The sequence below is a fragment of the Oryx dammah genome, unplaced genomic scaffold (genome assembly GCF_014754425.2).
Source record: "Oryx dammah isolate SB20612 unplaced genomic scaffold, SCBI_Odam_1.1 HiC_scaffold_21, whole genome shotgun sequence".
Taxonomy (NCBI): domain Eukaryota; kingdom Metazoa; phylum Chordata; class Mammalia; order Artiodactyla; family Bovidae; genus Oryx; species Oryx dammah.
In genome coordinates this window covers 11132630-11276808 of record NW_024070205.1, presented here as the reverse complement: position 1 = coordinate 11276808, position 144179 = coordinate 11132630, and the positions used below count along the sequence as shown (strand labels likewise).

Sequence of the window (144179 nt, the reverse complement as noted above, 5' to 3'; positions counted from 1 at the left end):
CTCATGATGTACTCTGCATAGAAGTTAAATAAGCAGGGTGACAATATACAGCCTTGATATACTCCTTTTCCTATTTGGAACCAGTCTGTTGTTCCATGTCCACTTCTAACTGTTGCTTCCTGACCTGCATACAGGTTTCTCAAGAGGCAGGTCAGGTAGTCTGGTATTCTCGTCTCTTTCAGAATTTTCCACAGTTTATTGTGATCCACACAGTCACAGGCTTTGGCAAAGTCAATAAAGCAGAAATAGATGTTTTTCTGGAACTCTCTTGTTTTTTCCATAATCCAGCGGATGTTGGCAATTTGATTTCTGGCTCCTCTGCCTTTTCTAAATCCAGCTTGAACATCTGGAAGCTCACGGTTCACATATTGCTGAAGCCTGGCTTGGAGAATTTTGAGCATTACTTTACTAGTGTGGGATATGAGTGCAATTGTGCAGTAGTTTGAGCATTCTTTGGCATTGCCTTTCTTTGGGATTGTAATGAAAACTGACCTTTTCCAGTCCTGTGAGAAGGGAATGGCAAACCACTTCAGTATTCTTGCCTTGAGAACCCCATAAACAGTATGAAAAGGCAAAATGATTGGATACTGAAAGAGGAACTCCCCAGGTCGGTAAGTGCCCAATATGCTATTGGAGATCAGTGGAGAAAGAACTCTAGAAGGAGTGAAGGGATGGAGTCAAAGCAAAAACAATACCCAGTTGTGCATGTGACTGGTGATAGAAGCAAGATCCGATGCTGTAAAGAACAATATTGCATAGGAACCTGGAATGTCAGTTCCATGAATCAAGGCAAATTGGAAGTGGTCAAACAGGAGGTGGCAAGAGTAAACGTCGACAATTTTGGAATCAGCAAACTAAGATGGACTGGAATGGGTGAATTTAACTCAGATAACCATTATATCTACTACTGGGCAGGAATCCCTTAGAAGAGATGGAGTAGCCATCATGGTCAACAAAAGAGTCTGAAATGAAGTACTTGGATGCAGTCTCAAAAATGACAGAATGATCTCTGTTCATTTCCAAGGCAAACCATTCAATATCACAGTAACCCAACCAATGCCCCAACCAGTAACACTGAAGAAGCTGAAGTTGAATGGTACTATGAAGACCTACAAGACATTTTAGAATCAACACCCAAAAAAGATGTCCTTTTCATTATAGGGGACTGGAATGCAAAAGTAGGAAGTCAAGAAACACCTGGGGTAACAGGCAAATTTGGCCTTGGAATACAGAATGAAGCAGGGCAAAGACTAATAGAGTTTTGCCAAGATAATGCACTGGTCATAGCAAACACCCTCTTCCAACAACACAAGAGAAGACTCTACACGTGGACATCACCAGATGGTCAACACCGAAATCAGAATGATTATATTCTTTGCAGCCAAAGATGGAGAAGCTCTATACAGTCAGCAAAAACAAGACCAGGAGCTGACTGTGGCTCAGATCATGAACTCCTTATTGCCAAATTCAGACTTAAATTAAAGAAAGTAGGGACAACCACTAGACCATTCAAGTATGACCTAAATCAAATCCCTTATGATTATACAGTGGAAGTGAGAAATAGATTTAAGGGCCTAGGTCTGATAGATAGAGTGCCTGATGAACTATGGACGGAGGTTTGTGACATTGTACAGGAGACAGGGATCAAGACCATCCCCATGGAAAAGAAATGCAAAAAAGCAAAATGGCTGTCCAGGAGGCCTTACAAATAGCTGTGAAAAGAAGAGAAGTGAAAAGCAAAGGAGAAAAGGAAAGATATAAGCATCTGAATGCAAAGTTCTAAAGAACAGCAAGGAGAGATAAGAAAGCCTTCCTCAGCAATCAATGCAAAGAAATAGAGGAAAGCAACAGAATGGGAAAGACTAGAGATCTCTTCAAGAAAATTAGAGATACCAAGGGAACATTTCATGCAAAGATGGGCTCGATAAAGGACAGAAATGGTATGGACCTAACAGAAGCAGAAGATATTAAGAAGAGGTGGCAAGAATACACAGAAGAATTATACAAAAAAGATCTTCATGACCCAGATAACCACAATGGTGTGATCACTCAGCTAGAGCCAGACATCCTGGAATGTGAAGTCAAGTGGGCCTTAAAAAGCATCACTACGAACAAAGCTAGTGGAGGTGATGGAATTCCAGTTTAGCTATTTCAAATCCTGGAAGATGATGCTGTGAAAGTGCTGCACTCAATATGCCAGCACATTTGGAAAACTCAGCAGTGGCCACAGGACTGGAAAAGGTCAGTTGTTACTAACTTTCAAAAAAACCCCAGGTGAAGTTGAGGAATCACCAGGAAGCCAGGCTGCTGCTGACCTCAGCTGCCTGCAGTACTGAAAGGGGTGGTTCTTGCGAGGATGCTCAGGAGCCCATACCTAGCTCCATGCCCAACGCCCACACACCTGCTTGTAGCTACTTACTTATAGAGAAAAATGGGCTTTACTTCTCCCTTCAGGTGATTGCATCTCTCAATGGCAGGTTCTACCAAGTACCCTACTGGGAAGGGAGGCTGAGAAATGTAGTTTCCAAGCAGTCAGCCCTTGTGGTACAGAGGGACACTTAGAAGGACAAAGATGGTACTTACAGAGTCTTGACAAGAAATTTCTAGTACAAGTGCTCCTTGTTTCTCCCATAGGAAATTCAGGTGGTCATTCGTCTCTCTTGAAAGCTCCTTAAGGTTAGATCTTAATCAATTCTCTATCCCCAGTGTTAGACTGAACCAGACAATAAATTGTTCTGAGTTGATCTGAATGGAATGACAACAGGATTAATAGCAAAGTAGAAAGTTGTCCCCTTTTTAAGTTGGATTTCAAGGTCTCCTCTTCCTAGAATCTGATGATTCTCCCTAATGACTGCCCTAGATTCTGCTCCAGCTTAAGTCATTTTCCTTCCTAACTTGCTCAGAGTGATCATGAGAGATGTTTGCTCAAGTGACTTGAAGCTTGAGTTCTAGGTCCTGTCTGCACAGTGAGGAGAAGGATTTGAAAATAGTCTGGTTTATTGGATCCATGGAGATTGTCAGTTACATATTTTTTTGCTTTAAACTGCATTATCAAGTTGGTTGTGTAAAGTTAGTCAAGGGATTTCTATATTTTATTCATATGGTTCTAAACAGAATCTTCATGTCCTACCAGAGTTGGGGTGTCTTTGGAAATGTGGAGTTTATGATTCACCTTGGGGCAGAATTTGGAGTATTCAAAATGAAAAGGGAATGGGGTGGGTTTGGGTGTTCGGAAGGCCTGTTCAGCTGTAAGAAAAGGATATTCAGGAAAGGGGGGACCTGGTATGATTTCTGAAAAGGCACAGAGTTAAAACTCTATGAAAGATTAAAGACATCCTCTTGAAATTTATTTTTCTCAGTAAAAAATGGGTAAGACTATTGTGCCTATGGTAAAAATAATGGCAGGGTGACTCAGACTTATTTACAACCATCAAAGAAATGAAAGATATGGATCATGTCACTAATTAATCTTTTTATCATTATTAAGTGGTGACTGTATCCAGCTAAAGAGTGCTGTGTGCAAAATAGCACAATTATGGGAGATGTGATGATGTAACAGCTGCTAGTGCCCAGCATTTAGCCTCTCTTTTCCATTCCCACCCACCTTGATCTCTGGCTATATTTAGTTGTTTTACACAGTGTACCTGGACCAAAGTCTGTTTTACAAAATTAAAAGAGTAGAGAGAAGAGTCAGAGTCTTCATAGAAAAATCAGGCTTCGCAATGTTTATTTCCCTTGATTACCCATGTTCCTTCTTGGTTAATGTATTTTCTCCTATGTTGCAGCTAGAATCATGACTGAAATACAATCATGAGTTTACTTTGTGTAAAGGGAAGTAGGGCATTGAGCAATCACCTAATGAATACAGTCAAGATGGTTAGTGAACCTGGAAAATTCCACTCTCAAAAAAATTACTTTCTCTACTCCATAGCAGATTTCCTCTTGGCCTTAATTATCCACAGAGTTGTCCAATTTTCTGATAGTCTTTACTGTTGTTGACATCACCTTAATAATTTATTTAATGGATTTCACTGGGTTCATTTGGGAGCCCTTTCTTCTTAGTGGCTTCTTTTATCAATTAATTTATGTATTCAATAAACTCTGAACACTGTTCCAGTTATCTATCGCTTTGTAATAAGCTACCCTAAAACCTAGTGACTTAGTGCAATAATTTTTTTATTACCATGTGTAGTTCTTAATGTTGATGGGCTCAGCTGTTGATGGGCAGTTCTTTCTTGAGTCCGTCATACAGTTGTGGTCAGATGGTAGCAGAGGCCAGAGCCACCTTCACTCTGCGCCTGTCATTGGGCTCGTCAGGCCTCTCTCTCTCTCTTCCCCCACATGATTAGTTTGGGCATTCTCAGAGCTTGTTGATCTTTTGGTAATCAACCTGCTTCCCTTGTGACCAACTTTGTGCAACATGTGTATTCTGAAAAACTTCGTGTGGAGGTTGCAAATCCTCCTTTGACCTAGCCCTAGAAGTCATCTTCTCTCTTCTGTTTGTCAAAGCAGTCACCAGACTTGACAATCTACTTCCTGGACTCCAAGAGTTGGAGATGTTGATTCCACCTCACAGTGGTGGAATGGCTTGTGCCTTCAAAGATGACCACCTAAGATGACAGTGGTCACCTCAATACCAAGTTACCTCTGGCACCTGCTACGTGACAAGCCTTATGGTAGGTGCTGGGGAACAGTGTTGAATAAACCAGGCATTTGTGGAAATTAAAATCTAGCTTAATTAACTTTAGTCTGATGTGCTGGTGTTTACAATCAACTGCCCAACAGTGGATCTCAAAAATCAAGTATATTTGGTTATGAGACTGACAAAACAGCTATTCTGATCATTTGTGGTCTGGTCATTTTGACTTTCTCAATAACCAAACTGAATGAAATTCATGATTATCTAATCTATAACTTGATAACAAACTTGATGAGCTGATTCATCTCTGTATTTTTAAAAACATAATCTGAACAAAACTGGGATATTCATCTGTGACTTCACATTTGAGTTCCTGCTGGGCATAGAGGATGAAACCAACTTTTAAAAACTCCTAATAGTGAATGTGAGAGAAGCTGAGAAATCAGGTTTTGCTCCTGATGAGTTTCTATTCTTTTGAGTAGTTCTGATGTAGTGAAAGTGGGGTAACTGGTGACGATGACAAGCAAGAGGGGAACCCAGACAACACTTGCTAAACTAGACAGGCAGGATCTTTCAGTTTCCCTCCTAAGAATTATCTTTTGGGGAGAAGTAATGGATTATTTGCCTGCATTTTCTTGTCTCTTGTATCATCAAAGGAAGGTGATCGAGGTTTGTTAAGTAAAAGGAGATTTCAGGACAGGAGTGTTTGCAGAAGAATCAGTGCTGTTCAGCAATTCTCAGGTCTTATTGTTTTTGGCACAGTTTGTGTCCATTCAGTGTAATAGCTATGAGGGGCTGGGGGAGGGGGCTTGTGATGACACAAGAGATACCTTGACATTTCAGAGACAAAGGTCAAAGCCCAAAAAAGGTCCAAGAGCACGAAGAAGTCCTGTGCACACTTGTCAAGTTCCCTGCCATGAAACCAGTATCATACTGGGCCTTCTTAGGTCATGTCTATATACTGTGTTATCTTAGCATGAAAAGACATCCTAAGGGGATATTTTTTGTAAAACAGCAACAATAATATATACTTGGCCTTAATTACAAGAAAGGTTCAAGCAAAACTAAATTTTGGCCTCATTGTCATACAGTGAGTCTCATACATCAATCCATTCGCTTTAACTTTGTAGCACATCCTTCATCAATATGCAGACTTGTCTCGCACTAGTGAATCTTGTGTCCCCCAGGTATGACGTACTAAATTAAACTTCTTTCCATTTCTCATGCCAAGTTACTTACCTGTCTGAAATCCCTATTTCTACCTTACCTGGAAATTCATAATAGATGTTAACAATCACTTATTCTTCATGCAGCCAGCATATACTTACTTGATGAGTTTTGTGTTAGGTTGTTATTTTGTTCCTAATTTTGGATATCACTTTATAACTTTTCATGGGCACCTAATTGGCCCAGTTACTTGGTAAACTGGCAGGAGATTCTCTATATACACAGCTATGTGTGTGTGCGGGCGCACGTGTACTAAGTCGCTTCAGTTGAGTGCTGGAAAGCCCATACATAACTGTGTATATGTGCACTCAGTTGCTTCAGTCATGTCCAGCTCTTGTGACTCCATGGACTGTAGCCACCAGGTTCTTCTCTCCAGAAGAATGGAATTCTCCAGACAATACTGGAGTAGGGAGCCATTCCCCTCTCCAGAGGATCTTCCTGACCCAGGGATCAAACCCATGTCTCTTACATCTCCTGCATTGACAGGCGGGTTCTTTACCAGAACCACCTGGGAAGTCCAACTACATATGTATACATGTTCACACATACATAACTATACATGTATGTATACACACACATAATTATACATGTAATATGTGTACACATGCACATATACACAGAAGACTTCTTTCAACAGCTGATTGACATGTTCTACGTTCCACTTTCTTTTGGTTTTTGTAGGTTAAAAGCAAGTAAGTTATTTTATAATTACATGATGAATTGGATCATACATATTATAATGGATTATTCGATTTTTAACGCACCTTAACTTCACAAAGATGAAAACAGTCTAGATTATTGCTCATCTTTTCCTCTGAGAAAGTTCTTTTCATAGGTTCATAACAAACATAAGTACTTAAACTATATAAGTTCTTGTGATTGATTATTTAAGTAAAAAAAATTTTTTTTCTTTCCCCTGGAAATGTAGAAGTCTTAATTCTCAACTTGAGGCTACCAAGCCTTTGAATTTCCATGTTGGCCTTGTGGGAGTTTATCAAGTTTTGTTTTTATAGGTTGTGAGGGAGTTACAAGCATGGCTTGGAGGACTTGATCTCTTCCTTTATGATGTTTAAATATTCCTCCCACTCAGACTTCCTAAATGAACAAACAGTTTAAGTAGAAACTTGAGGTTGGCCTCAGGAAAAATCTCCTGACCATCATGTCACTTCTGCTCGGCCCTCTTCTAAATAACTTGCTGTCCCTAAAATCTTTTATATGCAAAGTCTGGTGCTGCGGCTGCCTATTTGCTAGATAAGGGGCATCTCAACTTGACTGATTTCAGGGCCATTAGGACATTTCCTACTCTCCAAATATGATGAACGATTTCTATATTCCTGGTGTTACATTAACATGGGATAAAGCTTTCTTTTCATAATAAGGCACATATTTAGAATATAAATCCTGTTGGAAGCATTGATGTAATACTGGGTTCTTTCCACATAAAATAATAATGACTAGCAGATAGTTTTTGAAAATAACTTTTAATTAGGGCAAGATATCGATTGAATTTAGGACAACGGTAGGCCACTGCATTCTTAAAACAGTGAGTTCAAAAGTAGAATATCCTTACCCCAGGGAGAATCCAAAATGACCCATTGAAGTGCAGAAAGAAGATATTAAATCTTCTGTTTATTTTAATTTACATTTCATCTTAATGTTTATTTTTTGAGGCACACAATACAGAAACACATATGTAATTTGTAAGTAAAAATACACATATTGTATATGCCTCAAAATTTTTTACTGATAGAGGCACATGATCTAAAAGGTTAGAAACCAAACTGCTTATAAAGAATAAATGTGGATGAGGTCTTGACAATGCTACGTGGAGTAACAGGAAATAGTTACAGAACACGTGTTTAAACCTCAGAATTCTGACTCCAGTTATTACTGATTTCAGTTCATTGATCAATAGGTAGTTTACTAACTTTCAGCCTGACGCAGGACAGTCCCTTTTAAGATGTTGAGAAATTGCTCAATTTTAGGATGTTGACTGAAGAAAGTAGATTTTAATCATGCTTTTTTTTTTCATTTTGTTTTCTCAAGGGTCCCATGGGAACAGAAAGTTTTGAGGGTGTTTACTGTTTGTGCAAGATGACTGGTTGGGTAAAGAAGTTCAAAGTTTATTATCTGCAGAACAAATAAAGCCTGGGCAAAGGTAACTGAAGTGAATGTCTCCCACCTTGTCCCTTGAGCCTGTCTAAGGGGATGTTTGCGCCAAAGATTGCATAACTGAGAACCTAATCTATGCAAGTCAAATGGAGAGGAGGTGCATTTTAGACTCCTACTGGTTAAAAAAGTCACTGTCTTTTATTTTTCTTGGTTTGAGAGGCAGTTATGGTGGTGCCTATACAAAAATCATTTTAGAAATCTGTTTTTGGATAAGCTATTTCTAACTATCTGGGTTACTTGTCAGATAGCATCTGAGTGGCTGAATTAGAATGTTTCCATCTTCCCCAAAGGTAGACAGAACATAGTGCTAGGTAAATACTAAAATAAGTTTACTAATTCAAGGTTCATCTGGACTTTTATTGTTGGTGTTGATTAATGACATCAAGGATAGCTAGACTGTTCTTGTGATTAGTCCATAGTAATTACTGACAAGTATTCAGAATGGTCAAACATATGATGTGAAGCTCAGCTATCTTTTAGAAGATAACAGCCTATGCATAAATGTTGATAGGAAAGAAGTAGAATGTGATTGAATGGTTGAGTTTAAGAACTTATTATTGGAGGAAAAATGCTTTAGGTCTCAAATATTCTTACTGACCAAATATTTACTTTTCATTCCCAGTTTTTGGACTCTGTTGTTGTTTATATTGGAACTTGATGTTTGGAAAGCCAGTTATGGAGGCTTTTTATATTGTACAGTCATGAAGTGTGATAATAAATGAGCCAGAAGCCAATTGTGGATAGAGGTTTTATAAAGAGTTGACCTTTCATTTTAGAGTAGGTATTGCAGAATTTTATGAATTTTTCTCAAATATGTTTATCATCTGAAGACTTTTTATCTCAAATAAATATTTAAGAAAGGGTTTAAACATTAAGAACAGAGCGATCAGAGTGAGACTCTGTCTAGTTTTGGGATGGTTGAAAAAAATTTCCAATAAGATTAGTAATGTGTTGTGAGAAATCCACGAAGAATTGCCTCTTTGTGTGTGAGTATGTATGGACAGACACAGTGATAACTAAAACTAGCTACTTGTTCAGATTATTCAAATAACCATAACACTTGCTGGTGTAATTATTTAAAAAAAAAAACAAACAACCTTCAGTTTCCTAATATGGAACAAATTCCCATTACTAAAGCCTAAGCCTTTCTATGACCTTGGTTTGGAATTTCTCTTATGACCACCTATTCAAGTGGAAAATAGCTGGTATAAATTTAGATATTTGGAAGTACCAAATGCTCGAGAGACACTGAATTGAATTGTAAATGGATGTGTAGATTCTGGATTCTTTCAAAGTCCAGAGTAGACAGTTACATATCTGAGTCCATAAACTTGTAGTCTTTCCTGAAAATAATGACCTTTGGAGGCTTACCACGTTGAGTGTGTGACTCGTCCGTCCCCCCTTTAGAAGGAGCTGCTGTCTGTGGAAGGTTGGTGACTGTGGGAACATGTGAACGCTGCGAGAGAAAGTAAACTGCGTGGTAAAGATGATGAAACAGTTTGTGATTCAAAAATAGCCTTGGAAACTTGCAGAACCTATTAGATCAGCCAACGAATAATCATAAAAACAATAGCTCTCTACCCGGGGACGTTAAGGCATTTGGTGAAGAAGATGACAGGATGGAAGAGACAAACGAGAGAGACAGAAGGAGAGAGCCAGAGCGAGGGCGCGCAGGAGGCACATGGCTGGCGGGCTGCGAGCTCAGAGGCCTGGTTTTCCAATCTGGCACCGGGCTTGATGAGTCTGTTTATTCAGCTACAGTATCAGACGTTCCCTTTTCCTGCCTGAAGAAGTCCCCTTTGAAGAACTGCTCTGCTGGGGAGTAGTTTCCCCTTGGACGGGCTAGTCCTGTTTGCAGACCTAAAGGAAAAGCGCTGGAAAGGCCACAAGAATGTTCTTTAAAGCGATATTCCAGCGCCACGTGAGGGGAGGATGAAATAGCCGTAAAAGATGTATTTCCTGGTTGAGGTATTTTTTTCCCCTCTCTAGTGAATTAGGCGCCGAACAAAGGCGTCACATGAATGCGCCGGGGTCAGAGGTTCTTGGGGGCCCTCCAGGTCTGTGTGGTCAGGTGATGGATGGGGGTGGGAGAGGAGGGGCACATCAAGCTTCTGTAGGCAGACCTGGAGTGAGGAAAGCACACCAGTGAGAGCCAGAGAAAACTCAGTAGGACCGGCATTCCACTCCCACAAGTCTTTATCTGCAAAGGAATCAATGGTGGTGACTTACCAGAGCACCAGCCTGTGCCTTCAAAGCAGAGAGGCAGACGGAACTCGAGTGACTTGCGGGACAAGGTTCATAATCAAATTGGACCATTCAGAAATTGACACGTTCAACTTTGGAATTTTTCATATTATTTTCTTATATTTCAGTGGCCTTTTTTTACTTTTCAAAGAAGGTTTTCATCTAGCCCTCTTGTTAATCCAGTGAGATAACCAGGGTAGATGGCCGATTCCTCACTTTTCCTCTTTGGAAAAGGATGGAGGCAAAGAGAGATGGTTCTCTAGCTCATCACTGGCAGGGGCAGAATGACAACCCAGGTCTCTTGACTCCTGGACCAGGTCTCTTTCCTCTGTATTCTTGGAACCTGTACAAAGTGATGATGGGAGTTTCAGAAAAAAGGAAGGTGACATTCTCCATCTCCTCCCAGGTACATAGAAAAGTGGCTGTGACTTTGAAGCCACTGCTTTGCTGTGTCCAAACGCTCTCTCTGGGATTGGCCTTAGGGAGGAGATTCAAAGTGAAACCTTCAGAGGGGAAGTCTCATATTCTAGTCACCGCGGCTGCCCATGCCTCTGGTGGGTTTGTTCAATCTTTACCTGCACCACATAAAACAGGAGTTCTCCAGAATGAAAAGGGTTCTTTGTTCCATCTCTGAGATGAACCCTTTCAGTAAGAGATGCCACTTCATAGTGAGGCCAGGCTCTCCAAGAGAGGGGATGGGACCCACACACTCTCCTTGACTCCTTCCGGAGCCTCTGTGACTCTTGGAGTCTCTCGGGGCCTAGGAGTGAGGTTCATGCAGTGACTATTTGAGGATTAAGAGAGAACCAGAATTTTCTTCTGGGGAATATGGATTTGTTTGTCAGAGCTCCAGGGAGAAACCTTTCGAAGGGGTCTTATATACAGGTTGCCTTTTCTGCTTTGACATACACAGGCTTGTATTTTATCTATTTCTGGGTGTTTGTCTTCTTTCTACATGGAGAGCAGGAGTTGCTCGACATTGAGCCATATCTCGTAATTATTTGTATCCTCTAAGGCTTCCTAGTGCTTAAAATATCTGATGGATGAATGGGAATCCATTTTCAGCCAACCCCTTATCCCAGCCTATAGTTTGAATCAGAATCACCAGGGAAACAGGCCTATGTACTTTGAAATAAGTCCTGAGATGAATCTCATGTGAATCAAAGTTGGAGAATTACTCTTTATCCTTTTTCTCCTTGGCTTTGAGAGTTCTTGGCGACTTTGAACAATGCTATAAACGCAAACACAGTCTCAGATTTGCATCATGTTTTCTCGTGTGCAAAGTTTATTTCTCAACATTCGTCTCATTTAATCCTAATGTAATGGGGCTATGTTAATAGTGGTCCTATGCTATGGGTTCTTTTTCCACTCCTTTTACGGAGAAGGACACAGGGAGCGATAGTCTTAGGCTCACATAGCCGATCTGTGGCAGAGCCTGCATTCATTCCAAGTCCTGTGATTCCAGGTGCTCTGCCCTTCCCCACCACAACCCCTGCAACTCCATTCCTTGGCAGGCATTGCTGTTATTTGTGTGGAAGGTGTTATTCCTGATACGACTTGCAGTCCACATGGCTGGGGGCAGTTACCGTGATACAGGAAGCCAGAAGAAGCAACAGTCTGTTCTCCTAAAGAAGTCTATAGTAGAATAAGAGGCTAAGGCTGATAATGACGTGTCCTTTCATGCAAATATCAGAGTACAGTGTTTTGTGCTCGTTATTAAATTGGAAAAGCAGAACTGGGAACCAGGTGAGAAAAGAGAGTCCTTTCAGAGAAGGACAGACTGTGTGTTTGGTGATGGGTGAGTCATCTGATGGGTGAACTCTGTTCTCCTGATTTCATTTTACTGGAAATGCTGACGGAATGGGGAGCAGGCTGAACCTCTAGAATTGGCTATGTGACCTGGAGTCCCAGGGATAACCGGGCCAGCTCTGTTGAGATTGGTTTTGTTAGATGTCTGGGAGGCTCGAAGCTAGGGAGGTCCAAACAAGATACCTGAGGAAGGAGTCTGGTCATAGGGAATTCTGTGTTGGATGGCAGTTTTCCTCTCACTTAATTTAAAAGGTCCTGAATGCTCCAAAGTCCACTTGACACTCAAGGGAACATGTAGCCCCACTTGCAGAGGCAATTTAGTGGTTGCTAGACTATTGTAAACAGAACTTTCTGGATGGCTGTTTACTCTTTGACTAGTTGCAATATACAGACAGCCATCAGAAATGGAGACTTGTCAACTGAAAGAAGAGGTGGGCCTGAAACTTCTGCTTGTCCTGATTCTCTTCCACCCAGCTGGGAAAGGCACACTTCTTTCATCATGGAGTAACAGATGATTGATATGACTGTACCCTGATTAGAAAAGGTTTCATTTTACTTGTGCACGGTACATGGAATTAGTTAAGGGTTGCACAGGAAAAGAAGTGATGGACTATTGTTCACATTAAATTATAATGACAGCCTTCCTAACCACTGTGTATTTATTATGTAAGAAAAGAAAATGTCTGGTAAAATTCTGTATAGGTTAATAACACCTTCATAATATACTCCTTCTTTTCTATTGACTTGAATAGCCCTCCTACTGACTTTTAATGGATTATTAGAGTTAATTACATCAATTGCAATATAATTGATTCTTAAATACTATGTAGAAACCTCATACAATTATGGAAAAACAAAAGTTATCTAGACATCTCAGATCAAAAAAGATTTGGAATTCCTGCACATTTAATTTCTGATAATCACTAGTCAGTTTGGACATTAAGATTGCATGGTGTCCTGTTTTCTCTTTGCTAGGTTTTGACAGAATTGATAGTTTTACAACATTTAACTCAATACGCATGGAAATATAAGATTAAAGCTGTGAATGCAATTTTTTTCTATAAAAAGATCACTTCATGGCTTAAAAGCTGAAATGTGTTACCTGCCTAACATTGACAGAAACAAACTCAAGGGAAAATCAAAAGTGAATTTGATGTTGAGTTTTAGAAATCTCTCTCCACAGGTGTAAAGATTCCTGTGGGTCTTAGGGTTTGTTACCTGAGGGCTTTAAAATGTGGCAAGGGGATGAACTGCCTAAAGGGACAAAAAATTTCTCGCATTTTATTACCTAGACACGGGTTATGTGTTCTAATGTCAAAACCACTGGTTGAAAAGTGAAGCATCATTAATACCTGTTATTTGATGTCACATAGATCAAAAGAACGCCCTGTAATAGAGTTGTTTGAATGCAACCTTTTCATTTTTAACTGATTTGGGGAAACTAGTTTATGGGTATTGACACAGTTATAAATGTGCGTTTTCCCAGGGATTCTGCTTCACAGACACAGATTTCTAGACTGTGCTAACATGGTCTACAAATAAGTGTATAAAAGGGTGATACCCTGAGGTGGCTGGCTGGTCACTGGAGTGGGTATCAGCAGACTTGATGCTTTCTCCTAGCCCTTAGCTCTATGACTTAACCTGCCTAGGTCTTACCATTCTCTTCTGAACTCTCCCTACTCTCAATCTCCTACCTTTAAACTCTTATTGTCTACAGTAACTCATTCGATTCTTAATATAAGCTGGCTTTTTATCAACATGCATATTGTATGTCAATATGCCTTAATTGCTGCTAAGTCACTTCAGTCGTGTCCGACTCTGTGCGACCCCATAGACAGCAGCCTACCAGGCTCCCCCGTCCCTGGGATTCTCCAGGCAAGAACACCGGAGTGGGTTGCCATTTCTTTCTCCAATGCATGAAAGTGAAAAGTGAAAGTGAAGTCACTCAGTCGTGTCTGACTCTTGGCGACCCCATGGACTGCAGCCTACCAGGCTCCTCCATCCATGGGATTTTCCAGGCAAGAGTACTGGAGTGGGGTGCCATTGCCTTCTCTAGGCCTTAATATGTGTATGTATATATGTCTTATTGTGTTAACTTGTTTATAAGTTTCCAAGGAGAGGAGCCATACTATATACTGAGTCCTTATAACATAACTGTAGTTTCCTAGCACAGAAGAGCTACTGTTTGACCAGCCAACCTACCCCTGAAGGAAGTGTTTACATTTATTCCCTTGATGTGCTATAATGAGAATCATGACAAAACATCCCATTTATTCATAATGGTTAAACCTTTAAAAAATTGTACTCTCTGTTGTTTTATGAAACTTGGAGTTTTAAATCAGATGCATTTAAGATGGAAAATTTCACTCATTTTTTTTCATACATTGAAATGCAGTCCCATTTCCAATGGGATTGTTAATGGAACTCAACAGCCTGTTCTAAAGATCATCTGGAAGAGCACTACATGATAATAGCCATGAAAAACAAACAAGGAATTAAAAAGAATGAGGACTTAGCTTAGTAGTTACCAAAGCAAACTATGTGCTCATCTGAAGCAATACACAATGGTAGTGATACAGTTAGCACACTTTTTTTGTGATAGAGAAAATAACCGAAAAGATTAGATTCCAGAAACAGACCTAAGAATATAGGGGAACTTAACAGATATTATGGAAGCGTTGCCAATCAGTAGCTAAAGAATAGACTGTTCAGGAAATTGTACTGAGGCAACTGGCTCTCCATCTGGACTCATAACATACACAAAAGTAAATTCCAGATGGAATGAAACTCTAAACAGAAAAATCAAATCTATACAAGTATTGGAAAGAATTATGAATGAACCCATTAAAAAAATATTCTTAGGTGAGAAGGTCTCTGTAAATAAGATGGGAAATCCAGAGGCCATTAAGGAAAAGCTAACAGAGTTGATTTTATTTAAAAAAGAATCATAAAGTTAAAAGAGAAATGGCAGAATGGGACAAAATAATTGAATTATACATTACCGAAAAAAGAGTTACTATCCATCAAATTAATGAGAAAAATATAAATTACTTACTTTGAATGGGCTAAAGATAAAATAAACAACCCGCCACAGAAAATGCAGATGGCTAAGAAATATTTGGAAAATATGCTCAACCTCATTAGTGGTTAAAAAAAAAAAAACCCAACTGTACAATAAGAGAACATGAGTTGCCATTTTCTATGTATCAGATTGGCAAAAAGTAAGGGAGCTGATTGGATGTATCAGTTAAAATGAATGAACATCTAGACAGTCAAGGATGGATGTCAGTAATATGCTGTTAGGTGAAAGAAGCAAGTTACAGAATATACATTGTATTATGTCATTTTGGTAAGGCTTTTAAAAATGTGTATATAAATATATTTTAATAATAATTATTAAAAATTATTTATGCATCACCACTGTATGATATTATCTTGTATAGTAGTTATCTCTTGGAATAGCACTAAGCTGAGTATAAGTATACATCTCTGTTCTTTGTATTACTTTTCAGCTGGAAAACATCCCTTTTATTATGCTTTATTTAACACTCATCAAGCTGAATAACTGATCTTTAGGAGGCAGTTACAAGTCATTAGTTCATGGGGTGTAATTGAATTGAATATTATATGAACATAGTGCAGTATTTTATGGAATGTCAGTCAACTCTGATTAAATTCTTCAAGTCAGTCTTGTTGAATTGGGTCAATTAAATAGGGTTCTGGCTCCCTGTGGTAGTGGTCAAATCCTGTCAAGACCTCTTCTATCTTTAGGTTCCTGAGCTTTGTGCAAGGGTTGTGGTAGACCTGCCTCCTCTGTCAGTTATGATTATTCCATGTGACATCCACAGGGCACTTCTCACCTGCTTCATGAACACTCTGTGCATTGAATAAATCACCACAGCCCGGAACACAAGCCATCAGTGAGGTTCAACAAGTCAATGTAAAGAAAGTCTTGTGATTAGTTTGAACTTGCTTCCAAACTGGTTTGTTAGCAAGGAGTTAACAAGTTCAGACTTTTGGTCATATGGGTCTTTAAGGAAAGGGTTTTTTTTTCCCCCCATTCCAATGACTTCCTGTTCATGGGAAAATGAGAGGAAATGAACCTCCAACAGGAGGATGGACCCACCCTTTTCCAGTCGTGTGGCTAAGTTGTCAGGTGTAATATTGGCCCCTGCTGGCTTGTGTTGGCTTCCTGCCCACCCTCGCTGGGGAGGTATCCAAATACTTGCGCTAGGCGGTCGAAGACTTCAAAGCCATTTGTAAGGGAAAGGATATTGTCATTAAAGAACTTAGTGGTGAATACTCCCAATCATTTAATGATGTCAAGATGAAAGGAAAATTTTAAAAACACATCATCCAGTGGGTTTTTTTTTCTGATGTGTCATATGACCTGCTAAAACAAAGCAATGCAGTTGATTTAGTAATAATACATTTTTCAAGACTGTGTATATATTGACGGAAAGTCTGCTTTTCCCGTTTTTGAGAAATTAGCAAAGGTATTAATTACTTATAAGAAGATAATGAGTTATTTCTTTAAGGGTGCAATTCTTCTTGCTCAAAATCATCCTTCAGTAGATACTCTCTTCGTGCCTGCCAGTGGATTATTCCCCTTGAATCAAAAAGGGAAACTACAGTAATATCAAGTGGATCTGATAAGTGAAAAAGGATAAGGTGGGTCCTCAGAATTCACTGGGAATCTTGGATAGGCACAGCTGGTTCAGTTCCATACCTCCCAATTTTTAGCTAGAAATAATTACTGCCTTTTGAACAATGGTATCATTAATTGTCCAGCAAGTCAAGGTGAATTTGTCCACAAATTGTGATTAACCAAACTGTAATCAATGGTCATTAAACCATAATAAATTCTGCATAACAATGGAACTTCTTTTAGTTCTTATATTTAATGTAAACTATATTGGCTTTTGTATCTAAAACTCTCATGGCAGAATCAGTATTCATGAATATGGAAAATAAGAATAATCTCTCTAAAACATATATTCATCAACTCAATGGACATGAGTTTGAGCAAGCTCCAGGCGATGGTGAAGGACAGGGAAGCCTGGTGTGCTGTAGTCCATGGGGTGACAAAGAACTGGACATGATTGAGCGACTGAACAACAACAAAGCATATATTCATGGTGTCATTACTTGTATTAATAAACTTCAATCAGTTGTCATCAAATGATCAACAAATATTTATTGAATTTTTAATGGTCTAATATGATATTAGAAATTTACATGTTAGTTACATAAGTTATTAATTGTAAGATACTCTTTGAATGTTTACTCAATTAAAAAGTATGTAGTTGGATTTAGGGTTTCCCTGGTGGCTCAGTGGTAAAGAATTTGCCTGCAGTGTAAGAGATGCGGGAGACATGGGTTCTATCCCTGAGTTGGGAAGATCCCTGGAGGAGGGCATGGCAACCCACTCTAGGAGAGTTGGTTCTTGCCAGGAGAATCCCATGGACAGAGGAGCCTGGTGGGCTATAGTCCACATGGTTATAAAGAGTTGAACATGACTGAAGTTACTGAGCACACACAAACACATCGTTGGATTGCTCTGGCAGAGACTGATGGCTTCCATAGAGCTACATAAAGATGCATTATATAGGGGTTCCTCAACTCTGTGAGTGGATGGCAAACGTTTTAGCTATCCAGAGATCTTATACTCTTGCAATTTAGTCTGGCAAATGTGAAACAAACACATGAACAACTAGAAATAATACATTATGTGTTATAAACTATAAGCAGGGTGGGAGTTTAGAAAAGGGAAGATCAATGTTGATTGAAATAACCTTTGAGGAAGAGGTTAATTTTCTATCTTAAGAATAACTAGTATTTAGACAGCCCAAAAGGAAAACAGTGGGCATTTTAAGTGAGTGGGAACCAAGAATGAGGGTAGAGTGGGAAGGTCCTTTGGGGAGGTCCAGATGATGGCAGCATCTGGCAGGTTCTGGTGTGGTGGGAAATAGGGTAGATTGGTTCAGTGGTAATAATATGAATGGTCCCCCATCCAATGAAAATAAATAAATAAATTTTAAAAATAATAAGAATGGTCTTGTGAGCTCAGCAGAGAAATTTAAGCTTCAAAGTATGGGGTGGGGGAGGGCTAATGTCATTTAAATAGTAATTTAGGAAGGCTTTTCTAACACTGATTTTAGAATGACTACAGCAGAGAGAGGCTGTCAGTAGGGAGAGATTTGTTAGGGGGCTCTTTGGGGAGACATGGTTAAAAGACCAGATGGAAATGATTGAAATGGATAGAAAAAAAATGAACTCGAGACATTTTGAAGGAAGGAAGGAGGGATGAGTCTAGAAGGCATTGGTTATAGGGGTTGGGAGAAGAAAAATAAGTCAAAAATGACTTCAGAATTTCTATCCTAAAAGGCTGGGTGATTGATAACACCACTGTTCTCTTGATGAAGGAAAATGATGTGTTCTATTTTTAGACAGGTTATATTTGGGATCAGTTGGATGTCCCATTGGACTATCTTATAAGCAATTATAAACATGGGACAAGTGAGTAACCAAAAGGCCAGGAAAAAGTTGATGGTTAACGGCTACATACCACCTGTAAATCCAGGTTCCACAGCCTGATGTTCAAGGTCGCTGTCACCCAGCCCCATCCTGCCTATTCACATTCATCTTCGGCTACCCCACAGTCTGGGCTCCTCCGCTGGCCCAGTCAGTCAGCAAACTGTGCTTTTCTTTTTTTTTTCTCCTTGATCTTTGTATCAGTTCTTGCTATTCTCTATGCCTGGAACGCATTCCCTAAATCTCTAATTATTAGCACGTCTTTGTGTGATAGGGTCAGTGCTGGTCCTTTCCATTTGAAGATGTTTTTCAAAAACTCCAGTGCATACTCTTCTCTTCTGAAGTACTGGACCATTGACAGCTTGTGCTATTTGTAAAGCACTCAGTCATATACATGTCCATGTTCTTCTTTAATCAGGTCACACATGAATACCTATCTGGTTTTGTCAGTGAAAATATACATGCCTTGAGGGTAAGGATCAATGTTCTTCTTGCATCAGTTAAGAATTATATTTCACTACTGAAAGCAGAAACTCCCAGAGTGGCTGCAAAACACTGAGAGTCAAAGTCGCTCAGTCGTGACCGACTCTTTGTGGCCCCATGGCCTATACAGTGCATGGAATCCTCCAGGCCAGAATACTGGAGTGGGTAGCCTTTCCCTTCTCCAGGGAGTCTTCCCAACCCAGGGATCGAACTCAGGTCTCCTGCATTGCAGGGGGATTCTTTACCAGCTGAGCAGAGTTTGATTTTTCTCATATATGAGAAGTATGGAGTCAAGTAATCCAAAGCCGGTTTGGCAAATCTTGATGGGAGCAAAGACCTAGCCTCCCTCAGTCTTTCCACTTCATCATCCTTAGCATGGATTTGTCACTTCAGAATCACAAGTTGGCTGATCCTCACCAAGTGTAGAGTCAGTGCTGCAAGCAGAGAGAAGTGGGAAGGCGAGGGGCAAGCATGCTTGCCCGTCTAATCAGCCCTACTTTTAGCCTGCTCCCCTGGAAGCTCCAAGCCCACAAATTCTTCTACTTTGTTGGTCAGTAGTTAGATATATAGCCACTCTTCTTTGCAAGCAATGCTGCAAATATTTTTTTTTACTTGGACATATTAGCATCCCCACCAAAATTTGGGTTATTTTTGTGAAGAGAAGAGGTGCTGACAACTCGTAGGCAATCAGTTTTTTTGTGCTTCATGTCTATTTCTCTCTTTCTCTCTCATTGTGTACGTGTTTGTGTGTGTATGTGTGTGTGTGTTCTTGTTCAGATACAGACACCCACACACACATATGTGGAGAGAGACAGAGAGATGATTCTATATATCTATATGCTGCTAAGTCGCTTCAGTCGTGTCCGACTCTGTGCGACCCCATAGACAAGAGCCCACCAGGCTCCGCCATCCCTGGGATTCACCAGGCAAGAACACTGGAGTGGGTTGCCATTTCCTTCTCCAATGCATGAAAGTGAAAAGTGAAAGTGAAGTCCCTCAGTCTTGTCTGACTCTTTGCGGACCCCATGGACTGCAACCTACCAGGCTCCTCTGTCCGTGGGATTTTCCAGGCCAGAGTACTGGAATGGGGTGCTGTTGCCTTCTCCAATATATCTATATAGTTATCTCTTTATATTTCAATAATCATAAAAATATATGAATATATATTATACAGATGTATACAGAGATTTGTTATATTTACTGCTATATATATTTGAACATACACACACGAGTTAGTTAAAACTCAGAAAAATTTAATAAAGATAAGAATAAAATCTGATATAATAAATAGGATGCTGATTATGATGCACAGTGTGATTAGGCACAAGTGGAGCTATTTGTATGTTATTATTTGCACAAAGTTAAACTAAGGCTTTTCAGTTGCTATAGTGGCTCTGATTTAAACATCACTGTTAACAAGAATCTCTGAAAATGGTCACGCGATCACATTTCTAAGTTAAAGGTACTAAGTTAGTGGTATCGGGATTTAATTTCTGCATGCTTAAATATCCCCCTTTGTTCTCTTCCACTCCCATGATTTGAAAATATACCAAAGTGAACTAAAAGGAGACTGGTTAATAATTACACACAAATCGCGGCCATTTTAACAATCTTCAAGAGTTTGTAGAAGCATCCTCTCATATCGAGTGGTCTCCCCGTCACTGTTGGTACCATGACACTCTTCACCACCCTGACCGTGCTTTCTTATGTTCTCCCAAGGTGCTGACTCCATTCGTTTATCAACGGAGCTGTGATTAGGACTCAGGTCACAGCTCCAAGCTCAATGCTCTTCATACTGTTATTCACAACAACAGCAACAACAAAAACAGCAATTATATTTATGTAGAACTGTCCAGAGTACCTCAGCAATCATGCACTATAGACAGGGTGAATACAACTATCCTTTTTAGATAAGGAAACACTATTTAAAAATCATGGCAGGTAGTAGAAAAGCAGCAACTGGGACACTATCTCATACTCACTGGTCACTGGAGGAATTTTCCCCAAGAGAATATACGTACTCAACTGGTAGCTCTTCACCAAGCCGACAGATCAGAAAGACCCATCTGAACCCCTTGGACTAGTCAGTTGGGATGAGGTGACATCTGCTTGAAGGCCATTTGCTAGCTACTCTTCCTATTATTTAATCTTAGCCAATGTTATTATGTCTTGGTAGTGAAACAACCAAATCAATAAGAAAAATTAAAAATTACCATACCCTTTTGCTACACACCATTGCCTTCAATATGATAGTTGAGCTTTTAATTTTCTAAGACAACATTATCACTTAGGGTTTAGGCATCTCTTAATCTGCTGGCTGATGAAGTGTGTGGCAGGCATTTTCACACCAGGACCATATGTGATATAATTACCTAAGCATCACAAAAGAGATAGGTATAGGACCCGTTGCATATCTATTAAGGGGATGACAGGGCTTAGTTAGCATAGATCAATGGCAATGCAATAGTTAAAGACAATCAACATTCATTGGAACTCCCTTGTTTGTTTTCTTTTGAAACCTTAAAGTTATCCAAATGGAGTGTTAATTTAAAAAAAAAAAAAGAAAGAAATGTTTTCTTGGGAGAAGACAATGTTTTGAAATGTTTTTAATTTATGAGAGCCTGTTTCCTTCAGTCTCCCATTGCTGCATGAGGTTGAACAAATGTTAGCTGCAACTAATTAATTAAGTTTGTAGAAAGTAGCAGCAGGGGATTGGAAACTTGAAGTGGAAGTGAGCATTTTGACTGTAAACATGTTGCCTGCCTGAGAGACTATATCTGGATTGAGTGGTTGCTGAGTTATCCAAAGAAATGCATTATCTCTGGGAAAATCAGGCTTGGCAGGGAGATAAAATAACAATGTCTCTTGCTGGCAAATCCATTCATTTATTTCCCTGGTTCATCGCATGTGTTTTGCCTGGTTGCAGCCACACACTATTACTATGCCATCCTCCCCGTGTATGAAGGTGATACTGCAGACTTTCCCTCAGAAGAAAAGGAACTAATATTTGTTGAGTACTTTTTCTGTGTCAGGCTCTTTTTTTTTTTTTAATGTACATAGTGTCATTTCTTTCTGTAAAATAAACATAATTCTCTCACTTTATAGATAAGGAAATTAAGACTCAGAATTTAGGAATTCACCCAGGATCATAGGCACAAGAACTGGGATTTGAACCCAAACTGAAGCTTTTTCGCTACATCAGGAAGCTTTTCTAGGGTATAGGGTGTAGAAGGGCTGCAAGGAGACTGGACAGCCCCTTGCCTGGTTTTCCTTATGGTTGAGGGAAGCATAACTCAGGGGAAAGACCTAGGACTCTGCAGTGGTGTTGTTCAGCCACTCAGGTGTGTCCGACTCTTTGCAACCCCATGGACCGCAGAGCACCAGGCTTCCTTGTCCTTCACCATCTCCCGGAGCTTGCTCAAGCTCATGTCCATTGAGACAGTGATGCCATTCAACCATCTCCTCCTCTGTTGTCCCCTTCTCCTCCTGCCTTCAATCTTTCCCAGCATCAGGGTCTTTTCTAATGGTCAGCTCTTTGTATTAGGTGGCCAAAGATATAGCTTCAGCCTCAGTCCTTCCAATGAATATTCAGGACTGATTTCCTTTAGGATGGACTGGTTGGATCTCCTTGCAGTCCAAGGGACTCTCAAGAGTCTTCTCCAACACCACAGTTCAAAAGCTCAGCTTTCTTTATGGTCCAACTCTCATATCCATACATGATTACTGAGAAAACCATAGGAATACTAAGATCATGGCATCCGGACCCATCACTTCATGGGAAATAGATGGGGAAACAGCGGAAACAGTGGCTGACTTTATTTTCGGAGCCCCAGAATCACTGCAGATGGTGACTGCAGCTATGAAATTAAAAGACGCTTACTCCTTGGAAGGAAAGTTATGACCAACCTAGATAGCATATTAAAAAGCAGAGACTTTGCTTTGCCAACAAAGGTCTGTCTAGTTCAAGGCTATGGGTTTTCCAGTGGTCATGTATGGATGTGAGAGTTGGACTGTGAAGAAAGCTGAGCGCCGAAAAATTGATGCTTTTGAACTGTGGTGTTGGAGAAGACTCTTGCGAGTCTCTTGGACTGCAAGGAGATCCAATCAGTCCATCCTGAAGGAGATCAGTCCTGGGTGTTCATTGGAAGGCCTGATGTTGAAGCTGAAACTCCAGTACTTTGGCCACCTGATGCGAAGAGCTGACTTATTTGAAAAGACCCTGATGCTGGGAAAGATTGAAGGCGGGAGGAGATGGGGACAGCAGAGGAGGAGATGGATCGATGGCATCACTGACTCAATGGACATGAGTTTGGGCAGACTCTCAAAGTTGGTGATGGACAGGGAGGTCTGGCGTGCTGCAGTTCATGGGGTTGCAAAGATTCAGACACGACTGAGCTACTAAACTGAACTGCACTGACTAGATGGACCTTTGTTGGCAAAGTAATGTCTCTGCTTTTTAATATGCTGTCTAGGTTGGTCATAACTTTTCTTCCAAGGAGCAAGCATCTCTTAATTTCATGGCTGCAGTCACCATCTGCAATGATTTGGGGGCCCAAGAAAATAGTCTGTCACTGTCTCCATTGTTTCCTCATCTATTTGCCATGAAGTGATAGGACTGGATGCCATGATCTTAGTTTTCTGAATGTTGAGTTTTAAGCCAACTTTTTCACTCTCCTCTTTCACTGTCATCAAGAGGCTCTTTAGTTCCTGTTTGCTTTCTGCCATAAGGGTGGTGTCATCTGCATATCTGCGGTTATTGATATTTCTCCTGGCAATATTGTTTCCAGCTTGTGCTTCATCCAGCCCAGCATTTCACATGATGTACTCTGCATACCAGTTACACAAGCAGGGTGACAGTGTACAGCCTTGTCATACTCCTTTCCCTATTTGGAACCAGTCTGTTGTTCCATGTCCAGTTCTAACTGTTGCTTCTCAACCTGCATACAGATTCCTTAGGAGGCAGGTCAGGTGCTCTGGTATTCCCATCTCTTTAAGAATTTTCCTCAGTTTGTTGTGACCCACACAGTCAAAAACTTTAACGTAGTCAGTGAAGCAGAAATAGATGTTTTTCTGGAACTCTCTTGCTTTTTCTTTGATCCAGTGCATGTTGGCAATTTGATTTCTGTTTCCTCTGCCTTTTCTAAATCCAACTTGAACTTCTGGAAATTCTCAGTTCCTGTACTGTTGAACCTAGCTTGGAGAATTTTGAGTGTTACTTTGCTAGCATGCGAGATGAGTGAAGTTATGGGGTAGTTTGAACATTCTTTGGTGTTGCCTTTTTTGGGGGGTTGTATTGAGGTCATTCTTGAGGTCATATTGGAGGAGTAAAACCATACCAAAACAAAAGACACCATCTTTTTTTCTGGCAGGAGTGGGTAAGTTTGTTACTGGCAACCAAAGAAATCTCCCTTGAAGTATTTCTACTTTACTAAACCTCTTCTTCCTTTACCTGATCATTTTAGATTTTTGGCTGGAGGTAGGGGTTTTAGTTCTGCTTAATTTCTCTCTCTAGTCCTAGAACTTCTAGGTTTTTCACAGTTGTATTTCTCTGGCTACTAAGTGAGTGAGCATCCCTGGGGAATTCTAATGAGAGAACCATCTTGGTTACTGATCCTGAAAAGCAATGTCCAGGCAATCATTTTTGCCTTTGGGGTCTGTGTATTATCATTGGAACAGGCAGTAAAAAAAGAACAGTATAATGGATTGTACTTGCTTTTCTTGATTTGCTTGAGTGATTTTTAAAAATAGATGCTGCACAAATATAACAAAACAGATCGTACCTAACTGGGGACAGTGGGAGCATACTGAAACCCCTAGAGGTAACGGATTTCAACCAGTGTCTTATCTTGTATGCAGATGAAACGATAGATGTATCTTGTATAATCTGAATATTTATCAGTGTCTATAGTTTTCTGGGTAGGCCTGTGGCAGGCCTTTTCGTTGTTGTACCCACTTGCTTTTCCCTGTTCAGTGCTTGAGGTGATATTAGTCAAACCTGGTTCTCTATCGCTATCCTCATGACATATAGCCCATGCAGTCTGGAATTGTGCTTATCTGCTCAAACCAAGAACCAGATGTACACATTCATACCCCTTGCACATAATCCCCCTCATTATTCATTTCTCTCACAGCAGTCTGGACTGGGGAGAGCCTCCCACTGTTAGTACTGTGGCCCTTTGATTTGGGGCCCAGATCTCCTTCCTAGTTCTCGCCCTTTTCTCTCCCAGGAGATGGATCCATATCACTCCAGATCTTCAGATCTCTCTCTTGCCCACCTCATGTCACCTTTTCTGCTACGTGTGTCAAATCTCCCTCTGCCTCTCTTGTGTAAGGGAGATTGTGAGTATATAGAGAACCAGCCTGAAAGAAGCAGGATAACCTCCCCATCTCAAGATCCTGAATTACATCTGCAACATCCCTTTTTGCCATATAAGATAATATCTACAGGTTTCAAGGATTAGAACCCAATATCTTTGGGAGACATTATTCAGCCTACTACTCTGGATTGCGCTAGAAGCCCTGGAAGAACTTCTAAACATGCATCGCCCACACGCCACCTTGCTGCTAAGTCACTTCAGTCGTGTCCAACTCTGTGTGACCCCATAGACGGCAGCCCACCAGGCTCCGCCATCCCTGGGATTCTCCAGGCAAGAACACTGGAGTGGGTTGCCATTTCCTTCTCCAATGCATGAAAGTGAAAAGTGAAAGCTAAGTTGCTCAGTCATGTCTGACCCTCAGTGACCCCATGGACTGCAGCCTTCCAGGCTCCTCCGTCCATGGGAGTTTCCAGGCAAGAGTACTGGAGTGGGGTGCCATTGCCTTCTCCGACCTTAGATCACTTCAATCAGAAACTCTGCCTAAGGCTTGGGCTTGGCTTGGGCTTATTCTCTCAAAGCTTCTTAGATGAGTCTGAAACAACTTCTAGACTACTAGGCTGACAGCTACTGCACTAGAGGATGATGATGGAGGAGCTGTAGTGACAGGCAGGGTGTCCTCACTGGAGACTTCTGCTGCTAATAACCGTGTTGGCTATCAGCACTGTCTGAATGAAGCCCTCACTTAATACACCTCCTTGAAAGGTTTTCTGATTTTCCTTTACTGGGGTCTTGGCCCTGCCTCCTTCAGTTCTTGCTGCTGCTTCTCCGTGAAACCAACACTGACTGTGATGCCCAAGTCCATCCGAGTTGTTAAGAATGCATAGAGTTAACTAGTTAATAGGGATCAAACTTACCTGACCTGACCTCACACAAATATACAGTTGAGTGTTCCAGAGTTGAAAGTCCAAGTCTGAAGAACATGCCCTAAGGTACCTTTGTAAATTAAAAAAAAAAAAAAAAATTAACTTTGGTCTGAACTACAAACCAACCTTAAAGGCAGATCCAGAATTGGAGAGTATGTCAGAGTCCTCCAGAACTCACCATTTGTTTTGGCCATAAAAAGGGAGTAGTTTTTTTCTTCTTCTTCTTTTTCTTTCTTACTGTATCCACTTATCTATGAAAATATTGATTTTTTTCCGTGAATGTATTTGAAGAAAACAGTAATTTGGTCTATCAAGATCCTTGTGTTATCATGTGCTAAGAATTTGATAGTTTGGGAAAAATAACCTGTTTCAGGAGCTCCTCAGTAGCTATTTGCTAGTGGATCAGTGTTTTCAGTGCCAGAGACATCCCCAACCCTCACTCACCACTGGGCCATTAATTTGAGGGAAGCCATCTTTGCTTCTACAAATCACTAAATTGTCTCTGGAAGGGTAAAAATGCAATGATATCATTTTGGAGGCTTCAGCCTTTTCATAGTTGGAACTACTATACAAATAGGCTCCATCCACGAGGGAATGCTAGTAATACCTGGAAAAGTGTGGATTGCATCTTTAAGCACTGGGAATATTTAGCTGGGAATCCTTTGTGGATGGGTCCATTGTCTACATAGCATCATTCTTCTGACACAGTGTACCCCTACCACAGTGCCATGTCCTGTGTTTTGCTATTTGTTGCTGATCGTCACCTCAACTGGGGCTAGACATCACTGAAAAGAGTCTATGACAATAGGATGTTTCATTTGGGAAGTCCTTCTATAATCTTTCTCCTTGTAGCTACCCTCTTTTTGATTCCATTATTACATGCAGCTTATTATCTCATATTACTTGGTAAAAATAGTAAATGTGTCTGCTTATTAGTGGGCTTTCTTTTGTGTATCCTTTCAATTTAGGGAAGCTGGGTGGTGGCGTTCTTTTCTGAGTCTTTAGTACAGAGCATGTTGAATGCTCGAGGTTTGAATTTATGATGGCCTTCCTTTCTAAACCCCCCTTTTAAGGCTCTCTATCTAACATATCCTTTCTTTTCCAAAGTGGCGGCTTCATGTCCTATGAATATCTTGCCTGTTCTCTTGATTATCCCTTTAAAATGGAAACAGGGTTGTTGTTCATTTGCTAAGTTGTGTCCGACTCTTTGTGACCCCATGAATTACAACATGCCTGACTCCTGACTCCCCTGACCTTCACTATCTCCTGGAGTTTGCTCAAACTCAAGTCCATTGAGTCAGTGATGTTATCTAACCCTCTCATCTTCTGGAGCCCCCTTCTTCTCTTGCCCTCAATCTTTCCCAGCATCAGGATCTTTTCCAGTGAGTCAGCTCTTCACATCAGGTGGCCAAAGTATCGGAGCTTCAGCATTAGTCCTTCCAATGAATATTCAAGGTTGATTTCCTTTAGGATTGACTGGTTGGATCTCCTTGCAGTCCAGGGGACCCTCAAGAGTCTTCTCCAGCACCACAGTCTTCAGCACTCAAAAAGTTCTTTTCTGCTTAGCAGCTCTGGCAGGTGGTCCCAGTAATACCTTTCTTATCTAGGAAGTGGTTCAATTATTGTCATCTCTAACAAAATAATGAACTTCAGAGTATTCGCCCAAGGATAGAGGATGCAAAGAGTGGAGTTGCTAGCCTCACCACCCCCATGTGGAGTATGATACCTGGAAACAGCCTCACTCTCAAGCATAAATTCCTCTCTTTGTCCAAAGAGTAGCAGTGGCCGAGGCGTTGGCATGCAGATACTTGCAAAGTGAAAATGGATACACTTCCACACTCCTCATTCCTGGCCTGGAGGACAGCCTGCCAACCGTGCATGCATGTCGGTTTGGCACTGAGACAAATGTTCCCTGGAGCATAGACTGAAACCACCAAACTGATATCACATGGGACACCAGCCAAATTCTGACCTTGCTCTCTGTAGGTGAGTGGCTGTGGAATTAACGCGCTATGGTTTCCTGCTCCAGCTTGGTTGGTGGTCTGGATTTTTTTTTTTTAATGCCCTATTTGAATATTGTCACTCTCCTCACTCTCCTGGTATCTACCAGCCACAGAACCAATCTCCTGGTCTTCCCTTGTGAGCAGTGGGCAGCTATTTGGCTCTAAGAAATAGACAAACCACACGATTTCTTCTTATCCCTTGAGAGGGAAGGGCCACTAAGGAAATAGTTCCGAAACTGTGCCCTGGGTGGCAGGCCCTGAGGCTGGCATTGTGGGCGTCTGTGATCACTATCTGTTCCTTTTGCATCCTTCTCTTCTACATTTTTCTCCCACGGCTCCAACTCCTCCCCTCCTCCCTCCTTTTCATTTTTTTTTTTTTTTTTGTTTCCAACACTTATTTATTCAGAGCTTCCAATATTCTAAGTTTTTCATGAATTCAGGGCTTTAATTTAGCATGTGGGGTGCTGGCGCTTCCAGCAAGCTGCTTTGGTCATTATTTCCAACTTGAGGGAATAAAGAGACAGCGGGGTGCAGGGGAGAGCGAGGGGGCTGGAAGCCAGAGGCGGCATCCTAGAACCGGGTCTGCCTCTCCCTGGCTGTGGGACCCTGTCTGGACACGCCCTGGTTGCTGGCCTCAGTTTTCTCCCCCAACAGGCGGGGGAGTCAGGATAAGATGATTTCTAAGGCTTGTCTCACGCTGTCACTCTATGGGGCTCACCGGCCACGTGAAATCCATACTTGGTTCAGCCAGTCTCCCTTTCCTTTTTGTTCTGAAAAACTTTCTTGTTCAATGGATGAATGAGGAGATGTGAGCAGAGTCCCTAAACTAGGTTTCTCCAATGCAGAATATGGAAGGGAAAGCTTTTCTTTAAATCAGTTTTCAGGGGCTAGAGACAAGGAAGAAAAAAAAAATTGCACTTCCTGTCTTGAAACGAGAACCAATGTTTTCCACCAGGATCAGAAAGTGATTCAAGTGGTATTTGCTGTTTTTTAGAGATCCGATTTCTGTACTGTAACAGAAGCATGTATACTTGTGAGAGGAAAATTGTACTTTTGGAAGGAAAAGGTTAAAGTTGGCTACTGATATTCATCAGGAGATGGATATTTAATCTTTAATCTCTTGTCCTAGGCCTCTACTTTGGATCAACTCATTATCCCGAATAAACGATGTGTCATTCCCATTATTTATGTTTCACTGCAGCCAAAGTATCTGGACCTCGTTTTAGTAAGCGCCATTCATTTCGACCCATTCAGTATTAATCTCCCTGCTAACATCTTTCCTGTTCTATGTGCTGTCCCCTATTTGCTTTTATGTTTTCTGCAGAGTGTTTATAAAAGGATAATCTTTTACAAAGCAGACAGAATTTTTGTGTATAAACTGCTCTGTTTGAATGCCTCATTGATATACCATCTAAAAACTGAAGTGTTCAGCAAGATTAGCAAAGCCCTGAGCTATGGAGCTGGGGGAAAACATGAGAACCAGCCCCTTCTCTACAGGAGGCAAAGGTGACGAAAGATGCCTGTCTTTCTCAGTGGGAGTGAGGCAGAGCTGTTCCCCACGCAGGCCGCCATAGGCCTGGCTACCTCCAAACTAAAGGGGCACAAAGCAAGCAGCTCAGAAGTCACTGGGAAAAGTGCGGTGGTCCTGTGACTTTCTTTTCTTGGAGATTTCTGGGAAAATGCCATGGCTATGCAGGTGCTGAATTTACACGTGGTCCTCCCTTTGGCTAAAGCCTTTTCAGCTTTCCTGAATTACCTGCACGCTATGGCTCAGCTGTTCTGTGAGCTTCAGTCACTTGTGTTACTCTGGTCCACCCTGTGGAAAGCCAGTAGCAGGAACGAAATAAGACTCCAAGGAGGACAACGGTCTCTTCTGCCTCGTCCATCTTCTTTCTCCAGGCATTGGGATCTCATCCAAGCAGCCCTCTTTCACAGAGAGGAGGGAGGGAATCACTTCATTTCACAATGGACAAAGAAGGTTCCTTTGTGGAATTTTGCATGGCATGGGGTCTCAAATACCCCACTGATGAAAAGACTTAACAGATGGACTCTGAGAATAGGAATACGTTCAAGAAAAAAAAAAATTTTTTTTTTAAATCAGTGGAAGGGAGTTGTGAGTCTGGCCACTGTAGATGCTGAGTGCAGGAAGCGCACTGAGCAAATGCTTTGGACCTTAGACAGGGTGAGTTCAGCTGGTAGAGACGAATGGAAGCATCTGAACACAGACTGTGCTTGGGTTTTTAGTTGGCAGTGTTGTGGGGGGGGGGAAAGTCCCAAGATGCACAGTGCCAAAAATTACACTTGCCTTCAAAAGAGTATTTTTTCCCAACAAATTGATCACTTTGATTACTCAATCACAAGGCTTGTTATTTTCTCAGAAGTGCCCTTTGCATACATGGGCATTTTTGCCTACATTTCCTCATTTGTTAGGGAAAAGTTCAAAACAGACATGTGGTTGTGCCACTCTCATGGCATAAACCCTTAAACACGAAGGGCCTGCCAAATCTTTTCTGAAGATCTAAGCTATAAAAACACTCAGAATGTATCCATCAAGACTGTCAACAGTCAACACTGCGACGGGTTTTGTTTTCTCTCAAAGCTACCATTGCTGGCCGTTTATCACGAGGATAGGGGCCCTTGTCTTAATCTGCAATCCACATCAAGTGAAGGCTCACAGACATTTGAGAAGAACCTTGAATCTAGTTCTTTGGGGGGCACTCTCTGTGGCCTTTAGGGAAAATAACAACAAAATGATAGCTCTTCCTCACCACTTTGCAAGAAAGCTCTGTACATGGGGGCCACCAGAGGGTCTGGGAGGGACTGCGGAGTTCTTATACGGAGCCTGTGTGAACTAAAAGAATATAGTGACTAGGTCTTCATGACAGGGAGTCAACCTCTTCACCACAGGGAAATTATGGTGTTGGCTCCTGGGACTTTGAGGAGCCATATTAAGAATATACAAAAGGGACTTCACTGGTGGTCCAGTGGCTTTGATGCTGTGCTCCCAACGCAGGGGGCCTGAGTTCAGTCCCTGGTCAGGGAAATTGATCTCATGTGCTGCAACTGAAGATCCCACACGTGGCAACTAAGACAAAGCGAAGCCAAAAAAAAAAAGAGTATATGAAATAAACTCCTCAAATAGAGGGGCTGCTTCAGTTATTTCAGAGACACTGAACTCAGTGGTGCCTCCTTTTGGACTTTCTTTCTTCTATTTTCCATTCCTTTTGCATCGACACTTCTGTTTCCTTAATTTTCTTTATGTCCCCCTCCCTCTTTCTTTCCGCCTCTATCATTTTCTATCTTCCTCTTGGAGCTCTCCAAGACTATAACATAGTAAACACCATCTTTGCTTCAGAGGGTTACAATATCAATAGGTAAATACGGCTAACATAAAAGTGTCTAACGTAAGGGTTTTCCATTTCAGCACCTATCACTTATTAGCAACTGCCTGGAGACCTGTGTTGAGAGGACTCTGAGTTTAGAACTGGGCTCAGAGGGAATGAATGCCCTGATCAACTCGATGTGACAGCAAAGGACAGAGGGGAAGTGGGGAGGAGGAGCCCTCATGGCAGAAACTTGCCATCCTGGGTCTCAATCAAGACTTATCAGCTGTGGCACTGCTGACATTTGGGCTGGATGATTCTTTGTTGTGGGGTCTCTCCTGTGGGCTATAGGATGTTTAGCAGCATCCCTGGCTCTATCCACTTGATGCCAGCAGCACCCCCACAGTTGTGACAACTAAAACTGTCTTTAGTCATTGCCAAATGTTCCCTGGAGGGTAAAATTGCCCCTGTTTTAAAAACTACTTGTCTAAATAACTGCCACAAGACTAAGCACAGGGAAGTAAATGAAAAAATGAAAGAGGCTGGAAGGACACAGAGCTGTGGAGAGGGTGCGGCTGTGCAAGAAGCAGCAGGGCGTGTGACGGCAGAGAAATCCCCAGTCACTCCCAGCACCCTGTGCTACGTCTCACTGGCTCAGACGGTAAAGAAGCTGCCTGCAGGGCAGGAGACCCAGGTTCCATCCCTGGGTCGGGAAGATCCCCTGGAGAAGGGAATGGCAGCCCACTCCAGTATTCTTGCCTGGAGAATTCCATGGACCAAGGAGCCTGGTGGACTACAGTCCATGGAGTTGCAAAGAGCCAGACATGACTTAGCGACTGAGCACCTGGATCAATATATGTACAATGTCCGTGCATTGGAACTGGCTCACAAGGCCCCCAATCTGCAGCTGGCAGGCTGGAGACTCAGGAAGAACTAATCTTTTAGTTCAAGTCCAAAGGCAGGGAAAATCTAATGTTCCAGCTCAGAGTTAGTCAAGCAGGAATTCCGTTACTCAAGAGAGGGCCAGCTTTTTTGTTCTCTTCAGGCCTTCAACTGATTGGATGAGGCCCACCCACATTAGGAAGGGCGATCTGCTCTAGTCAGCCTACCTACTTAATCGCATCAAAAACAGCCTCGCAGAAGCACCCAGAATAATGTTTAGGCAAGTATCTGGGTGCCTAGTTTCAGTCTCCTCATTTGTAGAACAAAGGTAATTACAGTACTTTTATGGTGACTGAAATGAACCCTCTCTGATCTTGTGAGTGGATGTAAAGTTCAGGAAAATAGAGTGCCCTCATTTGTATCTCCATAAAATGCTATCATTGTTGATGTTTTTATTGGAAACACTTATAGACAAAGATCAAGTTCCAGACAGAGGGAGATGAGGTGCTGGGGACCTGGGAGGGACAGCTGGCTTCACGGGGTGTGTGACCTGCATAGTCACACTGGACACCACGCTCAGAAAGGCCCCAAGCTTGTTTAATGCATCCTTGTTACTTTGTCAGAATGCTTAATAACTGTAGAACAAGGGCCCTGAATTTTCATTTTGCACTGGACCCCACAAATGGTGTAGCTGGTCGTGGAGCGGGAAATAGAGCATTTTAAAACATGCCCAGAGAGGTGTTAGCACGCTCTCTGGGCTCTGCCATATCCCAGGTTCCCCTCCCTCTGCTGCGGAATTCTGCAGGCATGAAAACTGCCACAAGACATTCATTTTTAATGACTTGTTATGGGCTTCTTAGCAATATATCTTTGGGTATTAAGGTGTGGAGTCAGAGATTTAAAATGATTGATGTCTTTGCTCTACACGCAGGGTCTCCCACACTTACCAAGTGCCAGATATCCACTTGGGAAATTTATGAGAGCTCTCAGCAGCCTAAGCGGCCATCAAATATTAATCAAAGATATGTAATAACTAATATATACTTAAAGAATTGAGGAAAATTAATATTCAAGGGAAGCATTCAGGGGCCCATAAAAATAACAAATGCTTAAGAGACTCAGTCAAGGTTGGTAGGTTCAGAGCTCGGTCTGCTCTTACACTTGCTTGGAGACTCTAGCTTTGCTGTCTGGTCCTCAGATGCTTAGATGGCAAGAAGGGGAGGGGGGTATTAGTGTTTATCCCAATGGATCTGGACTCTTGCTAAAAGGAGTACACTCCTACTTCAGGACATTGCATTTCTACCCTACTTCCCGCCCCCCTTTCCTCTGTACCTCTTTCTCACAGCATCCAGCACACCCAACCTGCAGCTAATTCTCCATGAGGTTGTCTTTTGGCAGCCCCTTGAGGACATATTGTGTCTTATCACTCTTTACATTTTCAACACCTAGGATAGTGCCTTGCTAAAAATATTAGGTTGAACATCACGATATTTCAAGTCTTGTAGGTCAAAAATGGGCAAATTGCAATTTTACATGGCTCAACTTTAAAAAAAATGTTAAAACAAATAAACAACAAGGTCTTACTGTATGGCACAGGAAACTATATTCAATATTGTGTGATAAACCATATGGAAAAGAATAAGAAAAAGAATATGCATATATATATATATAAACTGAATCACTTTGCTGTATAGCAGAAATTAACACAACATTGTAAACTGATTATTCTTCAATAAAAATTTTTAAAATTGTACTACTGGACCTAGCCTTTTTAGTAAAACGTTAATATTGGAACTGAATTGCCTCTGCAGAGCAGGCCAGAAAAAATCTGATAATTCTTGCTCTCAATCACTGAAACTTCTGATGATCCCATAGGCAGCAGACAGGTGTCTGGTCATTTACTGAGGCAGTCTCATTTTGCAATCCATTAGCCAAAATAGAGGGGTGTAGACCTGTTCAGTAACGTCAGCTCGGTTGTCTCCAGTTTCTGCTTTTGGCTGAGAACTTCTATATTCTTTCCTTCCCCCTCTTGTTTTTGGCCTTCAGTTTGGTCTCACCACCACCCTATGCCAGTTCTGCTTCCTTTGGCAGCACTGGATATGCAAAGGAGTTACACGATTAACTTTTATCCGCAAAATAAAAGTGAGCAGCAGAACTCAGATGAGCGGGGCTGCTGTGAGTGTCTCTCCCAGTATTTCCCCTGGAAGGATGGGGATACTCAGCTTCGCAAGAGACCAGGGATGCTCTTTAGTCCCCAGAGAGGGGCAGACATCAGCAGAAAGAGTCCGCTTGGAAGAGAATAGTTTGTTCGCATGTTGGACCACCGCGGCAGTTGCTGGTCTCTTCTGTTATTGTGGAAAATCAGGAGCGGGGCCTGTCACTTGTCATCTGTTCTTTGAGTGTAACCAACTTTTCCTCCATGGGCCATTTGGTGTGGCTATGAATGATGGCTCTGGCTAAATGACACCATCCTGATGGTGGAGTAAACAGAAGTGATGCTGGAACAGGCACCTTGGATCCAGCCTGTGTTTTCAGAGCTGCAGGAAGGGCCCGGGATTGAGTGGAATGCACATAGACCAGGGCTGAGGTCTCGCCTGGGCTTCTGTTAATCTCCCTGAGCTACTGGGGCACCGGCCAGCCTGTTGGCTGGAGGGCAATCCTCTACACACTCACTTGCACTAGATTCGATCTAGGGGTTTAGAGCATGTGTGAAATTTCAGTATCTTTTAGTTACATGCCCTTATTTTCTAACCAGAGGCTCAGAGAGACCAAGTGGCTGGTCCTGGGTCATAGGTTTGGCACTGGCAGAGCTGAAAGGAGAACCAGGTTTCCTGCCCTGCGGCTGTGTCCCTTCTCCTCTGTGGTGTGTCTATCCCCATCCTCTATTTTCTCTATTCGTAGGTACCATTGTTTGAATAACAACTGTTTGTTTTCTGAGGATTTAAAAAGCCCTCTTCTCCCATACTGGGGCTTCCCAGGTGGCTCAGTGGTAAAGAATTCACCTGCCAATGCAAGAGGTGTGGGCTTGATCTCTGGGTCGGGAAGATCCTCTGGAAGAGGAAATGACAATTCTGGCCTGGGGAATTCCATGGACAGAGGAGCCTGGCAGACAACAGTCGATAGGGTGGCAAAGAGTCAGACACCACTGAGTGATTGAGCATGCACTGCTACTATGTTAAATGTTCAAATCCATTTAAAAACTTAATTTAAAAATGTTAAAATGAGAAAAAAATGCATCGAGAGGTAGTGTGGAGTAGTGGATGGAAAAGCAAGCTCTTGATTGCTGAAAGACTGGGCTCCATTTCTGGTCTATCACTTTCCTTCATCTTGGGCAAGTTACTCCCCATCATTCTGTTCCTTTATCTTGGGGCTAAAAATAGTGCCTACTCCAAGGGCTGACATAATGAGTAATTGAGATCATATATGTAAAATACTTGGCACATGGTGCACCCTAGTCTGGACTGTTATTATTCGTGTATGTGTGTGTTTGTGTATACACACTGTACCCATGGATGAGGGAGGCAGAGAGGAGTAATTCACAGGTGGTGGCAATGCGATGCTGGGGGAAGGATAGCTCGTTCATCATTCCAATTCTTTTTTCTTTTTCTTTTAATTGAAGGCTTATTACTTTACAACATTGTAGTGGGTTTTTGCCATACATTAACATGAATCAGCCATGGGTGTACATGTGTTTCCCATTCTGAACCCCCCTCCCACATCCCTCCCCATCCCACCTCCCTCATCATTTCAGTTTGCCTGTGAAAATATTTTCTGAGGCATTGCACACTGCCTCAGCCCTTGGTTTCCAGGAGCATTTATTGATCAGGCCCTGGGTTAATATTGGGGCTTCCCTGGTAGCTGAGATGCTAAAGAATCTGCCTGTAATACAGGAGACCTGGGTCAGAAAGATCCCTTGGAGGAGGGCATGGCGTCCCACTCCAGTATTCTTGCCTGGAGAATTCCATGGACAGAGGAGCCTGGCAGGCTACCGTCCCCGGGGTCGCAAAGAGTCAGACACAACTCAGTGACCAACACTTAGGTAATGTTGAAATCCAGTTAAAAGATATGCTGTTTTCCATATTTTTGTGCCCTCTTGAGCATCCTTCCCCAGGGTTTAGTATGAGTGATAGGAGACAATTCATGCAAAGTGCGGTTTGCCTGTATCCAGTGCACAGCAACTGCTCAATAAACACCAGTGGCTCTCAGTACGATACAGAGCCTATTGTGGAGTTGTATGACAGCGAAAAGAATAAAATATTATTAATTTCAAAAATAACTTGTGCTTCTTCTATCTGGATAGCATATTCATCTCCCAATTAATTTTCTTCACAACCCAGTTGGGAGGAGTAGGATGTACCCTTTCCTTTTTTTTTTTTTTTTTGGTACAGGTGGGGTGACAGAGACGCTGAAGGTGACATCACCAACAGGCAGTGACCTAAGAAGTCAGGGCCAGAACCAGGTCTGGAATACAGACTTCCTGGCTCCTGACCCAGGTTCCCTTCTGCCCGGCAGCCTTCCCCAGCAGGCTGGAGGGACCTGGGAGGTATCTGTTTCAGGACTCTCTCAGTTGCCCTTGAAAGTTTATCATCTATTGACTGAGTGTTGACCCAAAGCAGACTAATTCCTGAGGCGACCTTACAGGATGTCCTGTTGAGACTTTTCCTCCTTTTTTTTTCAGTGCTTTGCTGGCAGATTAAAATTCAGTGGACCCCATTTGTAGGAAGTCTGATAAAATATTCTCTTCTCAATCACAAACAATTTCTCCATCTGCCACTTGGCTGAGAGAATCAAACTCAAACACCCCTCGTGAGAGGGGAGTGTGATACCAAGCAGAGGAAGGTACAGGAAACAGCAAGGGTTTGTGCCTGGATGCAATCTTTACCTGTCTGATGGAGCTGAGTAGTCAGCTCTGTTAGGCTGCTGGTTTTTCTTCACCATATTGATAGAATCCCCTTCAAATTACTTTTGGCAATTATTTGGTATCTAGTAGGTATAGCTGTATATGTGCAGTGCATAGATCTTTAGAGAAACAACAAATCTGGGATTTGGTATAGATAAGCTAGGGAGGGAATAGATTGGTGGCTATATGAAGAAAGATCAGAAAAGCTAATTTGGGAAAAGTGGTGCAGGTAGCCAAAGACATTGAAGGAAATCAATGTAACCCACTTAAGGAGGTATTTATAATACCTATTATTTGCAAAGAAATATTTTGGGGTGGATAGAAAATAAAAAAGACATGATCCTACATTTGAATTGGTGAAGAAAACATTCTTTCATTCAATGATCCTCAGTAAGTGTCTATTATGTGCCAGACACGGAGATATACTAATGAACAAAAGGGAGTCTATTCTCTGGAAACTTATATCTTGTGGGGGAAAGCGACAAGGAAAATGTGACCACAGTTTGGGATAAATCCTAAGAAGGAGATAAAGAGCATATTGTGATAGAGAGTATCGAGTGTGTGGACTGGTGCTATTTCAGATCAAGGAAGCTCTAGAGAAGAGCACTGTAGGCAAAGGGAACTTCAAATGCAAAAGTCCAAGAAGAAAAATCTTGGTATATTCTAGAAGCTACCTGGAAGCCCACAGGGTTGGAGTATAGTGGGAAGAAAGATGATAAAGCTGGAACAGAAATCTAGATGAGAAATGACACAGTGGGGCAGTAGGAGGGAAACCAATGGCTAACTCCAAGATTTGGCGGGGGAGGGGTGGTAAGATCCATGACCCTGGCTGAGGGACTGGATATCGAGTCAAAACACAGCTAGATTTCTGCATTCAGAAGTTGGTATATGGTGCTGGCACTTACCATAACAGGAAGCCTACAGAAGGACTGTCTTTGCAAGGGGGTGTAATAAAGGATTCCATTTGGAGGCTGCAGAGTTTGAAGGGAATGTCCAAGTAGACATTTGTGGTGGTTTAGCTGCTAAGTCATGTCTGATTTCTGCCACCCCTTGGACTATAGCCCGCCAGGCTCCTCTGTTCGTGAGATTTTCCAGGCAAGATTATTAGAGAGGGTTGCCATTTCTTTCTCCAGGGGATCTTCCCGACCCAGGGATCAAACCCTAGTCTCCTGCATTGCAGGCAGATTCTTTGCCAACTGAGCTCAGGGAGGTCCTATGTATGGTTAAATATAGTGGTTTGGATTGAAGATATATAAAATATTAATTCAGAAAGAAATACAGAAATAAGTAAAGTGCTATGTGTGTTTGGAGAATGAAGTAATTAATTCAGACTAGGGGTACATAGATGACTACATAGGGACATGCTAAGTTCAACAAAGACCATCAACAAAGGAACAGAGAGTAGATAGGAAGAGAATTAGAGAAATGTCTTTCTTTGTATGATGAAAGACAAGGTTGATGATTAGTGATATTAAAAAGATTGTATTTCTAAATTTCTCCCCAGAGAACTCAGCTAGTAAAGGGACCAGGTGAGGTCTGATCCATCACTAAGAAAATGAATGTTCAAGGCACAGACTGAGGAAAAAAAATGTAATATATAGATATATAAAAATCTCATATCCATAATATGTAAAGAATTTCTACAAATCAACAATAAGAAGTCAAATCAAAAAAGGGGCAAAAATCTTGAACAGACATTTCCCAGAAGATCTTGTACAAATAGCAAGAAGTAAATGAAAAACCATTGCACGTGTGTTAGTTGCTCAGTTATGTCCTACTCTTTGTGACCCCATGGACTGTAGCCTGCCAGCTCCTCTGTCCACAGAATGTTCTAGGCAAGAATACTCGAGTGGGTTACAATTTCCTTCTTCAGGGGATCTTCCTGACCCAGGGATTGAACCCAGGTCTTCTGCATAGCAGGCAGCTTCTTTACCATCTGAGCCACCGAGGAAGCCGGTAGTCATCAAGAACGTGCAATTAAACCACAGTGAGCTGCTATTTTACCACCATGAAAATGGCTAAAACACAAAAAGATGGTCAATACCAAGTGTGAGCATATGGCACAACCAGAACTTTGATATGTCTATTGGCAGTAGTGTAAAAATGACCCACCACTTTGGAGAACTACTTAATAGTTTCTTAGAAAGTTGATCAAAAAAAAAAAAAAAAAAAAAAGATTGTTAATCATATATCTAATTTACCACCCAAAAAAAATTAATTTTTGGTTCTTAAAAAAAAAAAAAAAAAAAAAGAAAAGAAATGAAAATGGCTTTTACAAAAACGATGATAGCAATTTTAGTCATAATCACCAAAGACTGGAAACAACCCAAATTTCCCCTGACAAGAGAATGGAACAAACAGTAGTTTATCTGTGAGGTGGAATATAATTCAGCAGTACGAAAGGATAAACTACTAATAAATGCAACAACATCTCAAAAACATGATTTAAGTGAAGCTAGACATGAGAGTATACATGCTCCATGATTCCATGTACCAGAAATTATAGAATAAAATTAATCTATAGTCATAGAAGTCAGAAAGAGATTGCCTAGTAAGGGGCTTAAGGAAACTTTCTGGGATAATGGAAATGGTCTGTCCTTTAAGTGGTGGTTACCTAGGTGTATACAACTGGTAAAACTCATCAAACCAAATGCTCAATATTTTAAGATCTTGCATTTTATTATATGTAATTTATATAATATTAATTCTTTAAACTATTTGCATAACCTAGTTTTAGAGCCTACATTCTTAAAATACTCCCCAGCTTTAGGGAGGAAAAAACAGGAAGTGACTGCACGGGGAAATTTATTAAAATAAAATGAATGAATTTAAAGTCGCAGTCTAACCCTTTTGCTTTCTGAGAAACCCACAGCTTCTGCGTGCACGTGTGCTAAATCACTGTCATTTACAACTCTTTGCGGCCTCATGGACCATAGCCCAACAGGCTCCTCTGTCCACGGGATTTTCCAGGCAAGGATACTGGAGTGGGTTGCCATTTCCTACTGCAGGCACAGCTCCTGAGGTTGGTCTATATTTGTGTGGACATGTGGTTGAATTAGAAGCCTTAAATTGTTTTTGTGGGTACAGTTCATTATGGCCTGCATCTATGTAGCACCTACTATACACTAGGTCCTTGACATGCTGTGTTTCCTAAAGCGGCCTGTTGGCTCCCCAAGGGACAGCTGTTTTAGCTCTTCTTTCCTCTGCCTTCCTCTGCAATATGGCTTATTTTTCCCTTGATTGCTCACATGATGATGTCTGTACAGAGTGGGTGGTGAGTAAATACTTGGAGAATGAATGGATGAAGAAATGGGTTCTTGAATATCAGGTGTGTGAAAATCTAAATGAATAGAAGAACTCAGTGTCTCATTTCTGTTTTAAAAAATAAATTTTATCATATACCTGACCTTTAAAAACAAAACTAAAAATACTATAACTTCACTCTCTATGAATTGAAGAGAACAAGAAAAGATATAGGAAAAAAATGGTCTCATTTTCTGTCCCTTTTACTTCTGATATCAAAGGCCAAACTGATGACAACTGGTCTAGTGGTTGGACTTTGGATTATTAAAAAATATTTTGCAAGAAATAAGCTTGGCTTATAGAACCAACAATGAGATAACCGACTTCAGTAAGAATGACAGCAACAGTTGATATTTCTGGGAGAAAACATTAACCAAAACAAGAACCCAAAAAGTCGCTTCCAATCTCAAGAGGCAATGGGATGTAAAAGAGATTAAGTTTAGCTGTAGATGCCAACAGAGAGAGTCTTTGGAAAATGTGTTTAGTGAGAATCTTTTGTCAAAATTTACTAACAGCCAATATTTTTTCTATGGCATATAAAGTGGCAACATAAAATATTTAATGATTTTAATCTAGGATATATTAGTAGAAATAAAACAGAATTAACCTTGGTCAAATACATCATCCTTTGAATATGTCTCTTAATACTGTGAATTAGCCAAGTGATAAAAGAAAATAAGTTTAAATAAGTCACTGTGTTGAAAAATAGAATATAATTGACAATTGATGAGTCAGCAACCAAATATTATAAAAAAAATCCTATTTTGATTGTATAAATTTGATGAACAATATAAAAACTCATTAAATTCTTGGAAATTCACATGAAACTAAATTTTTTGTTCTGATTCTAAAATTTAAAAGGCTAGGTAATTTATATCCATTGGCAATTTTAATAAAAATTTAAAATAAATTTATTGCAAAATAATGAAGAATATTAAGGATATATTTTATTCATTTCTGTCATTCCATGGAATTTATTATTTCCTCCAAGAATACCTAGTCCATTGTGAAATAGAAAACAAACAGTGTTGTCTTTAGACTATAAACAGGACATGGGGAAGGAGGTGGTAAAAGGGAGAGTTTCCAGAGAGGGAGAAGTTGCAGATACACAGGCTTCTGCCTCCTACACTGTTCAACTGGCGCTGAACCACAGATTTGGTTTTGAGCTACCTGATGACCAAATGAAAAAGAGAAAACAATTTATTGACATGACTTAAACAAAATTTCCATTAACTATAGTGACCTTAAGAAAAGAGTATCCTAACTAGGAAAAAACAACAACAACAACACAACTCTTAGAGCTAAAAGAAGTGTTTGTGTGTGTGTGTTGATTTCAGAAGACTGAGAAAAAAAATAGACAATGTTTTCAACAACTCCCTTTAGTTAATAAAATAGAGAACTTTGTTCTGGAATTTCTTGTTAACATCAAGCTGGAGGAGAAAATGCTGTTTATGAAGAGGCCAAGACAAAGAAGGATGGATTGGGTTGTAAACAACCTGCCCAGTCCTCCAGAGCATGCCTCTCCTGTATAATGAGTTGTAAGGAATTTGGGGTTATCGTCTCTGACATAGGTCTTCTGTGAGGGTATTGGGTAGTGATTGCACAGCTCTAAGTAGAAGAAGACTGTTGGCACTTGGATGAAAATTGAGATGCCAAACCAGGCAAGGATGTGGCGCATGGGGAAGGGTCAGAAATGGCCAATGGCTGCGTGAGTATGACGTCCTCCCGTGGTCAAGAGTCAGTAGATGTGGATAACAAGATACCCTTGGACTCGGCAGTCCAAAGACTTGACATCACCTTTTAATTGGGTGTCATAAGCAAGATCTCCTAAGTTCTCTCTGGGTCTGTTCCCTTACGCTGCAGTGGTGCTGGGAGGCGTAGCTTGTTCCCCACTCTTGGCATATTTTTCCAAGTAGGAGGTGTGGCATTCAGGACATTCTCAATCTCCTTACTCGCTTGCTTTAGGGGAGTGATTTTTTTAAAAATATTTTCATTTATTTATTTGGGGCTTCCCTGGTAGCTGAGACAGTAAAGAATCCACATGCAATGCAGAAGACCTGAGTTCGATCCCTGGGTTGGGAAGATCCCCTGGAGAAGGGATTGGCAACCCACTCCAATATTCTTGCCTGGAGAATCCCGTGGACAGAGGAGCCAGGCAGGCTACAGTCCTTGGTCACAAAGAGTCAGACACAACTTAGCACATGTATTTGTTTATCTTCTTTTATAAAATTTATTTATTTTTAGTTGGAGGATAATTGCTTTACAATATTGTGTTGGTTTCTGCCATACACCAACATGAATCAGCCATAAGTATACACATGTCCCCTCCCTCTTGAACTTCTCTCCCACCTCTCACCCCAACATATACACTACCATATGTAAAGCAGATATTGTTGGTATTCAGTTGCTAAGTCGTGTCTGACTCTTTGCGACCCTATGAACTGCAGCACACCAGGATTCCCTGGCCTTCACTATCTCCCAGAGTTTGCTCAAACTCATGTCCATTGAGTCAGTGCTACCATCCAACCAGCTCATCCTCTGTTTCCCCCTTCTCCTTCTGCCCTCAGTTTTTCCCAGCATCAGAGTACTCTCCAATGAGAAGGCTCTTTGCATCAGGTGGCCAAAGTATTGGAGCTTCAGTTTTAGCATCAGTCCTTCCAATGAATATTCAGGGTTGATTTCCTTTAGGATTGACTGGTTTGATCTCCTTGCAGTCCAAGGGACTCTCAAGAATCTTTTCCAACACCACAGTTCAAAAACATCATTTTGCTGTATGACTCAGGGAGCTCAAACTGGTGCTCTGTGACAGGGGAGTGATTTATCATATTGATATGTTTAGGAAAAACAAACTGAAATGTGTGTGACCCACCTCTCCCCTTTTTCTTCTGCAGAGCCAACTGCCTGCCTGCAGGAAGCAGTTCTCTCCCCTCTCTACACTGAATGGGCCATCTTCCCGGGTCCAGCATACCTGTACCGGGGAGAGCAATTCTGCCTAATTCTGGGGCTCTCATGCTTAGCAGTGTCCTGCCAGCTGGCCATTATTGGTGATAAAGGTTTTATTTCAGCTCCCTTCTGCCAGTCCTTTGTCTCAGGTGAAGCAGAATGCTATCTATTGACCCCTTTGGGTAGGCTCCAGGAGTTGGTGATGGACAGGGAGGCCTGGCGTGCTGCAGTTCATGGGGTTGCAAAGAGTCAGACATGACTGAGCTACTGAACTGAACTGAACTGAAGAGACCCCAACAGGACTGCCTACGTTTAAATCATAGCCATCTGGCCCTGGGTGTGAGGTCTAACTAAGATAATGAAATAGCACAGCAATGCTATGGGGGCAGTGGCTGTTTTGGGGAGTTATGCTCTTGGTTATATTCCCCAGATCCTTTTAGTCCGGAGGTATCATTGAGTAATACCGATCACAACACAACGTCCGTAATAAGACAATGATCTTTGACACTGAAAGTGAAACACTGGAGTCTTAGGCATTTTCCCTCCAAATCCTTCCCTCCTGGCTTAAGGGGTCTGCAGACGTCCGATGAGAACAGCTGTCTTCCTGGGGCTACCTCTAGTGTTCTGCTCCGCAGTACGACTGCATTTATCTTGGCTGTTAGATGCGTCTCTTTATCTCAAGATTCTTTCCAACAGCACTATCGCGCCAAAGCCTGGTGAAAAATATAGGGTTTCTAGAAGCAGGTACCAAATTAATAAGCATTATGAATAGCCAAGTGTGAAAGGTCCTCTTGGACCCGTGTGCAGGGTACAGAGGATGGCGGGGCAGGCTCCCCCAGGTGGCTGTTTCTGCCGAAGAACAGGGCTGACACAAACGCCGCGTCTGGAAACGTGGTTTCCCAGCATGGCTTCGTCTGCCTTCCCCATCTGCTCCAGAAGCATTATTCTGGGCACCTTGACAGGAGGACTCCAAATGAAAAGAAAAGCAACAAACAAGTGTGTGTGTGTTTCATCATCTCCAAATACCTTTGGCTCAGGGATACGAATGAAAAACCGTTATCTTGTGACCTTTCAGGTTTACTCCAGGAGGAGGACAGAAGGGAAAAAAAAATTATGAAAACAAGCACAAAAGGTGCCATCTTGTTTCTTTTCTGTCCTTGCTTGCTCTTTATTTAAAAAGAGAAGCAAAAGAGGCTTCTGGTCTTGAAGCCAACCTGTTGACAGACAGTTTGCTTTGATTTGATGTGTACTTCATTTGCATGAATAAAAAGTAGCAGGAGAGTGTTGTGACTTCACAGTAATATAAAAGCTATTAGAGGGGCCTTGATCATTAGCTTCTTTGTCACAGGGCAATTGTATCTTGCTTTCAATCACCAAATGCCATTTAAAACATTCTCCAAAGCTGTGGAGATTGACAGACTATACAGATTCCTTCACTTCAGGGCAGGCTGAGTCAGCTGCAGACGGTAACATTTACCAGATCCCAAAATGAAAAGAAAAGTGACTTCTAGATACATTAGAGTGTCTACTCAGTCAAGGACAAGTGGGGAAGGGCAATGTCATCCTCTAGAGCCAGGGAGCTGAGAAAGCCAGGAGGAAGAGCGTGACTTTCCTTCTCCCCTTCCCAGGGATAGGACAGGAACTTCGTGTACCTTACCTGACTGACAACACAGGTGGTTCCTCCCCAGAGGGAACGGACTCTACCAGGGAGGCCCCAGTCTCCTCAGTATGCTCAGTGCTGCTGAGGCCAGTTTCAGTTGTTAAGGAGGGCATTAAGACTTAGGAGGTCTTCTTAATAGAGCGGGATCACGCTGGCAGTCTTTGGTTTGGCTCTATTCTCACACCAATCTTAGGCAAATTTGTGAGGTTTATGGGTTTTCAGTGGTGCCACATTTTTATTTCAAAGCCTTTTTTCCCTCCTTAGCAGAACATTCTCAGTTCTGCCTTTCACAGGTACAAAAACTGATTAATAGTATAGTGTGTTATTCTTCCTAGGGGTTATAATTTACCAGAGATGGAAGCCTTGGCTTTTTCTGAGAGAGCCTTCAGGAATCTTTGGAACAGTGGGTGGAATAGGGTTTGAGGTAGGGGAGATAGATCTATGTAAAAACCGCTGGAGTCCCACCACATACAGAGAATATTCTAGCTCTCCAGGGGCCAGGAATGTATGTTGCTGGTGAGAAAAGTAGCTGGATTTCTAGTTTGATTGGTAATATTTGCTAGCATATGAGGTCGGCTGCTTGTAATAGAAACTCCAAATAAGAGTGGCTTTGTTGTTCAGTTGCTCAGTGCACCAGGCTTCTCTGTCCTTTACCATCTCCCAAAGTTTGCTCCATTGAGTCAGTGATGCCATCCAACCATTTCATCCTCTGTCGCCCCCTCCTCCTTTTGTCCTCAATCTTTCTCAGCATCAAGGTCTTTTCCAATGAAGCGACTCTTCGCATCAGGTGACCAAAGTATTGGAGCTTCAGCATCAGTCCTTCCAATGACTATTCAGGGTTGATTTCCTTTAGGATTGACTGGTTTGGTGACCCTGTTGTCCAAAGGACTCTCAAGAGTAGCTTATATAAAATGCAAATGTCTTTCCCATGGAACAGTCTGGAAGAAAGTGCTTCAGTGCTTGGATGGTGGCTTTGCTCTTTGAGATCGTCTAGGGGCCCAAGCTCATGCTGACATTTTGCTCTGCCTTTGCAGAGTATGGCCTACACCAGCTTGATCCAAGGTGCCTCTTACCCACATTTACACTGAAAACAGCAAAAGGGAGGAAGGGGGACACACACCTCCTTTTAAGGATGTGACTTGAAGTTACACACACGGCTTCTGCTCATGTTGCTTTGGCTGGGTCTTTCCATATCAGATGGAGGGGAGGTTGGAAAGTGTCATCTTCATTTGTGTGACCATGTGCCCTGTGAAAGAGAAGAGGAGATGGTCATTGAAGACTCACTAACAGGCCTGATGGGCAGGTTTGAGGAGAAAATGTTGGAAGGCTGCAGTCACTTGCATGGGTATGCAGAGAGGGGTGTTTGTGTGGGGCTGGGGGTGGACCAGGCAATAAGAAGTCTGGATGTTCCTTCTCATGTGATTTCACTTCTGTTCAGTTCAGTTCAGTTCAGTGACTCAGTCATGTCCAACTCTTTGCGACCCCATGAATCGCAGCACGCCAGGCCTCCCTGTCCATCACCAACTCCTGGAGTTCACTCAGACTCACATCCATCGAGTCCGTGATGCCATCCAGCCATCTCATCCTCTGTCGTCCCCTTTTCCTCCTGCTCCCAATCCCTCCCAGCATCAGAGTCTTTTCCAATGAGTCAACTCTTCACATGAGGTGGCCAAAGTATGGTTAAATTTACTCCTAAGTATTTTTATCCTTTTTCATTCTATTTAGGTGGGATTGTTTTCTTTCTTTTTCAAGTAGTTTGTTGTTAATATATAGAAATGTAACTAATTTTTGCATGTGGATTTTGTTGGCTAAGAAAGGAAATTAGAGTTGCTAACAGGCAAGCTTGAAACATTCAAGGAGAAGCAGACAAATCAAGACTATTCGTGAAAGATGCTGCTAAGAAGGCTCAGAGGGCTATCTGTGTAGTTCTGGCCATGGAGGTGAGGAGGTCAAGGAAGGTTGTGAGCAAGTTTTATGCATCCCAGGCTCACATGAACTCTGTACTCATGGGGATGAAGAAAAAGTTAGCAGTTTTACAAGTGACTGGTTCTTGCAGAAGAGCACAGAAGTGATGAAGGCTATTCAGATTCTTGTTCAGTTCAGTTCAGTTCAGTCGCTTAGTCGTGTCTGACTCTTTGCGACCCCATGAATCGCAGCATGCCAGGCCTCCCTGTCCATCATGAACTCCCAGAGTTCACCCAGACTCATGTCCATCGAGTCAGTGATGCCATCCAGCCATCTCATCCTCGGTCGTCCCCTTCTCCTCCTGCCCCCAATCCCTCCCAGCATCAGAGTCTTTTCCAAAGAGTCAACTCTTTGCATGAGGTGGCCAAAGTCCTGGAGTTTCAGCTTTAGCATCAGTCCTTCCAAAGAAATCCCAGGGCTGATCTCCTTCAGAATGGATTGGTTGGATCTCTTTGCAGTCCAAGGGACTCTCAAGAGTCTTCTCAACACCACAGTTCAAAAGCATCAATTCTTTGGTGCTCAGCCTTCTTCACAGTCCAACTCTCACATCCATACATGACTGTTGGAAAAACTATAGCCTTGACTAGATGAACCTTAGTCGGCAAAGTAATGTCTCTGCTTTTGAATATGCTATCTAGGTTGGTCATAACTTTCCTTCCAAGGAGTAAGCGTCTTTTAATTTCATGGCTGCAGTCACCATCTGCAGTGATTTTGGAGCCCCCCAAAATAAAGTCTGACACTGTTTCCACTGTTTCCCCATCTATCTGCCATGAAGTGATGGGACCGGATGCCATGATCTTTGTTTTCTGAATGTGGAGCTTTAAGCCAACTTTTTCACTCTCCACTTTCACTTTCATCAAGAGGCTTTTTAGTTCCTCTTCACTTTCTGCCATAAGGGTGGTGTCATCTGCATATCTGAGGTTATTGATATTTCTCCCAGCAATCTTGATTCCAGCTTGTGTTTCTTCCAGCCCAGCATTTCTCATGATGTACTCTGCATATAAGTTAAATAAGCAGAGTGACAATATACAGCCTTGATGTACTCCTTTTCCTATTTGAAGCCAGTCTGTTGGTCCATGTCCAGTTCTAACTGTTGCTTCCTGACCTGCATATAGGTTTCTCAAGTGGCAGGTCAGGTGGTCTGGTATTCCCATCTCTTTCAGAATTTTCCACAGTTTATTGTGATCCACACAGTCAAAGGCTTTGGCATAGTCAATAAAGCAGAAATTGATGTTTTTCTGGAACTCTCTTGCTTTTTCCATGATCCAGCAGATGTTGGCAATTTGATCTCTGGTTCCTCTGCCTTTTCTAAAACCAGCTTGAACATCTGGAAGTTCACGGTTCACGTATTGCTGAAGCCTTGCTTGGAGAATTTTGAGCATTCCTTTACTAGCATGTGAGATGAGTGCAATTGTGCGGTAGTTTGAGCATTCTTTGGCATTGCCTTTCTTTGGGATTGGAATGAAAACTGACCTTTTCCAGTCCTGTGGCCACTGCTGAGTTTTCCAAATTTGCTGGCATATTGAGTGCAGCACTTTCACAGCATCATCTTTCAGGATTTGAAAGAGCTCAACTGGAATTCCATCACCTCCACTAGCTTTGTTCATAGTGATGTTTTCTAAGGCCCACATGACTTCACATTCCAGGATGTCTGGCTCTAGGTGAATGATCACACCATCATGATTATCTGGGTCGTGAAGATCTTTTTTGTACAGTTCTTCTGTGTATTCTTGCCATCTCTTCTTAATATCTTCTACTTCTGTTAGGTCCATACCATTTCTGTCCTTTATTGAGCCCATCTTTGCATGAAATGTTCCCTTGGTATCTCTAATTTTCTTGAAGAGATTTCTAGTCTTTCCCATTCTGTTGTTTTCCTCTATTTCTTTGCATTGATCGCTGAGGAAGGTTTTCTTATCTCTTCTTGCTATTCTTTGGAACTCTGCATTCAGATGCTTATATCTTTCCTTTTCTCCTTTGCTTTTCGCTTCTCTTCTTTTCACAGCTATTTGTAAGGCCTCCCAGGCAGCCATTTTGCTTTTTTGCATTTCTTTTCCATGGGGATGGTCTTGATCCCTGTCTCCTGTACAATGTCATGAACCTCATTCCATAGTTTATCAGGTACTCTATCTATCAGATCTAGGCCCTTAAATCTATTTCTCATTTCCACTGTATAGTCATAAGGGATTTGATTTAGGTCATACCTGAATGGTCTAGTGGTTTTCCCTACTTTCTTCAATTTAAGTCTGAATTTGGTGATAAGGAGTTCATGATCTGAGCCACAGTCAGCTCCTGGTCTTGTTTTTGTTGACTGTATAGAGCTTCTCCATTTGGGCTGCAAAGAATATAATAAATCTGATTTTGGTGTTGACCATTTGGTGATGTTCATGTGTAAAGTCTTCTCTTGTGTTGTTGGAAGAGGGTGTTTGCTCTGACCAGTGTATTTTCTTGGCAAAACTCTATTAGTCTTTGCCCTGCTTCATTCCACATTCCAAGGCCAAATTTGCCTGTTACTCCAGGTGTTTCTTTCTGGAGAAGGAAATGGCAACCCACTTCAGTACTCTGGCCTGGAAAATTCCATGGACTGAGGAGCCTGGTAGGCTACAGTCCATGGGGTCGCAAAGAGTTGGACACACTGAGCGATTTAACTTTCCTAACTTTCGTTTCCAGGTGTTTCTTGACTTCCTACTTTTGCATTCCAGTCCCCTCTAATGAAAAGGACATCTTTTTGGGGTGTTAGTTCTAAAAGGTCTTGTAGGTCTTCATAGAACAGTTCAACTTCAGCTTCTTCAGCATTACTGGTTGGGGCATAGACTTGGATTCCTGTGATATTGAATTGTTTGCCTTGGAAACAAACAGAGATCATTCTGTCGTTTTTGAGACTGCATCCAAGTACTGCATTTTGGACTCTTTTGTTGACCATCATGGCTACTCCAGAGGCTGTGCTTTGCTGGAGCAGCCATGAAGAGATACCCCACACCCAAGGTAAGAGAAACCCAAGTAAGATGGTAGATGTTGCAAGAGGGCATCAGAGGGCAGACACACTGAAACCATACTCACAGAAAACTAGTCAATCTAATCACACTAGGACCACAGCCTTGTCTAACTCAATGAAACCAAGCCATGCCTGCGGGGCAACCCAAGACGGGCAGGTCATGGTGGAGAGGTCTGACAGAATGTGGTCCACTGGAGAAGGGAACGGCAAACCACTTCAGTATTCTTGCCTTGAGAACCCCATGAACAGTAGGAAAAGGCAAAATGATAGGATACTGAAAGAGGAACTACCCAGGTCAGTAGGTACCCAATATGCTACTGGAGATCAATGGAGAAATAACTCCAGAAAGAATGACGGGATGGAGCCAAAGCAAAAAGAATACCCAGCTGTGGATGTGACTGGTGATAGAAGCAAGGTCCGATGCTGTAAAGAGCAGTATTGTATAGGAACCTGGAATGTCAGGTCCATGAATCAAGGCAAATTGGAAGTGGTCAAACAAGAGATGGCAAGAGTGAACGTCGACATTCTAGGAATCAGCAAACTAAAATGGACTGGAATGGGTGAATTTAACTCAGATGACCATTATATCCTGATCCTTAGAAAAACCCTTATTATTACCCTCATTTTATACATGGAAAGCTGAGTTTTGAACCTGGGCATTCTGTCCAGAGCCTGTTTCCCTGACAACCTGGACCAAAACCCTATCCAAATCCCCATTTTTTTTTCAAGGTCTCCATCACCTGTCAACCCCCGCAAAATGACCGCCCCTCTGAGTTGCTGTGTGTGCGACAGTCTCCACTCGTGTCTCACTTCACCCATGTACTGTGCCAGCTCTGTGGCTCACAGGATCAGGTGTTTGTTTTCATGTCATCTTAGAATTCTTTCATGTCTCCCTGATATCTTCATCTTCCAACTTTATCCTAAGCAACTTATGGGTTCTAATCCTGACTGTGTCACCTACTAGGAGGTGATCACAGACCAGAATGATTGAAAATGTAAAGATGACTGGGCAGCATTGCTGTGGGCAGGGGCAGTTTTCAAAATGCTGCATTTAACCACTGATTCACAAGACCACTGGCCAGGCAGGGCTTGGTCTTTTTCTCTAACTTGTGTCCGACTCTTTGTGACCCCAGGAACTGCAGCCTGCTGGGCTCCTCTATCCATGGAATTTTCCAGGCAAGAATACTGGAGTGGGTTACCATTTCCTTCTCCAGGGGATCTTCCCGACCCAGGGATCAAACCTGCTTCTCCTGCATCATCAGGCGAACTCTTTACCACTGAGCCACCAGGGAAGTCTGGCCAGACAGGGTAGTCAATGGCTGTAAATATCTGTAATGCCTGGACTATACAAATGACTGAATATTAGCTCTAGTTGTAAAAAGAAAAACAGTGAATAGAGTTCTTTGTAAGCTGTACAGCTTGACAAACTCTGCATTATCAGTTTGCCTTCCATATCTCTTTTAGCTGCCACAAAGCCTAGCATGTTCTTATATACTTGGTACTAGATAAATCTCTGAATTAATGGATGAATGAGTAGATAATGTGATGCATGCCTTCAACCTGCTGTTAAAATCAGTGATTCCTGTTTTAGTTGCGTGAAGTACCCTGGGCCATCCTTGATTATTTGGTGGTGAGGGCGTCATGAATCTCTCAAACAGGTCTCCTCACCACATGGAGCTTTGAGTCACAGATTTGAACACCAAGTGGTTTGAGTCATATTGCACCTTCAGAGGGACGGAGACGGGAACCTTGAAATCAAACTAAGGAAGCTGGCTCGGCAAGTCCAGTCTCCACTCCCCTGGGCCCCTGGTTCAGGTGAGGGGACTGGTGTCCTGCAAAGCCCAGCCTGGGAAGCTAGGGGCTCCGTGTGGCCGTTCTCCAAGGCAAGCAGCAGCCCCCGGGAGCCCCAGTGGATCGGCCTGGGTTGCCCCAGGGCCTACCTACCTGCCTGGCACTCGGAGCCTGTTGCTGAAAGTTCTTTTCGTCCTTCTGTTCCTTCTTCCATTGCCATCACGCCGACAGCTGCGGGAGCACATGGGGGCCGCTTGGCAGCTGCTTGCCACAGATGCTGGGCTCTGTAATGTTCTTCTCCCCCACTCTGCTGCTGCTTCAGAGCGCTCCTCTGGCTGCTGGGATGTCTTCGTCCCTGCCTGTGGGAGGGGTGGGCGCTGAGGTGCTAGTGGGGTGTGAAGCCTTGGGGGATTGGGGCTGCTGAGTTGGCAATATGGCTAAGTCCTCAAGATCAGCTTTGCCTTTTTTCACACACAAGTGTCATTTTTAACTGTTCTGTATGCCTGAGAATGATTTCAGGCTGGCCTGGAGGAAAATAATGTTGGGATGTCTTTTTTTCTGCATTCTTGGAAGCCTTGCCTTCATCCAGGTCATCATTTTTCTGGGCTGCTTCCTTGCAGCCCAGAGGGACCAGTTGGGAGGGACCTCCCAACTGAACTGGCCTCCTTCCCTCTGATTTGCCCCCTTTCTTCCACCTTCCATGGTGCTACCACACTGACTTTCCTGTAGCCAAATCTGACCATCTCTCTTCTATTTTTTTGAATCCTCATAGCCTGGAAGATTAAATATGAACTTAGTGTGACTAAAAGGCCCTCTGTGACTCATCTCTGTTGCAGCCACATCTATTTTGACCGAAACAAATCAGCTGTTTCTTAGCTCGATCTTGGACTTGCGTTCACACAGCCTAGGAGTTTTTTCCTTCCTCTTTCTGTCTGTCGACCTGGTTCACTCCATCTGAGCCAGAGAGATCTCCAGGCATGCTTTTTTCAGTGTAGCCTCTCTCCTTTAACCTGTTCCTTGATGGATCAAACTGGAGAAGTTATTGACAGAACCATTTCTGTATAGATAACCGTTCAGGCAAAGCTGCTGTTGGCTAAATGGCCTACTCTGTGCCAAGCGTTGGGACACAAACATGGGTGAGATTCAATGCCAGTCCTCAAGGAGTTTGTGCACAGTTGGAGAGATGGACGAGGAAGCACACAATTAAAATAGAAAAAACAACAAGCTCTACAACACAGGCAAGTACAGGATGTTACAGGAATCAGATGCTCTTATAACATCCTGATTTCCTTCTATTTTATTAGTCCTGTAATGAGTTTGTGTGTTTTCTGTTTGTCCATCTCCCCCACAATTTCTGAATTTCTTGAAGGCAGGGGCTATATCTTTGTCGAGTCGTACCCTTCATGCCCACCTGACGTCCGGTACAGAACTTCAAGAAATGTCTTTGGGCAAATGCAGCTCCACCCATAAATGGTGTGTCCACATGAGGATGGCCTTGCAAGAGGCCCTGAATGTAGGGTCACCATGTGTCTCTCCAGGAGACTGGCAACCCCAAGGAGCGTCCTGGAATCCTCTGGGGTTGAAGGACACAGCAAAGAACTCATGGGAAGTGAGGGGCCTGTAGTTTTTGAAATTTACTACCTTGTTTGCAGAAACTTGGTCCCTCTGTTTCAGTAATCCCCAACCTTTTTGGCACCAAGGACCATTTTGGTGGAAGACAATTTTCCCATGAACTAGAGTGGTGGTGGTGGGCAATGATTTGGGGATAATTCAAGCACATTACATTTATTCTATACGTTATTTCTTTTTTTCATAATTTACATTTTTGTTCTTTAATAATACCCTTATAGATAATTTTTATTCATTGTTTACTGTCAAATCTTGGTCTTCATTTTTTTTTCTTTTGGTCTTCATTTTAAATGGATATATTTTCCTTGGTCATCTGGTAATATAAATCTTAGATAAAAAGACTTCGTATACAATGTTTTTTTTTTCCTTTTAAAAAATTTTTTTATTATTTTTTTAACACCAAAACCATTTTGTACTGGGGAATAGCTGATGAACAAAGCTGTGATAGTTTCAGGTGAACAGTGAAGGAACTCAGCCACACATCTGCATGCATCCGTTCTCCTCCAAGCCCTGCTCCCATCCAGGCGGGCTCATGATATTGAGCAGAATGCCATGTGCTATACAACAGGTTCCTGTTGGCTATCCATTTTAAATAGAGTAGTGTTGTATGCTTTGTTTCTAACCTAATGCCACTCTGATCTAACAGGAGGCACCAGTCAGAGGCCCAGAGGTTAGAGATCCCTACTCTGCTTGTCCCTCATCTTTTCCCTGTCTCTTGAGAACCCACTTCCTCTGCTCTAAGCATCCATTAAAGGACATCACATGTTATTTCAAAGAAAATTAAAGGGCTTCCCAGATGGCACCACTGTAGAGTCCACCTGCCAATGCAGGAGATGTAAGAGACACAGGTTCGATCCCTGGGTTGGGAAGATCCCCTGGAGGAGGAAATGGAAGCCCGTTCCAGTATTCTTGCCTGGAGAATTCCATGGACAGAGGAGCCTGGAGAGCTACAGTCCATGGAGGTCCCAAAGGGTCGGACCCAACTGAGTACACACACACACACAGATACAAAAATTAAATTTTACATCACTGTAGAGAAATTAGAAAACTCTGGTAAGTACAAAGGAAAACAAGACCTTGAATAACCCCACCACCCAGCATTGCCTGAATCACTGCTACTGATGTGCTTGTTGGTGTACCACCTCTCAGACTTCTCTCTGCACACATGTCCAGAGAGTGTTTAAGACTTTGGACTGAGGCTGCCTGAGTTTGAATCTTGGCTTCAGTATTTCCTGACTGGGTGACTGAGGCAATTTGGCTGGCTTCACCTCGTGGTGCACCCTCTCGGCTCAGTGGAGTTCACGGTAGGACTTGGAGCCCAGTGCTGTGGACAGACTGAAATATTCTATCAGGTGCTTACAACACTGCCTGGTGCGTAGTAAGTGTGTATAAATCTATTTAGTGAACAAATAGTTACTGTGGGCCTATTTTGTGCCAGGCACTTTTCTAGACAACATTTAACATTTAGCCAAAAGGGCCACTGCTAGTATGCAGTGTATATCCTGGTTTAACCACCAAATACATTAACTAGCTCTGGTATTACAAAGAGTATCAGATTATGTACTGCATCGATTCTGCTTTTCTCATCTTGCTGTGTATTATAACATTTTTCAGCATCATGAAATCTTGTATTGTTCCTATAATAGTGATATAGTATTTCATTGAATGGATACCATATTTTATTTACCAGTCTCCTTTTACTAGGTATTTAAATAGCTTCCAATTTTTCATATTTTCAAAACCCAGTACAATGAAAGCCTTATACACACGACTTTATGCACTAACCTGGGTATTCCATCAAGAGATACAAGTGAAGTTACAGATCTGGGAGCACGCACGTGTGTAGTGTTTCTGGTAGACGTGGCCTCCTGAGACGATCTTATGGACCAAACTGCCAGCCCTAGTGCTGGGCTCGAGAGAACGGTTCTCCACACTCTCATCTGAACCAATGCTGAACTTTTTTATTCTTTCTAGATTTTGTAAATTAGGGCAAACACCATATTATATCATTTTTATTTGCATTTCTTTAGCTTCAGGTGAGGCTGATTTCATATGTTTATATATAATAGTATTTGTATTTCTGGATATGTTTATATCTTACAATATTAGAGAATTATATATATGTGCTTGTGCTAAGTCACTTCAGTCCTGTCTGACTCTTTGTGACCCCATGGACTGTAGCCCACCAGGCTCCTCTGTCCATGGGCTCCTCCAGGCAAGAACACTGGAATGGATTGCCATGCCTTTCTCCAGTAGATCCGTCCCATCTGGGGATCAAACCTGGGTCTCCTGCACTGCAGGCAGATTCTTTACCATCTGAGCCACCATAGTGGTTTTTTTTTTTTTTTTTTGCTATTTGTATTTCTTATTTTCTTTTTTAAAATATTTTTTTAATGTGGGAATATTTTTCAAAGCCTTTATTGACTGTGTTACAACATTGTTTCTGTTTTATGTTTCGGTTTTTTTGGCCTCGAGGCATGTGGGATCTTTGCTCAGGGACCAGGATCAAATCCTCACCCTCGGCATTGGAAGGTGAACACTTAACCACTGGAAGCCAGGGAAGTCCCTGTCTTTCTTATTTTCTTAGTTGATCACTTGTGTCCCTTAAAACCTCTGACTTTGATAAGATGATCTTGGATGTTGCTTAGACTGAATAGTCTTTCTCTGCGAAAGGCCTAGACCCTTGTTAAGCTTCGTGAGGTAATGGTTTCAAGGGACATGTGCCTAGCCTTCTCTGCGATGTATTTACATCTTCCACTAAAAATGTCTAATGTTATAAATCTGGCTCTTCTGCACTTCGGCAGTGATGTGGTTTTAATACTAATGAACCACTTTTTGTGCATCTCAGGGAGAGCAGGGGCCACTTTGGCAGAGACAGAAAGTTGCCAGGTGTTGTCTGGTTGTGTGTGATGGAGGTACGATCCGGTGCACACCTGTATTTCCCTCTACCGTAACTGTTGGCATAACTGAGTGTGCATGTGTGTCTGCCTGTGTACATGTCTGTATCTTGAGCTGAGATCAGAAAACCATATGTGTATTTTGGGGTCTCTGTGAAGTTACATAAGTACCTTTGTATTTCCATGACCTGAATCTATCTCCCAAGGGGTGTTTAGTTCAAAATTTACTTCTTTTGGGAAGACTGTCCTGATTATCCACTCATCCTCAGATTACTTCCCTCTGAACTTCCTGAGCACATGTGTTTCACATCTAAACTTGCAAATGCATTGCTAAAAGCCTGTCCTCAATAACTCATATAAAGTTTTTCTCACATGAGAACCCTCTCCCTTTGCCTCTGACCACGTGGAAATGAGATTCTGGGCTTTATCACATCCCCTCAAAACAGATCCAACCCACGAAGCATTAGTGAGTAATGTACAACTGACTACAATCTTATGGGGAGATGAAGGAGAAAGTTACATGATACAACACCCAGCCATAAATAAAGACAAAGATCTTCACTTTCTCTTGTCAGGGTTCCTCTTTAGTCATGGGGAGGTTGAGATGGTTGGATGGCATCACCAACACAATGGAAGTGAGTCTGAGCAAACTCCAGGAGATAGTGAAGGACGGGGAAGTCTGGTGTGCAACAGTTCATGGGGTCGCAGAGAGTCGGACACAACTTAATGACTGAACAACAACATGGGCCTCTGGGTCTCCTCCCTCCCTCTGAATCTTTCCCTGAAGTAGCCACTGAACATCTCCTCCTTTCCTTGTCAGAGAAATTCAGCTCGCTTCTGAATTTCTTCGTCAAAGCCCTCAGCTGATCGTAATATCCAGGAAAGCCAGCATTTTTCCCATAAAAAATGAACCTCTCTCTGTAGGAGAATGTCCTGCTAAGAAAAATACGTTTTTTCCCCCAAGTTGTTCCAGCAAGCTGCATCACCGGGATTTACTTTGTCTCTTCGTCCAGTTTCATGAGGACCGCCTTCCATTCATTTTATGTGTTTCTCAGCCTCCTTTTCTTCCCATGATTTTCTCCAGGGCTTGGCACAGAGTAGGTCCTCAATAGATGCTTGCCAACCAGTAAGGAATCTCCTCTGTGTTCCCATTCCTTAGCTCAGCATTTGGGACTTAGAAGGCACGTGACTATTCAGACAGATAGGTGATGAAGCCTTGGTCTGTGTACCTCAGGAAGGCAGTGGGTAAGATGGTGTGGCCAGCTGGACCCTGAGCTACTGGTGTGCTCACCGCTCTCCAGGGCATGGATACCTCTGTAAGGCCCAGTCATTCGTGCCCTTCTACTGCTAGTCCATTTTGTTTTTACTCTAGTTGGCTTATTGGGTCGTCTTCTCTAATTCTCTTTGTGTCTTCCTTCATAAAGAATCAGGCTGATCCAGGAGGGAATTTCCAAGATCCACATCCTAGAATATGATACCAGGGAACTCCACCTCCTACCTGTCCCTCCATAATGTGGTTCCCTCTAGCCTCCCCTACGTGGGGCCTGAACTGTCTCCAGCCCTGCTCTTTCCCATTTCTCCCTAGGCCTCCTTCGACCACACAAGGGTCAGGAGAAGGAAGATTTCAGGAGAAAAAGGTAGGGATATATTGATTGTATAAAGGGCAGAAGGGGCAGGAGGGGGATATGGGCCAGAAAAGAGGATTCCACAGAGAAGAGAGGTAGGCCTGTCCTACTTGGAAATAAAGATGACTGGATGATTGGGTCAAATCCATCTCTTGGGAGTTTTCATATTGCTCCTTGCTCTGTGCCGTGGCCTTTCCTCTTGACTTCTTTTTCTTCCTCTTGACATCCTATTTATTTATTTTTGAAACATACAAAATGGAAAAAAAATTAAAAAAGTATGAAATGGTGGGAGTCAGAAAGAAATGTCAGGGTATCTTGCTTTTTTTGCTTTTCCTTTTTTCAGGATATCTTTTGATCCAACACCTCAGGAAATCTGGAGGTCAGCCTAGATGTGGCTCATTACCCAAATAAATAGTCTAAAATCTGTAAGGATAAACAACTCTCCATCTCTCTCCTCTTCCCCTGCTAATACTCACTTTGAAGACCCCTTCTTTTTTCTGCCTTTTCACCAAGAGCTAGATTTCACAGAATTAGAGGGGACATGAATGAATGCTAAATGAAGATTACTGTTTTCTTATATGATAATTTTTAGTGACCATAGGTGTTTCTTTTTTCTTCTCTGATGGTCTGGTTGTAGGAATTTCCCAATCAGCCTGGCATATCTACCCTTGCCTGGATCAGACTCATCCTGCACCTCTGCTTCTGAAACTCATGCATTTCTATTTATTCTTTAAAAATTGCATTTGATTTTGGTAAGAATACTTGATGTAAGATTTATTCTCTTAACACATTTTAAAGCTTATAGTACAGAATTGTTAACTGTCTTAAGTATAGGTACTTTGTTGAGATGGACTTCCCAAGTGGCGTTAATGGTAAAGAGCCTGTCTGCCAACGCAGGAGATGTAAGAGACACGGGTTCAATTCCTGGGTCAGGAAGATCCCCTGGAGAAGGCATGGCAACCCACTTCAGTATTCTTACCTGGAGAATCCCATGGACAGAGGAGCCAGGCAGGCTACAGTCCATAGAGTCACAAAAAGTCAGACACGACTAAAGGGACTGAGCATGCACACACTATGTTAAGATATATATATATATATTATATATATATATATTTAAGTAAGTTACAGTGTTGTCCAGCAGATTTCCAGAGCATATGTATCATCTCAGCCCAAACTTTATACCCACCTTTTGGTAACTCTTCACTTCCTCCTCCCCTAGCAGCTGCTGTTCCACTCTTTGATCCTATGAATTTGACTATTTTAGAAACCTTAGATAAATTTCATGGTATTTGTCCTCCTGTGACTGGTTGATGTCACTTAGCATAATGTCTTCAAGGTTCTTAAGCCCACGCATTTAAGCCCCTCCTATTCTTTTGTGATGGGGTATCTCAAAGAGTTCTTGCCCACCTCTGCTTTGTCAATATTCCAGCCCCTTCTTGATAATTCACTGGCCTCCTGTACCCTGGAGTCCGGCTCTCTAAACCCATGGTGCATCCCCTAAATCTTTTCCCTGAGTGTCCCCAGACCCTTGTCTTGCCCCGTGGGCCACACCTGCTCCTTGAAGCTCACCTGCCCCCTGTCTGCCCAGCTCTCTGGACTCCCCAGGCATCCAATCTACACCATTCCTACCAGCCCTGCCCTGCTGAGGCCCCTGCCTGGCGGGACACGGCGCCTCTGATGACTAAAAATAGGAGTTGTATAAAAGAACGGTGGGACCCAAATAAAGTCTGAAGCAGGAAATATAATGATCCTCCGAAAATATGATTCTGTTGCTTCCACAGGAGCCCTGTATCTGCTTCAAAGCCTGTGAACTATCTTTATTTTGCATTCAAACTATCTTTTGGGGCCAGGTTTCCTTCATAACATGGCTTATTGCAAAATGGATCTGAAACCCTAGGGAGTTTATCTGTAGTTAGGTTTTTTTTTTTTTTTTTTCTTTCCAGTAACTGTGGGTCGGAGGTATTCCAGCCATTATTGACTAAAGGACTACTCTGTTTTATGACATCTAATCAGATGGATGTCCCACTGGTAGGACAGATTGTGTCCCTTTTTTTCCCTCTGGACTGAGGAGATAAAGAGATAAAATTCATAGGTTGTGTTATTTTTTTAAAAAAATCAACAGCCTAGCTCCCCGTGAGATCTTCACGTGAGCCTGTTATGCATGAGAGGCTAGCCTTAATGGGAGAGACTGAAGGGCTTGCGAGTAGGACATTTTGTCCTCTGAATGGCTAGGCTTGGTTTGGTCCCGAAAAATTTCTATTCAAGGTCATCTTGGATCCTGATGGTTCAAAGAAAAATGGCAAAATCTGAATGTGCTGTTCCCAGATGCCTTCACTTGCCCGAGAAGCCAAGTTAAACTTCCGTTTGGAGTTAGACAGGATCCCCATGCTGAAATATTAGACAAATAATGTCTCAGGGTTTTCATTTCCTGTTACATAAAGTGGGCCTGATAATAGCAGCCATGACAATTTCCCAGGTCCTTGATGAGACCCCAGGCAGGCCTGGGTGTATATGAAACATCGAGTTCTATTCAAAAGCAAGGTATCATTGCAGCCTTTGTTACAATGCAACTTAAGCACCCCAAACTTTCCTTTAGCATATGCTATCAACTCGAGCATCCCTACCATTATGAAACTACATATGGTTTCACCCCCATGTCATTTCTTGAGACTGCTTGTGTCTTGAAGTAGGATTACCTTTTATTTGTCCTGAAACTTCCTCCTTCAAATCAAAAGCTGTCCCCTGGGTTCAGGGTTTGGGCATTTGTGAACAAACCTGTGTTCACTCTGCCTGCCCTTTTCATGGTTGTTTAAGTCTCCCCTCATATTCCCTCAAGGTTTGTTTTTGCAGCATGAGGCCTAATTCCTTCTGGAACAAAGTTTCCTCCATAACTATGATCAATGTGGGTTCTCTCTGAACCCCCTGTTCACTGGAAATCTATGTGTATCGGCAGCTGTCTTGTCTTCCTTAACTGTAAGCCTAAACACCTTCTAAGTAATATCTCAGCCCAATGTGTGCCAGAAAGCTATCTTCATAAACACTTAGAAAATTGATTTTGGTGAAGAATCTATGGCTGAGGACTCTAAGCAAAGTCAGTTACTGTCTCTGGCTCGTCAAGACTTAAGGCTTAAGAAACCTCTAGGAAGACACCCCAGGGTTGCTGAAGATTTTGGTAGGCAAGCAGGGAAGAGATTTCATCATGAGATTTAAGAGGCTCAGGAAGGTAACTGCCTAGAAACCCCTTCAAACAAGTCCACACAGTTCTTTGAGACACATCTTTTGTTAAAATTAGAGGGCCAAGAGAGTCCCTTGGACTGCAAGGAGGTCCAACCAGTCCATTCTGAAGGAGATCAGCCCTGGGATTTCTTTGGAAGGAATGATGCTAAAGCTGAAACTCCAGTACTTTGGCCACCTGATGCGAAGAGCTGATTCATTGGAAAAGACTTTGATGCTGGGAGGGATTGGGGGCAGGAGAAGAAGGGGACGACAGAGGATGAGATGGCTGGATGGCATCACTGACTCGATGGACGTGAGTCTGAGTGAACTCCGGGAGTTGGTGATGGACAGGGAGGCCTGGCGTGCTGTGATTCATGGGGTCACAAAGAGTCGGACACGACTAAGCGACTGAACTGAACTGTCTAGTAGGTAACTTCTAGGCTCTGGGGCTGGCCCATCTGGTTGGAATCTTGGCTCTGCCATTTCCTATAGGTATACGTTGACCTCTTTGTGCCATGATTTTCCTATCTGTAAAATGGGGACAATAATAGCAACCTACTTAACAGGTTTAAGTAGGAACTCTTAACCCTGCACCCTCGGAATGGAACTCATTTGTGTGTAGAGAACTTCCTGTATTACATATGGGGCATTTACCTTAGGCTGAACCCTGTGATCAAGGTCTTATATTACCTAGTTCAGTTCTTACAGCAAGCTTGTGAGAAAGGTGCTGTTTCTTTCCTATGGATGAAAAAGCAGAGGCTTGGGGAAACTGGTTAACTTGTACCACATCACATGGTTAGCAAAGGCAGCACCAGAAGTCAAAGCCCGTGTTCTTCACCACTTGATCTTCTGTGTTTTCATCTATGTTTCCATCAAGGGAATTTCTGATCTTAATTTCTTTTCTCAAGTAGGCATCATCTAGAATACTAGAGTTTATATTATCAGCTAGTAATTTGGCTTATGGAAAGGGTACTGGATTAGAAGTCAGGAGACCTAAATTCTGATCTAACTCTGCCGCTGACTACACTCGCTGAGACAATGTGTTTACCTCTGCTGGGCTACCAAGTGGGAACTGATAATGCCTGCTCTGCCTGTCTCAGGGACTATGGTGAGGGTCACTTTCAAATTTATCCAGTAATGAGTGCTCATTGGAGGCTCAAGCTCATGTGAGCTGCATTTGCATGTATTTTTCATTATTGTTAAATAATCTTGTGCTGTGCTTTACTTAGGAGATGCTTGAAATGCAAGATACTGTTGTTCCTATGAGTTTGGACAATATGAACCAGTTTTACTTGGGGTCTGATTGCCCTCAGACAGGCTAACCATCAGCTGGGATGAACCCTATATTTCAGAGAGTGAACCTCACTCTAGGACCTTCCCTGGATTTCAACCTTACTCTTTCAACTATTCCGTGATGAGGCATGTGGAGAGCTGCTTTGGAATCAGGATGCCGGCAAAGTCAAGGAGGTCAAACTGAGGCCTCCCCATGAAGATCTCTGCGAACCTGAGATCCTCACAAAGTGCTTCTATCCCTGCATCCATCCAGTTGCTATGGCAGGATGTTGGGTTGGTTCCATTCTTCACTAAGAGATTAGGTATCAACATGCGGAAGAAGGATTTGACTGCTAAGGCAATAAGAAAAAATGAAGCCAGGATTCATATTCAGCTGGTATGTATCAAGGTGACAGATTTTTCCCAGTCAGAATCTGCTCCAATCGGTCAGCACCCACAGAGGGCTGCTTGTTATACGTACTGACTCTCACTCCTGGATAAAGCTCATTTGCTTTCTGGTTTTGCAGAGGCTCTTCTTGGTTCTGTGCTCTGCCTGGTCAACTCTTTCCCCATCTGCCTCCTGGGAACATAGAGGCAGCACAGGAAATAGCACAGGGGCTCCGGGTGGGGCCTCACAGGGGCTGACACAATGGAGCAGGTCCCCATTGCCCTGATGTCCCCGAGAGCCTGAGTCGATGAGTCCATTCAACTGGCTCAGCTCTGAGAACAGGAGCCAGATCTTCAACCCTTCATCATGACAATCCTGTGCTGATGTTTAAACGGTGCTCAAAATGCATTCAATGAGTGAATAAACCTTCCAGAAAGTATCCGAGTTTCAGACACAGTGTAGGGAGCTGTTGGCTTATCCGTGGTGGAAGTTAAATTAAAAAGACTAGAACACATCCCCCAGACAATTCCAGTGTATAGTGGATAATTCCATCACTACGTGACAAAGATAAAGGACATGCAGATAGGCATTTTATGAGTGCAAACAGATTCAGTTTTTAAAAGTCAAGGTCATCATTAAGTAAAACGAAAGAAACAGGAGAAAGCAAGGACAAGTAGAGATTTTTTTTTTTTTTTAATTGGATGTAAAGGCTCCAGGAGAAGCAAATTCCTCTGGAAACAGCCCAGCCTGTGGCATTTCTTCTTTTTTCAAAGGCTGGTTTTGTTGGGTTTTTAACTGAGAGCCTCAGGATAGAAGGAGAAGCTATCTCCCCAGCACAGAGTTTTCCCCCTCTTTTCCAAAGGGAAGGCAGATTTGGGAAACTGGCACTGCCCCTACCCAGATGGCAGCCAGCAGCTGGCTCTGGCAAGGGCAAGTTCTCACTCCGGCTGCTGGCTGCCCAGCCCCTCCCGTTTCCCCAGCAAGGCCTGGCCATTAGGAAGGAGAGAATGCGAGAGCCCTGCCATGCCAGCGGCTCCTCACCACCCTGACCCGGCTTCCCTGGCTCTGGCACCCGGACCCACAGCCGGGGAGCCGAGGAGCGGACCCAGAGGCACCAGCCAGCAGCCTCAGCCTCCCAATTCCCACTTCAGCTGCTGACTTGGCCCCGTGCTGAACCACGCGATGGCCACTGACATCCATGGGGCCATAGCGCGAGGGACAAAGAGTGACAGTGACTTCAGCGCGTGGCCTGGCCACAGCACCGCTGGCTGGTTGGGTACCAGGGCTCAGATGATCAGCCTGGTGGTCCGTGGCTGCCCCTGTCCCGTACCAGACGCCACCCCATCACTCCCCAGATCGCACCTGTCCCCATGGGCTTCACCCGAGGCTCATTGTTCTTTTTCCCGTCTTTTCTTCCTTCTCTTTCTTCCTCCTCTCTCTTTCTTCCTTGTGTTCCTTTCTCCTCTCCTCTTCGCTCCTCTTTTCTCTTCCATTCCTCCCCTCTCCTCCAGCCCCGCTCTCTTCACAGAGTGTCTTTCTCCTACATCCTTGCTTTCCTCCTCTTTACTTTACTCTTCAAACACGTATTGACTACACCTTCTCTATCAGTCCCTCTCCTAGACTCTGGCAGGTCACAGATACCGTATACTTGGCCCTGCCCCTGACATTTGTACACGAGATGAGTCTATGACAACTGATGAAGACAGAGTGTGTGAAGTACCGAACATGCCCTGACTCGGACAACAGAGGAAAGGGTCATTGATTTCTGCCTGACCCACTTTGGGGAAAGGTTTGCTGAGGAGCTGCCATTTTTCAGTTTGATTGCTTACTCGGCTTTGTATGTTCCTGAGGAAAGATATAGATTTCCAAGTCTGGTTGGAAAAATGGAAGCTTTGATTTTTGTTTCAGTTTCTGTTTATGAATTCAGATTCCAAGGCTTTGAATTTTCATCAAATCCAGTTTATCTATTTTTTTTTCTTTAATGGATAGTACTTTTGCTATCATATCAAAGAGCTTTTTTGCAACTAGCCCAATGTTGTAAAGATTTTCTGCTGTATTTTCTTTTAGAAATTTCATAAATTTGCAATTACATTTACAGTCTATGAACCATTTTGAATTAATTTTTGTATATAGTATGTATAGAGGGTGTTTTTTGTTTTGTTTTGTTTTCCATTGTCATCATTTAGTCACTAAATCGTGCCTGACTCTGCGACTCTGTGGACTGTAACTCACCAGGCTCCTGCATCCTTAGAATTCTCCAGGCAAGAATACTGGAGTGGGTTGCCATTTCCTTCATTGTTTTTTTTTTTTTTTTTTTGCATATTGACATCCAATTGTTCTGGTACCAGTTCCTGAAAAGACTATCCCTTCCCTATTGAATTGCCTTTGCATCTTTTCAAAGGTAAGTTGACTATATTTGTGTGGGTCCACTGGTTGATTCTTCGAGAGCATTTTAATGTCCAATGTGTTATTGAACACATTCTGTCTCTGTGTCCTAGTCTCAAAATAAATGCATTCCTACTGTGTAAATAGCACCCTATGCAGGAACTACAGTTACTACTTGACTGGGCAAAAGAAAAGAAGTTTGGGCAAATACAGATTAGAATTCACTTTGCCCCTGATTGCAGCGTGACTTTTGGGTTTTGGACTTTTTGATCTTAAAGAAACACAAGTAGGACTCGATAAGAAGTGTCATGAAGATTAATGAGGGACATGGCTAGGAGAGGACCTGGGATTTGCCTCATCTGCATCCAGATATTTGTTTAATTCCCTCTGTTTCCTTTTGCAGTGAAAATATTGGGAGGGGGCATGACCGTGATATGAGAATAATTATATTGTTAGACTATAAGCACTTTCAAGGAAGGCCTGTCTTCTTTTGTAAAAAGTGAAACACTTCTGTTGCCCCTTCAGTAGGCAGTAAACAGGTCCTCAGTATCTCTTGTTTATCTTCTGCTGCATCAAGTCAAATACGAAGATTACTCAGAAAATATGTTTAATGTTTTAGTCCCCGTGACATTCCTTTGGCTTTCCTTTACCAATAGAATTAGTCTTTTACAATTTTGGAATGAAAAGTATGCCAAATGGTGTCTTCATATTGCTTAACTGCTCTCCACCCATGCCACTCATTTCTGATTTTTCATGGCTTTAAGCCACCATCTGCGGGAAGGGTGGGAAGGACACATGTAAGGTCATTGTGTCCTGCCCTCCAGCCTCAGGCCTGGCTGCACGTGGGCTATGAATGTTTCTTTCTTTCTCTGAAAGGTTTTCAGAGCTTCCTGCTCATCTTCAGAGGTCTCATCTTCAGGGTAGGCCCCCAGCTCTTACCTCCAAGGACCGTGTTCCTGGTTGATGGGCAAGGAAACTTCATTCCTACCACTCACCCTGGACAGCTTGTACTATGATATTGTTTTGTGACTTTGACCAACTTTGCTTTCTTTTCTTTTATAAATCATTCAAACACTTCAAGTCCAAATACTAACACTGGGGACAGCTTGTGATTAACCTCTCTCTACTCCAAGAAGTAACCAGCATCAGTGATTCTTCCTTCTAAAATTGCTTAACCAGTTTTTAATACACCAAAAAGACTTTTGCCCAGAGCCCTCTGGCCATCTATTTTCCTTAATGGTCTTTTATGGGGGACCTTATCAAAAGCTTGCAAGGAAATCCGAGTAAATTATGTTCCTTGGTTCACCTTTACCTAGTATTTCATTAACTTTTTCAAAAACAATATGACATAGTTTTCAACATAATTAAAGGGGTTGGGAAAAAGGGAACTTTAACTACCGCCTGACAGTTTCCGTAGTTGCCTACGAGAGCTGGGTCACTGCTCATATTCTGCCTCTGCTTAAGGACACTAATTCATTTCCCAGGCTGTCTGGCGAGGTCAGCCACTAGTTCAAGGTGGAAATGACAAGTTTTTAGGCTTTCAAGTGTGCAGTACTCAGCTCTCCAGAGAGCACGAAGGAAGGAAACCACAAGTTTATCCAGGTCTGGCCCAGAGAAAGAGGAAATGATGGGACGAACCAAGACGAAGGCAGGGGCGGTGTCTCGGTGGAAGGGGGAGCCAGCCCCGGAGGGCTCAGACAGTCCCAAATCGCTCTTTTTTCTCTGTATGGGAAAAAGGAAGGGCTGATCGTGGCATTTGGGAAAACTTTCAGTGTTCCAGGGGAGGTGTGTAAGGCTAGAATGCAAGGGTGGGCAGAGGCTGGTCAAATGAGGAGGAAAGGGTTAGAAATCAGCTCACACAACGGGTGGTAGCAGCATTTAAAAGGATGTTAATCATCGTCATCATAACTGCAGTGTATTTATTGAGTGTCTCCTATGTGCATATGTGCCAGGCATGCACAAATGCCTCTTGCATTTACGCTTAATAACCTGGAAGGGTAGATATCATTATCCTCACTTACAAATGAGAAAAATAAGGCACAGGGAACTGAAAGGATCTGAAGGTCACACAGTTAATAAATTATCAGATTTGGGAGGCTACCTTCTCGCCCTAATTCTGAAGTACATAGATTTTCATGATGCTAGCTACTCAATTTTTAGCCAATTTAGTACCAAATTCTCCCATAAGTCAAATATTCTGGTTAACAAAATGTTCTAGACAATCTAAGTATGAATTAGCAGTTTTCATAAAATAGGAATCATTACTCAATGGTTAAAAAGCAGCCACTATTTAATTTGTATGAGTGATCCACAAAAGCATTTAAGGTTTATAGTCCTCAAAGCATCTTTATGAACCTCCATTTTTACTGGTCTGAGAATTTGGAAGTACTTGTGTACAGAGGGCTCTGGCTGACAAAATGCTAGTAAAATTGGCTTTTTCTGTAGAAAGGAACTAGCAAAGAAAAGCAGAGAAGCTTCCATTTCTTTCTGGCTTACTTCTTGGTTTCCACTGGCTCAGGGCCTATTTTTCCTTCTGTCCAAAGGAATGGGCCATTTTTAGTCTTTTCCCCAACTTCAGAAAGCCCACCATAATTGTCCTACCACGTGCTTCATCCATTCTCCCCAGGATGTGATGCCTTCATATGAAACAGCATTTTTAAAGTGTGTTTTGGAGACCTGCAACCTCTCCCCGGGTGGCCCTGCAGGCTGCTGTGTTCCAGGGATTAAGACGCCTTACCTTCTGGTCCCGCACACTTCTTTCAGTGTCTAGGGGAACACGTGGGTGTCTGAAGGCACCTGGGCCAGGCTGAGGGGCCCAGCCACTAGGTGCCACACTCCTGACTTCTCAAGACAATGACCCTTCAGACCAGGAGCCTGAGAAGCTGAGAAACCAAAGAAACAATTTGGGTGTTTCTTTAAAGAATGAATGTGCTAAATGGAGGGACTGCAAACATAGCGGTCAGAGAGAAAAAAAATACATCCTTCCATCTGGCACCAAAACTGGGAACTTGAGTGGGAAAAGCAAGTCCCTCATCTTAAGAGGGAAGGTAGCCTGGGCTGCTGGTCTTCAGTAAGGTCCGATAAAGTCCAAGGTTGGTGGTTTGAAGTTGCAGAGTCCATTTCCAGAGACCAGGAGGCATCAGCCCTGTCCACGGCTGTGCAGCCCTTAGGCCGGTGTCTGTGTGACTTGCTGGGCAGAGGGGCAGAGTCCCTGGACCATGTAGGCAAGTAACAAGTGTCCTGCCATAGTCGTCCAACCGTGTGCCAATTCTAGCTCTACACCTCCTAAGCTCAGTGACCTTGGACAAAATAGATTTTGATTTATTCATCAGCCTCAGTTTCCTCATCAGGAACATGGGAACAATGATGGTTTGAGGAGTATGAAAAATAGTGAGTGTGTGTAAAGTGCCTGACAACACATAGCCCATGATGTCTTTCTTGTAAATTTCTGTCCTGTTATCTTTCTAAATGCCAAATAAAGATTCACCGCACAGCTAATGTGAGCAACTTCGTGTTCTCTATAATCTCTCCGTGAATGGTAAGGAAATAGCATTTCTTGGATGAAGATGTAGTGACTAAATCCCACCCCCTCTTTGAACCTATGAGGTGAAAAACTTTTTAGTAATTTACTAATAGATGAAAAATCTTACAAAGCTATACAAGCTAAATGACATTACACTTATTTCTATCCAAACTGCATTCTACCATTTAAAGCAGGGAGAGGGCCTCTGGGCATTTTGACCAGCGACTTCGCATCATTAATACAGTCTGGGGCTAAAAATCACATGCATTACACTTAGCTGAGTTAAAAGCATAGAGCATTTCATATTTTCAATGTAATTTCTCATCTTGCTCTGACCTCTTATCTCTCTCTCATAGGGAAGTGAAGAGAGACTTCTTGTTGACAACTAAAGACAGCCCCTTCTCTTGTTGACATCAGCCTCTCTGGGGTAAACGCCCAGTCTTCCTGGCATTCATTTCTTTCCTCCTACTTGTCAGCTGGGTAGCCTCTGGGACTGGGAGGAGACTTATCTACTCCCATAGGGGTGAAGGTGGGGAAGGGGACCTCGGCTGGGCTTGTTACCTCTGGTTCCTGGCTGCGTTTTGCTGTAGGATGACTGGTCCATTTCCTGGGCACCTTGGGCTGATAGGCCCAGAGAAGTGGCTCCTTCATCTGGTCTTCTGGGGTTTGTGTTAATCCCACCATGGTCCCAGCCGTTGGCCTCTGGAGGTAGAGACCTTGTACTCCGTGGCCTGCTTGTTCTAACTCCAGGCCCCTGCACAACCTCTGGCCTCTCAGTACCATGGTATCCTCCCCCTGGAGTATATGGAAACTTCTGGATTCCGTGTGTACCAAGGGAAGGCCTTGAGAGGTCAGAAGCTCTGCTTTAAAGGCACCTAAACAGCACCCCCAGCCGAGGTGACCTGCAAGGCAATGGTACCATATTGCCGAAGTTTCGATATAAGTGCAGGCTTCTAGAAGGAGGGGCGTTGGGACTGACACCCTCCTGGTACATTCACAGGAAAGCAGAGAGCGAGTCCCACTGCTCTGGGGGACTCCTAGTGTGGGCAGCATGGGTGGGCAGGCACACACTTAACTGGCTATTCCTTTTTTCCTTGTTTTTTCCATTTCTTCCTCGTCCTAGTTCCCGGACAACTTTCAACTTTCACTCCAGACAGGTGAAAATGCCCCTTATGTCATATTCTAAATTCTCTATATGTATAAACTTCTATATAGTCATTCAATGTATTGGTGTGCTTACGTAAAGAGAGTTTTTGAAATTTAGAAATCCCTTTTTCTTGAAGCTTAGTTTTCAAGATTAGCATTTGATTAAGCCCTCAAAAATAGTAACTTGCTGGTACAAAGCTGAGCAATGACTTCCTTTTTTCCAGCAGATATTTACTCATCACTTGAAGATTGACAAACATTGATTTAATAGATAGAAACCATAAGGACTCACAGTTTAAAGGAAAAGGGAGGTTATTTCACTTTAAAAAACGATATCTGTTAGGTATAGTTTGGAGATTATACCACCTTGGTTACAGACTATGTAAGTGGAGTTTATGGATAGCATTGGGGAAGGAAGGTCCTTGGCTGAAGGGCCTGTCGAAGCTATTCCCAGTGTACTACCAGTTTGTGCTGAGACTGGGAAGTGGCACTTAGACTATGCCTATGCTGAAACTTCCAAAGGTGGGACTTTGCTGTGCTGCCTGCCTTTTCTGCTCTCTATGCCTCACCTTTAGAAGCATCTACTAATTTACTTTCCTTAAGGATTCATGTAAACTCATTGTTAGAGTTTATTAGCAGTCTTCTTGGTCTTTGTTTTTAGGAGGTGACTTTCTACTCACTTTGCTTGATTTGAAGAAAATAAGAAGCTGCAGTCTTGCCAAGTAGAACTTAATCATTACTTTATTGAATCCAATTCACAAATATTCATTGGGTGCCTATGTCCCAAGCCACCATTTCAGGCACTTGGCATGTCTCTATTATAGTACCAAGTACGGATGAGTAGAAAAAGAGGATGTTGCAGGAGAAGGGGAATAGAAAGTCAGGGATTAATTGCCTTAGAAAAGCACCAAACACACCTTACCTCATCAAAATCATGTTAATGCATGATTTTGCCTCTCTGCAAAAGTTTTGTGGTTAGTGAAATCTGTTACGCATGCATGCTAAGTCACTTCAGTCATGTCCATCTATTTGCAACTCTATGGACTATAGCCCTCCAGGCTCCTCTGGCCATGGGATTCTCCAAACAAGAATACTTGAGGGGGGTTGCCATGCCTTCCACCAGGGGATCTTCTCAACCCAGGGATCGAACCAGCATCTCTTATATTAAATTACATTACCTGCGTCTCCTGCATTGCCAGGGGAGTTCTTTGCAACTAGCACCACCTGGGAACCCCAGAATATGTTAGAGCTACATCCATATCAGTACCCTCTGGAAATACAACAGATCTTCAGTAACTGGAATATTGCTCTTTTTAATTCATAAAATGAAGTTTCATTTTACTTAGAATGAATTTGTAGCACTGGTGATAAAGTTCATTTATCTTCTTCAATTGCTTTTCTCTCCAGTCTGGCTGATTTCCTCAGCATTTTCTACTTTACCAAGTTTTGTGCTAAAATGTTTCCCCTGCCCTGACCATCTGCAGCTTGGTGTCCTCCAAACTCACGGGGTTACCTTCTTCATAGAGACGTCTTTGGCTCCTCCAGCCAATGCTGACATGAATTCTCTCTCTGAATCTCTGTCATACCTCTAGTTCAATTCACATAGTTTGGCCTCAACGCTAGATTGATGGCAGGATCTAGGTTTTAAATTTTCTTTGCATTTTCTATAATGCCTAGAAAATTATATACAGATTGGCCTAAATAAATATATAGGTAGGTATATACTTATTGAGTACTTTTAGGGATGATGGCAAAATAGTTAATACCTAGTACAGCATGAACACTGATCATTGAGAGTACTCTGACCAATTCAGATTGTCTGAATATCAGCCACACTTGCACACACACATACACATATGGAAAACTTACAATGTTGCATGGAGTGCATACATTACCTTTCATTTCATAGAAGAGAGATGAGGGAACCGAGTTTCTGAGAAGCTCATTACTTGTTCAGGACACACAGTCAATGAAGACCCTACGTTTGTTTACTCAGCTCCTGTGTTCTTTTTTTTTTTTTTTTTTTTTTTTTTAGCTCCTGTGTTCTTTCCACTGAGCTGCCATGCTGATTACTACTTGGTGGTGGGTCAGGTCCTCTCTCTCCCTGGGCTGAATTGTGCCTTTCAGAGGAGAAGGAGGTGGGTGACTGTCGAGTCTGCCTAGAGCACACAGATGATCAGCTCACTTAGACTGAGCCGTTGGCACTGTGGGGGCCTGCATGGTCACGCTTAACATTTATGGCCAGTTTGCACGCTGTTTTGCCTGTGTTGTGAAGATTTGGTCAGAGGCAGATATTTTACAAAGCCAGAGATCTGGTGGCTTGTGCGATGAATTTTAGCAGGTCCCTTCAAATCTCTCAGTATTTCCATTTTATCTTGTTTCAGTTCAGTTCAGTTCAGTCGCTCAGTCGTGTCCGACTCTTTGCGACCCCATGAATCGCAGCACGCCAGGCCTCCCTGTCCATCACCAACTCCCGGAGTTCACTCAGACTCATGTCCATCGAGTCAGTGATGCCATACAGCCATCCCATCCTTTGTCGTCCCCTTCTCCTGCCCCCAATCCCTCCCAGCATCAGAGTCTTTTTCAATGAGTCAACTCTTTGCATGAGGTGGCCAAAGTACTGGAGTTTCAGCTTTAGTATCATTCCTTCCAAAGAAATCCCAGGGCTGATCTCTTTCAGAATGGATTGGTTGGATCTCCTTTATCTTGTTTAAGTGGTAAAATATTGTACTTGCCCTAAATTTCTGATAAATTAATTTAAAATCTTTAATCTGCATTTTTAATATAAAAATTAAATGTCATTATTATCCAGTAATCTAATTGGTGATTAACAAAACATAGGTCATCCGTTTTCAGTTTGGCCAGTCAGTAGTGAAAAGTGAAGTGAATGATACTTTCTATTACAGGATTGAGAGCCATAAGCTCCTCAGTCCCATCCCATTTCCTGTTCCTGAGCACACAGGATCACTTCATTTTCTCCTTGTTGGGTTGGGGTCATGTGACAGGGCTCTGGCCAAAACAGTTAGGACTGAGGGATATAAGCCACCTCTAGTTCTGCCCCTTAAAAGCATGTTCTGGCTTTTGCGTTCCCATCCACAGTGAGTTTAGATGCCTGATTTGTGATTGCAGCGTCACGAAAGGGAAGGAGTTTGGGTTCCTGAATATCCACTTGGAAGAGAGCCTCCAAAGAGAGCTGCCAGACTTTCGCTGGACAGTGACATGACAGAGAAATACACCTAGCGGTCTGAGACCACTGAGGTTGTCATTATAGCAACTGGTATGTGTTGCTCTGATACAGCGATTGGTACTGGAAGTGGGGTACTAGCATAACTAAATTGCATTCCTTGACTGTTACACTAGCCTAAGTGTGTTGTCACTCATTTAGGAGTTCAGCAACAGGCTGAAAAAAAAGCTAATACCAGAATCTGGAAAGATGGAAATTCAGTTTATGTGGTGACAAATTTGGTAGAGTTATTGCCTCCTATTGATTAGAAGGTAGTCACATCATGGTTTTTATCACGAGGGTAAATGGTTAGAAAACAGAATCCTAGCAGTGTTTCAGGCTTATCTAGACTATATGATGACTCAGGAAAGATTTCATGAGTTTGCTAGCAAAAATAGAATCAGTTCAGTTCAGTTCAGTTCAGTGGCTCAGTTGTGTCTGACTCTTTGCAACCCCATGAATCACAGCACTCCAAGCCTCCCTGTCCATCACCAACCCCCAGAGTTCACTCAAACTCATGTCCATCGAGTCGGTGATACCATCCAGCCATCTCATCCTCTGTCATCCCCTTCTCCTCCTGCCCCCAATCCCTCCAAGCATCAGGGTCTTTTCCAATGAGTCAACTCTTCGCATGAGCTGGCCAGAGTATTGGAGTTTCAGCTTTAGCATCAGTCCTTCCAATGAACACCCAAGACTGATCTCCTTTAGAATAGACTGGTTGGCTCTCCTTGCAGTCCAAGGGACTCTCAAGAGTCTTCTCCAACACCACAGTTCAAAAGCATCAATTCTTCGGCGCTCAGCTTTCTTCACAGTCCAACTCTCACATCCATACATGACCACTGGAAAAACCATAGTCTTGACTAGACGGACCATTGTTGGCAAAGTAATATGTCTGCTTTTCAATATACTATCTAGGTTAGTCATAACTTTCCTTCCAAGGAGTAAGCGTCTTTTAATTTCATGGCTGCAGTCACCTTCTGCAGTGATTTTGGAGCCCAAAAAAATAAAGTCTGACACTGTTTCCACTGTTTCCCCATCTATTTCCCATGAAGTGATGGGACCAGATGCCATGATCTTCCTTTTTTGAATGCTGAGCTTTAAGCCAACTTTTTCTACTCTCCTCTTTCACTTTCATCAAAAGGCTTTTTAGTTCCTCTTCACTTTCTGCCATAAGAGTGGTGTCATCTGCATATCTGAGGTTATTGATATTTCTCCTGGCAATCTTGATTCCAGTTTGTGCTTCTTCCAGCCCATAATTTCTCATGATGTACTCTGTATACAAGTTAAATAAGCAGGATGACAATATACAGCCTTGACATACTCCTTTTCCTATTTGGAACCAGTCTGTTGTTCCATGTCCAGTTCTAACTGTTGCTTCCTGACCTGCATATAGATTTCTCAAGAGGCAGTTCAGGTGGTCTGGTATTCCCATCTCTTGAAGAATTTTCCACAGTTTATTTGATCCACACAGTCAAAAATAGAATACAGAGTCCAAAAGTTAGGGCTGTAGGATTAGAAAAAAATTAGCCTACTTTAGACTCCAACAGTAAGACATGCTACCAAAAGAATGTCTTTTGGTAACAAATATCTAGTAAAAGTTCTCAGGTGACATGTGAATGAAGTTGTTTGAGGCAAAAATAAAATCAGCAGTATGGCCTTCTCACCTATTGTTTTTAATAGCCTCAATGCATTTAGGTAATTATTTTGAGAGAGAAAATGGCATAGGGGGGAAGAAGCAAAAAGAAAAGGAAAAAAAGTAATTTGATAACAAGGTTTAAAGGAATAACTCTGAGTGTGGTCACTGGCACAGGGACCTGACTGAGGCAAGTATATCATATGTTTTCTAAGTTTAAAATTGCATTGCCAAAGAAAGCAGAGGCTTGAACTTGAAACGTTCTTGCTTATTCAAGATTTAAAGCAATTCTCTAGCTTCCAACCCATTCCAGACTGAGTGGAAGTCAAGCTTTTGCAGGTGCACTGTTCGGAAAGAAGGGTGTCCCCACTAAGCCAATTTCACATGTGTCCAAGAAGAACAAACAGTGGAGTCCTTCCTAGAACTATTTCACACACATAGCCACCATGCCCAGAAGGTATGGGCTATACATGCTGACTCAGAGGGGCTCAGCTTGGCCGTGGACCATGATGTGGAGTGTTACCTATTATTTTCCTACACAAACAAGATTATTTTCCTGTATTTTCCCCATTATTATAAATGGATTGTGATGATGGGGAAGTAGGGTGCAGATTACTTGTCTTTTTAATATGTAGGCTACCTACATAGGTCCTGCATGGAGAACCTGAGGTCCTACATCAGACTGATGGAGAAGATGCTGCCCTCCTCAAGTGTTCTGGACATTGATATGGTGGTGGTGACTGGATGGGACTTTGCATTGTCCTCTGTGGGGTGAGGTGAGTGTGATCTGTGAGTAAGAGGAAAGTAAAATGAATATTTGATGTTCAGAAATTTCAGACTATGGTAAAACTTTTAGTGATCATCATTTTTGAGTCTCTTCTTGGACATGTGGGAAGTCTCTTCCGGGCCACCCTGAAGTTAAATGGGCCACGTGATGCCAAGGGCTGGCCAGTGGGACGGGAGCAGAAGTGAAGACTGTTACTATAAGGCCAAATGTGTTACAATCTCATGTGTCTTCTTTACATTTTCTCCCATCTAAATAGCTGCAAGCAAAGGACTCTAAGATGAAACTGTCACATGTGCACAATGGAAGGAGCCCAACTGACAGCAGAAATTTCTGAGTAAGTAATAACTTTGTATTGGGGATAGCACTTAGATTTGGAAATTGTGGTTTATAGCAGCTGCGTTGATCACTTTGACCAATACGCTATTCTAAACTGAAGACTAGTTCATAAAGCTGGGAAAGCTCTTTATTTTTCTTGAAAGGAGTGAAATCATCCTCCTGCCCTGTCATCTTCATCACATTTGGTTCAAAAAGTCCTTTTTTAGGATTGTTCTGATAGATAGGAACAAGTCAGGATGTAGAATGTAAGAGAATTGGGACACGTGGTTCAGAGCTAAAGTTTCCATCAGTGAAGGCATTGAAGGTCCACCCTTCACGGTGGTCCTTTTTCTGTGGCCTGGATAGCACACTGGGGCTTAGCATATCTTTCTATGGCAGGATGGCACATTTTTATACATAGGCATCTAGGACACGACAAAGCTATATAAAGCTCAGTCGATAACTGAACACCGTTGCCCAGGTCTTGGGATATGAGAACACCAGGTTAAATAAACCCATGGGCAGTTGCTTCTGGCAATATGTCTTCCTCCCCGTTTCCGGGTGTGGATTGCACTTGAAAACTCCAGCACAGCAATCACTCTTGACCTATCGGTGACACCCAGCAAGGCCATGCAGCAAGCATGTGGATGCTACCGGCATTTATAACTGGAAATAAGTCCCTAAAACACTAATTTTCTCACAGTGGTCCAGTATAGAACTGTGATCCAGGAATCTCTTTAAAACCCTCTTAAGCCTATTAAGATTATCATAATCTATAACCTTGCAAGGACACAAGTCCTGCATAGTCAGCTACTTTGTAACGTGGTACTTCCATGTCTTTGAGATCCTAAACCTGATTCGTCAAAGCGTGACTGCTCCTAGTATTTTGAGATTGGGTAAAGCACTTCATTTTTATCTGCTGAGATCTTAAAAGGCTGTGACTGAGGTCTAGAGCTTTCTCTTTGTCATCTAGGACTATATGACAGTACCTCACCAAGTCACTACTCACGCATCTAGACAGTAAAGAAGCTCAGGCCAACAATACCCAGCCTAGAGACCTGGAGGACATCACAGCCCATCCAAGCCATCAATAAATCCTTGAAGCTTTAACCCGGGCCTCCTCCTCCCTCCACTCCCACCCCCAATTTACAATACCCTGACTTTTAGGAGAAGGGTGGTGGAATTGCTTTGCATTGGAATTATTGGTATAAAGAGCTACCTTCTCATCTGAGTAATGCTAATTCATTCCCATCCATGGTCATTTGCTACCTATTAGAAATATCCTAACAGCCTGCATCTCATTACCATCGCAGCAGGTCCAGCTCCCAAGAATAACCTTCTAAGGAGGATGAAATGTACGCCAGTGGCATCTAATACCAGGCCATTCACATTCATATTTTTAGCAGCGTATATCAGTTAGCCCAACCTTTAGTGTACTCTATGTACTTTTAATAATCTCCATAAAAGCCTGATTTCCAATCCCTAGGCTCAAGCTGACAGTGTAAATAAAATCACCCAAATCCACAGGGTAAGAGAAATGAAAATGACAAGGATTAAAATTTGGTCAAACCTCTTTCTTTTTAAAAATTCTGCTTCCCTTCCAATTGGATCACGACCCTCTGTGTGCTCAGCTTAAGACCAGACGGTATGCTTTCACTTTTATTCCTCTCTGCAGCAGGCTTACAGTATTTAGTGAGAGTCTGTAAAGAATGTGTGCTGGGTAGGGAGTTAATACCATAATCCCCTATCGTTGGGGTCAAATGCTGAATAGAGCAAAAGAATTAGAAAACATGTTACATACAATGGCAGGAAAAAATGCATCAGCATGCTGTTCTGTGAACACCAGCGTCCTTCACCCGCAGGTAGTGGCCACGAGGTAACAGAGTGGATGAAGAGACGTGTACGTGAAGTCCAGTGTGTACACAGAAGCAGGGGTGGGAGACTTGAGCACAAGTCTTAATCCCCATATGAAAAGTGAAAGTGAAAGTGAAAGTGAAGTCGCTCAGTCGTGTCTAACTCTTTGCCACCCCATGGACTGCAGCCTACCAGGCTCCTCTGTCCATGGGATTTTCCAGGCAGTAGTACCGGAGTGGGGTGCCATTGCCTTCTCCAGGGGATCTTCCCAATCCAGGGATTGAACCCAGGTCTCCCGCATTGTAGACAGACGCTTTACCGTCTGAGCCACCAGGGAAGTCCCTAATCCCCATATACTCTGGGCCATATTTGTCACCATTTTTAATTGCTTCCCTCCCAGTACTTGCTCCATGGTTAGTTGGTAAGTAACGCATGTGGGCACTAAATTGTTTCCCAGAGTTGAATTCTGATCTCTCCCTTTTCCCTCTTCAGCAGTGGGTGTGAATATTGTCCTCAAGGTGCTGTCATACATCTGTCTCTGGAGAATTCTCTTAATGAACGAGTAGAAATTTGAGGCACCAAAGGCAAAAAGAGTTGAACAGCCACCTTCCATTGTATCTTGGGAAAGTCAACTGAACTTCCTTGGAGTAAGATTACAAGCAAGTAAAAAACTTTATGTGGAAGTTCTATCAAGAGAAGTGAATATGTGTGTCAGTGGTTTGGCCATAAAGTCACAAGCTGGATTTATTTGAAACAATGTCCTTTGAAGTAGCAACTATTGCAGATTCAGCATTTAAATTTCTAAAGTTTATTTTAAAATTGACAGATAGTAAACTTGGGGATGTAGAGTTCTGTAGTTTTGACAAAGGCAGAATTGTGTAAGCACTACCACAGTCAAGATACTTATACAAGATACCTAGGATAGTCGAATTCATAGAGTTGGAAAGTGCACTGGCGGATGCCGGGGTGGCAGGTGGAGGTGGTCAGAGTTGGGGGGGCGGGGGAGGGGGAGTTCACGTTTAGTGGGGACAGGGTTTCAGTTTAGGAAGGTGAATAATTCAAGAGATGGGTGATGGTGAGAGTTGCCAGGCAATGTGAATATACTTAGTGTCACTGAACTGTACAGTTAAATATGGTTAAAATATTGTGTTTTTACATTATGTGACTTTTACCACAATAATTCCTATGCACACGATATCACATATGTACAAGGTATACATGTTGTATATGTTGACCAGAATGATAATCCTGATAATCCGGAAGCCATATGTGTAACAAAATAACAAAGACAACATCATCTATGCATTGTAAATATACATATATACTTTAACATATATAAATAACTAGAGAGCCAACTTTTGTGCAGTGAGTGTAGAAACAATCACCTAACCTGCTATTGTATCAACATGAACAAAAGAGCTTATTAAATGCACATTGATCTGAGTATTAACCTGGTTTCCCTGGTGGCTGACAGTAAAGAATATGCTTGCAATGTAGGAGACCTGGGTTAGATTCCTGATTCTGGAAGATCTCCTGGAAAAGGGAATGGCCTTGTCTGGAGAATTCCATGAACAGAGGAGCCTGGTGAGCTACAGTCCATGGGGTCGCAAAGAGTCAGACACAGACACGACTGAGTGGCTGAACCACAAAACACACCGCAGGTGGAGAGGCTTTGATTTAAAATTTTAAAATCTCATGACAACTGTAACTAGAGACGCGGCAGTCTATGCAGTGCAAATGTATCTTTAAACACAGAGAGATGAGGTCGTAGGAAGTAGGGAAAAGATTGTGTTTATGTGTGTGTACGTGTTTTACATTACAAATCCGTTAGCCCCTTAGACGGATGAAAATTGACTTGTTTTTGCATGTGACCAATACTATGTATTTATGCAGAAAATAAGATGGTTAGATAGCATCACCAACTCAATGGACATGAATCTGAGCAAACCCTGGGAGATAGTGAAGGACAGGGAAGCCTGGCATGCTGCAGCCCATGGGGTTGCAGAGTCGGACATGACTTGGTGACTGGAAACAACAAATATGATTAAATGAGCAAAAGCTAATGGCCTTAAGGAGAAAACCATTAGAAAAAGTATTGTTATTATGTTTGGCACGTTGTACAGCTTATGGATTCTTAGTTCCCCAATCAGAGATCAAACTTGGGCCCATAGCAGTGAAAGCACCATGTCCTAGTCCCTAGACCACCAGGGAAGTCCCTAGAAAGATGATTAACTAGGGTTTTAGCATTATGTTTGTGAGGACAATCTTTTCTTCACTTAAGTAAGATATGATCACTTATATGAAAACATAAGGTTTGATTTCACCAGGAAGTATAAGACATATTATGAGTAATTCAGCATATCATCTCGTTCCTGCAAGGTATACTGACAAAATTACTAAAAGAATCTGATTTCAAGCAAATAAATCACTGTTGTTTAATAAAAGGAATATTAATATATCCTTAATTTTACATTTTATCTTTACCCCCACAGTAAGCCTCTCAATCTTCTTTCCTGGTTCCTTCTCATCTAGACGGTATTCTTTTCCTCACACTTCACTCATAGTCACAGAGAAATCATTTATGCCTATGATTAGTCATTGATCTACACCTCCAGCCCAGGTTACCCTCATGAGTTCTGCATGTTCCAGCTTTCTACTTGATCTCTCTCCCTGGATATTCCACAAACTCAAACTTAAATTGTCCAAAATGGACTTCAGTATCTGTCAAACCAAATGGTTCCCCCTCCATAGAATTTTCCATACACTTCGATGAGCTCTTATCTCACTTCCTGTTTCTTTCACAGGACTGCAGGCAATGAACATGTGTCTTTTCCCCCGTGCCTGGCATGGTGCCTGGCATCTGGTAGGCATTTATAAATATTTGTGGAAGGAATGAGTGCATATGACACTCATATGCATATAAATAGAAATTTATTTCCACCTCAGACCCCAATGTTTATGAATAGTTTTTAAATGGATGAGTAGCTCTGATACACATATAGATATAAGCATTCATTCCCACACCAACCACCAACTACCGTATCTACATAATGTCTAGAGATCAAATAAAGTCTGCTTTGTGCAGCAAGGAAATTAATTAGCACATTTCAGTTTCTCTCCTATTCTCTTTTCTCATTGAAATCATATTCTTTTTTATTCAACATTATAACATAAGCATTTTTCCATTTCTTAAAATGTCTCAGACATTACTTCCGCCAATTGAATTAATACTACCTCAGAAAGAAGTTCTTGCTGTGCACTGGAAGTTCAGTTGGAAGCATGAGCACCTGGAAGCAAGCACCTCCTCTAGAAGCAACTCCTCTTCAGCGTCTGTGTTCCACAAACTGTGGCCTCCGGACCAGCAGCATTGGCCACATCTAAAAACTTGTTGAAAATTCTTGGTCTCCACCCCCTCGTTTCTGCATCAGAGATGCTGGTGTGGAGCCTGAGATGTGTACTTTACCAGGCTCTCCAGGTGATCTCTATGTACAAAGAAGTTTGCGAACTACTGTTAAACACTCTTCTGTGAACCGTATATCTACAACATGTGAATCTTGCTGCATGAATTCACTTTCCACTCACCCTCATCAGTTCCATATCATATTCATACTGAAAAAAAAGCCTTCTATATTTGGCAATAAGTCTTTAAAACAAGGCCTAGTTTCTTGCTGTACATAAAACATAAATAAATAGAAGTACAGTATAAGGCAGTGTTTTTTAAACTTAGTTTTAGGAAGAGAAATTTGCTTCAAATGAAGTATTGTGCAGAAGTCATGTGTGTGTGTGTGTGCGTGTGTGTCTAGAGGAGACAACAAGGAATGACTTATGTGTGAACGTGGTTGAAGGGGTTGGGAAATCAGAATCTGCTCATGGACTGGGCTTTCTTCCACCCTTTTCTCCAGGATGCCTCCAGGGAACCCAATCTGAAAACCTCCAAGAAGGTAGAAAGTGAGTGAGATGGGAGACCTGGTCTCTGTTTTATTTCTTTGGGCCATTTATTAATAATGCATCTCGGAGCCACATATTCCTTATCTGAAAATAAGTAACCTAAAATTTCTCTTCCAGCTTGAAGTTTCTTCTTTCTCTCACTTATTGGCTAGCTTTTTGTAGAAAAAGATCTGAGCTATTTTGCAAGTTCTCTTTTCCTTGGAGACTCAGGGAGACACGTTGGCTATGCCATTTGCAAGGTCCCCTGTCTTTTCTTTCAGCGTCAACCAACAGGCATTAATAAATAGGCACCTGGCCAGGCACATTGGTGCTTTTGAACTGTGGTGTTGGAGAAGACTCTTGAGAGTCCTTTGGACTGCAAGGAGATCCAACCAGTCCATCATAAAGGAGATCAGTCCCGAATATTCATTGGAAGGACTGATGCTGAAGCTGAAGCTCCAATACTTTGGCCACCTGATGCAAAGAACTGACTCATCAGAAAAGACCCTGATGCTGGGAAAGACTGAAGGCAGGAGGAGAAGGGGACGACAAAGGATGAGATGGTTGGATGGCATCACTGACGCAATGGCCATGAGTCTGAGCAAGCTCCAGGAGTTGGTGATGGATAGGGAAGCCTGGCGTGCTGCAGTTCATAGGGTTGCAAAGATCGCACATGACTGAGTGACTGAACTGAACTGAGGCAGGCACCATTTGGAGTGCCACGAAAGAAATCTCCCACTAAAGTCCCATTAGCACTGAACAGATCTTCAACCCCAGCATTTGACTGGGACTATGGCCTGATGATAACTAAGCCTGCTGGCTTAGTGGTAAAGAATCCACCTGCAATGCAGGAGACCTGGGTTCAATCCCTGAGTCGGGAAGATCCTCTGGAGAAGGAAATGGCAACCCACTCCAGTATTCTTGCGTGGAGAATCCCATGGACAGAGGAGCCTGCTGGGCTATAGTCCATGGCATCACAAAGAGTCAGACTCAACTGGATGAGCACGCACAGGCCGATGCTGTGGGGACATGAGAAGGTTTCAGGGAGCAGCAGCAGACACCGGCATTGGCCTTTTCCGCAGCCTCCTCCTCGCGTTCTTTCCCCTCAAGCGTCATGAGTATCACTTTCCGTCTCCTTCCTGCAGGGACCTCTGCATTTTCTGCGTTTCCATCTTCTGTTTCTCCCTGACTTTTTCTTCTCATTAGTTCCCGTGACTCTGCTGAGGCCGCTGGTTTTATTTTTTTATTGGCTGTGCTGGGTCTTCGTGGCTGCACAGGCTTTTCTCTAGTGGCGAGCCGGAGCTCCTCTCTAGTTGCGGCGCACGGGTTTCTCATCGCAGTGGCTTCACTTGCCGCCGAGCCCAGGCTCCAGGGTGCGCGGGCTTCCATAGTCGCGGCTCCCGGGCTCCAGAGCACAGCCTCAATAGTTGTGCTGCAAGGGCTTAGTTGCTCCACAGCATGTGCGATCTTCCCAGATCAGGCATCAGACCCATGTCTCCTGCACTGGCAGGCGGGTTCATTACTACTGAGCCACCAGGGAAGGCCGAGGCCGCTTCTCAGAGACATCTCTAAGCCTACTGGTGGCCGTCAGAGGGAAAGTGGGAGAGAGCCCAGGTCAGAACTGTGTTATCCCATTGCTGTGGACTGAATGCTTGTATTCCTCTCCCGCCACGCCTTCCGATTCACATGCTGAAACCTAAGGCCTAACGTGATGGTGTTTGACGTGAAGCCTTTGGGAGGTGATTGGTCGTGAGGACAGAGCCCCATCGGAGGGATTCCTGCCCTTGTAAAGGAGGCTCCAGAGAGACTCTTCTGCTGTGAACGTGCAGAGGACGGCCACGTATGAATCAGGAGACCAGCCAGTCACCAGAACCGGGAGAAATCAATTGTTGTCATCCGTAAGTCACCCCATCTATGGCCTTTTTGTAGTCAGAACAGACTAAGACTGCTATCCTCATGTAAAACAGTTGCATCTGTGTGTGTGTGTGTGAGAGAGAGAGAGAGAGAGTGGAGGGTAGCGGTGGTGGGGCAGTGGGGGAACCTGAGGGGCAAGTTGAGCGTGATCTTACACTTTTGGCACTTTGCTCCCATAAAGTCTCCTCTGAAGCCTCTGGAAAGAAGGTCCTTCAGACCGTAGCGCCTCAAATGGCCAGGAGCATATTCTCTGTGATGCAGAGACCTTGCTCTAGCAGAGACACATTTCTGATGTGTCAGAGGTTTTGACAGAAATACCAGACGCTCTTTAATTAAATTTGTGGACCAAAAATGGCCTGGCAGGGAAAGCACACTGATAAAAATCTATGTTATACCTTATATTTTACATTAGACTGTACTAGTTATGCACATATAATTATTTTTTCAAGTGGGGTTTTTGAAACGCAGTCTACACATCTATGTTTTTGTGCGCTTTCATCGTATGGAGAACTCAAGCATAGACTGCTTGGCTGGGACAGCTGGCAGTGTTACCCAGCCCCCTTTTTCCTCTCCAGTGTTTTTAGCATCCCCTCAAGCTTTAGGCTCTGTGTCTTCTGCGTGTAAATGGGAGCCAATCTCACCCATCTTTTCCTTTGTATCCCCTTTACCCTCTGGTCGCCTTTTCTTTTTCTCTCAGTCAAGCTCATTGAAACAAGAGTTAATGCTTATGGTCTACAACGAGGCCCCTGCCTTTTTCCTCACAATTACTCACGATTCCTCCAGCTTCCAATTGCCCCTTGACTCCCATCCGCACTCTGCTGGAACTGCTCTTGCTAAGTTACCCATCTCAAATCCCCTGACAACTTTTCTGTCACTGTTACACTTGATTTCTACGAGAAGACTCCATCATTTCCTTCTCGACTTCCTCCTTCGGAGTCCAAGCTCCTCTTTCTCCTAGTTTTCCTCAGAGCTCGTGAATCCATTCTTCTCAGCCTATGCTGGTCCTCCCTGAGGATCTGTCTTATGCCCTCAGCTTTTCTAGGCTACTTACTCCTCCTGAGCAAAACCATCCACACCCAGGGGTTCAGCCCTCACCTGTGTGCCGATAGTATCCAAAGCAATACCTTCAGCCCAGATCTGCCCCTCATGAGCTCTCAACATTCATTTTAGAATGTCTCCATTTAATAGCGACCTTAAATTAAAATTATCATCGTAACTTTTAAACTCTGCTCCTTTTGCTCGGTGAATATCACCATCCAGCCACCCAAGTAAGAAACCGAGATTCATCCTAGACTTGCCTACGTTCAATCAATCAAATCCTCCTAGTACGGCAACCCTCTCTAATCTCTCTACAACTGTCATCACTGCTGCCTGGGTTTGAGTTCAGGTAGTGTTCACGTATTATCTGGGCAGGTGCCTTCTGGGTTCCCTGCCCTTAGTTCCTCACAAATTATCTAGAAATCACCTTCAATCCATCCTCCAGGTGATCGTCCCAGAACAGTGTCATTCAGTATGGTAGCCACTAGCCACTTAGAGCTATTTACGTTTAAATAAAACTAAGTAAAACTGGAAAATTTAGCTCCTCAGTTACTCTGGTTACATTTAAGTGCTCAGCAGTCCACGTGGCTCATGGTGGCCCCATTGAAGAGTGCAGATACAGAGTATTTGCCTCATTGCAGAAAGTTCTATTGGATAGTGCTGTTCTAGAACATAATTGTGTCATATCCCCAACTTGCTTCCCAAGTGATTTCACACATACCTCAGATTAAATTCCAGAATCCTTTAGCATGGCATGTAAGACCTTGCCCTCCAGTCCATTCTCCCTTTCATTGTCTCCTGATCTTGAAACCTATGCTTCCATCGTTATCAGGCCCCAGCCCCTGTCCCCATGCTTTTGGTTATGCTGTTTCTTCCACTTGGAAGGGCTGACTTCCTTTGTCCCTTTAAAACTCCTGTGTAAGGCTTTTCCTTGATTTCTAGGCAGAGTTTAGACTCCCCTTTGTATAACTTTCCCTGGCAGCTTATACTACTATGATACTCCTTGTTTTTTTTTTTTTTTTTGTCTATTGATTCACTGTTAAAAGCTGAATAATGACTCCCACCCCAAGACATTGACATCCTCATCTCCAAAACTGATGAATATTGTTACCTTACATGGTAAGAGGAACTTTGCATATGATTGATTTGTAGCACTGGAGATGGGGAGATTATTATGGTTATCCAGAGAGGCTTTATGATATAATCACAGAGGTCTTTATAAAAAGGATACAGAAGTGTTATAGCCAGAGATCTAGAGAGAAGGATATAGGATGATAGGAGCAGCGTTTTGGAGAAGGAAATGGCAACCCATTCCAGTAGTCTTGCCTGGAGAATCCCATGCACAGAGGAGCCTGGTGGGCTACGGTCCATAGGGTCGCACAGAGTCGGACACGACTGAAGAGACTTAGCAGAAGCAGCAAGCAGAGTTTAGAGTGATGTGAAGAGAGAGGAAGGGGCTGCACGTCAAGGAACGCAGGTGGCCCCTGGAAGCTGGAAGAGACAAGGAAACGGGTTCTTCCTTGGAACCCCCAGAATGCAACCTGTTGACCCACTTTAGACTTCTGACTTCTAGAGCTAAAATATAATAACTCAGTGTTGCTTCAAACCACTAAATTTGTGGTAACTTTTTACAGCTGCAGTAGTAAATGAATACATTTACTTTTTCATCCGTACACCTGTGCCACATACCATTTGACATACATTTGCTAAGCGCCTGCTTTGTGCCAGACCTAGCATTATACACTAAGACTAATGAATGAGACTCAATTGTTGCTGGGGGAGATATGATGGAGGTAAGGGAGATGACAGGTGCTCTGAAAAACTTGGATCATAAAGGTAATGATGGGTCAGACTGTGAAGGGCTCTTCATGTTGCTGTCTAACGTTGGGGCCATTTTCTGTAGGTAATGCAGAACATCATTAGTTCATGATCAGATCTTTGGCTGCCCGAGTGTGGAAGGGGATGATGCTGGAGGCAGGAAGATACATCAGGCGGCTGCGTTTTTCTGGGTAAGAAATGATGAAGACCCGAAGGAGTGTGAGAGGACAGTAAGGAAGTAGAGCTAGTAATACTGGGGTGATATTTCAGAGGTAGAAACGATGGCATTTTGTGATCAGTTAAATACTGTGCATGAGAGGGCAGAGTCCAAGATGACTCTGCTCTAAGATGACCCCGAGAACGGATGACTCTAAGTCAGTGCCTGGCACACTGTGGATAAGAAACAATTGTCTTGAATTGGATTGTGTGGCAAGAAGACAATGGAGTAGATCATCGCTGAGAGGAAAGGATGATGCCAATGAATCTGAATAGTGGAGGAAAATAAATAGAAGAATAAGTGTGTGTGTGTGTGCATGCGCATGTGCGCAGGGCACTGGGAAAAAAGGATGTGAAACCTGTGTCCATTACCCCATATGATTTTTTACTTCTTAATCAAACTTTTGCTAGAACCATGTTCAGAGAGTGAATTTAGAAAAGTGTATAACCACCTTTAAGATGCCAGATTTCTCTCAATGGTAAGTTTAGCTCTGCTCTTTGGATCTGAAACAGCTTTGAGCAGGGGAGGGAGAGCAGAGGGTGTGGGTAGACTTTCAGGGCATTTGCTTCTCTCGTTCTGGAATGAGGGCAGTGCCTCGGGTTTCTCCCTCTCTGTATCCCTCTTTGCTCATGTCTGCATCTGAGAATGAAACGTTCTCTGGCACTGGATGAGGCTACATATGTGTCCCTTGCCCAAGACCCTCTGCAGTGGCTATGTGGCGGTGAATATTTGCTGTATTGAAATATACCTCTATAACCTCTGCTCCTCCAAGAGACATCCTGTTTCCACAGCACTGATGGGAGAATATGCACAGTTTTCCAGCAAAGGTCTTGAAGCTGTTTCTCACCACCCTTGCTCTGTGGCAGACTGTGGCCATGGTACAGCAGAGTGGGGTCCATGGTGGGGGGCCAGATCTCTCCTTGCATTTATATTTGTACAGAACATTGTTCTAGCAGCTATGAATTGTGACTTTGCAAAGGAAAGGGGGAAAGTCTTATGGTCTAATTAGTTGGGGAAATTCTGAGTTAAACAAATGTGCTTCGTTCTGCAAGACCTCTCAGAAGCTTTACCATTATGTGCTATGAATATCTGAGACAGGGGTGAAGATTTTCCTAAACATAGCTGACTCCAGAGCACTATAAACTTTCTGTGGAAAAGTGCTCCCTGCATCAGAGTTTGGAAAGAGTTGTGCCACTGAAGTAGAATGGCCAAGGTGTTTTTAGATGCCTGCACACTCAGCTGCTGCTGCTGCTGCTAAGTCGCTTCAGTCGTGTCCGACTCTGTGTGACCCCATAGACGGCAGCCCACCAGGCTCCCCCATCCCTGGGATTCTCCAGGCAAGAACACTGGAGTGGGTTGCCATTTCCTTCTCCAACGCATGAAAGTGAAAAGTGAAAGTGAAGTCACTGAGTCGTGTCCAACTCTCAGCGACCCCATGGACTGCAGCCTACCAGGCTCCTCCATCCGTGGGATTTTCCAGGCAAGAGTACTGGAGTGGGGTGCACACTCAGCAGGAGTTTATAAAAAAGACCTCTAGCCATTACCCATCTTCGTATGGTTTTCAGTGAGCATGAAGCACTCAAGATTGACTGAAATTGGACCAATCTCCCTATTCTGACACGTCTGGTTCGGATCGGAACTTACTTTACAGATGAGCCAGGATCTAGGTGTAAATTAGAACTACTTCTGTCATTCCTCATCTTATCACACTCGGGGTTTCCTTTCCTCTCCCTACACACCCCTCCAAACGGCTTCTTATAATAAAAAACAATTCATGTTGGTTTCCTTCTTAAAACTTGTTTTAAAAATACTTTGAAAACACTAGATACTTTTCTTTGGATAATACAATAGTAACTAGATACTGGATTGGCCAGAAAGTTTATTTGGGTTTTTCCATAAGACTGAAACTTCCTCACCAACCCAGTATTTATGTTCTGCTTCTCTTGTTCCCATGTGAATACAAATGCAAGGTGTTTTTCAGTTTTCAGGAACTTTATTGTTTATAATCCAGATTGATCCTTAGAACAACTTGACAAGGAGGAGATGAAACCCCATTGTCTTATTCTGCTATAACAAAACTGCCCAGACCTGGTGGCTTACAAACAGTAGAAACTTATTTTGCTCAAGATTCTGGAAGCTGGAAATCCAAGATCAGTGTGCCAGCATGGTTGGGTTCTAGTGAAGTCTTCTTCCAGGTTGCAGAGGGCTGACTTCTCAGCATGTCCTCACAGGGTAGAAGGAGTGAGGGAACTTTTTGGAGCCTCTTTTATAAGGGTACTAACTCCATTCGTGAATCCTCCAGTCTTGTGACCTAATTACCTCCCAAAGCTCCACCTCCTAATGCCATCACATTGGGCATTAGATTTCAATGTATGAATTTTGCAGGGAATATAAACATTCAGCCTATAACACACATTTTATAGAAATGAAGCAAATAACATATATGGCTGCCTAGTTTATGCAGGTATTTGGCTAAGTGTTTTACATGTATGAGCTCATTTAAAGATCCTCTCTGAAAGTGAAAGTCGCTCAGTTGTGTCCGACTCTTTGCAACCCAATGGCCTATACATACAGTCCATGGAATTCTCCAGGCTAGAATGCTGGAGTGGGTAGCCTTTCCCTTCTCCAGGGAAACTTCCCAACCCAGGGATCGAACCCAGGTCTCCCACATTGCAGGTGGATTCTTGTGAGCCACAAGGGAAGCCCAAGAATACTAGAGTGTGTAGCCTATCCCTTCTCCAGCAAATCTTCCTGACCTAGGAATTGAACTGGGGTCTCCTACATTTCAGGCAGATTCTTTACCAACTGAGCTATGAGGCAAGCCCTTAAAGTTTTATATTAGGATATGCGATCCTCGTGTTAGAAATGAAGAACGAGAGACTAAGAGTGAATTAACTTGCTCAGTCACATAACTTATAAAAGCAAGCCGTGGTGTTTAAACTCATGGTTGTTTAAACTCATGGTTGTTTGACCCCTAGGCCTACTCTCCTTCCATGATGGCACTCTTAAAGAGGAAACTGAAAACAAGGGCAACTCAAGATTTGCTCGAGTTCACATGGCAGGTTGGGGAAAGTGCTGGAATTAGGACCTAATTCACTGGACTTTTCATCCAAGGGTCTGTCTTCGTACTTTTGCCAGGTCACGGGAAGGCATTTTCAAGAGTAATTAACGACCTGTGAAATGTCACCGACAGCAACCACAGCAACTACATGAGAGCAACGGGAAGAGAAGACAAAACCAGTGGCTCCGAATCTCCCACCCGTCCCTCAGTGGCCTCATTGTTGCTAAGTAGAGCAGATCCTCCATCTCTAAGAACGCCACCTTAACTTCATTCTTTTGTCACATAAGTAAGGTGCAGTATACTTAAGGAGTTTGGGTTCTCCTTACCTCTTCTTTTCATGACAAAAAAAAAAAAAATACAATAAGTCCCCTGCACACAAATCTTCAAGTTGTGAGCTTTTGAGGATGAGAACATGCACTCATCAATGTCGGGCCTGAGTGAAATTGCAGCTTGCCCTCCGTCTCCCATTGCTGATTCTCCTTCAGCTCTACTGTCTCCCACCTCCTCTCCTCCAGTCAGTAACTCTTCTTGCCTTGTATGCCAGCTGTTGTACTGTACTACCTTACTTTTCAAGGTACTGTACTGTAAGGTTAAAAGTTTCCTTTAATTTTTGTGTTTGTTTTTTTATGTATTATTCATGTGAAAAATATTATAAACCTATTTCAGTACAGTCCTATATAGCTGATTGCATTAGTTGGGTACCTACACTAATTTTGTTGGACTTATGAACAAATTAGGCTTATGAATGAGCTTTTGGAATGGAATTAGCTATGTAGGGGATTTACTACAGAGCAAATTCCACCACCTGCCCTTCAGTGGTACCTACTGTTTCCACTAATCAGATGAACGTGATTCAGTTACATCTCCCAACGTTCCCCTATGTGAAATCCCTGTGCTGGTATCATGGGGACAGCTATGGAGCTGCACGGGGCACACCCTCTGAGAGCCTGCAGTCTAAACAGAGTGTGAGAAGTACTACTGAAGAGGTCCAAACTGTCAGGAAAGCAAGAGGTGAGACCCTCAGGGAGGTAAAGAAGGAGTCCTGGACATTTAGCATGGAATGCTCACCACTGTCTCTCAGAACAATTTCTGGGATGTCCTGCTTGTAGTCACCACATACTTAGCTCCTCAGGGACATTTACTGGCTAGTTCCTGGAAAGCAATGACTATCGGGCAAATTTTTGTTGCCATTTTCCCAAACGCAGAGTCTTTTTGAAGTTTTCCTTGATACCAGGTTGGGACAAAAGGGTGATTATGATTCTGTGTCCTGGGTCTCTCCTGAGAGCGCCTTGAGCCACATGAGACACAAGTGTGAAGTGAAGGAGAAGAGGGGTCTGGTCTTTATGGAGTTGCTGGGCTCTAGTCCTCCTCTTGGGAGCTGGGAGTGGCTGTGTTCATCTGCTTTCTCTTTCCCAACTGACTCTTCCCTGCTCTTGGATGCGGTGGTGGGCAGAGTCTGAGCTTGGGCCCCCTGTGGGGTTATTGCCCGTGGAAGTGATATATGAAATCATTCTGCTTTTTTCCCCCCCACTCATCCAGGCTCTGATGATTGGGCAGAAATAGAGTCATCCAAAGGCCAAATCAAATGGATGCAGCCAAAGCGAGGAGTTAAGGTAGCAGAATCTATATCCCATGTTTTGAGGGATTATTTCCTTTAGCTATTGAATGAGGATCTCGAGGTCAGGCCTTACTTCTGTGATTAACAAAACCTTTGAGGATAATGAGGGGAATATGGAAATGGATTTAAGTTTCTCAGAGAAAAAGAGGTACTTTATAAATCCAAAGCAGTTACATACGGCCTCCTGGGTTCAAAATCCCAGGGGGCTTACACTGGCCAAATTTGTGCATGCCAACGCCCAGTAATGTTCCCTCTTGCCCAGTTAGGCTTCCAGATCATTAGGCTGAGAGAAGTAAGGACTTCCCTTGAGGAAATACAGAGCTGTTATTCCCCTATTCCCCCCACCCCACCGTTGACTCGGGGAATCTCTGAGAATCTCTGGAAGGGACTTCAAAAGTCACGTAGTCCAGCTGCCAGTATATTCCCTTGCTAAGCTGGCAAGTGGGAATAGAAAGTAAAAGTGCAGTTAATTCTCAAGCATTTGGACGTAGATTGTCCACAGACAGAGAGTGAGAGATTTGTGTGTTTGGAGACAGTGCTTTGGGGTCTCTTCGTATCTGTTCCTTCTCCAAGCTAAACAATCACAGATCATTTCACTGGTCCTTAGAGGACTGCTTTCAAACTTCTGAAATCGCATAAATTGAAGCCATTTTCATCTAACTAGGTTGATGCTGCCTTCATTTCCATTCCAGAAACTTTTGGCTATTCCCCATTCAGAAGGGACTGACTGCATTTGAAATAGGATGACAGAGGAATTACTCTCACTGAGATTACCCTTCAGCTACATCCCAGAACTGAGAGACTCTGCTAACTGCTACTGCCATAATGACTAGCAATCACAGCACAATCACGGAAATGAATTAAATTATTAATTTCAATAGCACCCCATGGTGCATTTATAAATTCCACCATCTGGGGAACATAAATATGGAGGTCCACATTCTAAACTCGGAGGCATGGTGCTTGGTGCCAAGGGCTGTATCTTTGAAGGCAGTAAAGATTTTTCAAGATACTATATGTGGAGCAGCAAGCTGTGCATTTGAGAGAAGGATCTGTCCCTGAGTCTCTATTAGCTTTACTATTTATTTAAGGATCTCTTCTCCTTTATTTTTTAACCAGTTCATATCGATAGATGCAATGTATAAAAATCTTGGTTTAGGAAAAGTGCATGATGGGAAATAAAGTCAAACTCTTATTTGAACTATTTATTTATTCTCTCCCTTTTCTCTTTATCCCATTTCTTCCTCCCAGAGTCTCTTCTCATACTGACTTGCTTCACTTATGTAAATCTCTGGTTAATAAGTTCTTTCTACTGAGATAGCTATTCTTGGGTTTTGAATGGGTTCAAAAATCTCTCTAAAACTTTAAGAGCATTGTTCCTGAAGCAGAGAGGATAGAGGTCCTGGAGGAGTGTGTAACCTACTCGAATCAAAGAGATTTAACTTTCTTTCCTTACGTGGAACCATTTGGCCAGATGTTGGGGTTCCCTGAGCCTTCTCTGTTTGCCATCTGTCTTGTCCCCAAGGGCTGGTGAGAGAGGGACACTTCTAAAGACCATATGTAAATGACTTCCATGGAGCCCTACAGGGGCTCCCTAGGCTACCTTCTTCCCACTATGGATCACCAATGCAAAGCCAAGCAACAGCCCAGGCCCCTGCCATTGTGTACCACAATGTCCTAATATCCAAAACAGCTAGACTTCTAGCCAATGAATTCACTTAAGACCCACAAGAAAAACACATAGCTTCCTGCAGGATAAATGGTTCTAAAGCATCCAGGGTGTTGTGTAGCTCTTGACTTCCTTGGTCTCTGTATCCAGGGCTTTAATGCAATTTGTGTGTTGACTGGCTGATGATGAAGATGACTGTTGAGAACTCCTTTTAGAACTTCCACATATGCACATCTAACCATACAGAGCTTAATCAGCTCTGCAGGCCAGTGTGATTTTTAATTGAGACTGAGGGAAAACTCCAAAGGTCGCCTGTCCCCTTTGCTACAATTGATGATGCTCACTGGCCATTCAATGAAACAACTTTCATATATAAGGTTAAATGAAAATATTGTGGGAGGGGCTATTTTTAACAACTGTGTTTTAGGTGGATTCCTTTCAATTTTCTGTAGAGCCAAACATCAGGGTAACTTGAGATCTGGGGATCTATAACTTTGGGAAGAGGTAGATTGTACCTGAATAGAATTTCACTTCTTCATTGTTTTAGATGTCATTCTCATAACTTAACCAAATCAGCTTATCATTAGCCATTTGACAACAAGAGAATAAACAGAACCTGCAATCATGATAGATTAAATGAAACTTCTGATCTTCATGGCAAAGTCCTTGCCAATAGCTTCTGTTTCTGTCCCTGGATGGTAAACATAAGCGTTCATCAAATTTGAGGAGCTGGACCTCTAGGGACTCCCATGTCCTGCGTTTATTAATGACAATGAAGGACCCAAAATCAGTGATTTATGCAATTTAGCCATGGTTATCCCCAACCTCTGTGGGAGTTAGTAGACTGGAATAATTACAGACTAAATAGTGATGATAAGGAGGAAATGTACTGTAGTTGGAGTTAGTGGGCTGAGAAAACAAATGTTTCCGGTCTCAGGAGAATCTGCTTGCTGTTATAAAGGAGAAAAGTAAAAGCAAAGAGACCTTGTCCTGATCTGTACAAGTTCAGTAGCTGGGAAAGACCACATAAAGTTATCATAAAAAACAAGAGGTGATAAACACAGAAGACCCTTTAGCATCCTGCTCCCCGCTCAGCCTGCCTCCCAGCAGCGGGAAGACAAACAGTCGACGCACTGGTTTTGAGATGAAAATCTGGAATAGTCACTGTTTTGCCCTCAGAGCCAATGCTGGTAAGACTGGAGGAACCAGTGTAACTTTGCCTGTATTTGCTTCTGACTCAAACACCAGAGAAAACTCACACAAAGAAGTGAGAAACTTCCTATTCTGAGTTGAGGAGTTCTGTGTAAGCCTGTCACAGCATCCGTTCTGGGTAATCACGAGGCTTCTTTTCTCTTTGGGTATCAGAATAGTTCACCCTAAGCCACCAGCTGCTCTACATTAATGACTGAATCCCTCTGAGGCCCAGGTCAAGTGGCCTGCCCAAGGCCATGACGGAGGACCCAGTAGGTAGACCACAAGCTCAGCAAGCATGGCTTCCTGCCAGAAGCAATGCCTCTCCCCTACAGTCTCCTTGAGTCTTACTCCCTGGATAGACGTGCTGTCTGACACTGCCCTGCAGTGAACAAAGGGAAAGAAAAAAAAAAAAAAAACCCAGCATTTCTTTCTAAGATGAAAGCATATGGTACCATCAAGGGGGATGGGTGGGAAGAAAGATGCCTGGGAAGATTCAAAAGTATGTTAGTTATACCTCAAGGGCAAATAGTATAACAGAAAAGAAGAAGTTTTCTCATTTGTTGGGTACAATAGCCCTTCACCCCAGCAAGGGAGAATGCCTGCCTGAGTGAGGACCAGCTCTAAACTGACTCAGCACTTCTGGCTCAAGTATCATCACTTAGCCAGGTGACGCTCTTTCAGGTGAATTTTTCCTTATAGTAAGATCTGATGGCCAATTTAATTGGCCATGGAAAAGAGAAACAATACAGTTCTATAGAGAATTATGTAAGGAAATCTAAATAAAATCCAGAGAATTCACACTTTGATCCATTCATGCATAAGTCAGCAGCATCAAAACAAGACTCATCTGGCTTCCTATACCCTCCCTTCTTCCATTCAGATGCTTGTCGAGTTTTTCATGAGGGTAGCCTAATGAGGGGAGAAGGCAATGGCACCCCACTCCAGCACTCTTGCCTGGAAAATCCCATGGACAGAGGAGCCTGGTAGGCTGCAGTCCATGGCGTCGCGAAGAGTCAGACACGACTGAGCGACTTAGCAGCAGCAACAACCTAATGAGGAGATCTGGAAAAGGCTGCTTTTTGCTGGAGGTTCTCACTGGCTGCCTCAGACCCCACCCAGCTGCCCTCAGGCTCAGGGAGCAAGATCCCCTCCCTGCACACCTGTATAACCCATTCAGGAGCCTGTGAGGAAGCCCTGATCTTCTTTTCCCAAGGGTGCTCCTCGGGAGGCTCTCTGAAAGGAGAGGGACCCAGGCGTACTCATACTTTTGAATATCTGACTATAAGCCTGTCTCTAATGCTCCTTTAGGGCTGTCTTCAAAGCTCCCAGGGCTTCCCTGGTGGCGCAGAGGTTAAAGCATCTGCCTCCAATGCGGGAGACCCGGGTTCAATCCCTGGGTCGGGAAGATCCCCTGGAGAACGAAATGGTAACCCACTCCAGTATTCTTGCATGGAGAATACCATGGACGGAGAAGCCTGGTAGGCTACAGTCCACGGGGTTGCAAGAGTCGGACACGACTGAGCGACTTCACCTTCAAAGCTCCCAAGAAATTAATCACAAGAGACTTCTACTCTAGGGAAATTCAGTTACATGTGGATTCCTCAGGGACTTGCCTGACATTATTGGTTATTACTGGGTATCACTGGACATTGCTGGGAATCACTGGAAAACCTATGTGATTATCAGGTGAGTCTCTGGTCCAAAGCCGGGGACCCCTCCCTCTCTCTGGAAACCATGACTTCTAGCCCCATGAAACCTAAAGTTGTGGAGATGGAGAATTCAGATTTCTCAAGTGGGCCACTGGGAGTGATGGTGAGCAGGGCCACTCCGCCGTCTACTTCTTGGTCCCCAACAACAACATATGATGGTTGTTAATTAAAGACGTATGTCTTATCCTGATTCTTGCAGGTTTCATCTCTAAACTAGCACTTGCACTGTGCCCTCAAAAAACCATTTCATTGCTCGATCAGGTCTATAGATTCTGTGTGTGATGATATTTAATGTATCCTTTGGTTGTGTGCCCACTGCCAAACCTCCTTTTCTATAAAGTGGGTCCCAAAGTCAGAGGTAACATTCAGTGGACTTTAAGTGGATAATAAGTGACATATTACATGAATGTCAGTAGATTAAACATCTGTAGTCAACTGGTCAAAGCCTTGCAAATAGGATATATGTTGATTTCAGTCAAGAATTGCCACATCCAGGGTGAAAGGGATCCCCTTTGATCAATTTACCACCAAGTGGCTGGTTGGACTCCTTGAGGGATGGGTTCAGCCCTGGTCTTTGTGCACCAAATTAGACATTTGGCAGTGGCAATAACTAAGTTGGCTTTGGTGAGTAGGAACCCAAGTATGGAGAAGGCAGTGGCACCCCACTCCAGTGCTCTTGCCTGGAAAATCCCATGGACGGAGGAGCCTGGTGGGCTGCAGTCCATGGGGTCGCAAAGAGTCGGACATGACTGAGTGACTTCACTTTCACTTTTCACTTTCATGCATTGGAGAAGGAAATGGCAACCCACTCCAGTGTTCTTGCCTGGAGAATCCCAGGGACGGGGGAGCCTGACTGGTGGGCTGCCGTCTATGGGGTCGCACAGAGTCGGACACGACGGAAGCGACTTAGTAGTAGTAGTAACCCAAGTATACCCTCTGTCACTATCACAGTGGCTATTTTATTCATGAGCCCATCACACCAGGATTAGAGTGGCTAATGACAGAGGCTGGCTGATATCAACTGGCTCAGTTATTATGAATAGTTGGTTGTTTAGTTGTCTATTTATTCCATGGTGTTTACTCTCTTATGGGCATTAATACGAAAAGATTTTCATCCATCAACATGCTCCTTTCTCTCTTTTTTTTTTTGTCTCTGATATTGCAAACATCTTGGTGTTACATCCCTGTCCAGCCAAGCCATTTACTGTTGCTCAGGAGTCTAGAAAATTCTTACCTTGGCTGACTTCTCTTTCCATACACAGTTAATGATCAGATATACCACCTAAAGCTTTGCCCATTAGCAGGATTTCCCCTCTTGCTGCAGGCCACCACTTCATGTGACTGCAGCAAATTAGGAGTCCATTTTCAACTTGTACTCCAACACCAAGCCATCCATAAATCAAGCTTGGCTCTTTCCTGCCTTCATCAGGTAGTCATAACGGGCCTCCCATCTGGTCAGAGATGTTAGCTAAGGTCAAGTACAACAGTGGTGGATGGCACAGGCTTCTGTAGTTTTCACCTTCTGGCTTTGCCCATGCCTGACCCTGGATGTCCTATTTCTGTCTTGCAACTGATGGCTTGTGTGCCTGACCAACCCTGTGATTTGGTGAGTCTGGTAGACCCTCCATAATGGGGAGCTCCGGCTGCATGATCCCTTAGTATCATGATTGGATGATCCATCTCTACCAGGGTCCAGCAGCTTGCAGGGAGTCCTCCTTTGAATTGTGTTTAGGTCTCTGCCATGGATGGCATGCCCTTGCTCCAAACGCTTAGAGTTCTATATTATGATTCTCCTGTGGGGTTGCCATATATTCTGCACAACATCCTTTTCGAGTATAAGATCCTCTGGGTCAGCTAGATTACGTGGCAGGCTGCTCGTACCACACTCTGAACCTGCTGCATGTCCTTTCCTCTGAGCCCCGCTCACAGCTGGCAGCCCTCCATGTCACTTGTGTGTTTTCAGATTAGGAATGTGCTCTCTCCCCCAAACCCAAAGACTCTTATCAGGCATGGCGCTTTCTTCTTGGTTGTGAGAGGTGTAAGATACAGTAGTACCTCTAAGGGGTGGGATGTCCTGGAATGCCCCTGATTGCTTGGTATTGACAGAAGGTTTTATATTCCATCCTCTCAAGATCTTTCTCACTAGCTAGCTTTCCTCTCTCCTCTCCCTCCTTTAGCTAGTGTTCTCGTCCTTGCTCCCTGTGTCTACCTATCAGTAGGTTGATCTTTCTTCCCACAAAGTCTCCAATGTCCTTGCTCTTCAGGGGATGCTCATCCAAGTGGATGAACACGACCCTGTGGACATAGTGAACGTGCATGTTCTGTAGTCTTTTCAGACTCTGCTGAGAGGGCGGGAGGTATGCATCAACTGAGGCAAGACTGTAAATGTCTATTGCTGTCAGTTCCATTTGAATTGCTTCTGATTCTCCTTGTTGATAGAAACAGAAACGAGTTAATTCATTATTAGGTCAATGCCCTTATACCATGCACCCAAAGCTATGTTTTCACCCAGAAGAGTTAACTAAGATCATTAAGCAAGGTGTTAATATGCTCTAGAAAGACATTACTTCTAGTGTAATGGTTCCAACTGGGGCTATAACTTGGTAGAGTTTTGAGAATCATCCAACCTGATCGCTCTGTTTTTTGTAGAAATCACACTGGAGAATTAAGTGAGGGTATGATGGAGATCCCACCTCGTGTATGCTTTAGGTTTTAGGGGTGGCTTTACTCTTTGCCACTCCCACATAGAAAACCGCCTCATTTGTCATTGACTGTCTTGGTCGGGGGCCTTCCCCACAGCAATAGCTCCTACTCTCTAGCCCAAGGAGCACCTGTGTGGGGGTTCTTCCAACAGCCAAGTGTGTCTCTTCCAATTATACAATCAATCAGCAGTCAAGGGAATGACCACAGGGTGGATCCATTGGCCCAGCAGACCTACTGTGAGCCAAGCCTGACTGGAGCTCCATTTATTACCTGGCCTCCATATGCTCCCATTCTAACAGGGGCCACGATGACCTGAACATATCAATATCACCACTTTGGGCCCCCAAGTATTAATATCACCACAGACTTTCTGTCCAGCAGTCCTTAAATATCTAGGTATTCCCCTTTCTCTAGTGTGTGGTTTCTTGAATCATGATGGTAGTTACCTTTAGGGAAGGGCTGGGGAATAATCATTGTCAACCTTTGCCATGGTGTTTTTGGGTCCTTCTCATAGGTCCTGGCCTCTCCTTCAGGCAATGGGCTCAGATCTAGAAACTGGGCAACGAGTCATACTTCTATTGAGGCAACTGTGCTCAATCTCTTGATTGTTCATCCTTGATTCCCTTGTCTATAGACTTAGCAACGCCCTGCTGGCTGCTTGCACAGTGTGGGAAGCCTGGGAACTCCGTGCTCTACTAGTCAGCTCACAGCTCTCTGTCCTGGTTGCCTTGCTGACCTGCACACTCATTATTATCAGACCCTCCTCTCTTCTAATCATTACATATGACCGGCTGACTTTGTTTCGCTAGCCAAGCTAGCATGCCCATTGCTAACAGGGAGTGCAGTTTAAAGCAGCGATTCCCATCATGTCCTCTGGTCAGCAGAGGACAGCTGGTACTGATTTCTCAGTGATGGGGGTGCCCCTTGCATTAATGTATTCCTCATGGTTCTGGTGGCTCTCAGGTGGGGCAGGCCCTTCTAAGTTGTCCTGAGTTGGATCAAGAGGGGCCAGACACTTAAGTTCCTATCACAGTCACTGTATGCAGACTGCCCCTGGGAAGGAAGGGGCCCAGCCCTGAGAAAGACAGCTCTGTTCCACTTTGGGCAGTTCTAGAAAGAACAGACAATTGGGGGCAGTCAACTGCTCGCACTCCAAGCAGCTTGGGAACAAGCCCTTCGTTGCTGAAGAGGGGTCTGGGAGGTACATCCCAGCCTTCACCATACCTAGGAGGGTTACTTGAACATTCCCAGCTCTCTGAACCTTTTGTCCCTTCGTCCACCATCTGCCACCAATGTCTGGGATTTCTACTTCACAAATTTGCAGGAAAATTTAGATTAAAATGTTTCTAAAAACATTCATATATTTGCAAATTGGCAAGAGAAGGCAATGGCACCCCACCAGTACTCTTGCCTGGAAAATCCCATGGATGGAGGAGCATGGTAGGCTGCAGTCCATGGGGTCGCTAAGAATCAGACATGACTGAGGGACTTTACTTTCACTTTTCACTTTCATGCATTAGAAAAGGAAATGGCAACCCACCCCAGTGTTCTTGCCTAGAGAATCCCAGGGACAGAGGAGCCTGGTGGGCTGCCGTCTATGGGATCGCATGGAGTTGGACGTGACTGAAGGACTTAGCAGCAGCAGCAGCAAAGATTAATTAGCCAAGAAATTGCTTGATTCCTCCACTTTAACTCTTAGATTATATGATGTCTAGCACATAAAGCATTCATGAACTAGAGCTTAGATATGTATGTTTTAGAGATCATAGGCTTGAATCAACAAACCAAAGAACTTCACAACAAATTGAGGCAGATTCTCACTTGAAAAGTGCTCAGGGCCCCGTGTAACTCTGGTCCTATAGGCTAGTATGGATTCCTTCTGCCTGCTCTCTGAAAGCAAGAAGCAAAAGGAGGACCTGGGCTGCCCTGGGGCTCCAAACAAGGGTGGAAAGGTGAATCTAGGTGTCCAGGAATAGGGGCCCAGAGTTAACAAGGTGAGAATATGCTTCCGACCTGTTGAAGCCTCAGTATCGGGATGCAGTCACTTCGCTCAGACCAGGGGATGGTGTCAGAGTATAGGTGACAGGAGGTGCCCATGGACACATGGCTGGTGACATTGCAGAGAGGCTCGAGAGGTCTGGGCAAGAATGGAAGGACCGTGGGTTCAAACGCTGAAAACCCAGGTCTGCTCTCAGTCCACAGGCAGCGTGACCTCTGGAAATGCTAAGCATTTTCATGAGGCTGGTGTCTAAGTTGAGACTGGACTTTCAGCAGATGTTTATTTCACAGTGTGTCTTCTGGGTGAATTTTCTAAGGATTTTCAGTTTCTCCCCCAGCAAGTGTAAATTCCTCTGCTTGCCAAGTTTTGCTCCCTTCTAGACAATCCCTCACCCCTCAACCTCAAATTATTTTCACTGCTCAACACCCTATTCTCTCATTGGTTGACTTCCTGCTAACACAACTCCCTCTTGTTACTTCAAGGCCTTTGCTTACTCTTTTTCTATTCTTTCCTTTACTCTATCCAGTTTCCACCCTTCCTTTAAGCTCCATATAAAAATTTACCTTCTGTGTGAAAATTGTTTGACTTTCCCCAGAGATTCATCTTTCTCTTGTCTGCAATCCTATGGTAGCTAGAGGCACATCAATGGAAGCTGACAATAAAGTACCTATTGTTTAATAATGCTTGCAGAGTGTTTCATGTATATTAACTCTTCTTACCCTAAACATAAGGGCTTCTTACGGGAAAAGTCCAAATCTTCCTACATTTTTGGTAGGCCCACACAGTTCTTGGTGAACGCTGGCTGATGCAACTGTTCTTTCCTTATCCTTCAGCCAGAATCATCGAAGCTAGTAGCCCGGCCCCATACATACCCCGAGGGCTGAGGGTATAGCAAAGTCCACACTTATCTCTCCTTCTGCCCAATCCAGAAAAGTTATATGCATCAAAAACCATGTCAACCTTTAGGCAAGATCCTGAGTTGTCATTTGTCCCATCAGATGGTTTCAATTTGGAAATTTTTACTTTCTGCTTTGCACAGTGGTCTGACTTGCTACCAATGTACTTCACTTATGAAGACTGTCAGCTCCTGCTTTGTTCTCAGCCTCTTCATCTCATATCAAGTGTTCTTAAGCCCACTAATTGATCGCACTGTAATGGAGACTTTGATCGTGATGTTATGGAGAGTCCAAGAGAGCCAGGCTACCGAAGAGTCAGGTCACTACTCAGAGGGGAAACTGAGGTATGAACCCAGTAACACAGGCAAGACCAGTATTGTAGGAAGTGCCTAGTGAGCACTTTGATTCTTGGGATGCTTGCCAAGACTTCAGATACCCAACTCCTGAAAGTTGTTATCTTTCTGGAAAGATAAAGCCTGGAAAGGCTGAGATGCTGAAACACTGAAACTTTCTTCTCTAGTGAGGCAGTCAGGATATCTTGGGGAAAGTAACAACCTCACACTGTCAATAGCTTAAAATAGCACAGGTTGATTTCTTGCTTACCTGCCAGCTAGAGATGGAGGTGTAGGGTGAGGAGTAGGTCTGCTCCACAGAGACTTCAGTCAGGATCACAGGCTGACAAGATGCTACTGATTCTGGTGCTGCTGTCTCACCAGGAGGTTCCGGTTTGCCTCTGTGTTTGCTGTCTTGAGTACAAGCAGTTCAATATTTTGGACTCTTGTGCTCATATTTCATTGGTCCAAATTACTCATGTGGACACACCTAACTTCAAAGAGTAGGGCTATGTCATCTTCTTTATACCTGGAAGGAGAGGAGAATGAGATGTTGGGACACTAGCAAAGCCTATCAAACACAGTCAGAATTGACTCAAACTGGGTTTTCGATGGCTACACAGGCAGACCTCATTTTATTGTGCTTTATATTATTGCACTTTGCAGACTGTGTTTTTTGCAAATGGAAATTTATGTAAGATTTGGTAGTTGCAGGTGGTAAAAAAACCGCCTGCCAATGCAGGAGATGCAAGAGAGTTGGGTTCAATCCCTGGAGTAAGAAATGGCAACCCACTCCAGTAATCTTGCCTGGAAAATCCCATGGTTGGAGGAGCATGGTAGGCTGCAGTCCATGGGGTTGCAGAGAGTCAGATACAACTGAGCATGCACACACACGTACACAAAGTTGTGGCAACCCTGCATCGAGCAAGTCTATTGGCACCATTTTTCCAATAGCATTTGCTCACTTCTTATTTCTGTGTAACATTTATGCAATTATCCCAATATTTCAAACTTTTTCATATTATGAGATTTGTTATGGTGACTGTGATCCATGATGTTACTACAGTAATTGTTTGGGACACCATTAATCACTCCCATATGAGACAACTAACTTAACTGCTAATTGTTCTATATGTTCTGACTGGTCCACCAACCAGCCATCCCCTCATCTCTCTCCCTCTCCTCAGGCCTTTCTATTCCCTAAGACACAGCAGTATTGAAATGAAGCCAGTTAACAGCCCTACAATGGCCTCTAAGTGTTCAAACAAAAGGAAGAGTCATATGTCTCTTATCTTATATAAAAATCTAGAAATAAGATTAAACTTAGTGAGGAAGGCATGTCCAAAGCCAGGATAAGCTGAAAGCAAGTCCTGTTTTGCAAATCAGCCAAGTTGGGCATGCAAAGGAAAAGTTCTTAGTTCAGTTCAGTTCAGTTCAGTCGCTCAGTCGTGTCCGACTCTTTGCAACCCCATGAATCCCAGCACGCCAGGCCTCCCTGTCCATCACCAACTCCCAGAGTTCACTCAGACTCATGTCCATTGAGTCCGTGATGCCATCCAGCCATCTCATCCTCTGTCGTCCCCTTCTCCTCCTGCCCACAGTCCCTCCCAGCATCAGAGTCTTTTCCAATGAGTCAACTCTTCACATCAGGTGGCCAAAGTACTGGAGCTTCAGCTTTAGCATCATTCCTTCCAAAGAAATCCCAGGGCTGATCTCCTTCAGAATGGACTGGTTGGATCTCCTTGCAGTCCAAGGGACTCTCAAGAGTCTTCTCAACACCACAGTTCAAAAGCATCAATTCTTTGGTGCTCAGCCTTCTTCACAGTCCAACTCTCACATCCATACATGACCACAGGAAAAACCATAGCCTTGACTAGACAGAACTTAGTCGGCAAAGTAATGTCTCTGCTTTTGAATATACTATCTAGGTTGGTCATAACTTTCCTTCCAAGGAGTAAGCGTCTTTTAATTTCATGGCTGCAGTCACCATCTGCAGTGATTTTGGAGCCCCCCAAAATAAAGTCTGACACTGTTTCTACTGTTTTCCCATCTATTTCCCATGAAGTGATGGGACCGGATGCCATGATTTTCGTTTTCTGAATGTTGAGCTTTAAGCCAACGTTTTCACTCTCCTCTTTCACTTTCATCAAGAGGCTTTTCAGTTTCTCTTCACTTTCTGCCATAAGGGTGGTATCATCTGCATATCTGAGGTTATTGATATTTCTCCCAGCAATCTTGATTCCAGCTTGTGTTTCTTCCAGCCCAGCATTTCTCATGATCTACTCTGCATAGAAGTTAAATAAGCAGGGTGACAATATACAGCCTTGAAGCACTCCTTTTCCTATTTGGGACCAGTCTGTTGTTCCATGTCCAGTTCTAACTGTTGCTTCCTGACCTGCATACAGATTTCTCAAGAGGCTGGTCAGGTGGTCTGCTATTCCCATCTCTCTCAGAATTTTCCACAGTTTATTGTGATCCACACAATCAAAGGCTTTGGCATAGTCGATAAAGCAGAAATAGATGTTTTTCTGGAACTCTCTTGCTTTTTCCATGATCCAGCGGATGTTGGAAATTTGATCTCTGGTTCCTCTGCCTTTTCTAAAACCAGCTTGAACATCAGGGAGTTCACGGTTCACGTGTTGCTGAAGTCTGGCTTGGAGAATTTTGAGCATTCCTTTACTAGCATGTGAGATGAGTGCAATTGTGCAGTAGTTTGAGCATTCTTTGGCATTGCCTTTCTTTGGGATTGGAATGAAAACTGACCTTTTCCAGTCCTGTGGCCACTGCTGAGTTTTCCAAACTTGCTGGCATATTGAGTGCAATACTTTCACAGCATCATCTTTCAGGATTTGAAAGAGCTCAACTGGAATTCCATCACCTCCAGTAGCTTTGTTCGTAGTGCTACTTCAGTGAATACATCAATGATAAGAAAGCAAAAGAGCCTTATATGGAGGAAGTTTTAGTGGTCTTGATAGAAGGTCCAGTCAGCCACAACATTTGCTTATAAAGCTTAATCCAGAGCAAGGCTCTAATTCTCTTCAATTCTACAAAGTTGAGAGAAGTGAGGGAGCTGCAGAAGGAAAGTTTGAAGTTAGGAGAAGTTGGTTCTTGAGGTTTCAGGAAAGCTGCTATTTTCAGAAAGTGCTAAGTGAAGCAGCAAGTGCTGATATAGAAGGCTCAGTGAGTTATCCAGAAGAGCTAACAAGGATCATCAAGCAAGGGGGCTACCAATTTTTCTATGTCTTCTTTTGGAAGAAGACTCCACCTAGGACTTCTGTAGTTATAGAGGAGAAGTCAATGCTTGGCTTCAAAAAGCCCAGCTGATACTCTGGTCTGGGGCTATTGTAGCTGGTGACCTGAAGTTGAAGTCATTGTTCATTTCCCATTCTGAAATTCTGGGGCCCTTAAGAATCATGCTGATCTACTCTGCCTGTGCTCTGTGAGGGGAACAACAGAGTCTAGATGACAGCACATCTGCTGACAGCATGGTTTAATGGAAAGTTTAAGCCCACTCTTGAGACCCACTGCTCAGAAAAAAAGATGGATGTCTGATGGAGACATACTCTGCAAGATGCTATAGAAAAATCCAAACACATTTTTTGGCCAACCACCCCAAACTTCATCAACCACCATCCTGATCAGTCAGCAGCCGTCAACATGGAGGCAAGACCCTCCATCAGCAAAAAGATTGATTTGCTACAGGCTCAGATGATAGTTAGCAATTAGGTATTTTTAATTAAGGTATGTACATTGCTTTTTAGACATAATGTTATTGCGTGCTGCATAGACCACAGTATATGTAAGTATAACTTTTGTATGCACTGGGAAATTTAAAAATTGGTGTGTTATTTTATTGCAATATTTGCTTTATTGTGGTGGTCTGGAACTGAGCTCACAATATCTTTGAGATATACTTTATGTCATTGCATGAGCTTGGTAGGAAATGAGTTGTTGTCTGGTACTAGGAAGAATAGAGTAGAAGGAAGAGCTAGCAGTCAAATCCATAGTAAGTCTTCTATAAAGTAAAATATGTTCTGAAATATAAACACAGCTTAGAGTCTAGAGCTACAATTCATCTTTGAGTGGGTCAACACTAGCTTCTGGACATATGTCTTCTAATTCATTAAGTGGTGCCACCCTTGTATATGAGAACAATATAAGGCTAAACCAGCTACCATCAGAATTGGCTCTTTTTTTTTTCCCCAGTAAAAACATCTGTTTCCACAATGAATTATCATGCCTTTTCTCCTTGTTCTCATTATGAAAATCACACCGTGTATAAGCTGGTTGTCTCTGCCTGGAGTTGGGGCCCATGACTATTAGCCCTATAACTGGTCAGGGACCTTGAGCCATCTTCTTTGATTTTATTATCATCATGCCTTGACTGACCTACTCAGTCACTGCATTCCAAGAGATTATAGGAGTAACTTTAGTTTTCAAAAAATGAAATACAACTAATTAGATAGAACTCAACTTATACTCTAAAAAAATTCCTAAATAATTATATGTGCACATAAACTCATATACAGAGACACAAATCTTACAAATTCACTACCTTTCAGAACAAGGAAGTTGTAATTAACAGTTTAAGAACCACTTTGAAGAACCTCTGTGATGCCATAGAGTAACAAGATTCATTTCAATTGAAAAGTCAACTATGGAAATATCTCTGGCATAGATCCCTCAGTGGACACTCAAAAGAAGTGTTCTGTTTATAGGCAGGGCTTCGAGTGTGAAGACTAACAGTGGGGAAGGGTTTCAAGGTGAGGAATAAGAATGGGGGATGACAACTGCAGGTGATTTAAGTTGGCTTAGACTTGAGAGTCTTTTAAGAAGGTACACCCTGTATACTCCAGCACATCTGTCGTAAGGTGATGGTCCTAAAACTTTTGTCACCTCTCAGACTGGAAACCACATTGACAGCAATTCTTGTCAGACTGAGCCCTGCAAGAAGCTTAGAAATTGCTTATGGATGTTCATGCTGTGGTTATTTGCCTGGAGAAGCACTCCCTTCTTAACAACCAACCGTCGTACTCTTTTCTTGGCTCCAGGTGAAGAGGTGACTTCCCCCTTTGATTCAGTGTTCATAATTGGGCTGTCTGTTAGCAGAGGTGATGAGAAAACAATGCTAATGAGGTCAAGGGTTCAATGCCCACGTGGGTCAGTTAGCTTTCTTTTGTTCTCTGGCCAAAAGTCTACGTCCTTTCACTGTGTCCAGCTACTGTGATGACAACAGAGATTGGGAGAGAGTAAGAGAATGTGGATGAGCCTCTAATTCTACTCTTCCTATGGTGGAAAACAACTCCAAATCATGTCCTTTTGCAGCAAAGTAATCTTCAAGGTTGAAGGACTGCTCCTTAAGAAGCAGGAAGGAAAATGAAAGATATAGTTTCACAGTGGTGGTAAAGAGGTTGAAACTACAGGATCAGAGCTCACAGCTGCAGCATTGCTTGGTCATTTATACTAATAAGAAGATAGCAGTTGTAAAGATGATTATTCACAGCCAATTTTCAATTTCTTATTAGCCAAAGTTTCAACATTTCTAGACATCTGTGTGGGAATTCCCTGGTGGCTCAATGGTAAAGAATTTTCCTGCCAAATGCAAGGAGACATGGCTTTGATCCCTGGGTCCGGAAGATCCCCCGGAGAAGGAAATGGTAATCCACTTCGGTATTCTTGCCTGGGAAATCCCATGGACAGAGGAGCTTGGCGGGCTGCAGTCCATGGGGTCATGAAAGAGTCAGATATGACTTAGCAACTAAACAGCATCCGTGTAAGGAGTAAAGTGAGTTGGTTTGAGTTTCATATCTTTTTTTTTTTCCTCAGCCACTATCCATTGAAGATTCTAATGCACAATGAAACACCCTTAGATAGAAAGAGAAGAGAAGAGAGAAGGCCAAAGTAATCCCACAAACAGGGCTCAGCCCTGGAGTGTCTCAGATCGGCTTCTTAATCGCGATTCATAATTCCTCATGTTATGTCCTGTTTTCTCAGGATTACTATATCTTCTGTAAAGTTATGTAGCAGTATAAATCAAAGTAGGCACTAACCAACCATGATGGAAAAACTATCGGCTTCTACATTGGCCTTATGACTGCTTAGCTTTGTGTATAGGTTTATGTCTATGTGTGTGTGTGTCTGTGACTGCACTTGCACTCACATACATGGGGAAGCTTCTTAACTGCTTTGAACCTCAGATTCCTTGCTTGTAAAATAGGGATATTAAAGTTTATCTCATAGATCTGTTGGAAGATTAGATGACCAAAGAAGGAATCTTGGCAAGTCTAGTGTGGCACCTGGAATGTTATATTTTCCCTAATGATTAGAGTTCCATTTATCAACATTGCATATATTTATTCTAGTTGGTTGTGTACATTAGTTCATTCCTTTTCATGGCTGAGCACTATTCCATTGTGTGAAAGTAAGACAGTCTGCCAGTTCATTTGCTGAAGGATATTTGTATTGTTTCTAATTTTCAAAGATTATGAATAACTGTGCTCCAAATATTCACCTAGGTTTTCATTTCTCTAGGAGTGGGTTTGCTGGATCATATGGTAAGCATATGTTTAACTTTATAAGAAACTACCAAAATTTTCCAGAGTGGATGTACGTTCTTGTACTCCCATCAGCAATGTATAAGGAGTTCCAGTTGCTCCACACCCTTGATAGCACTTGGTATTGTCATGATTTTTTAATTGTTATTTTAGCCATTCTAATAGGAACATAATGATATTTCTTTGTGGTTTTAATGCTCATTTCCCTAATGGCTAATGATGGTAAGCATTTTTTCATATGCTTATTTAGCATTACATTTTTTCTTTGGAGAAGTATCTGTTAGATCTTTTGCTCAGCTACTTAATCAGGTGATTTATTTTCTTACCATTGAGTTTTGAGAGTTCTTTATATATATGGATATAAGTCCTGTGTTATATATGTGATTTGCAAATATTTTTTCCTACTCTGTAGCTCGTCTTTCTGGAGAAGGCAATGGCACCCCACTCCAGTACTCTTGCCTGGAAAATCCCATGGACGGAGGAGCCTGGTAGGCTGCATTCCATGGAGTTGCAAAGAGTCGGACACGACTGAGCGACTTCTTTCACTTTTCACTTTCCTGCACTGGAGAAGGAAATGGCAACCCATTCCAGTGTTCTTGCCTGGAGAATCCCAGGGATGGGGGATCCTGGTGGGCTGCCATCTCTGGGGTCGCACAGGGTCGGACACGACTGAAACGACTTAGCAGCAGCAGCAGCAGCTTGTCTTTCTCTTAATAACAGGGTTTTAACAGGGACTGATGAGTCTATACACTAAGTTCTTTAAAAACTAAATAGACTTGGCTCTTCCTATCAGCTGGGAGAAGGCAATATGAAAAAAAGTTTGATTTGAGATGCAGACAAACCTGGGTTTGAATCCTGTTAGTTTCCTCATCTGTAAAGGGTAGACCATAGTACTTAGCACATAGGGTTGCTGTGAGAATTAAATGAGATAATATGTATCAAGGGCTTAGCCTAGTGCCAGGATATTGTTAAGTGTTCAGTAAGTCTAAAGATCATATTCTTATTACAAAACCCTCACCTCCAAACCTTTGCATAATCTGCTCCCTCTGCTTGGACTGTCCTTACCCCTTGCTCCCTTGTTTTCCTTCTGCTTAAATTGACTCCTATTCAGGGGATTTTGCTGGACATCACCAGTTTGGACCTGATACCCCTTTTTGCTCCTATGGTACCCTTTAATCACCTTCCCTCACTCTGTATTTTAAGCATAATAAGCTGTGAGTAACTCAAGGGCAGGGCCAATGTCTTTATCATCTAAAATTATTCCAGGTCGCGTTTGATGAATGAATGAATAAATAAATGAATGAGTTCATCTCATGCTTTGTCTGGGAGTTCCAATTAAACATCCCTCAGAGTATTGCCAAATTCAGTCCCTTTAAGACAGCCTTAAACATCCCAAATGGATGTCTATGACTTAACACCAGGACCAGGCTTACAATCAGCCAAACAGACACTGCGTCTTTGACAAGTTGGATGCCTACTGGAGGAACTTGAATGCTTTGCATCTATTTACTTTTACCACATGCCATAAAAATTAAAAATACATTGTGCCACAAGTGCAGCGTGTAGTGTCTCACTTTAATTACATTCAAGTGTGTTGCTAAATAGTCTTGAGAAAACCTTAATGACCAGCTGTTCTACCCTTTTCCCATATGTCAGAAATGGTTTCTGAAATCACATTCTGGGACAGTAAGGTTGTATAATTAGACAGTGTATAGTTAACACTTCTAGATTTTCCGCTTAAACTGTGGACCCTTTACACTAACATATTGTGCGATTCTGCCGGTTTGGCGCAATACAATTAAATCACATGCCAAACAGCAACAGAGATATGCAAACTCTATCAGACTTGTTATCACTGCATCATTATTTCCTCATATCTTTTTCATCGTCGGGATGGCATGCTTTTGTGTGTGTGTGTGTGCTATGCAATATTCAGCATGTTTGGCTGACAAATAAACTTAGTAAAGGGGGCTGTAAATTTTTAATATTCCCTTCATAATGCCATTTATCTCACTAGAATTAGATGTGAGAGTAGCTTTTGCATCCTTTCGAACAAAGAGCTATCACTCAGATACAGAGCAACCATTTAAAGAAACAAAACTAAAATTCCAAGGTGGTAATAGCATTTTACTCTGCTTTTGGTAGGGAAGTGGGGATTTTCACCTACCCCCAAACTGGGTTTAGGAGCTAAAAAAAGTTGAATTTAGACAGTAGGTTGTTGTGAAAATAAGCCATTAGTTACTTTCAGTTACTTGACTCTCAGTTTAATGAGTTGTTTTAGAATCATAATAGCTCATTTGATTAAATTTGTTTAATTGTTTGATTTTTGAGTATAGACATGAGGCTGAAATAGAAATATAAAATGAGGAAATGGGAAATTCTATCAACTATTAATATTCTTTGGCTCTCCCTTTCCTTCTCCCTCAAAAGAAAATCTCCTTGACATTGTCCCAAATCTCAAGAAAAAAACAGAACTCTGATTTCTGATTGAGAGTTGCCCAGATAAATATAGTAAGACCAAGTCACAGCTGAAGCTTTCCCGAGTCCTAAAGCAGCAAATTCATTTTTGAAAAAGGCTGAGAGAGCTTCACCATTCTAAGAAAGATTTACACCATTTTTTTTCTTCTAAGCTTGAATTTCCAATGACTTATTTAGATGTAAGCACTGACAGCTGTAATCATGCTTTAAATCTTGCTTTGTATCCTTAGTTATAATGTTGTTCAATTAATATTCAGAATAATGGAAGTGATGTGCCGTTTTGAAAAAGACTTGAATACAGTCCAATGCTTTGGGAAACTGACTCTCGAGAGGATTAATCAGCATTTAAAACTTGCATTAATAAAAATCTGATCTTCCGCCATGCGGCATGCATAATACTTTTCATTTTTAAACATTTTAGTTTAATAATGTGGCATCCTTTGTCCTGATTTTAAAAATGATTTTAAAATTGAGCTCCTTCAGATCAATTTTGTCTCGACCCTTGTACATAACTGGATACTTGCAATTTAAAAATACAAGGATGCTCTTTTGCGTGGTGTGCTAAACTGTGTTTCCATTATTAAAGATAAGGGCAATAGTGGACTATGAGTTAGTACTTAACATTTCAGATTTTTCCCCTCCATTTATATGGAAAGAGTTTTCAATCTTTCTTCAGAGTTAAATTATCCAAACCCAGTCCTTGAGAGAAAAAGAGCTAAAAACTACATTTTAATAACAAAAAATGATCAGTGGGAATAGGATCTCTTGCTGTAAATGGTATATATCAAACAATCGATGATTAGCGGTCTCTTTATGTTTTTAAATCAGCATAAGTAACCCTGAGTTATTTACATGTAAACAAAGATTCAGGTTCTAAAGCTAAAATAAAATGACACGATGGAAAATGAACTGGGAGATGGTGGATGCAGGGCTGTTTGGCTTATAGCTAAATGGGAATGAAATCAATTTTAGTAACAGGGAAGAAAGATGATTTTGAGAGCAGAATAGAAAAAAATTGTTGTTTTATCCTAGTAAAGTGATCGGATGCTTTATGACCAGAAGTGAAGTCAAGTTAGCACGTGCTCTGTGGGTTTTCTCTCTCCTTAGACCGGAGGCTTGCTTACCGGCCCAGGACCCACTGCTTTTCCTCTGCTGAGACCACGTTCCACACTACTGACCATGGTGTTAAATGTGACCTGGAAGGATCATTTCTTCCCTTTGCAGGACTTTAGGAAAATATGTTGGTTTCCATGATAAAGCAGTGGGCACCTCCGTGCAAATTCTTATTGCTGCTGGGCCATATTAGGATTTTGTAGCAGGTGCAGCAAATGGTCAATGAATGCTCATTGGAAGACTCTCTTTAAAAGCCCCAGTTAAGTGCCTGCCTGCCTGCCGTGGTTGCACGGGTTTCTGCTCAGAACTTTGCTCACCTGGTCCTCCTTCCCAGCAGAGGTTTCTCTGCCTTGGCAGCTTCTTTGAGTCCCATGACTGCTCTGAGATGAGAGTGAGGGGGTGTACAGAGAGCGATGGAGACCCTCAGAAAAGTGGGGGGCAGCTGCCCTGCTGAAGGAGCTGAAGTTTCCACGTGTGGGGGGAAATGGGTGTCAGGGCCATCGGCTTCTGAGTCCAGGGGCTGAACACAGGCAGGGCAGATAGTCGAGAGAACAAGAGCATTTCTTTAAGACTCCACTGAAGACTTGGAGAAGGCAATGGCACCCCACTCCAGTACTCTTGCCTGGAAAATCTCATGGATGGAGGAGCCTGGTGGGCTTCCGTCTATGGGGTCGCACAGAGTTGGACACGACTGAAGCAATTTAACAGCAGCAGCAGCCACTGAAGACTTCCTGGTGGTTCAGTGGATAAGACTCTGCACTTCCCCTGCCGGGGTCCTGGGTTCAATTCCTGCTCAGGGAACTAAGATCCCACATGCTGTGTGGTACAGCAAAGGAAAAAAAAAAAGATACCAGTGAAGTGCTTGCATCATACCAACAGCAAAGGGCATGTTATATTAATGAGGGTATTAAAAACATAAAGCTTGAAAAACACTGAAGCCTGTGCCTGACAGAAGCGTTGGTAGCAAAAGCATTTTTATCTGCAAACTGACTACATTTGTAGAAGTGGTTGGATCTGGGTTTGAATGGAGAGAAAACAGGGACCACAGCCTCTGTCCTTCTCATAGGAAAGAGTCTTGTGTTTGAAGTCTCTTTCTCGGCGTACTGAAAAGGTTTTTGCAAGTTGGTTTACTTGTTTTCCTTGCTTTGTAACATTTTTCTCCACCTGTGGCTACTGGGGAGGTAGGCAACAGAGCTGGGCCTTGGGCCCAAGTGGGTACCCTGCCCTCTACATTCGGGGGCCTGCTCCCCGAATGCAATTCCCCAGCCTCCTGACATTTGGGAAATTTGTTTAACCTCCTGGGGAGAGATTCCACCACCCCTGTTTTGGGAGCAAATTACGAACATTTTGACAGCCTCAAGGCCTACTCTGTTTAGCCCAGTATAACCTTTCTAAAACTCAAATAAGATTAGGTCAGTGCCTTGCTTTAAAACGTAAACAAACGATTTCCCCATGCCTATTAAAAGAAATCCCAAGCCTTTTACATTACCAACTCTGCCTTCACTCTCTGACCCCAGACCAGCCCCCGGGCTGTATCTTCTTTTCTTCCACTGTTTTCAGACACCTTGGTCTCAAGTCAGAGTAGCCTAGACATCACTCCTTGAACAGAAGTGCTTTTCCTCTCCCTGTGTCCTTGCTCCAAGAACATCCCCTCCTTTGCCCTTTGCCTGCATGGAGAGCTCCTACTCATCCTCCAGTGCCCAGCGCAAATGCCCCTTCCTCTCTGTGGCTTCTCCTGAACTCCCTGGTGCTTTCTCCTCCATCCTCCACCCTCTCCCCCTCAAGAAGAGTGGGGATCATCACTCCTCTAGCTGTGGCTCCTCTGCTATAACAACTATCAGTCCATCTACAGGTGTTTTTTGTTATTTCTCCCACAGAATTGTGTGTTATGCAAGAGTTAGAATATTAACTCCAAAGTCGTTGGGACTTCCCGAGTGGCTTAGTGGTGAAGAATCTGCCTGCCAGTGCAGAGACGCAGGAGATGCAGGTTTGACCCCTGGGCCAGGAATATTCCTGGAGGAGGGCATGGCAACACGATACAGAGATTAAACAAAACAATGAAAGTGAAAGTCGCTCAGTCGTCTCAGACCCTTTGCTACCTTGTGGACTGTAGCTCACCAAGCTCCTCTGTCCATGAAATTCTTCAGACAAGAATACTAAAGTGGGTTGCCATTCCCTTCTCCAGGGGATCTTCCAGACCCAGGGATCGAACTTGGGTGTCCTGCATTGCAGGCAGATTCTTTCCCATCTGAGTCAACAGATAAATCCCATGGGTAGAGGAGCCAGGCAGGCTATAGTCGATGAGGTGCAAAAGAGTCAGACATGATATTAGCGACTAAACGACAATACTTTTGTTAAGTGAATAAGTGAATGGGCAAGTTGAAGAGTCTTAGATTGCAGATGTAACTAGAGTCCTCTGAAAATCACAGTACATGACAGGTGCCTTTTCAGGCCCCAGACATTTGCCCTATACTTTCTAGTGAGATTTCTTTCTTCTAACTTCAAGCTTACCTATAAAAATATAAATGCTATTGATTCTCTGTGGATCTGAAAATTTTTTTAAATTTCCAAGAGTGTCAAATGAAGCATACCTTGGTCTGCATAAACACGGTCATCATCTTGCTGCTTGGGACTTGCAGGGGAAAAAAAAAAACTCATCATGAGAAATGGTGCAGATGGTATATTTGGCATCACCAGCCCGCGTCGATCAGAGATGCATTTATTTACATGACTTTGTTTGCATTGTGACCATTTATCTGGGTCCTTGCTCACATTTAACCTTTCGGAGGATCGGCAGGGACTGAGCCGTTTTGCCCTTGGGATCAGATGAAGCGAGCCCCCTGTAGGGCTGATGTTTGCCTTTCTTCCTACCTGCAAAGCATGCATTTCTTACAGCCTCAGAAAACATTTGGTTATGTTATCTCGTGGGTCCAGGAGGAGTGTGTCGTGTGCCAAATTTAAGAGCCATTGCCAAACGCCATGGTTCGCATTATGTAGACAGCATGCCAGTAGAACTGGCGCTTCTCGTTGTAGATTGGAGCTCTTGCCTCAGAGGCAAAGGATCCCCTTTAGTCGTTTCCAACTGGGATCATGCCCTTTGCCTTCACTTTTGAGATATCTTTGTGTGAGTGTGCAAACCATGGCCTACAGGCACAGCTGATAGACCACTGTGACTGATCTCTTCCAGGCTGGGATGGTGAGCCCCCTAAAGGGCACCAAAATGGCCTCAGCCCCCAAGGGTGACTTGGAGATGCTGAGAAACAGCGTGGTGCCTTGGAAAGGGTCTTAGAAAGCTCGGTTCTGGGTCTGTAAAATGGGGACAATTTACTTACTTTTTCTGAGCTTTGGTTTCCTCATCTTTCAATAGGAATAATCAGAGTTATTGTCATGACAATTGACCTAATTCATACAAAGCATTTGGTGTAGTAACAGACACCAAGTCAGCCCTCAATAAAAGTTTTTATTATTAATATTATCATGATTATTGATATGTCTTGCTTGGTGGCTGTGAAGATTAAATAACTGATTTTGAAGTGCTCTGTGAATTTGCAGAGCTCAGCAGATGTGAGGAATGCTTGCTTCAGCAGGGGGGAAGGGTAATTGCTTATAAAGGCTCTGTCAAAACATGTTTCAACATGATTCTCTGGCCAAGAGTCCCCAGTATTTTTTAAATAAGAAGCTACTGAGTCAGACAGAGAAAGACAAACACTGTATGACAATCATTTATATGTGGAATCTAAAAAACAAACTAAGTGAATAAAACAGAAAGAAGTAGACTCACAGCTAATAGAGAACAAACTAGTGGTTACCAGAAGGGAGAAGGAAGAAGGAGGGGTAACATAAGGGGAGGGATAAAAGGGTTGTTATGGGATTATATGAAATCTTTTTTTTTTTTCATTTAAAAACACTTTTTTATTATATGTTTCAGGTTTTCAGCATTAAAATTTAACATCTATAAGTACTACAAAGTGATTATTACCTTAAGTCCAGTTACCAAACCATTTCAACCTTCATGTGAAAGAAAAAGAACTCTCCTAAAGTGCTTTGAAGCACAAGAAAAGTTATTTTCAACCTCCTGAGTAGCAGAAGGAGTAGTGGTCGATGATACAACTTGCTAATTCTTTTTCATAATTAATTTCTGCCAATGGGTAATGAAGTTAAAAATGGATATTTGTTGTGAGTTTCTGTCTGTTTTCACTTCATAGTATTGGGGAAGGGTCCTAGAGACAGAATCGTGTCTCCCCACAGTCTTATGTTGAAACCCTAATCCCCCAATGTGACTATATTTGGAATAAGAAAGCAATTAAAATGAAGTAAAATCATAAGGGTGGATGGAGCCCTGATCCATCCAAGGGGATCAGCGTCCTAATAAGACCACACGAGAGAGCCCATGCCCTTTCTTTCTTCTCCGTGTGAGAACATGGTATGAGGGCAGACATCTACTAGCCTGGAGAGAGCTCAGCAGAAACCAGCACCTTGACCTTGGACTGCCCAGCCTCCAACCTCTGAGAACATAAACTCCTGTTTTTAAGCCACACAGGGCATGATATTTTGTTATGGCAGCCCCCACAGACTACGATACGGGCAGGGGTGCTGAGGATAAGGCACCTTGAACATCTACCCGCTCAGTCTCCTGTAAAACGTGCTCAGATAAGTCTGTCAAGTCAGAGACTGTTTGTAAAACGTTGTCTCTCTGTATGGTACTGAGAAGTTATGCCCCAATGATGCATCTGAGTCCCTGGGTTTGTATTTGGGGAACCAACATTCATCTTGAAAAGTCTGTAACATTTTTGAGGATGAAAAGTTTGGTATGAAAAGTAGCACTTTGAAAGCAGAGGGTGAATAAAAATGAGAGGAAGAAAGCAAAGAATGAGGGGGAAAACAAGCTTATATTGGCCTATACAGAAGAGAACACTCAGACCAACTGCAGTACTGAATGTTTCCTTTAAAAAAAAAAAGTCTCCTAAAACTAACTCTAAATGGAGTCATAGAAACCCAAATACTAGAATCAGGGGAATTTTCCAGTGAGGGAGAACATTTTGGTATGTTAGTAGTTTAGTTTTCTTGTAAGGAAATAAAAAGGAAATTAATTCAGTGATTTGTTCAGAATAGTTACAAAAATGCACAGTCTCAGAGATCAGTGGGGAATACAGTTGCTGCTGGAGGCAGCAATTGTCTGGTCTCCTAGAGGAGATAAGTTATTTCATTTGTGTTGAGGTGGAGGAGAGGAAGAGGCAGTTTTCTGGTTTCTTTTCCCTTGTCCTGGAAAAGGTGCAGACTTTCATGGAATATATCTCATGCTTTCTTGCCTTATTCTTTCTCTTTTCTTTTATCCTGGTTTGTATTTGCTTGAATTTTACCACTTTTATCATGGTATAACTGACATATTGTATAAGTTTAAGGTGTACATGTGATGGTTTGATATCTGTGTATATTTCAGAATGATTATAATAATAAAGTTGGTTAATACATCCATCGCCTCACAGTTACCTTTTATGCACGTGTGTATGTGTGTGTGTAGAACTTTAAAGATTTATTCTTTGCAACTTTCATGTATATAACAATAGTATATATAACTTTCATGTATATAACAATACTGTTAACTATTGTCACCTTCCTGTATATTAGATCCCCAGAAATAATTCATTTCAAAACTGGAAGTTTGTACCCTTTGACCACCTTCATCCATTCCAGTCCACCCCCCCCCCCAACCTCTGGGCAACCACAAAACTACTCTGTTTCCGTGAGTTTGCTTTTTAAATTTCACATATAAGTGAGACCATCTATTAATAGTATTATCTTTGTCTAACTTATTTCACTCAACATAATACCCTCAAGGTTTACATCCATGCTGTCACAAATGTCAAGATTTCCTTTCTGTTATGGCTGAATAATATTCCTGTATGTGTGTGTGTCTCTATATCTGTCTATCTATCTGTATCACATTTTTTAAATTCATTCATCCATTTACAAACAACTTGGGTTGCTTCCATACCTTGGCTTTTGTGAATAACACTGCTTTGCATATGGAATGCAGGTATCTATTCAAGATAGTGATTTCATTTCCTTTGGATATATACCTGAAATTGAAGTTGCTGGATCATATGACAGATTTATTTCTAATTTTTTGAGGAAACTTTGTACTCTTTTCCATAGTGACTGCAGTAGTTTACACTCCCAGCAACAGTGTACAAGGGTTCCCTTTCCCCCATATCCTTGCGAGCCTTATATCTTGTATTTTTGATGATAGCCATTCTAACAGGTGTGAGGTAATATCTCATTGTGGATTTTATTAGCATTTCCCTGATGATTAGTGATGTCATGTACCTTTCAATGTGCCAGTTGGCCATTTGTATGGCTTCTTTGGGAAAATCTATATTCAGGTCCTTTGCCTACATTTAATTGGGTTATTTGGGGGTTTTGCTTTGGTTTGGGGTTGGGTTTTTTTGCTGTTAAGTTTTATGAACTTCTACTATATTTTGGATATTAACCCCTTATCAGATATATAGTTTGCAAATATTTCTCCCATTCTATAGGCTACCTTTTCATCTTATTAATTCTTTTGCTGTGCAGAGGCTTTTTAGTTTGATATAGTCCTACTTCTTTATTTTTGCTTTTGTTGCTTGTACTTTAAGTATCAAAACCAAAAAAACACACAGACAAAAAACATTATTGTCAAAACCAGTGTCGAGGAGCTTACCCCCATGGTTTCATCTAGGACTTTTGTAGTTTCTGGTATTACAGTTAAGTCATAATCCATTTCAAGTTAATTTTTGTGAGTGGTGTAAGATATGGGTCCAGTTTCGTTATTGAAGAGACTGTCTTATCCTCTGAATATTCTTGGTTCCCGTAACAAATACTGTTTGACCACATATGAATGGTTTATTTTGGGGTTCTCAATTCTGTTCCATTGGTCTACTGTTTTATGCCAGTACCATACTATTTTGATGACTATAACCTTGTAAAATAGTTTGAAATCAGTAAATGTGAAGCATCCAGCTTTTGTTCTTCTTTCTCAAGGTTGCTTTGGTTATTCAGAGTCTCTCATGTGGTTCCAAATTACAAGGTTTTTTTCCCCCTATTTCTCAAAAGACAGATTTCAGGGTTTTTTATTTCTATTTTTGAAAAATTTCCTGTTTTTTTAGTTCTATTTTTAAAAGACATAAAAATCTTGGTATAGATTACATTCCATCTGTAGATTGCTTTCAGTAGTATGAGCATTTTATCAGTACTAATTCTTTCAGTCCAAGAACATGAACTATCTTTTTATTTATTTTTGTTTTCAATTTCTTACATCAATGTTTTATACTTTTCAGTGTACATATCTTTCACCTTCAGTTCAGTTCAGTTCAGTCGCTCAGTCGTGTTCGACTCTTTGCGACCCCATGAATTTCAGCACACGAGGCCTCCCTGTCCATCACCAACTCTCGGAGTTCACTCAGACTCACATCCATCGAGTCAGTGATGTCATCCAGCCATCTCATCCTCTGTCGTCCCCTTCTCCTCCTGCCCCCAATCCCTCCCAGCATCACAGTCTTTTCCAATGAGTCAACTCTTCATATGAGGTGGCCAAAGTACTGGAGCTTCAGCTTTAGCATCATTCCTTCCAAAGAACTCCCAGGGGTGATCTCCCTCAGAATGGATTGGTTGGATCTCCTTGCAGTCCAAGGGACTCTCAAGAGTCTTCTCCAACACCACAGTTCAAAAGCATCAATTCTTTGGCACTCTGCCTTCTTCACAGTCCAACTCTCACATCCATACTTGACCACAGGAAAAACCATAGCCTTGACTAGACGGAACTTAGTCAGCAAAGTAATGTCTCTGCTTTTGAATATACTATCTAGGTTGGTCATAACTTTCCTTCCAAGGAGTGTCTTTTAATTTCATGGCTGCAGTCACCCTCTCCAGTGATTTTGGAGCCCCAAAAAATAAAGTCTGACACTGTTTTCACTGTTTCCCCATCTATTTGCCGTGAAGTGATGGGACCGGATGCCATGATCTTTGTTTTCTGAATGTTGAGCTTTAAGCCAACGTTTTCACTCTCCTCTTTCACTTTCATCAAGAGGCTTTTTAGTTCCTCTTCACTTTCTGCCATAAGGATGATGTCATCTGCATATCTGAGGTTATTGATATTTCTCCCGGCAATCTTGATTCCAGCTTGTGTTTCTTCCAGTCCAGCATTTCTCATGATGTACTCTGCATAGAAGTTAAATAAGCAGGGTGACAATATACAGCCTTGAAGCACTCCTTTTCCTATTTGGGACCAGTCTGTTGTTCCATGTCCACTTCTAACTGTTGCTTCCTGACCTGCATACAGATTTCTCAAGAGGCTGGTCAGGTGGTCTGGTATTCCCATCTCTTTCAGAATTTTCCACAGTTTATTGTGATCCACACAGTCAAAGGCATTGGCATAGTCAATAAAGCAGAAATAGATGTTTTTCTGGAACTCTCTTGCTTTTTCCATGATCCAGCGGATGCTGGCAATTGGATCTCTGGTTCCTCTGGCTTTTCTAAAACCAGCTTGAACATCAGGGAGTTCACGGATCACTTATTGCTGAAACCAGGCTTGGAGAATTCTGAGCATTACTTTACTAGCGTGTGAGATGAGTGCAATTGTGCGGTAGTCTGAGCATTCTTTGGCATTGCCTTTCTTTGGAATTGGAATGAAAACGGACTTTTCCAGTCCTGTGGCCACTGCTGAGTTTTCCAAACTTGCTGGCATCTTGAGTGCAGCACTTTCACAGCATCATCTTTCAGGATTTGAAACAGCTCAACTGGAACTGGAATCCCATCACCTCCACTAGCTTTGTTCATAGTGATGCTTTCTAAGGCCCACTTGACTTCACATTCCAGGATGTCTGGCTCTAGCTGAGTGATCACACCATCATGATTATCTGGGTCATTAAGATCTTTTTTGTATAATTCTTCTGTGTATTCTTGCCACCTCTTCTTAATATCTTCTGCTTCTGTTAGGTCCATACCATTTCTGTCCTTTATCGAGCCCATCTTTGCATGAAATGTTCCCTTGGTATCTCTAATTTTCTTGAAGAGATCTCTAATCTTTTCCATTCTGTTGTTTTCCACGATTTCTTTGCATTGATCGCTGAAGAAGGCTTTCTTATCTCTTCTTGCTATTCTTTGGAACTCTGCATTCAGATGCTTATATCTTTCCTTTTCTCCTTGGCTTTTCACTTCTCTTCTTTTCACAGCTATTTGTAAGGCCTCCCCAGACAGCCATTTTGCTTTTTTGCATTTCTCTTCCATGGGGATGGTCTTGATCCCTGTCTCCTGTACAATGTCACGAACCTCATTCCATAGATCATCAGGCACTCTATCGGATCTAGGCCCTTAAATCTATTTCTCACTTCCACTGTATAATCATAAGGGATTTGATTTAGGTCATACCTGAATGGTCTAGCGGTTTTCCCTACTTTCTTCAATTTGAGTCTGAATTTGGTAATAAGGAGTTCATGATCTGAGCCACAGTCAGCTCCTGGTCTTGTTTTTGTTGACTGTATAGAGCTTCTCCATCTTTTGCTGCAGAGAATGTAATCAATCTGATTTTGGTGTTGACCATCTGGTGATGTCCATGTGTAGAGTCTTCTCTTGTGTTGTTGGAAGAGGGTGTTTGCTCTGACCAGTGCATTTTATTGGCAAAACTCTATTAGTCTTTGCCCTGCTTCATTCTGCATTCCAAGGCCAAATTTGCCTGTTACTCCAGGTGTCTCTTGACTTCCTACTTTTGCATTCCAGTCCCCTATAATGAAAAGGACATCATTTTTGGGTGTTAGTTCTAAAAGGTCTTGTAGGTCTTCATAAAACCGTTCAACTTCAGCTTCTTCAGATTCCATAAATCTAGTTCAAACAAATAGATCATAGAATACAAATAAAATAAATAGATGAAGAAATGCATACATCGTCCAAAGAGATGATGAAGGCTGAGGACATGGAGGGATGTTAGAGGACACCTTTGAAAGCATAGATGATCAAAGAGAAATGGAAGAAGCAGCAGAAATGGAAATTGACAAATTTCTATTTGAAGTTACAGCAGGGGCCTTGAGCAAAGCAAAATTGGTAAATGATCAATGCTGTTATGGAGCCTGAATCTCCAGAAATGATGGCCACCTCAGAAGATAAAGAATGGGAAGAGGCCCTGGAGGCCATGCCTCCCAGTTGGTTGTGCTTAGCAGCTAGGGGCCACCTGTTGGACCTCAGGCTTTTCTCATGGCCCACCTGCTGGGCGTACATAGACTCCTCTGATGCAGCTACCGTTTTATGTATCTCTTGCATTATACCTCTGTTGATGAGGCATTGCATTCTGGAGAAGATGCTCTGCTAATATCACTTCACTCTCTGCAGAAGTCTTGTGATCTCAACTGGACTCTTCTTATGAGAAATGGTGTGATAAATGCATCATTTTTAGGACTACAAATAGAAGTATCTTTTTAGAGGACAAGAAAAGAAATCTGTCTTCTCATAAAGCACTTTTGAGAATAGAACTCATTGCCTGAATGTTAAGGACTCTATTTTTTTGTATGTGAAACACTGTATGCTGCTGCTGCTGCTGTGTTGCTTTAGTCAGGTCTGACTGTGCAGCCCCACAGACAGCAGCCCAGTAGGCTCCTCCATCCCGGGGATTCTCCAGTCAAGAATACTGGAGTGGGTTGCCATTTCCTTCTCCAATGCATGCATGCATGCATGCTAAGTTGCTTCAGTCATGTCTGACTCTGTGAGACCCTATGGACAGCAGCCCACCAGGCTCCTCCATCCACAGGATTCTCTAGGTAAGAATACAGGAGTGGGTTACCATTTAAAACACTGTATAAATAGACTTTAATAAATTTTTGCTCTAACACTAGGAAAAAAAAATTAGAGTTTTCTATGTACAATCTCCTCATTCATTATTGGTCTGTTTAGATTTTCTGTTTATCCATTGTTTGGTTTCAGTAGGTTGTATGTGTCTGGCAATTTATTTATTTCTCCCAGGTTTTAAAAAGATAAATAAATGTTGGTTTACAAGACAGAGAAAGGGGAGAAGATATCAGAAGCATTGCAGGTAAGGATAAAAAGTTAAGCAAAGGTGTGGATCATGGTGGCATGGAATAGCATGGTAAACGACAGAGATAAGAGGTGTGTAAAGTTTCCTGTGCTGCTGTTGCTGCTGCTGCTAAGTCGCTTCAGTCATGTCTGACTCTGTGCGACCCCATAGACGGCAGCCCACCAGGCTCCCCCGTCCCTGGGATTCTCCAGGCAAGAACACTGGAGTGGGTTGCCATTTCCTTCTCCAATGCATGAAAGTGAAGTGAAAGTGAAGTTGCTGAGTCACGTCCAACTCCTTGTGAACCCATGGACTGCAGCCTACCAGGCTCCTCCGTCCATGGGATTTTCCAGGCAAGAGTCCTGGAGTGGGATGCCATTGCCTTCTCCAAAAGTTTCCTGTGAGGAGGACACAAAAGTGTGGACATAAGTTTGGTGAGAAAGGTCTAGAGAAGAGAATGGATATACCAGTTAGGAGGTTTGAACTTTATCTCAAGGGCAATGGACGTTTGTTAGAGGGTTTTAAGCACAAAAGAGGTTTAAATAGAACTACTTTTTGTGTTGTTGTTAAGGAAGATCTCAGTTGATGATTGTATTCGGGGATTTTTGACGCGATCAATATCAGAGTAGGCGGTGTTTCAAGGAGAGGAAAACAGTGGGAAGAATGTGGGACAGCTAGAGATCAGAAAGAGCATGGTTCACACAAAACTGCTTCGAGCAAAGCGGCCACACCAGGAGTTCCAAAGAGAAACGATTAGGGTCAGGCTGCAGCAGGGAGCATAGAGGGGGGAAGAGACACAGAGAACTTGAAAAGACAGAGTGCCCGCGCTGGCTGGATATGTGGGTGAGTGCGGGGGGTCCGTGACTCCCAGTTCAGCCGGGGTGACTGGAGGGTGCTTATACCACTCCTGACGATAAAAGAGCTGGCACACGAAGCAGATTTTGTCAGGGGAATTTGATCGGAGCAGTTTGTTACAGGTTGTTTGGAGATGCTTGTGGAACACTAGGCTGAGATGGTTCAGCAGGCAGAATGCAGTTTAGAAATGAGGTTTGATATAGAAATGGCAACGCTCTCCTCAATAGCACAGAGACCAGGAGAAGTTCAGGGAGTAAAAGCTATTACCTGGGGGAAATCTCCCTCAATGTATGGTGAAATAAAATCAGTACTAAAAAATAAAAATCCTGGGATAGAGGGAGGGTGTCAGTACTTACAAATCAGTCAGGAGAAGAGTCAGAGAAGAAACTGCTAGAATTCTACGTGTTTGACTGGAGACTTAAAGGAATGAAAAGTCAACAGAGAGAGGGAGAGGTGAGAAGTCCAGCAGAGGTAAATACTGTATGTGAAGAGTGGATGGAATACTGTATGGAATTGGATGAAGAATAGTTAGAGGGGTTGAGCTCATACTGAAGGACAGACTGTGAATCCCAGGAAACTGGAGGAAAAGGAGCAAATTGTGGAGGGGACAGGGAAGACTCCAGAATGAATTATAGACTCAAGGCTAAGAATTCCCACCTGTTAACCTTGGTTTTCTCAGTAGAGACAAATTGATTTGCTGAAAGAGGAAGGTTGATGGTGGCAAAGAAATAAGAAAATGGGTAAAGGGGAAGAATAGCAACTTAGGGAACTGGGAGAGGACTTGACCGTATATAAGAATAACAGAGAAATGGAGGGATTTAAAAGAGTCCTGTGTCCCTCCTAATTTCCTGAGGGAAAACATGTTTCTAACTGTCAGAAAAAGAATAAAAATTTCCAAAATACATGAAATCAGCTAAATAAATTGTGAAACAGTGATTATATTTTATTTTAATGAAGTATGAATGCTTACTGAGTTTTTAATATAAAAAAATAATAATAATAAAAGCCAAGCTAACGAAACATTGGGACTAGAATTGCTAGGGTTCAAAGGTCAAAGATGAGGGAAAGGACTTGCATAGTCCATGAATAAAAATCAATTTTATGGTATCCCTCTGACAAATAAACAGGCAAAAAATATCTCATGCCCAAGTTAAATAGACTGCACTGCTATGCTTGCAGCAAGATAGATTTTCAGGCCACAAATTTGAGGTGACATACATTTAAACAGTTGTGGGCGGGTTTAGCAGCTCAGCCCATAAGATCAGTGTCAGATGGTAGATGGCCAATCTGACCCAAAGCAGAGGAGTTTTGTGCCCTGTGTAGCAGAAGGACAGAGCAGAGGGCCCGTCCCTGGAGAAGCAGCTGAGCCCTAAGTGGAAGGCCAGTGTCCAACTAAGAAGAGCTTTGGATCAAAATCTCCAACTTCTTTTTCCTAGTAAAACAGACAATGTTCTGGTCAGTCTAATCAAGATGAAAAGATAGAAATTAAACATCAATCATCAATTTAAGACACTCTTTGTAACCTTGTTATAGACATGCACCACACAAACTCTGGGAGATGGCGAGGGACAGGGAGGCCTGGCGTGCTGCATTCCATGGGGTTGCAAATGTGAAGGAGGTCACTCAGCCATGTCCGACTCTTTGTGACCCCATGGACTATACAGTCCATGGAATTCTCCAGGCCAGAATGCTGGAATGGGTAGACTCTCCCTTCTCCAGGGGGTCTTCCCAACCCAGGGATCAAACCCAGGTGTCCGGCATCGCAGGTGGATTCTTTACCAGCTGAGCCACAAGGGGTCGTGAATAATTGGACACAACTTGGTGACTGAGCAACAACAATGATATGATTTAAAATTTCTCTCTGAAACCAACAGCCAATACTTACAATACTTAAAAGTAAAATAGCGACATCCCCAGGGGCTCAGCGGTGAAGAATCTGCCTGCAACGCAGGAGACGCAGGAGACAGGGGTTTGATCCCTGAGTCAGGAAGATTCCCTGGAGGCAGGCATGGCAACCCATTCCAGTATTCTTGTTTGGAGAATCCCATGGACAGAGGAGCCTGGTGGGCTACATAGGGTCGCAAGTAGTCAGAAGCAACTGACCAACCATGCCTGCAAAAGTAAAATAGCAGCAGAAATATTCTTCTTAAAGGTAAGACCAAGAAGGATAACATTATAGCTATTGATTTTATGCTATTCAGAAGTTACAGCCAATGGAAAAGGGCAGAAAAGAGAAATAAGAAATACAATTATTGGAGAAGAAAGAAAAATTATTATTTACAGACAGTATTTCTATCTAGAAAACTCACGAGAATAAATTTTAAAGTTATTTGAGCTAGTTGGAGAGTTTAAAAAGGTGATCAGTAACAAAAATTAACACAGAAAAATTTACTAGATTCCAGAAATTATCAGTTAAAACAGCACAATGGAAAAAGTTCTGCCCACCAGAGTAGCAGAAGTTATAATATCCAGGAATAAATTTAATAAAAGCTCTGTTAGAACTACATGAAAAACAATTGGAAAATTTTACTGAGAGATGTTAAAAAGACTTAAATAAGTTGATGCTGCTGCTGTTTTCATGATTAGTGAAATGAGTGAAGTCACTCAGTTGTGTCCAATTCTTTGCGACCCTCTGGACTGTAGCCTCCCAGGCTCCTCTGTCCATGGGATTTTCCAGGCAATAATCCTGGAGTGGATTGCCATTTCCTTCTCCAGGGGATCTTCCCAACCCAGGGATCGAAGCTGGGTCTCCTATATTGTAGACAGATGCTTTACCGTCTGAGCCACCAGGGAAGTCACTAGAAGAGCCTAAAAATATCAATAGTCCCCAATTCGATGTATTTATACACAAATCCCCAATTATGTTCCAAATCTAGTTAAAATTATGACCTTACCTACATACATGAGCTTATTCTTATAAAAGTCAAGGGGCGGGGCAGGGGAGAACTGAAAAAAAATGAGAGGGAATTTGTACCATCAGAAAGCGATAACTTATACATGTACGTTTGTATATTCATAGATAGAGATAGAACCAGAAATAAACTCTAGTACAATTAAGAACTTAGAATATGGTAAAGTTGACATTTAAATGGGTGAGAAAATGGTGGATTACCCACTAGATGGGACAAGATAAATGGCTGACTACTGGATTTACAGCCTCTACTAGACCAGTGTTGAGTGCCTGCTTCGTTTGCCAGGCTCCCCTTCCTCCTGAGCTGCTGTCCCTCATCTAACAGTCCAGCTCCCCCAGGCTTCCAGGCACAGCCTCCATTGCTCTTTCTGCTGCACAAAACCATAGAGGTTCTAGCAGACATGTAAGACTTAGCTGAGTCCATGGAGCCCAGACTTCCCAGCAGCTGCCCGGAATGTCTGCATAATGCAACTCAGAAGCACAAACCTTGACTATCAAAAGAAAGGAGCCGGAGAATTGACAGATCAGGTCCTTTCTCCTCACGCCCCCCCCACCCCACCCCCCCCCACACACTGGACTCATAGATGGCTTCGTCAGCCTCTCTGCTGACATCCTGCATCTGGAATATGGCAGTGTTTTCCTCTGAAACTGTTGCTGTCCTGGTAACAAGGCACCACCTTTGATTTTCTTTCTTCTTTCCCCTCTTCACTTCCTCATTTTCCTTTTCTCACTCTTGATGCCCTGGGATCCCTCTCCCCGCAAACCTCGAATATGTAAGCTTTTCCTCAGGCTCTGCTTGGCAAGGAACTGGGGCTCAGACACATTCCTTCTTCACATGTCATCCTAAAATACATCCTAGATGGATTAGAGCATGACAACATAAAAATAGTGCATAAAAGATGAAACAGAAAACTTTAGTGTATCTGCTTATAAAGATGTAAGTTATGGAGGTATGGAAAATCTTTCTAATCTAAGAATATGATAGATTTGACTTCATAGAGTCTTAAACTTTTGCAGAAGTATTGTAAACAAAATAAACAAACAAGAAAATATTAATGCCTTAAACAGAAGTAGGTTAACATGTATTAATAGATTGGTATAGGTTAATATGTAAAAAGCACTTAACTACATTTTTAAAATCTTATCAGGAAAAAATAGACCAAGAATTTGAACAAGTAATCCACAAAGAAACACAAAGGATTGAAAAGCATATAAAAAAAAATTCGGCTTACTAAAATCAAGGAAATACAGATGAAAACAACAATAATTTATTATTTTCCTCTAACAGATTTGCTAAGATTAAAACCAAAGGCAGTGGCCCGAATCGGGGAGGGTGCAATCATGCTTTCACAAACTACTGGGAGGTCTGTAATTTGGTACATTCTTTTTAGAAATACATATCAAAAGCTTTAAATTTTTTCTTATCCTTTAAACTAATAAATCCACATATAAAAGTTTATCTTAAGGAAATGATCAGAGGTCCAAGACTTATGTTGAAAGACATTTAGAGCAATATGACTTTTTATTGTTGTCGTAAATAGCTGGAAACAAGACAAATACCAAAGAAAGGGACTGGATAAATAGATTTTTGAGTGTTAATAAGATGGAATTCTCTTCACTTATTTCATATTTTCATATATGAAAAGTTTGTGGGAAAATGCCCTCCACATACACTGAAATATGAAAAACTGCTTATAAAATAATGTAAAATAAAGATTTAAGTATTTAGAAAAACCCAAAGAATTTACACAGTAACATCTTCTCCAAGACAAAGCAAAACTAAACTCAACAGGATCTTTGGAATGTTTAGAAGCACAAACATTAAAAAAAAAATAATGAATGAATCACTAAGTGTGTTTTTTCTAGAATAATTTTTGCTAATTTCTTAATCATAAAATATTATTTTAAAACTATTTTGAGCCATAGACCTAATTGTAAAACATGAAACTATAAAAATTCTAGAATAAAACATAAGATAAAATCTATAGGAACTTGAGACAAGAGAAGATTTCTTAGGACATAAAAATCTCAAACCATTTTACAATTTTAGAATAAAAAATGACAACTGGACTTTATTAAAATTTTGCTCTTCAAAATATACTTTTAAGAAATAAAGAAAGCAAGCCACAATGAAACAAAATATTTTCAATGCATATTTCTCACAAAAAGTTTATCTAGAATAGATGAAGAATCCTTATACCTCAATAAGAAGATAACCCAGTTTTGAAAATAGGCAAAATATTTAAACATACAGTTTAAAGAAGATATACAAATGGCCTAAGCAGTGAAAATAAGATCAAAACCATCAGTTATCATGGAAATGCAAATTAAACTACACACCCACTAGAATGAGGCTTCTCTGGTGGATCAGTTGGTAAAGAATCTGCCTGCAATACAAGAGACCTGGGTTTGATCCCTGGGTCAGGAAGATCCCCTGGAGAAGGAAATGGCAACCCACTCCAGTATTCTTGCCTGGAGAATCCCATGAAGAGAGGAGCCTGAGGAGGCTGACAGGCTACAGTCCATGGGATCAAGAGTCAGACACGACTGAGCTATTAAACTACCACCAGCAGCAGCCATTAGAATTGTTGGCAAGTATGTGGAACAGGCAAAACTCACATGCATCGCTGTGAGAATATAAAATGATGTCACCACTTTGAAAAACTGTCCATTTGTTTAAAAGTTAAACATATTTCTACCATACCACCAGCCATTCTACTCCTAAGAAGTAATTTAGAAGAAGTATTTACCCAAAAGAAGTAAAAATATATATCCATACAAAATATTGTGTGCCTAGCACTTTATTTGAAATAAAGCCCTAGACTGGAAATAATCCAATATCCATCGACAGGTGAATAAATAAGCAAATAGATGTATATTTATACAATAATGGTCAAGTGGACCTTAGGAAGCATTACTGTAAATAAAGCTAGTGAAGGTGTTGGAATTCCAGCTGAGCTATTTCCAATCTTAAAAGATGATGCTGTTAAAGTGCTGCACTTGATATACCAGCAAATTTGAAAAACTCAGCAGTGGCCACAGGACTGAAAAAGGTGAGTTTTCATTCCAGTCTCAAAGAAAGGTGATGCCGAAGAATGTTCAAATTACTGTACAACTGCACTCATTTCACATGCAAGCAGTTTCATGGATACATATATTTGTCAAAACTCATAGAATTGTACACTTTAAATGGATTTAGTTAATAACATGTAAATTATAGGTCAATAAAGTTACTTAAGATTCTTTCTGCATTCCTAGCTGACTGAGATCTACTCAGTCTTGATTACTCTTTTGCTTATTACCTCTTCTCCTACTTATTATATTGCTAGAATAGACTTAGGGATACAGTTACAAATGCTTCTGTGCATGTGTGTGTGTGTGAGAGAGAGAGAGAGGCAGAGACAGAGATGAGAAAGAAGAGACTGAAGATTCCAAAATGCTGGGGGGAGAGGGGTTGGTAAAGAGAAAGTTCCAGAGGTGTGGAATCCAGAGGACAGGTAGAGGTATGGGACTTAGCAAGTGAAAATAGGATATTGGGAAATTTGAACTGAACTCATGAGAGTCTCAAGTAGCCTTGTCCAATAACCTCAGATGTTCTACAAATGAAGAATAATATCATCTGAGAGATGGTCCTGGATGGGCTGATAGTTGAGGAGAGTGCTTGCACTATAGAAGTCAGTAAGAAATGAAAAACATTAAACTGAAATACGGGAGGGTCAATGGAAGTGCAGGTAACTCCAGGACAAAGGGAAGCTTCTTCTACTCTCTGTGGGCTTTTAGACCCCGTCTTCTACGATGTCCATGAGGGAGAGTGCAATGCTGACCATTGATTATCATCCCACCTTAATTTCTCAAATCCGAACTTCACAAATATTTGTCAACTTCCTTGACTTTCAAAGTGAAGAAATTAGGAAATGGAGTTTCTTCTGCCCTGATTATTGATAGGTCTTTGTCTGATTTTCTTAAGAATCACCATATGTGGTCTCTTTCCAGCTGATGGAGGTGTGATACTCATGATGTAGATCCATCTCCAGTAAGTAGCATGCTCGATCTTTCCTTGTAAAAGGAATGCATTATTTTGCATATAACAAGTCTATTGACATCCTTTGCTTTCTACTGGCATGGTAAAGATGTAGTCCTAGTTCTACTAAGGACTACATTTTCACCTACTAATCGGGTTGTGAGTTTGGAACTGTAGCTAAGAAGATCCGTGCCAAGTAAATGTATTATAATGACTTTGGTCTGTATCATCAGTCTTAGATAATTGTACCACAGCTGACATGACTTCCTTCCAGAGGCAGACTGTTGGAATGAATGACATAATAATGCCATGATTAATCTGACCTAGCCCTCATGGGAGGGTGAAGAGGTACAAATCCACAGGCTGCTATAACTAATGTCAAATGATCCATCAACAAGGCATTTGTGGGTAAAGCATCAATCCTAAAACACACTGTTAAAAATAACGCCTGGTGGAAATAAGTATGTAGCCCTCTAGACCCTGATAAAGAGGGCAATTAACATTATAAGCAGGGCTTACTTCTGATATTTTAATTTGGGATTTGAGAATTGAGATTGCTGATCCTCATCATTGCATCATTCTTGAGAATACAGAAAGACCCCCCGCACCTTATATTTTTCAAACCTATGTTGAAACTTACATATGATTTTGCTGAATGATACTTTGCAAATATTAGTAACCAATCTCTGTGTGGTCAATTGTGTATTTGATTAACCTGAGTTGCCAAGATAGCAATGAAAAGAGCACTCTTACTATTTTTTGATGTTTTATTTCTGATCATGATTGTAGAAGAACTGAAAAAAATGGCTTCAGGAGAGAATAATTAGGAGGCTAATTAATTAAGGTCTGTTTATAGTTTTGTTTTCAAGGCATTTATTGGTCTTAACTATAAGATTCTATTTTCATTGAAGATATTAGGGATGATGAAGGGATAGTGAGGTAAGCAAGTAAAGGCACATTTTGATAGCTGGGAGAGCAGGAGTATGGGGCCCTGCCAAGCTGACTGTACTCTATCCTTCTTTCAAAACTAAGAATGAGATTGAAAATTCCAAAATACTAGGGATTAATAGGAAAAATATCCCAAGGGTCCCTAGAGGCATAGGATTAAGACACACATGGGAGAATAAGGCTTGGAAAGCTCTGTTTGGAGGGTTTTAAATGCATTACATTTATTCTCGCAGCTCTATGAGACACTATTACTATTGCTTCTATTTTTCAGGTAAGAACACTGAGGCCCAGAGAGAAAATAGGGGCATATTCACAAAGCTAGTAAATGGAGGAAGAAGAATTTTCATCTGTACAATGTGAGCTGGAACTCTCTTAGGTATGTTATGCTTCCTTCAGTTCAGTTCAGTCGCTCAGTCGTGTCCGACTCTTTGCGACCCCATGGATCGCAGCACGCCAGACCTCCCTGTCCATCACCAACTCCCAGAGTTCACTCAGACTCACGTCCATCGAGTCAGTGATGCCATCCAGCCATCTCATCCTCTGTTGTCCCCTTCTTCTCCTGCCCCCAATCCCTCCCAGCATCAAAGTCTTTTCCAGTGAGTCAACTCTTCTCATGAGGTGGCCAAAGTACTGGAGTTTAAGCTTTAGCATCATTCCTTCCAAAGAAATCCCAGGGTTGATCTCCTTCAGAATGGACTGGTTGGATCTCCTTGCAGTCCAAGGGACCCTCAAGAGTCTTCTCCAACACCACAGTTCAAAAACATCAATTCTTCGGCGCTCAGCCTTCTTCACAGTCCAACTCTCACATCCATACATGACTACTGCAAAAACCATAGCCTTGACTAGACAGACCTTTGTTGGCAAGGTAATGTCTCTGCTTTTGAACATGCTATCTAGGTTGGTCATAGCTTTTCTTCCAAGGAGTAAGTGTCTTTTAATTTCATGGCTGCAATCACCATCTGCAGTGATTTTGGAGCCCTCCAAAAAATAAAGTCTGACACTGTTGTTTCTCCATCTATTTGCCATGAAGTGATGGGACCAGATGCCATGATCTTCGTTTTCTGAATGTTGAGCTTTAAGCCAAGTTTTTCACTCTCCTCTTTCACTTTCATCAAGAGGCTTTTTAGTTCCTCTTCACTTTCTGCCATAAGGGTGGTATCATCTGCATATCTGAGGTTATTGATATTTCTCCCGGCAATCTTGATTCCAGCTGGTCCTGTCCCTTCATGGCAAATAGATGGGAAACAGTGGAAACAGTGGCAGACTGTTATTGAAGGAATTTTACATAAAAACATATGCGGAGGTTTGGCCCATTAATTGTTCTGTTTTAGTCAAAGAGTGTCATGAGGAGGTGGTGTGGGGTGTAAAGGTGGGTAAGGTGCTCACTTGACTTCATACTTTTTGGTACATCTTGCTGGATTAACCTCCACAAAACCATACTTAATCGTGTATTTGGTTAACGAATACTTGCAAATTTATATCCTTTTTCCAGTCACATAAAATGAAGAAATTTTCAGTATTCTCTTCATTGAATTTGACATTTTGTATACCATAAAGAAGTTAGTTCTATGAGAGCAGATTTGTATTTTAATTTTTTTTTTTTTTTTGCCTTTTAGCATGTTTGTCTCTTGCTTGGAACTTTGGGAAGACCATCTGAGGGCTTCAATAGTTGATAAAAGCAAGCTAAAGCAAATAATCACCTTCTGGTACTTCTTTCCACATATTCTAATTTTTTAATGGAGAAAATGCATTCTTAAATTAAATATGCATAATAAGGAATACTAATAATAAGAATAAAGTGGAATATGTGAGAATGAGTCTAGTGTTGTAAGCAAAATGCATTTGATTTGCAAAGGATAAAAGCTGGCTTGAATTAGTAAGAATCAGTGCAAAAAAAGAAAAGCCTCGTAATGTTCATAAATTGTCCATAATTGTATGGATTTTAAATATAAAAGTTGGCAGTGGCAAAAAGCTAAAAGCCATTAGGAGAGATACCATTGTGCAATGTACTAGGAGCAGCAAGTCACAATCTTATGAAAAAAAATGCTCCCTAGAGTTTTCTAAAATTTTGATAACCATACTTGAGACTTATCTTGATGTTTATTACAATGCCTGCATTGTTCGGCATGGCATGGCCTAATGCATATATGAATCATATTTGAAAAGAGCTACTAATTAACATGAATAGTCTTCTTCTGTGAAGGTCGTTTATTGCAAAGTTCATCCCCGCCCCCCACCACTGTTTTTTCCCCCAGCTGACTATCACTAAAGGAGTCCTCAACAACAGCCATTAGTTTAAGAGACTAGTCTGTTTTCTCTCTGACATTGGGTCATAGTTTTAAAGAGTCTTTTTCTCCTGCCAAGGAGCTATAAAAAATAGTATTTAAAAGTAAGAGAGGTAGAAAAGAGAAAACAATCTTTCTGTTATTGAGCAGTACATCCACTCCTTAAGTTTTATTTTCTCATCAACTTCTTGTTATAGTGTTGAAAGATTATTTAGCAAAACTGTTAGACATAATCTCAGATGAAATCAGTGAATTGTTCTTTGAAAACTGACTTGCCAATTCTTCTCTAGGATTCACTGGGATGGTCCCTGAACTGTTTTCCAAATAAATAAAAGCGTCTGGGGACTTTGTTCTACTGTTCTGCCCTGGAGGAACTTCCAGAACGTTTCACCACTCAGTTTTGGGTGCAGTAGGTATTTTTGGCTTAGGTGTTTCAAGCAACTTAGCCAAGATGCAGGGATTCCCAAGGGCTGTTGGGAATATTACCCAATGCTGAAAATGTCTCTAAGTTAAATACTTTTGCGTAGAGCTTTGTCTCCATTTGTGATGGTTAATTTTACATATCACCTTGGCTAGGTTATGGTTGCCGTTGTTCAGTTGCTCAGTTGTGTCCAACTCTTTGCAACCTCACGGACCGCCACAAGCCAGGCTTCCCTGTCATTCATCATCTCCCTGACCTTGCTCAAATTCATGTCCACTGAACTAATGATGCCATCCAACCATCTTGTCCTCTGTCATCCCCTTCTCCTGCCTTCAAACTATGCCAGCATCAGGGTCTTTTCTAATGAGCTGGCTCTTCATATCAGGTGACCAAAGTATTGGAGCTTCAGCTTCAGCCCCAGTCCTTCTGATGAATATTCAGGACTGATTCCTTTAGGACTGACTGGTTTGATTGATTCCTTTAGGTTTTGGTACCCAGTTTGTTTGATCCAACTCCAGTCTAAATGTTGCCATGATGAATTTTTTTTAATGGGATTCATATTTAAGTCAGTAGATTCTGAGTAAAGCAAATTATCCTTAAAAATGAGGGTGCTACTGCTGCTGCTAAGTCGCTTCAGTCGTGTCCGACTCTGTGCGACCCCATAGATGGCAGCCCACCAGGCTCCCCCGTCTCTGGGATTCTCCAGGCAAGAACCCTGGAGTGGGTTGCCATTTCCTTCTCCAGTGCATGAAAGTGAAAAGTGAAAGAGAAGTCGCTTAGTCGTGTCTGACTCTTAGCGACCTCATGGACTGCAGCCTACCAGGCTCCTCCGTCCATAGGATTTTCCAGGCAAGAACACTGGAGTGGGGTGCCATTGCCTTCTCCGAAAAATGAGGGTAGGCCTCATCCAATCAGTTGAAGATCTTCGGAGCAAAGACTGAGGTTTCCCAAAGAAAGAATTCTGCCTCAATATTAAAACGTGGAAACTCTGCCTGATTTCAAAACTTGCCAATTTTGGGCTCAAGACTGTAATACTTATTCCTCCCTAAATTTCCCTGATGACCTGTTCTACTGACTTGCTAGCCCCCACAAACAAGTGGGTCAATTCCTTAAAATAAATTTATCTATCTATCTCCACCCTAATGATTCTCTTTCTGTGGAGAACCCTGAATAATCCTACATACCATTTAAGTAAAATTAGTTGTAAGTTTATAGTATAAAACATGTTCTCTTAACTGCTTGACCTGTAAAATAGAACTGGATTTTAAGCCAGGTTTTCATGATGTAACAAAGTGATTAAAGAGCTTTAATCAAAGTGATTAAAGTGATCACAATCACCACATTGTGATTTTGTCTACATGATACCAGACACCCTATTTGATAAATACATAAGTCATTTTTACTCATAAATCTGGTTTGAATAAGTCTGTAAGAATTTGTCAACTGTGTGCAGTTTTTGATATCTGAAGAGGCCAGGGAAGCATTGTGTAGCTTTATTGGAAAGGGATGGATCAACCCAGTGAAGCTTGGTTTTTGAAAAGAAGCTGTTCTTACACTGCATTTGTAATATATACCTTTTTATGTTAAGTTTTGAACTGTGTGTTTTAAAAGTTGAAGTTAAATAAAAGGCATCTTAATAGTCCCTTTAGCCCACACTTCATTGCCACTCTCCTACTACCAGTTAGCCACTGAAAGGGGTAAGATATGGTCAGTAGAGGGGATGCAAGCCTTCAGATACCACCTTCCCCATTCATGGAGTCAGTCTTCAAAATCATTGTTTATTGATGGCTCATCACATATGAATGAATGTCTTACTCAGCTCAACAACAGAAATTTGTTTGCTTACAGTTCTGGAAATTGGAAAGTTCAAGAGCAAGGACTCACAGGGTTTGTTTTCTTTTGAGGACTCTCTTTCTGGCTTGCAGACGGCCGCCTTTTTGCTGTGTTCTCATATGGTTTTTCTTCAGTGCGTGTATGTGGAAAGACCCCACTCTTATGATCTCATTTCACCTTAATTACCTCCTAAAGGTGCTGTCTCCAAATACAGTCATACTGGGGCTTAGTACTTCAACACATGAATTTGGTGCAGGGGGTTTACAGTTCAGTCCACAGCAACAAGGCTCTCTGTTTTGTACTCAAGGCATTTCTTTACCAAGCACTCTTCTGAGACTACAGTGTTGTAGGGGGGATTGAGCAAGTGTACAGAGGTCTACACCTTGAGTCTGAATGTGATACTCAAAACAAGAGTCTACAACACTGTAAGGGATGGGGCGGTCACATCCAGCTGAAGGATCAGGAGAAGCTCCTGCCCTTGCATTAGGCACTGAGTTCAGTGCAGTTCAGTCACGTGCGACTCTTTGCAACCCATGGACTGCAGCACGCAGGACTTCTCTATCACCAGCTCTTGGAGAGTGCTCAAACTCATGTCCGTCGAGTCCCAGCCATACATGACTACTGGAACAACCGTAGCTTTGACTACACAGACCTTTGTCGGGTAGTGACAGGATGGAGAGAGGATTTGCATTTAAATGCTGGCGTAAGAAAAGCAGTTGGGGAAGACCATGAGAATGGACATGATCAAAGGAGATGGTTGGTTTCGGCTGTCTGGAGCTTCCTGAAACATAGCAGGGATCGTACTAAGATGGATAGACCAGAGACCAGAGAGTGAGGCCAGAGAGCAGAGAGGCTGAAATTTCAAGGGACTCGATAGGGAGGCAATGGTGAGTCACTGAAAACTTCTGTCTTGGGTGGTGCTGGTTATTTTGTAAACCTCCTTTTACTGCTTCTGATGCACTGCCTCAGACATCCTTACTAGAGAAGTCTGACTTTATCATTAGGAAACTGATTTTTTCAACATCGGACCAGTCCCTTTCCTAATGGAAACTTGCCTGTGTGCAGAAACACGTCCATAAGGGATGAACCTGAGGGGGGTGGGAGGGCAGTCAAGCAGGAGGAAGTGAAGAGACTCTGAATGAAGTAGTTTCTTCAAATGAAGAGCAGCGAGATGTCGAGGTGTGTTTTCCTGTTTGGGAAGTTTAATTCTTCACGGTTTGCTTGGCTGTCAGAACGCTTCATGTTTTTATTTGTGAACAGACACGGTGATCATCCTTAAGACAAAACAGTCTGATGGCAGGTCCCTCGATGCCCGTGTTCAGAGCAGATGTTGCCATCAGAGGCGGGTTTTCAGTTCTCACCTCTGAGATGTAAACCTCATGAAGCAGCATCTCTCCTGCCCTCTTCATATTTCACATAAAACTTCCCTAAGATAATGTTGGAGGAAAGAAGTTGAACTAGACAAGATTTAATAGATGTATAGTTCTCTGAGACAGAGCCGTCATCAGCATTGAAGCAATTACTCATAGCTCATGAGATGATCAACATATGCAAACTCAACAGGGAAAGGAAAAGAAAAGAGATGAGAGGCGTATCCTTAGTTCATCAATACAGAACAGGTCTGTGGACTTAGAAGGTTTAGAAAATTTTAAACATTGTGCTGGGGGACCAGTGTATTCACATAGAAAATAGTATAAATGAAGGATTATGGAATTATATTCAATATTTTATGATAGCTTATAAGGGGAAAGAATCTGATATATATATATATCTGATATATCAGATTCTTGATATATACATATGACTGAATCACTTTGCTGTACACTAAAACTAACACAACATTGTAGATCAACTATACTTCAATTTAAAAAAAGGTTTATGGATCCAGTGCTGAGAAAAGTTTCTCTGTTCATGGGAAATGAATTTCTCTTGTCCCACTTCTCATGAAGGGGAGATCTCCTCTCCAGCACCCCTTATGTGAGGCCCTCTCACCTCTCCTTGACCTCTTCCACAGGCTGAAGTTCATACATTCCAACTTGTTGTTTGGGCTCTGTTGGAAATAACCTAAGTCTGGATGGCAGGGTGAAAATTGCATAAACAGTCACACTGACTCCAGGGAGATTCTTTTTTATGCAAACATCTGTTTCTTGGATTTGGCCAAGGTAAGGCCTAGGGGAAGGGGCAATTTCAATTGATGAAATAAGATCAAGAAGATGTTGCCTCTCTTGTGTTTTTCCCCCTGTTTCAGGGAGTATAAAGCCTGTGTCCCTCCAACATCACAGAAAGAGGGAACTCTTTCCAAGTTTCCTCTGCTATTGGGTTTATGCCCAATTCTAGCTCAGGTGAGAGCAAGTGAATGCGTTTTCTGGTACTTTGCTGTCCTACAGATGTAACCTGCTTTGAAAGGAACTCCAAGCATACATATAAAAATAGGAGCATAAGAATAAGTAGAGCAATCACAAATTTTTATTAAGCAGGTCCCACGTCCTTGCCTCTGGATAAGATACTAAAGTGTATGGTAGGAACTTCCATGGTGCTCCAGAGGTTAAGACTTCACGCTCCAAGTTCACGGGACATGGGTTCCATCCCTTGCAGGGGAACAAAGATCTCGAGTGCTGCACAGAGCATCCAAAAAAGAAAAGGAAAGGAAAAAAAGCGAAATATGGAGGAATTAAACCTTGCACATAGGAAGTTTAAAGTCTTAATAGGAAATTGAAGTAAAAACAGACAACCTATGATTCGGTGCTAAATTGCAGGGTACAGATATGAATAACTGTGGATATTTGTATAGGAGAAGACAGGGTGGACTCCTGAAGCTGGAGAAGGCTTCGCTCAGGCAGCAAGATCTAAGATGCTGAGAAGCTTGGAGCAGACAGAACCCAGGAAGAAGCAGTAGAGAAAACAGTGAGCCTCCAACAAAGGTTACTACGTCAGCAGACTGTCCATCCACTTGCTAAGAGCTGATTGTATGGGGCATTGTTATTCCCATTTACCAATGGGGCGATGAAACTTGGGGACAGGTAAGTAACAACAACAATAATAGCTAATACTCATTTAACACTTAACAAGTTCCAGGAACTGTCCTGGGTGCTTTGCATATTTTAAATTATTTAAGCCTCATAACAATCCTACCAGGTAGGTACTATGCTCATGTCCCGTTTAAGCAGGAGGAGACTGGAACACAGAGTAGTTAAGCAATTAGCCCAAGGTCGCAGAGGTAGTAAATGGTTGACCTGAGATGAAACCCAAGCCTCTCTCATCCTAAAGCCCACACAGTACAGTATGGAAGGTCCGAGGAGAGCAGCAGGGTGGTGAGTAAAATAATATTGGCCTTTGCAGGAGGGGTGAAGTCTCAGTGTTCGGGAGGGTGTGCTTGTGAGAGGGGAGGGAAGGTGAGCAGGCATTAGTCTCATTTTTAAACAAGTATTGGTTTTAACTCATGAAAGACCATGATGAATTTAAAATGCAAGTCCAAATACCAAAGTTCAGGGTATGCAGACCATTTCAGAACACCAACATTACATAAAATATGCATCAGCCCTTTGGGTTTCCCTGACAGCTCAGTTGGTAAAGAATCCATCTGCAATGCAGGAGACCCTGGGGGAAGATCCGCTGGAGAAGGGATAGGCTATCCACTCCAGTATTCTTAGGCTTCCCTTGTGGCTCAGCTGATAAAAAATCTACCAACAATGCAGGAGACCTGGGTTTGATCCCTGGGTTGGGAAGATCCCCCGGAGAAGGGAAAGGCTACTCACTCCAGTATTCTAGCCTAGAGAATTCCATGGAATGTATAGGCCATGAGTCACAAAGAGTCGGACACGACTGAGTGACTTTCACTTTGGTACAGAAGGAAACTCATTCAAATGTACGTCTCAAGACTTTGCAACAGTCCAGCCTTCCCCCAGGACCAGGGTCCCTGGAGAAGAGAGATACAAAAGCAGTGATGCCTCCCCACTGCTCTGCAGCTTCTGCTCTTATGAAGTACCTATTATTAGTTTCTAAAACATTCCTGAGGTCCTACACAGACTTAGATCCCTGAATTCCACGAAGATACAGGATTATGCGTGCTCTCTTTGCATCTCTTGGTAGACCAACCAACCAACCAACCTAATTGAAAAAAATACGTGACATCAGTTTGGTATTCAGAACAGGAAGAGAGAGAGAGAAGGAATCAGAGAGGATCCAGGCTGGTTTTTCTTTACCAAAATACCATCCCCTTATGGACACTGCATTGCTAAAATCCCATTAGTAATGATTTCATTCCTTTGGGTTTCTTTCTGTAATAAAGCCAACAAATTTTCTGATCTGAATGTATCTAATCCAGTTGTTTTAAGCATAGAGTCTTAAACAGAATAATTTATTTTTCTCACTTGAATTCTTAATTATATCCTCAGTAGGTAAGATAAAGGGTAAATTACCCTGGGGAAATCAGGTACCAATAAAAGAAGGGTTTCTCTGGTGGCTTAGCCTTTGCTGGGTTCTCCACCTTAGCCCCTGAGACACTGCTGCAGAGTCTCTGGGCTGTGGAACTTAGCATGAAGTCTTTCACATTGCACCTCACTTAACAAGCAATATCTGACTAACTTAACGGCTTAAGCATATAAGGTTTCATTTTTCTCATAAAAATGGATTTCTGAGGGGCAGTGGGCTGCCAGGGTTGGCTCAGTGGCTCAGAGATCTCAGAGCTAAGGTCTTTGTGAGTTTCTTGCTTTTAGTCTCATGATCTGAAGAAGGTTGCTTCAGCCCCAGACATCACATTTTTGCTCAGGGCAATAAGAAGATGGAAAAAAAGTGGCAGCCATTTCTGCTTCCTAAAAATCAAGAATCACCTTACCTGAAGTGAAGTGAAAGTCACTTAGCTGTGTCTGACTCTTTGCAATTCCATGGAACTCTCCAGGCTGGAAGCTGGAGTGGGTAGCCTTTCCCTTCTCCAGGGGTTGTTCCCAACCCAGGGATCAAATCAAGGTCTCCCGCATTGCAGGTGGATTCTTTACCAGCTGAGCCACAAGGGAAGCCCAAGAATACTGGAGTGGGTAGCCTTTCCCTTCTCCAGCGGATCTTCCCGACCCAGGAATCAAACTGGGCTCTCCTGCATTGCAGGCAGATTCTTTACCAACTGAGCTATGAGGGAAGCCCATCCTGAGAAATCTGTATGCAGGTCAAGAAGCAACAGTTAGAACCAGACATGGAACAAAGGACTGGTTCCAAATTGGGAAAGGAGTATGCCAAGGCTGTATATTGTCACCCTGTTAATTTAACTTCTATGCAGAGTACATCATGTGAAATGTTGGGCTGGATGAAGCACAAGCTAGAAACAAGATTATCAGGAGAAATATCAATAACCTCAGATATGCAGATGACACAACCCTCATGGCAGAAAGTGAAGAGGAACTAAAGAGCCTCTTGATGAAAGTGAAAGAGGAGAGTGAAAAAGTTGGCTTAAAACTCAACATTCCAAAAACTAAGATCATGGCATCCAGTCCCATCACTTCATGGGAAATAGATGGAGAAACAAAGGAAACAGTGACAGATTTTATCTTCTTGGGCTCCAAAATCACTGCAGATGGTGACTGCAGCCATGAAATTAAAAGATGCTTGCTCCTTGGAAGAAAAGTTATGTAGACAGCATATTAAAAAGCAGAGACATTACTTTACCAACAAAGGCCCATCTAATCAAAGTATGGTTTTTCCAGTAGTCATGTATGGATGTGAAAGTTGGACCATAAAGAAAGCTGAGCACTGAAGAATAGTTGCTTTTGAACTGTGGTGTTGGAGAAGACTCTTGAGAGTCCCTTGGACTGCAAGGAAATCAAACCAGTCAATCCTAAAGGAAATCAGTCCTGAATGCTCATTGGAATGACTGATGCTAAAGCTGAAGTTCCAATACTTTGGCTACCTGATGTGAAGAACCGGAAAAGACCCTGATGCTGGGCAAAATTGAAGCCAGAAGGATAAGGAGACAACAGAGGATGAGATGGCTGGATGGCATCACCGACTCAATGGACATGAGTTTGAGTGAACTCCAGGAACTGGTGAAGGACAGAGAAGCCTGGCATACTACAGTCCATGGGGCTGCAAAGAGTCAGACATAACTGAGTGACTGAACTGAAATGAAATGAAAACCTTTAGGGTTTCCTGGAAACTTCCAGTAGACTTCTGTTTAGGGCTCATTGGACTGAAATATGTCACATGGTCACTCTATGATACAAAGAATTCTGGGAGAATAGTTAGCCACGTTGCCAATTTAAAGAATATTGGAGTTCTATTCTCAAGGAAAAGCTATTGGTGTGGCTACTGGATAGCTAACAATATAAGGTATAGCTTGATTTTTCTCTTTATATACTTCACGAAGGAAAACATCACATTTTGAAGTTTTCATGATAGGAATTACATATGAAATTTTACTAGGAAATTGGTGATTCTCTTTTGATGGGAGCAAGGGAGTCTAGATTCCTGTAGGTTGTTGGTGGAGAAAGAAAGCTGAAAGGGGACAGAGTATAAAGAAAATGATAGAAAGCATTAAAGATGAATTACTGGCAATGCATAGGATACTCCATGCAATTTTGAATGAGTGTACATAATTTGTTTAATAAGATGTCAGGTATCCTGGAATAAATGAGTCTAATAGGATGAAGAACTTCTTAAAAAAAAAAATAGTATGTTTCAAGTGTAGGCTGTATAGCTTGTTCAATCAAATACATTTGCCCGATTATCCAGAAAACTGATTTGTTGAAGCAGAACTGAACTGCTAAGACATCTGACGGAGTAGAGGCAGGAGTTAGTCAAACGTGTTTAAAAATACACAAACACACGCTCCCATGTCTGTCCCTTCCTTTTAAGCAGATAGTCAGGGGACAGTTTATCGTATCTGTTTTGGGGTATAGTTATGAAACATTTTCAGTGGAGAGCATGAATAAGCGGGGACTTGTCCTGAAAAACAGAACACAGAGAAATTATTAATCATGTTTCCCTTTGTATATTTACTGTTTTGCTTCTGAAGGGAGTATTAGTCCAGTAAGAGATGCATAATTAGGAGATATGCCAGATGGGTAATCAATGTGATTTTAAATTTTTATGGCTAGAGAACAGAGTTGTAGCTTGGACTTTTTTTAGAAGGCACTTTAGTTCTGTGCAGTTAAAAACAAATGTTTTGTATTAGAAGGATGCAATCTTCCATGAAATCATGTTGAATATGTTCTTAAATCCACCTTCTATTTTTTGAAAAATGGATGAAATAGAAAAGCTGAATGGGTCTACCAAATGGAGGGAAAAGCTCTCACACAGAGATGGGAGCCGAGGCTCCCTGGAAGCAAGGACTGGGAGCTTTATTCATTCATCATCATCATTATCATCATTATATTTAAAAAAAACACCATAAATTCCACTTCCCCTCCTTTGTTTCCCAATCAGCTGAGACTGACTGACTTTTTCCATTCTCAGGCTAGAAGGAAATCTAAAGGAAATGTTTTCTGAATTTCATATTTAAGCAAAGTGAGTGAGACTTCAGCCAAAGGGGTCGCTGCTCTGACAGTTAGATAGCCTTGGTGATGAGAGCAACTTGTGTGTATGTGTGTGTGTGTGTGTGTGTGCACGTGTGTGCATGTGCATGTGTGTGTGTGTGCAC

The 144179-nt window shown here is 42.3% G+C and overlaps 1 pseudogene; it reads left to right on the top strand.

Annotated features, from left to right (window-relative positions):
* Positions 1–29867: 29867 nt before the first annotated feature.
* LOC120880433 lies at positions 29868–122582 on the top strand (annotated as a pseudogene).
* The last annotated feature ends 21597 nt before the right edge of the window (positions 122583–144179 follow it).